Source organism: Impatiens glandulifera, chromosome 1 (assembly GCF_907164915.1).
Source record: "Impatiens glandulifera chromosome 1, dImpGla2.1, whole genome shotgun sequence".
NCBI classification, from domain to species: domain Eukaryota; kingdom Viridiplantae; phylum Streptophyta; class Magnoliopsida; order Ericales; family Balsaminaceae; genus Impatiens; species Impatiens glandulifera.
This window is the reverse complement of record NC_061862.1, coordinates 153,198,118-153,320,013: the sequence shown is the minus strand read 5'-3', so window position 1 is coordinate 153,320,013 and position 121,896 is coordinate 153,198,118. Positions and strand designations below refer to the sequence as shown.

The following is a 121,896-nucleotide window of genomic DNA, read 5'->3' as shown; positions in this document are numbered from 1 at the left end:
GATGTATGGACGATTCTTTCGGAACATCGCGAAGATGCTCTCAAAGATCGCCATGATAGCTACGAAAAGATAAGAAGAGAGGGGGTCCCCTTGCCTTACCCCATTTTCACCCTTGAAATAGCCTGCGTGGACTCCATTGACGCTAACAACAAAGCAGGATGATGAAACACACTACATAATCCAATCAATAAAAAAATCATAGGAAAAGCAGAAACAACCAGAAAGTCCCAAATGGCTTCCCATCTAACAAAGTCGAAAGTTTCCTTGATATCTATTTTGAAAGCCACTATCGGGGATATTTTCTTTTTCCCGTAGACTTTTAATAGGCTCTGCATGAGAAGAATATTATGAGAGATTGTCCTACCGGGGATGAATGCATATTGATTAAGATTTATTATTTTTCCTATGACATTTTTAAAGCGTTCAGAAATGATTTTTGAAATGATTTTATAAATCACACTACAGTAGGAAATTGGTCTGAAATCTTGTACTTTCTCGGGTACCGTAGTTTTAGGGATCAAGGTTAGGACCGTTGTATTCCATTGCTTTAACATCTTACTGTTCTTGAAAAAACTCCAGAACCCCATCAATAAAGTCTTTACCCACAACCAACCAATTGTCTTTGAAGAACTATGCATTAAACCCATTAGGACCCGGGCTTTTATTCCCATCAATACTAAACAGAACTTCTTTAACCTCAACCCTCGTGACCACCCTTATCAGCTCGCGACTATCTTCTGTAGAGATTTTCCTATCAAAATAATCTGATACAAGGTATTCAGGTGACTTTGATGCTACTTCTTTGTACCCATAAACTGCTTATAGAAATCGATAGCCAGATCTTGTACACCCCTTTGACCCTGAACATATTCACCATCATCATTCTTCAGCTTGTACACATTGTTTCTCATGTTTCTAGCCTTGCATTTTCGATAGAAGAAAACTGTGTTTTTGTCACCCAACGAGAGCCAACTCTGTCTTAATATCTATCTAACATAATTCTCTTCAAGCAGACTCAACTTCCTGAAGTTTTCAAGCGCATACCTTTCTGTTTCATTGAGTTGTTCATCACTATCATCCCTTAATAACCTTTTTCTGAATCTCTTCCAGTTCTTCTCTAGCAGCCAAAACTTTATTGGAGATATTGCTGAACTTCTTCTTGTCAAAGCTTCAGAGATGATTCTTTAAGAGCTTAAGCTTCTTAAAAACCCTGTACATGTTGGAACCCCTGACATCTATTAACCATACTCTTTCTAGAATACCCTTGAATTTATCGTTATCCATCCAGAAATTGAAAAATTTAAAGGGCTTTTTGAACCTTTCTTCCTTTTCCCAGAACAATTTAATCGGGCAGTGATCAAATATACCCAGATTCAGAACGTGAAGTTGACTTCTCGGAAAATTGGTTAATCTAGTTCTCATTTACTAGACATCTGTCAATTCTACTTCTTCTAATTTGCTCATTCCCTCTAGTAGAAGACCAAGTGAAGAAGTTCCCAGAATTGGTAGGCTCGATACAACCTATATCTTGATGTAGTCATTAAAGTCAATCATATCCCGAGTTATTTCAGATTCTGGACTACGATCAGATTCATTTCTAGTTACGTTGTAATCACCGAGGACAACCCAAGATTTATCACTACCTGGAGATCCAGTTTCTGAGACAATTCTAAAGGAGTCCTCTGTTAGTTCTTGAGTTGCTACCATAGACAATAGCAAGATTAAACACGATTCTTGTGATTCTGTCTTTGACCTCTACCAGGATTGCTTGATCATTCGAAAAGAGAGCCCTGACCTCAGCAACTTTGTTATCCCAAATAACCCAAATTCTGCCCGTTTTATCATTTGAGTTGTGAATGATTTCCCAGCTACTATCAATACACATCTTGCTAACCTTCTCAACGTTTCGACTTTTGACTTTTGTCTCAAGAATACCCATAATAGTGATCTTCTAGTTCTCAACGATCCTCCTAATTTCTTTGCATTTTAGAGTGTCATTAAGTCCCCTTATATTCCATGTCACTATATTCATGAATGAATATAAGTGTTGGGTTCCTGACTTTCCAAACTGTCCTAGACCTCTTCATCAGAGAAATCATAAGCATCACTTTCCTCGCTATCCTCAATGACTACAGTTTGATTACATGAATTACTATTTCCATTGAGTGGGGGTTGCCTCATGTAGATCTCATCTTTTCCCGTGATAGAGTTAGTGGCTTCTGGATCCATGATCTTTCTGCTTTGTCTTCATGTTTCAGCTTGTTTTGCTTTAGTAGGTTTTTTTCTGACTTTGAACCTCTTCACTACTAGATTCATGTTGTTATCGATTTTAATTCGCCCTACTTCAGAACTAAGGTTTGCTGTCTTATTCAAAACCAAATTGTCTTCTTCGACACTTGATCTTTTGATTTCACAAAACCCAAGATTTCCTAGTTCATTCTCAAGAGCTTCTTTATTACTTGTTCCAGGATTCTCCTGTTCATTATCTCGAAAGGTGGCTCCGAGCCCAAGGATTAGGTCATTTCAAATTCTAATGACATTGTTTTTTTGGTTCCTACTTGCATTCTTAGAACTATGAAGAGTGAAATCATGACCTATTGGAGTGCCTTCAGACCCAATTTGGTTTGTTTTATATGGGCCAAGTATTCTCCGTCCCATAGATCTTTGAATTCCATAAACTTTAAAACCAGGACCTGTAGTTGCATCAAGACCAGTTCTTTGATCAGTATTGGGACCGGTGGAGTTAGGACTAGTAATAGTATCATCCGTAATAATAAGACTTGTGCCAGTATCAGGAACAATATAGCCGGGATCAGTAATGGTTGCACCCTTTTCATTAGGACCGGTAGTAGCTAGTCCGGTAGCTTGAGTAGTTTTAGGATTAACAAGTCCAGGACCAGGCTTAACATGGTCAATATACTAGGAACGATAACATTATGAGAAGCTCTAGAACAGGTGTGACTATGTCCAACTTTATCAGGACCGATACCCTGATCAGGGCCGACATTTTGAACAAGACCTATTCTCGAGAAAACAGAATCCTTAGAACCGGCGCCCTGAACATGACCGATAGGATCAACGTTAGTAGGGCCATCTTGTACTCTTACCCACTTAATTCTTTTTCCTATCTTTTTCCTTACCCTTACATGTTCTTGCTTTTGGTTGTCCATCTTATCAATCCTTAGTACGTTCATTGCTGTTAAGTTCAGACCTGTTCACATTTCTCTCAACCTGAGCCTGGTTAGAGTCATTGATATCGCCTACTTGAGCGTTGTTATTGGCTTTTGATTTTAAATTATTATTGACTAGACATTTATTCATAGCGTGTGTGAAAGTGCTACACCATATACATCAATTTGGTTTCCATTCGTATTGTACTCCAATGTCAAATAAGTTCAAGCTTGATTGGAAGAGAGCTACTTGGATAGATTTCGACACTAACTCTAGCCACAGATGCACGCTCGTAGCCTTCCATTGTTGGGTCAAACATAAGTGGTTTTTCTATAATGCTTGAAATATAGGCCAGGCCCATTGGGTTGCACAGGTGTGGTGGAACATTCTTGAGATTCACCCAGATTTGTTCAAGTTCAGGCGGTCTATGATTAGTATTAAGTTCCTCGCTCCACTTGTACATCTTGAATCTTTTTCCTCTGATAAAGGTATACTCGCTCTCTATGATCGACTTTATTTCGCTTCCATTCCTGAAGGATAGAAAGTAGAATCCATGATCATTGATTGTGATCCTCTCCAGACCAGAGGATTCCCATTGACCCATCAACGTTCTTTTAACCTCAGCAAATAATGCCTTCATGTTTCCCATAAACTGACCAACTATGACAAACTCCCATGCCTTTATTCATTTTTCTTCAATTTCTGCTGGGAGCTCAAACTGGTGCGGATGATCAAGTGTAATTACATTTGGGAATAATGTGTCTATCTAGAATTTTTCCTTTTCTGGATCGCTAATGGCATTTCCATTTCACACCTTTCTTTCCTGCCAGGTTTTGTTTGGGTTGCTCATGATTGTGTACACCTTTGTTTTATTATATTTCGAAATTTCCTTCATGGCGTCAACCGTCCACTTGATCACTTCATCATATTGGTCTTTGTTGAAGAAGTTCCAATTCTTTAGGTAGTGACTGTTGAACTGAGCATTCAACTGATCATTTCTTTCTTGGGGCATCGTAATATCTTGTTTATTAACTTGAAAAAATAGCTTCTTCATCTGGTTTCTCAGTCCTGCCAAATTTTCTATTTCATTTTTTCCTCATTGACCACGTTGGACCAGCAGTAAGATCCTTGTTATCAGCCTGAGTATTTTCTTTGTCAGGAATTGCAGCAGTAAGAGGAGCTGAGGAGATGACTGTTTCAGGGTTGCTATCTTTCCTGACTTGCTTGTTCTTTTTGGCCCATCTAACCCTTATATTTCCCACAAAACCATTGTCTTCAATTGTTCCAATCTTCTTTAGAATATCCCCTTCAGTGCTCTTCTCTTGTGTACCAGTTTTCCTCTTTTGAATGCTATCAATTGAAATTTCAGGATCCAGATTAACGAGTGGAGAAAACGCACTCATGTTCAATATCTCAGGGTTAGTCTCGGGTGTCACGGTTTCCTTGGGATTTACTTCAGCATTCTTCTTAGAACTTGAGTTATTTGCCTTCATGTTTTCCTTTCTTTGATTTTTGATCAATTCTTACCCTTCTTAGCTGTTTTAGAATTATTCGTTCCTGTTTCTTGACCGGTCCGTTCAATTTCAACACTTGTTTTGGAAGAACTATACCCCTTTGCTTTTGGTTTGATCTTTACTATCGACATCTTCTTCATGGACTTATGATATTCAATGTCGCATATTATTGTTTCATCATAGTCGGTGCTATCGTTTGATTCCAAATCAACATCCATACTTTGGTTCTTTTGATTCGATCGGTGGTTCATATCTTTGATGTCTGCCGTTTTCAATTCAAGATTCATGTCATCCACCCTTATTAGACCCAACTTTTTAGCAACCAGATTATCTTTTTCAGACCCAGCCAAGCGAAAACCGTTGGCTAACCTCTTATTAAACCCGACCAAGTAAAAACCGTTAGCTAACCCCTTATCAGACCCGACCAAGCAAAAATCGTTGGCTAATTCTTCCAGTTTCATACATTCTTCACCTATTATATCCTGACTTATATTCTGACCCAACTTATTTATAGCTTCCATGAGATCCATACCCAAACCCAGATTTTCAAACAGATTGTCATTCATGGTGCCATCAACCAACGAATCAATATAATTCTCAGCCAAGTTTTCACCATTGGCTATACTAATCAAGTTCAACTCATCATCCTTTAGATCTATACTATTAGGATTTTCTAATTTAGCTGAATTTATTTCCATGACCAGCTCTAACTCAGATCCAATTTCTTTAGTATTTCCAGATTTTGTTAGACTATGTCCTTCAACAACTTTAGCTAGATGTGTAATCTGTTTAGAAGATCCTGCAATTTTAGCTTCTGTTTCAGAATCCTGGGCGCATTTAATGTCTTCTGTCCAACCTTTTTTAGCCTAGTCCATAGTCTGGTTGTTTGACTTTCCATCTGATCCTTAGTAGGACATGTAGACTTAGCATTCTGATCATCAATGAAACCTGAGACTTTCAGATTTGCAAGATTTCCCATTGCAGAACAAGATTATGAAATTATGTCCTTCTTTGGACCCAATGAACTCTGAGCAACTGATATCTCCATCTCTGTAGAGGCAATTTCAATATGACCCATTTTGCCCAGTTCAGCATCATCTCTAGCAGGATCGGTAAAATCTGTTTTCCGCTCTTTCTCTACACCTGAATAACCCAAACTGTCATGTTTTCCTTTTTCTGAAACTAACCCAGACCTTTTAATATTATTTGAACTACTAATTCTCGACCAACAGTCGTATTCAGCCCTATCATACTTACCTCAATAGGAACCCCAATACCAACTTCAGTAGGATCATTCAAAACAGACATAGATCTCAGCATAATGTTTTCACCCGATGTAGAAACAGACTCCAACATTGAGCTTTCAATATGACCCGATAAACCTATACAATTTATGTCATTTTCCTGCATTACCTTAGAGCCCTTTTGACAGATTATCTCCAGCATTGAGACCGAATTTTTAGCACAAGCACCCGATTGTCATCAGTTTCAGACATACAAGATTTCAATTCCAATTTCCCAATAGAATGACCGGTCAGGTCTAGGGTACCAACCAACGACCCTAACGGTCCATTCCGTGCAGCAAGTTCAATAACAATAGAATTTTTTAGAATTAAAGTCCTATCATTTCTATATGCAGTTCTATCTTTTCCTATCAATTCAATCCTATCATTTTTATTATGAACATGCATATCATTATAGTATGAATCCCCAATAGAACTATTCTCATATAATTCATCAGCATGTGGAAAAGAACTCATACCCGATGATGTATTTGGCATAGAATCAATAAGCTCATCTTCTCCATTGTTTAGGACTTCATCCATGATTTCTGGCTTCTGCTTCTTGGGATTGCTAAGAGACATGCGAGTTCGTCTATTAGACCTAGCATTGCTGCTTGTCGACGGCCCCTTTAACACCTTCTTAGGATCATCAATGTTGTTGAATTTAAGATTGGAAATCGATCATAGAATTATTTCCAAACTATCTGTTTAGTTTAGAATCAATCAATTAACCTTAAATAGAAAACTTAAATTTGAATTTTAAAAATCCAAAAATCGGGTTTGCTGTTATTGGGCTAATCCTCAAGAACAGTTGTCCAGAAATCATCCCAACATTTTTTTAATAATGTTGAGCAACTATTTGGATCATGTTTGATCTATCCCGAACATGTTTAATCAAAATCAAAATTTCCAAAATAATTGAAAATTTTAAATTTTTTATTTGGTTTAAACAAACAACCAATGTTCTTATTTTGGTCTCAATCAAGTATATGAAATACAAGGAAAATATTTGCTAGCTCTTTACACTTCAAAACAACTTTAAAACCAAAAATTCGATTTTTGACTAAAAACTATTTTAAACAAATTGATCATCACTCAAGTCGGTTGATATCTTGGGGTGATGTTCTAAATATTCTTGAGTTTTTTGTGAAGCCACCTAGACACTTGGATCGAAAAATCCAAGCCTCCATCAAAATTACAAAATTTGCAATTTTGATGTTTTTGAGGACCGAGAGGTCCGACCATGACTTCTCAACCAAGATTGAGAGGTCCAATCAATGTTTTTTTTATCGAGAATTGACCAATGTTCTTCAAATATGACCGAAAAGTTAGACTTAGGACCGAGGAGTCTTGTACCTGACCGAGAACCCTCGAACCTATGACTGAGAAGTCTAACTAATAATTTTTACATCCGACCGAGAAGTTAGACTTAGGACCGAGGAGTCTTGCACCCGACCAAGAACTCCCGAACCCAGGACCGATGACTTCCACCTAAGATTGAGAGGTCCGATTGAGAATTTGGCACCCGACCGAGAATTCTAGCCAAAGACCGTGAGTCCATAGCACTAGACCGAGAGGTCCGACTAAGGATTCTAATCCCCAGCCGAGAGGCTCCTGACCTAGGACCGAGGGCTCTTAGCCTCGACCAATAAAACGAATCCAGGACCTAGGACATCGGTCCTAAGGCCGACTTGGTCCCATTTTCAAACTCTAAAATTATTTTTGCAATTTTGTAACCTCAAACCATTTTCTAAAAATCTCAAAAAATTAGAAAATGATTTCAAATTGTTTTTGGAATATTTCCACAAAAAATATTGTGACCAAGGCTCGTTTATAATATATTTTTAAACCCTAATGCCATTTAAACTAATGTTCTTTAGGTAATTTCCTCCGTAAGTTATCATCAACAACATGTACCAATATTTAAATAATTATTGTTATAATCTTTTAAATAACGCACAAACCTTATGCATGTTTAGGACCAAAAAAATAATTGGTTAAAACAAAACGTTATACAACAAAATTTCAAAAACCAAATTTATAAGTAGATGCCATTTTTAAAACTAGTACAGAGGATGAAATACGAAAACCCTTTCTCGAGTATCTCTAAACTACGAACCAAATCTCCTCTTCTAGCCTAGCGACAATAAGAGGTGGATATTAACCATAAGTTTCTGGGTTCGAACCCGTAAGGCGGCAAGTTCTGCGCCAATTAAATGGTTAAGTGTGTTTGCGGGCTACATACTTAATACGTTGTTCCATTTTTTTAAACTACGAACCAAAAAAGAAACTCTAGCAGGTACGTTTGTACGTACACCTATACCATTTTATTGATTTTCAAAAATCAATTTGCGACTCTATTTTAAAAAAATAATATTTTAAATTAATTATTTTTAAATAATTTAAATAACGGATTTCTAAAAAAAAATAATTGTTATTTGATTACCGCAAATCTCTAAATTATTTAAATTTGTATCAAAATTAATTAATTTTAAAAGTTGTCATGAATTATTTAAATCTTTAAAAATAATATTTTATTTTAAAAAAATTCCTAACACTAAACCAATATTAAAATTCTCGAATATCAAGCTTTTCGCGAAAGCTGTAATAATAGTTTTTTTCCAGGATACATAAACTATGTAATAAAATAATATGTTTGAACATAAAATTTCAAAATAAAATTATTATTTCAAAATATTTTATGTTAAATTATCATTAGATTTTATTTAATTATTTATTTAATAAATATATTGATCAATAATTATTTTAAATAACATATATTCTATATAAAATTATATATATATATATATTATACTAAAAAAATTAAACTTATTAAAATTTCAAAATAAAATCATTTTATTCAAAATTATAGTTGATTTTAACCATTATAAATATAAATATATATTGAAATTATTAATTTTAAATAATTCAAAATAAAAATCATAATAAATTAATTAATATTAATTTAATTAAGGAGTAATTTAGTTATGAAGTAATTTAGTTACAATATTAATAACTTTGATATTATTAATAAACTTTATAATTAAGTTCAGTTTTCACAACCAAATCAATAAAAAAAAATTAATTATGTTTTTCTTAACGGCGTGAAAATTTGTAGGCTGTAGCACATATGTAACTTATTTTTTTAAAAAATAATCAAATAAAAGATTAGTGAAATTTTATAGGGAATTTTAATAGTGGAATGAAAATATAAAAGGATAGACATCATTTCTCATTAAAATTTCCTGAGTGCATCCTATATTTTCCTGCAACGCAAACGCAACAAGAAAATGGGTTTTACACTCTTTCTAAAAAAAACACATACTTGCGTACTAGTGTTTCATTTCCTAATTTTTTTATATAAAATTTTAAATCAGTCCTTAAAAAATATATAAATTCTTTAATTTAAATATTAAACTTGTTTATAAATTATTTAAAACGTCTTTTAATTTTTAATTTTAAGATAAAAAATTATAATATTTTTAAAATGTATAATTAAATTATATTATATTTGAAATTTTATCTATTTTATTTTTTATTTTACGTTATATTATTTATTTAAATATATTATTAAATTGTTTTTGTTATGTATGAATTATTGATATATAAATAATTTTATTAAAGAGAGAGAAAATATTAGAGTTAAATATGTAAAGTTAATAAATATATAGATAATATTAATAAGGTTAAAAAATGTAAAAAAAGAATATTTTAAAAATATTCTTTTGAGTTTAAAAATAAATATTTAAATTGAAAATGAATTAGTGTTTAATGTGATGTTTATTTTATTTTAAGTTTTGGGTTTGAGAATTATTTTGTGAGTTAAAAGATTGTCTTAAATCTATACTTACTAATAATATCGATATTATAAGTAGATATAAAATTTTAATATAATTAAATAAGTAATGATAGACAGAGATAAATTTTATAGATAATTTTAATAGTGAATGATTCAATCAATGACATTACATTATTTTCAACATTTTCAACCAAATTTCTCTACGTCTATTATATTATATATATTTAACTGATCCTCTAAATGCATATGGACAAAATATTTTGTTTTTATATATTCAAACGAACAAAACACAATTATTATATGTTGACAAATATGTTGAAGCGGTTCAAACGTACACGTGTAGGGAAAGCATAGTAAGTTCATGCAATTAGTTAGAGCTAGTTTGATATGGATTTTTTGAGATATTTTTTATTTTTATTTTTAAAATATTAATTATATTATTATTATTTTAACTATCAAACCATTGATTTTTATTAATTAAAAGAGTAAATTAAGATAATTCAAACAATTAAAAACCCTACCAAATATTTTTTTTATAAACAAAATAAAAAATTCCACAAATAATCGAGATCAAACAAGCTCTAAGAGAAAAAGATCAACACAATGCTCAATTTCTATAAAGAGCAACGTATACAAGTCATGAATCTAAGCATCGAATCCTAAATCCTAAAGCCATGGTGATTTCCATGGATTTCTCCTCTCTTGATCTTGTGAGCCCTTCAATGGCAGGAGCATTATTTATTATAGTAATGTCCCTTTATTATTATTTCTTAAATGGGAACGTGTTCCAAATTCTTGGTGCTGGAGCTCATCGTAAACTTAATAAACCACCGGAACCAAGCGGAGCTTGGCCTGTTCTGGGTCACCTCAAGCTTTTCCGAGGTCCCAAATTTTTCCACATAACATTGTCTGAGATGGCCGACAAATATGGCCCGATTTTCAGCATCCGTCTTGGACTTCGTCAGGCTATTGTGGTTAGCAATTGGGAGTTGGCCAAAGAACTGTCCACTACTCACGACCTAGCCGTGGCATCGCGTCCTCAAATGCTAGCATCAAAGCACTTGGGGTACAACTATGCCATGTTTGCCTTGTCCCCGTACGGGTCATATTGGAGGGATATTCGAAAATTCGTGTCGTTGGAGTTGTTGTCTATGCCACGACTCAATTTGCTCAGCCATATAAGGGTGTCCGAGACAAAATCGTCAATCCAACAACTTTATAAGTTATGGGTGGATAAAGTAGATGACAACGACTTGACTTCTTTGACTGGTGTCACGGTGGAGATGAAGCAGTGGATATCAGACTTGACAACAAACGTGATGTTTAGGATGATCTACGGGAAAAGATATTCTGGGGCTGATGTTGACATGGAGGAAGCTCGAAAGTATCAAAGAATTTTCAAGAAGTTCTTACATCTATTTGGTTTAAATGTGGTGGGAGACATGATACCATGTCTTAGATGGTTAGATATAGGTGGTCACGAGAAGGTCATGAAAGAAACATCAAAAGAATACGACCAACTCATGGTGAAGATGCTAGAAGAGCACAATGATCAGCACGGTAGGGGTAAGACGGATCGAGATTTTATGGATGTGATGATCTCAATGTTTAAGGAGACCAATATAAATGGTTATGATGCTGATACCATTAACAAAGCAACATGCTCGGTACTTATATCAATTAATTATGTATTATCTCATAAGTCATATGTTTATATAATGAATTATGTGATGTATATATGGTTATCAGGTTTTGAATATTGCGGGAGTAGAGCCCACCTCCACGATGCTTATATGGACTCTTTGCTTACTCATGAACCACCGCCATGTGTTGATGAAGGTTGAAGAAGAGTTGGACATTCATGTGGGCAAAGAAAGGAACGTGGAGGAGTCTGATATTCCCAAATTGGTATACCTCCAAGCTGTTATCAAAGAATCGCTAAGGCTATATCCACCGGCTCCACTAGCAGCCCCAAGAGAGGTCACACGAGATTGTGTGGTCGGTGGCTATCATGTGGCGGCAGGGACAAGGCTCTTTTTACACCTTTGGAAACTCCAACGCGATCCTAAGATATGGTCAGATCCATTAGAGTTTCGGCCAGAGAGATTTCTGACTACTCATAGCAATATAGATTTTCGTGGCCAGAATTTTGAGCTGATTCCTTTTGGTGCCGGTAGGAGAGTGTGCCCTGGAATAAACCTTGGCATGCAAATGGGACACTTGATCTTAGCTAGCTTGGTGCAGTCTTTTAAGTTCTTAAATCCCATCAATGAACTTGTAGATATGACTGAGGTTGAAGGATTGTCAATATCTAAAGCTACCCCTCTTGAACTAATCATCATTCCTAAACTTTCTAGTAATCTTTATGCATGATTCATGGAATATGAATGAGTTCAAGATCGGCCTCCTCCTGCTCTATCTAGCTCTTTTGGTACTGGGTCAAATCCATTGGGCTTTAGTTGAATTTTCAATAACATATATTTGTGTTTGAACTAGCATCATAATAAAAAGATGGATACATTTGACCACAAAATGTCTTCACTGCAACATAATCTAGCTTCTTCTTGTTTTCATTTCTTTTATAAATATCTGGGTGTGTGAAGACTCAAAACATGTCATTAAAGACAGGTAGTTTTGTAGAATCTAGCTTTTCTTCTTCTTTATTATTTAAGTGTCCATGAAGGTACAATATGATTATTTAGTGTAACATTTCATTTACTTTTTTTTTTTACTAAAAATACAAATACAAAGTAAATTAAATATCAATCATCAGACAATACGAGCATTCATAAGGGTTAACATCCACGATCTTATCAAAATGTTCAGTCGAATTGAGTAGAAGAATATATATAATATTTCGATCATATATAGAATCGTGTCCACATGCAGATGTCGTCGACATAAGATTCACCACCTAAGAAAGATGTGTCTTACTCTTCTTTTTACACGTCTTCATTCTTTTATCTTATTGAGATGATGTTTTTCTATAAACTCATATCTCATCAACATTTTTCTTCAAAATATCTCAATCACAAAAGTTAGTGTTGCTTACATATTATTACTCATCAATTCTATATATCTTCTCACATCACCTTTGTAACACTTTTTTCCTTTTAAAATCACAAACTCTCCATCAATCTTCTCTACACTTATACTTTATCTTCTCCACCACTGTTTTTCCATTATTTTCACTGCCACTCATTTTGAAATCTCATCATTTCAACTATCTTAACTTTCACCGCCATCAAACTTTGAAACTTAACCATCTTCCTCCATTTCATACGACATGCGCTCGACTACAAAAGTTGAGCACAACTTCAATGTCAAAAATTATTACCAATATACAAGTAGAGAAAGTCATTTCCAACTGTAAAAGTTGATGTCAACAGTTAAAGTTGATGCCGACAGTTAAAAGTCGAGAAAATCATTATCGATTGTAAAAATCGATAAAGATAGTAAAAGTCAATAAAATCATTATCGATTGTAAAAATTAAGAAAATCATTAACAACTGTAAAAGTTGACGTCGACTGTTAAAGTCGATGCCGATTGTAAAGTTGAAAAAATCATTACCGACTGTAAAAGTCGAGAAAATTATTAATGACTGTAAAAGTCGAAAAAAATATTATTGTAAACCCCAGTATCTCTATCCTGTCCCATAACTTATGTCACGGGCTCAGTCTTTTCACTAACGATTCGTGCGACACTAGTTACGATCTTTGCAAGAACGAGTAACTAGTCAGCCTTACTCGACGCAACACTCGACGCTTAATAGAATTGATACAAGAATTCTAGAGAGAGAGAATACACTCTTACAAAGAATAATATTATATCACTTGAAAACTTGGTAATTTACAATCTAATACATCAAAGGTATTTATAGAACTAGTTCTAGCTATTACATTAATGACACACTAATTTAGGGCATTCCCTTATAAGTGTCAATTAGTGATGCACTAATTTAGGGATTCCTTCTAATTGTCAATTAGTGATGCACTAGTCAAGGACATTCCTTTTAACTATCAATTAGTGATGCGCTAATCAAGGACATACCTTTTAACTGTCAATTAATGATGCACTAATCTGGCACCTGCCTTCTAGCTAGAATATTCCTTGCGTTGGGTTAAGCAGGCTTAAGCCTCCTCCTCTTCTTGGGCCAGGAAGATTGAGCCGTGACATTCTCCTTAAGACTCCTCCTCTTCTTGGGCCAGGAAGATTGGACTGTGACACTTAACATGCGTCAAGAGACTCATGGCAATATGGGGAGACTATCACGAGGAGGCTCGATGTTCGATGCGTTTCAACCTTGGTTTGCGTGCTAGACATCTTTTAAAATTAAAATATTTAGTTTTTAAAATATTTTGATAATAGATGGAGCGGAAGAAATTAATTATATAAAAATAATTAATTATTTGTTAATATTGTAATAATTTGGGGGCTAAATAATAATTTAGCTAGAACCCGATTTAAACTAATTAAACATAACTAATTTAAAGATTATTTATTTGAAAATTAGAGTCACCAAGTGATTTTATGAAAATCAATAAAATGATATATGTATAAATGTATTTATACTAGAGTTTCTGAAAATGGTGGTTCGTTGTCTATTTACGCTCAAGAAAGAGCTTTCACGCTATGTCCTCCACGCCTGCCTAAGGATGATTTTTTAAAATAAAATCTACCTATGATAAACTTATTTATAACATTTAATTTCTTTAATTAGTAGCCCAGGGGTCCTAAACAAGAATAGGTTTAACTCGTGTAAATAATTATACAAAATTATTTGAAAAGAGTGTGTACATGTTGCTATGGTATTTAATTTTTTTTGAGAAATGGCTTACGCCATTAATTTAAAAGACCCGTGAGGGGTAAAGGAGTACAAGAACTGAAATTGAGCTTACAACAATTTGCTCAAAATCAACACACGATGGCCACGAGGAATCCACATTTGGCCTAAGAAAACGCACACGGACATGAAATAAAAGAACAAAAGTCAATAAAGGATGAAACTAACAATCAATCAACTAAAACCAAGGGGTTGATTTCCTCGGACTCGTCTTTCTTGTCTTTGCTCTTATTTTTTCTCTAATAATTTTTGTCACCCTTAGGTCTTTTTGGGATATATTTCTAGATAGTGTACCGACTTCTTCGTCTTCGCTAGCTTCTCTTGTCACTTTTTTCCTTTTGGGCTTGAGTTTGAAGTTTAAAAATAGCTAGTATTTAGATTTAACAAAACCTGAAAATATTAGAGGAAGGTGTTAGAGTGTATTCAAACGAGGTCTTAGCAAAAACATTTGCTTTGGGAGAGGGGAAATTTGATCAACTCATTCACAAAATTAACCTTCATAATATCTTTTTTCAAATATAACTTTTTTTTTAAAATTTTAACCATTTTACCCTTACTATTATTTTTTTATTCTTTTTTCATCTCATTTCACCTCATTTTTTCTCTCTCCTTTTCCTCTTCTCATCTCCCCGCGACCGATCTCCCCAACTGCAACAACTCCTCGCTCTCTCCGAATCAACGACTCCCCAAGCAACGCCATAAGACGACAAATCCGCCTGCAACGTCGGAGGACGACGAGACACAACAACATCGCTGGACCGCGGACGCATGCAACTGTAGACCCGACTGACCAACATCATCGCCTTCAAAATGGGCATTTTAATTTCTTTCATGCCCATTTAGCTGAACACTCAATATGTATGGTATGTTTGTAATGCTATGTCAAAATAGATATGTTTGCACCATGCAAGTTGCGTTGGCGTCCCACGACCCACGAAAATTGCGTTGGCGTCCCATTCAAATTGCGTTGACGTCCCACAACCCATGCAAATTGCGTTGGCGTCCCACGCAAATTTCGTGTACCCATAATACCAATAATTTAATATTAAATGTTATTTAATGTAACCTTTCATTTACTTTTATTTTTTATTTTTATTTTTAATTTAACAAATTTACATCCCGATTTATAAATTATATTATTAAAGTTGGTAGTTTATATATATCAAATTCAATACTTTTAAATTTTCTTTTATTAAATTTAAAGTATAATTAATATTGATTTTGGTCAATCAATAGATTTATTAATTATATATATCTTCATAATTATAATAATTAATAAAAAATTAAAATTTTTGACAATTTTTAAACTTTTAATACATCATATAATTTCGTAATTATTTAATTAAATTAATATATATAATTAAATTTAAAATTTTAACTAATAATTTATAAATTATATTATATATACATCATTAATTAGTTTAAACTTTTAAATATGATAATCAATCTATTTTAAATTTATAAATTTTATATAAATTGATATTTTATTTAATTAATATATATTTAAATTAATTTGAAATTATAATTAATATATAAATCGTTTTATTAATTAATTATAAAAATATTTATAATATGTATGATAATATTTAAAAAAAAAGCAAATATGTATGATGATATATTTAAATTTTATATAAATTAATTTGATTATTTATTTATTTAATTAAATTTGTTAAAAATTATTAAATAATAAATAAATAAATAAATAAATAAATAAATAAATAAATATATATATATATATATATATATATATATATATATATATATAATTATAGGATCAATAAAAATAATAGCTGAACAAACATAAATTTATTCGTTAATTTGTAATTAAACCATTTTATTAATTAATACAGATCAGATATGGATTAAATTAAATATACTTTAGACAATTTAAACAAAAAAAAATTATAATTTTGTAGACGTCAACTTAAAATTAATAATAATAATAATTGTTTAAGATTTAACTTCAAGTTTTTTACATGCTTGTATATGTTTATGCAGTATGAAGAAGACTAAATCATTAGTTTAGACTTTTCAAATAAATATTAATAATAAATGACGAGTAAATAAAACAAAATAAAATTTCTAAGTCTGCATGTACCATTAACTTGATTATGTTAAATTGATAAGGATTTTACTTCATTAAAACAAATCTTTAAATCCACAAAATATTATTTAATTATTAAATTATTCATTTTATTAATTAAATTATTAAAATACTTTTATTTTATTTTTATTAATTTTAAATTAATAATTAAATTTATTAAAATGTAAATACTCTAATTTCTTTTAGATAAAATTAGGGCAGTTCAAAAAAAACTGAAAAATCGACAACAGAAACAGTAGTTTACCGATTTTATTTGACTGGTTTATCGGTTAATCCGTTATATCGTTTTAAGTTAACTTAAAAGTTGTCAGTTCAACTATTTTTCAATAATTTAACTAGTTTAATAATCTATTTATAATAGTAGAGTATATCAACACCTCAACCAAGTGTTTAAAAGAATAGAGTTTGTTTCTTAAATTTTTATTTTAATTTAACTTAAAGATTTTTTTATTTTTATTTTTGCCATTTACCATAATGCGGACTTGTCTAGTTAATGAAATTCATTTAATTAAATTTAACAATTAATTATAAAAAATGAATTACCGGTTATTGGTTATCGGTTAAACACGGTTAACCGACCGAAACCGACAGAACCAGTAAAACTGATAAAAAACCGATCGATTAACCGATTTGTAAAATAAATATAAAATCAGTCTTAACCGATTAACTGACTGGTTGAACACTCCTTTCAAAAACCAATCTCAAAGGAGCAATCAAAATGTAAATGAGAAACTATCCATTATCCTTCATTTATATATAGATTTTAAATTTTATTTTATAAATTATAAATTTATTATAGATATTCGCTTTGAGGAATAACATAATAATTTTTTATTTTTATATAAATTTATAAAATAATTTTAAAAACTTATGTTTAATATAATTTCAATTTAAAATTGATTAATGTGATATATATTTATATAAAGTTTCTCTATATGCCTATCCTACAAAATAGAAAAGTACCGGGCTCACGTGCAATCAACAATTAATTTCATTAATACTGAACTCTTTCTTACTCGAAAATTTACACTGATAACGAGTTAGACTGATAACAAGTTAGGAAGAATACTAATCAGTTTTTTTTAGAAATTTTTGATTGTCATCCTTAATCATAGTTAGGGTTTGTCTAGTTTTAATTTCTTACATTTTCACTTTTGAAATTTTAATGAAATGATTCTAACCGATTTTCAAAAAAAAAAATTAACAAGTTATGTTTTTACATCCTTCTGTGAACTAGTTATTATCGAACGTGACTTCTGAATCCATAAAGTGAAGTTATGTTCTAATTTAAAGTTTAGTCTACTGAAAATGGATCATATTAAAGTCCATAATATGTGTTCACTGATTGGAACAATTTTGAATTACCACTCATAAACATGGTTCATGATTTCCTAGTCAAAAATTTGATGGTGTTTTATTTTGTTATTGAATTATTTTATTTAGATCACATCACTCAGTTCTAGTTTATTGATCTCTTTAAACTATTTAATATTTTATTGTCATATTATTGATGATTACTTATTTGCAATAATACTTGAATTTTGCATTGTATAGTTCAAGTCATTATATTTGTTTATGTCATTTCTTGATATTTTTTTAATAAAGTTATCTATTGGGTTTAAATATTTTTTTTTTGTAATCCTACATTTCTGATATTAAACATTTTAAGATTAATTAGTTTTCTATCATCAATGCTTGGTGCAATGACCATGAACCATATTAGAAGGATGATAACCAACTTTATTTTAAGAAAACAGTTAAAAGTTTTCAAATTGAAGATTTGTGATTTTTTTAACTTTACAATGGTGTACTTTAAATGAATATACCATATTTATTTTTAAAAGAATTTACTGCATATGTATGTTGAAAACTGTGTATACATTGTTTTTATTTACTAGAAGTCCCTTTATAATACAAAATTTAATATTTTCCATCACCTTGAGCTCTATATATCTTTTATTCGATTAGTGTAAGCTTATTAGTATATAATGTAAGATAAATTTGAAATCAAGTGATGCAAGGAGAGAAAATTTTGATTATGAAATGAAATGAAAGAATTGGTATGGGGTATAGACAAATGAAAATGATATCGATAAAGAGATTAATGTTGTAGATGTGAGTGAGGATGAAAAATATAAAGAAAAGAATGTTGTTAATGAACTTAGAGCATAGATGATTAATGTCGCCAAAGGTGAACAACGGTGGTGACCGTTTACTTCTTCAAAGTATTGTATCGCTTTTTCTAAATTTCACAATATTTCTAGTTTATAATTCAATTTTTATTGTTAGTAAATTTAAACTAAATATTTTTAAAATATAGTTAATAATTTTGTTTCAATTATATTATTACAATTTTAATTCATATAAATTAAGCTAAGATTCTCCTTTTTATTACTCTATAATAATTTTTTTTGAATATGTAACTATAATATAGAGAAATAATTAAGTAAAAACAAATTTAGATATAAAAAATACATTACTTCTTATGGATATTGCTACTAAAGATTTTCAACATTATTTGACGTAGAATAAATGATTAAAACATCCTCGCAAATTCCATGGTAAAAAACTCTTTTGAGGCGGAATTTTTTTAACGAAAATATTGTCGAAATATGTTAATCAAAATTACCGAGAACTTAAATACCAACAATATTTTTATATGATTAGAAAAATTATATTAATTTTGAATGGTTTGATTTTGTAATAAAGGATGGATAAGAAACCCCTAATCATCATAATATCCTATACTATAAATAGCAAACATTTTTCTTTCTTCCTTACCTAAGTTTCTTTGTGATCAGTCATTTGCTTTCTAACTAATTTCTCTCCTAAACCTTCTCTTAACCAGGTTTTAATGACTGCTACATTATTTCAACATTTTTTCATATTATTTCCCTTTTCTCATCATTTTACTCCATTTTTCTTCCCCATTCCAAATCCCACAAGACAGGATGGCCAACAGGAGAAGATCATCTTCCCTACATCTCCTCGGCCTCCTGTCTCTCTATCTCTTCCATCACCTCCATGTCATCGCCGGCTCCGGCGCCGTCACCGGCGGTGGAATCGGAATAGGTGCAACCCCTATTCGGGTGGGTATCAAACCCGACCATCAAGAAGTTCCCCTCTTCAGAGAAGCTCAAGCTTTTAGAAATGGAGAATCTTGTCCGGTACCCAGTACTCAATCCCAAGTCCACGTGGCAATGACCCTTGATGCAAATTACCTCCGAGGAACAATGGCCGCGGTCTTCTCCGTCCTCAAACATTCAACCTGCCCAGAAAATGTTGTCTTCCATTTTCTCTGGTCACGTTTTAATCCAGAGATTTCATCTAGCATCAAGACAACATTTCCTTACCTTTCCTTCAAACTATATCAGTTTCAATCTAACCGTGTTCGTGGCAAGATATCGAAATCAATTCGTCAAGCTTTAGATCAACCATTAAACTACGCCAGGATTTACCTCGCCGACATACTTCCCGACCATGTTAATCGCGTGATTTACCTCGATTCAGATCTTGTCGTTGTCGACGATATTAACAAGTTATGGGATGTCAATTTAGAAGACAGGGTTCTAGCTGCGCCAGAGTATTGCCATGCAAATTTCACCAAATACTTCACCGATGCTTTTTGGTCGGACAAATCGCTGGTGTCGACGTTTTCAGGTAGGAGACCGTGTTATTTCAACACCGGCGTGATGGTGGTTGATGTAAACAAATGGCGGCGAGGAATGTATACACAGAAAGTGGAAAGTTGGATGGCGGTTCAGAAGAAGAAGAGGATTTATCAATTGGGTTCATTACCACCATTTTTGTTGGTTTTGGCTGGGAATATTAAAGCGATTGATCATCGATGGAATCAACATGGATTGGGTGGAGATAATTTGGAAGGAAGATGTCGGAAACTTCATCCAGGTCCGATTAGTCTTCTTCATTGGAGTGGAAAAGGAAAACCTTGGCTTCGTTTGGATACTCGAAAGCCTTGTGCCGTTGATCATCTTTGGGCTCCTTATGATCTTTATCGTTCATCCAAACATTCCCTTGAGGATTGAAGGGGAGAATGATTTGGCATAATTTTTTTTTTAAAAAAAAGGGAGAAGGTTAGAGGAATGGAAGAATTACAATTATTTATTTAATTCTTTAACCCAACCTTAAATTTTTCTTAGTTCTTTGTAACATTTGGAAGTAAGACTTGTGGGTCTTCTCCTTGTAATTGACTAAAAAAAAGGATTCATGAACTAATTAATTAACTTTGACATTCTTCTACTATTTCTTTTCATACTTCCACAACAAACAAACAAACAAGTCTTTCTGAGTTTATAATGTAAAGAAAACAAAGAGAAAATAAAAATACTAAGAATCAATGTCTTATTTGGATTTGGTTGGTCGGGTTGCTGCTTTCTTTCCGGTTTTTAGCTGTTTTGGGGATCTTGGAGAAGACCATGGCAAGTAGACACCGGTGCCATTTTGAGTTGGAATGATGTTCGAGTTTAAAACCATTGGGAAACAACGACCCATCATAACATCCACTGCATACGAGTTGATTAGATTTTTACGGGTATTGGGTCGGACTCGAAAGAACGACAAAGTTACCCTCTTGTTTGGAGATGGACATGTAACATGTCGAGTCATTTCACAGCTATTTCCCCTCATCAGTAAAAGAGATCTGTTCAATAAAATATATTTTTTTGGGTAAGATAAAAGTGTTTTTAGTAAGAATTAAATTTATAATTTTGTCGTATTCGTTAAAGATTCGTACATACAAATAGTTATTTAAATTGAGGATTCAAAATAAATAAATAATTATTAGATACATACCCTTCATTTAGAGACACCATGAGTGGACCCTTGTAGAAGTTTCCATCAAAGTCATCATCATCATGGACAAGAGTCCTTCCAAAAGTCATTGTTGATTCAGAGAGATTCAGTATGGATATCGGCTGTTCAACATGTGGAGGTTTAAGAAATGGAGAAGAATATTCCCCCTCATCATAGAAGTTTATGATGCAGCTATTTGGTTTTCTTTCATCTGGAATCAGATTCCATTGAACTAAATGATCAATAACACTTTGAAGAATTGGAGGAATTGGCTCAATTTTCTTATAACCTGTCATTATCCAACAAACACAACATTTTCTTAGCGAGAATCGAATTTGAAATTAGTCAGACGAAAAAAAATTGACATACCCTCTTGATCTTTATAAATAGCTTGTTCAAAAATTGGAACCCCTAGTTGAATTAGTTCCCTCTTCTCCCCCTTGATATGTTGATTGTACAAAATAAATGTCTCACCTTCAATAAACACACATATTAATCATTTTATTTCATTAGTTCAACACTTCTATAGAAGAAAAAGATAATGAATGGCTCATGAATTGCGATATGTACCCGAGAGTTCCCCGTTTTGGCCAGCAATATGCAGCTTAGACACAAATTCATTTAAAGCCGAGAGTTCTACCTCGCTAAAAATGTTTTCATACAGCTTAAGACCTCTCACAATGTTTACCTATTATTAGTAGTATTGATTAGTAAAATAACACAAACATTTATCTAAGACACAACATATGTATAACTCACCCTGCGCCCATTCACTAGCTCCTTGTATTTGAATCGTTTAGCGATTTTCACATTCGAACCGCGTTCCTCACAGCCATCATGATCAGTACACACACTCTTGCTTTGATCGAATCCTGCTACCATGTTATGGAATTGAAAACAAGATTTACAAAAAGCATCAATTTATCATTCTTTAATCTAAATAAAAGTCAATGAATTGAACCAATGTTATAGCATAAAAAATGATTAATTTGGGAAATGAAGTTTTACCAGTCTCAATCGAACTCTCCAGCGAATCATCTCCATCAGTAACCTCATTGATTTCCAGATTATCTTCTTCTGTAACAACACCACAGATCCTCCCACGAACTAATCCATCATTCATTTCCTGGATTTGCATCTGATCATAGAATTCACGATCCATTAAGCTATTCATCTTCATTTCCATAGCTCGTTGAACTTCAACCTTGATATCAGCAATCGAGAAATACTTCTGCATATGAAGCATCGGGATCCAATTGAACCTGCGACAATGAATAGCATCAAGAACTGATTGATACGTAGGTCTTTCTCCTCCACGAATGTTGTCCAGCTTCATTAAGTGTCCGCATAGCACATCGATGATTGCGTTTGCTGCTGCGAACTCGGTTCGATACCACGCAAATATTGCATCCTTAGCTACAGGATCTGATATTGAAGCTACTGAAGCCAACCAAGCAGTTACCGGTGTCACGATTGTTCCGGTCGTCTTCTTCGACTTAGGTCCTGCCGCCAGCGACATAGCTTGATCGGAATTGAGGTGGGCGGTGAAATGTTTTTTGAAAGAGAGTATTAGGTATGAAATATGGATGATAGAGGAGTCCTATTTATACTAATGGGAGAAGCTGAATTTGAAAACTATTAATTTTATATATTTTTACTTTTAAACCACCAAAAGTACAAAAATATTTACACAATATTTAAAAAATATTAAAAAAATTACAATTTAAAGATATAATAAATTAGGCGTGATAATCAATAATGTTAAAGGAGAAAAAAAAGTGGTAATCAGTGCAACTCTAAAAAAAAAATATTATTTATTCATTATAATATAATATTTAAACTTTTAAATAAATATATAAAACAATATTGTCAATCAAATTTGATTTACAAAATTTATTACAAGATTCACTCTCTCTTTTTTTATTTAGAAAAGTTTTTTTTTAATTAATTCAATTATATCTAAATAAATTTACTTTTCATTTTTTTTTGGTTTGACAATTTTTAAATATGATTTGAACACCACAACAATATTAACAAACTCATCTTAAAATATATGATTATGAGATATTTTGATATGTGTTATTAATGATGGATTGTTCTATACTCAAAATATGCACAAATGGTCATAATTTGGAAATCCATTATTATTTAATTTAAATATAAAAAAATATGATAAATAAAAAATATTAAATGAAAAGTTGTATTAGGATAACAACAACCATTTTGTAGTTAAAAAAAGAGGTTTTTTTTAATATTGGTCACATAAGAAGATTGGTTTAAATTTATTTTGTTGACTTTAATAAAATTTATAAAATCTCTTTGGTATGCTTAAAATCTCATCCAAAATTAAAAGAAGGTTATTATCATTAAATGTTATCACTACTTTATTTAGGTGAAAAAGTATATTTAGAAAAAATTTAAACAAAAAAAGAAAATTATAAAAGAAGTCACCATATATTTAATATTATTATAATTTTCCTTATATATATTTTTTTATGTATTATTTTATAGAGATTGCTATAATATTATTATTATAGAAATCTTAAATAGTCACCATATATTTAATATTATTATAACTTTTCCTTATATATATAATTGAAAATTAATTTAAAAAATATACTATGAATAAATCTATTAAAATAATTGAATTTATTTGATATAAAAATGGTATTTTTTATTTATTAAACTTTACATTTTGATAAGTTTTACTTTTTTTATTTAGTTTATCATAGCGTGTAAATAATAAAACTAAATGGTTTTATTATATTATATATTGTCCATTTGAAAGGTGATATAAATATATAATAAGTAATTTTTAATTAATTTAATTAATTTGCTTTATCAAATTCAGGCTTATCCTACACATGAGAACCCTCTCTCACCTTCATCAATATCTTAGACTTTGTTCGGATTAAAATTTTAAAAAACCTAGAGGAAAAAAAAATAATGATGATTTTGAGTAGATGGTGATTATTTTTGGTAAAAAGACTTAAAGGGTAATAGTATATATAAATAAAATAATAAATAATATTTTAAAATAAAAAGTATTTTAATATTTTGATTAATGAAATAAATGATGTGATTGTTGAGAAGTGATTGATTGAAAAATTGATTTGGGTTGGATTTTTTGAAAAACCCAAAGTGAACTAGCCCTTACTAATGTTCAGTATAACTTAATAAATGGGTTGGGTCTCATTCTAAGTAAATGGGTTCTAATTCAATTTATATATGAGTCTTCAATTTAAATTTAATAAATGTTTTCTTTAATTATTATACTAAGAAATTTAAGTCACAAATAAAAATAAATCTATTATGGTAGTTTTAGTGACAATATAGACTAGTATTGTCTAAGAGACTAAAAATTTCGAGTTCAATTTTTATAAAGAATAAAGTATGGTGAGTGTGGAGATATTGTATTCTTGTTAACTTTTTAAATTAAAAAAAAAATGAAAGATGAATGGTGATTTTCATATTGTCGTATACTATCGTGTACATTTTCATGTTGTCGTATTCTGTTGTGTGTATTCTATTGTGTGTATTTTATTGTTGTCGTATTTTATTGTGTGCATTTTCATGTTGTCATATTATATTGTGTGTATTTTTATATTGTCGTATTGTATGCATTTTCATGTTGTCGTATTCTATTGTGTGTATTTTCATGTTGTCGTATTCTGTTGTGTGCATTTTTATATTGTCGTATTGTATTGTGTGTATTTTTATATTGTCGTATTGAAATGTGTGTATTTTTATATTGTCGTATTCTATTTTGTGTATTTTCATGTTGTCGTATTATATTGTGTGCATTTTCATATTGTCGTATTGTATTGTGTGTATTTTCATATTGCCGTATTTTATTGTGTTTTGTTTTTTATATTTAATAAGCTATGATTTTGATTATGTTTTATTAAATTTCTCCATTAATATCATATTTGCCAAAAATATAGATATCTTACTTTTATCACCGACTCATGTTATTTTAGTTATAAAAACTAGATAATTTATCGAGATAAATATTCAAATAAGAAAATAGATGGGATTTGGTCCAATTCAACATTTCAAATCATTTTTACATCACACTCGTAACCTTGTTAAATTCACAAATTGCAAATTGAACATCATGAATAATTAGAAAATTTGTAACATATTAATAATTTCAACAAATATTTGTTTAATGTTTCAGAATTTACTTTTTCCTTAAAAGACATTACACCACTTTCTCATAGTAAGTTTTAAGAATAACATTGATCATATTTTTCAATCTTGTTTTTCAATTGTCTATTGCACTATTTGAATTTTCTCACAAATTGGTTCACTAGTTTCTAAAATAAAATCTGGTCTTGTTAGTATTCGATCTACCAATCATTGTAATTGTTGTCTGCCCAATTGTATTATCAAATGTTACATTAATTTTATGAAATCCATATGCTTATAGACACTTTAACCTTGTTCTACCTAATTAACATTGTTTTAATTCTAGGTTCCATTTGATTTAGTTTATAAACTAGACATAGCATTTGCATAATAATTTATTACACTAATTTTAACTAATAAATTAACAAAAAAAACATTATAATCAAATACATTTTTGTATTTAAATGCAATTTTCTTTATATATTCATTCTCTAACGTTTAATCTTATAATCTCAAAGTTTAAACTTATAATCTTAACGTTATCTTCACTCTCATCACTTTTTAATCTTTTTTTATTCATTATTATTTTTTCTTTTTTTATTAATTTATATAATATATTTAATTATTAAATAGTTATATATATTTATTAAATTAATTATTATAATAATAATAAAACATAAATTTAAATTCTTTTACAGACAAAAATATGGTCACATAAAAAATGAAATTTATATATCTTCACCTTATTTTTATATATTATTTTAAAATAATATAATATTATTTTAAAAATGATTAATTATATTTTTTAACAAATAAAAAAATATTAACAATAAAAAAACCAAAATATATGGATTAGAGATTTTACAACTTTTACCCATAATAAGAATAAGAAAAATAACAATATTATATATTAATAGATTTATAAGCACTAAAATTTTATCTACTCAATTGTAATAATTAAATCCCAATTAATTAAAATAATAACTAAAAAAAATAAAATAATTTAAGATAAATGTTGTATTCATTTTATCCAAAATAAAATATTTATAAAACTTTAAAAATATAAAACAAAATAAAATAAATAGGCAAAATAAATTTCATATTTATTAAAAATATTTTGTATATTTTATTGGTAGAAAGTAAAGCCAAATGGATGAAAGAAAAATCAATTTCAAACAAGCTACTGAAAATGGAGCGTGATTTGTTGTAGCCGAAATCGAGAAGAATTAGTGTAACAAACCCTATTACCATTGGATGAGCATTGAAAATTCATTCAACGCACAACAGCTAACAGCATCGCCCCCTACAACAAAGGAAGCACGTGTTCGCGAAGTAGCGGAACGACTAACGCGCTCTTCAACGTCGTTAGCCCGAGCGCTGACAGAACGCCAAGACGCAACGACGCACTAATAAAATGCGGACGAAAGGCCCGAACGTTCGCATTTCAGCCCAAAACGGCGTCATTTTTCTTCTAGTTTGTTTTCTTCCTCACGACGAACAACCATGATGATCGGTCGAAATTTTTGATTTTTCAAAAGTGGAACTCGGCCGATACTCAACCAAAACGACTTTCAAATTATTTGAAAGCTAAAATGATCACCTTAACACGGTGATAATTTCACCTATATCGATCAAACTAAATGAAGAACAAACAAAACGTCATTAATAACTATTGACTGAAACTTGATTCACATGATCGATCAACCGATCTTATAAGGCTATAAATAACTTTCTATGGGAAAACCGAAGGCAAGGGTCAAGAAATCCCATACGAAATCCGCCATTAAAATCTCAAGCCCTCAATCAATCCCATACGAAATCCGCCATTAAAATTTCAAGATTTTCTTGAAAATTTTGAATTTTTGTGTAAGGTTGTAAAGCTCATATATGAGCATTCATAAAGCTTCTAAAAGAGTTTAAGAGTGTTCTCCAACTCATAGTAAGCTTCCAATCATACTGTAATTCGATTTACAAGTTCGACTAGTTTTATTTACTACTTGATTGAAAAACGATCCTAAGATCATTACAAGCTTTTTGTCAAAACTAAACTAGACCAATCAATCTATATCGAAAGTACTCAAATTTGATTTTGAAAATTTTCAAAATTGTTTTTTTTATTGAGTTATATCTCAAGAACAGTGACCCAAAAACCTTCCCAACAAATTTTTAAGGATGTTAAAAGTACATCAAAACCAATCCCAAGCAATCTCGATCATGTTTGATCAGAAACTAATTTTTTTTATAAATTAGAAAATTTAGTTCTTAAATTGGTCAAAATGAAAAGTCAGTGTTCATGTTTTGGTTTCATTCAATCATATGAAGTGTAAGGAAGTTATTGACAAGCTCCTTATGCTTCATTAAGCCTTAAAAAACGATAACACATTTTTCACTTCAAAATTGTTTGATTTAAATAGAGCATCATCCCGATCGAATGATGCATCAAGATGATGTTATAAATGATCATTGGGATTAGAAGAAGGTCCCCATGCCTTTGGATCGAAGGATTAGGGTTTTAGTTAGATTCATCAAACTTGTATTTTGATGGTCTTGATGACCGACTGAAGGCTTAACCTGGGTTCGATTTCCGACTGAGAAAATTGAACCCTCCCCTACACCCGACCAAGGAATCTCGCACCCGACCAAGAGAAATCTAGCATGAGCTTTATTTTCGACCGAAGATTTCTAGTCCCGACTAAGGATTCCTAGCCTAGGACGGAGAGCTCCTCGCACCCCGACCGAGGATTCCTAGCCTAGGATCGAGAGCTCTTCGCACCCCAACCGAGGAATCTCGCACCCGACCGAGGATTCCTAGCCCAAGACCGAGAGCTCCTCGCACCCCGACTGAGGAATCTCACATCTGACTGAGAATTCTTAGCCTAGGACTGAGAGATCCCCACACCTCGACCAAGGACTCTTCACACCCGACCGGGGATCCTTATCCCAAGACCGAGAGCCTCTCGCACCTCAACCGAGGGTTTCCCACACACAACCGAGAGCTCTCAACCTAGGACCGAAGGTCTTAGCCTAAGACTGAGGGATCGACATCCTAGACCAAAGGGACCGGTCCTAGGGGTCTATTTGGTTGAAATTTTGAATTTCAAAAACTATTATTTTTAGTTTCAAGCCTCAAACCATTTTAAACAAAATTAAAAAATAAAAAACAATTTCAAAATACTTTTATGATATTTTCATATAAAATATTTTGATAAAGATCTGTTTGAGATTTATTTGTAAATTCTAACACCTTAAACTATATTTTTCAAGTATTTTTCACAACAACTATTGACATCAATTGCATGTACTAACATTTAAATATTATTCTATAATTTTAAATGCAAGAAAAATATATACATGTCTAGAACATGAAGATTAATTGGTTAAATAATATGTAATAAAACTAACTTTTCAAAATCTAAGATTTTATAAAATATAAATATTTTTTAACGGGTACGGAGGATATAGTGAGAAAGCATTTTCCCGATTATCACCCAACACCGAATTTAAAAAAATTTCTGGTCAAATATACGTGTGTATAGGGATGTAAATGAACCGAGATGCTCGTAAGCTATTCGAATCTCGGCTCGACAAAAAGCTCGTTCGAGCTTGTTCGTTAGTCTTAACGAGCCGAGCTCAAGCTCGTTTAAAAGCTCGAAAATTTAAACGAGCCGAGCTTGAACTTCTCGATATTCGGCTCGTAAGCTCACGAACATGTTCGTTTATAGGCTCGCTTATAAGCTCGCAAACAAGTTCGTTTATAGGCTCACGAACACGTTCGATTATAATATTGTTTAAATATAATTTATAAATTATTAAAAAAATAGTAATATATAAATATTTATTATAATAATTAATATTATTACATTATTATATTAATATTAATATAATAATAACCTATAAAGCTATAATTAAACTAATGGTTAATAAATAGATATTTTTAAAATTCTTTTTTTGTTCTGCAAGAGAACTCTTTAGAACCCTGTAGAAGGATCTCGATAGTCAGTCTCTCATATCTCTCTCTTCCGTCTAGCCAAGTCTCTCATCTCTCTCTCTACCGTCTAGCCAAGGTCGTCGGTCTATAAGGTTACAGCACACCAAGGTTTCAACGCTCTTTTCTTTCTCTCTTTCGCCAAGTTCTCTCGTCTAAGCATTAGTGGAAAGTGGAAATCAGTGGTTACGAATCATCTTAGAGGTGAGATTTCATATTTTATAAAACGTGAAAAACAAAAACTTTAAATATTATTTTAGGTTTTATTTCTTAATTAGTATATTTGTTAGGGTTAGCTAGTGAGGTTTCGAAGTGTTTCAGATGCAGGGAGTTTCAGCCTAAGGCTAGACAACAAAGAGGCTAGATAATATGCAGTGTTTTTGCCTTTTTTGAAGTATACTGCAACTAAAGCAAAATGCTCTATCATATTGGATGATAACAAAATACTTTTGATAATATTTTTGTGTTATGGCCTTTTTAGAAGTATTTTAAAACTAAAGCAAAATGTTTTATGTAATTATGTTAATGGCTAGTGTTATAGTTTTGAAGGTTTACTTCCACTAATTTGTTACTCTTATCATTTGAAAAATATATTTATAATTATAATTTTAATGTTGCATTAATTTCATTGTTCAATTTATAAACGAGCTTTAAACGAGCTCTTAACGAGCTTTCTAAACGAGCTTTAAACGAGTCGAGCGGCTCGTGAGCTCAAATAAATCCATACGAGCCGAGCTCGAGCAGAGCTCGAGCCCAAATATATACTAGACGAGCCGAGCTCGAGCATGATACTGTTCGGCTCGACTCGGCTCATTTACATCCCTACGTGTGTATACATATACAAAACATTTTACGACTCTTTCACCAAATAAATAATCTTTTGAAATTAAATATTTTTTAATTAATTTAAAATACATATGTCTTTTAGTCAAACAATTATTTGATTATCCTAAATCTAAAAATTATTTAGATTTGATGAAAAAAATATTTATTTTTATAATTAATTTTATAAATAATATTTTATTAAAAAAAATTCTCGACACGCAAATCGAGGTAAAAATTTCTCGAATCCAAAGTTTTTACAGAAAAGGGAATTTTCGGGATTAAATATTAAATATTATAAATTTTTATAATGAATAAATTAAATAATAAATAAAAAAGACAATAAAAAATATACTAAAAGTTTAAGAAAAATTTTATTTTTGTTTAAAAATAAATAAAATAAATCATGATAAGAATTTGAAAACTATTTTCAAAATTATTTATATATTTTTTATCACATTATTATAATCTTAACCATTAACCCTGTTAATTAATTAATTAAAATATTAAAATACTACTTTATTTTTATTAAATTTAAATTTTAAATAAAAAATATTTTAATAATTAAATCAAACAAATATAAATAACATACTCCTATATTATTAAACAAAATATAAAAAAAAACACTAATTGAATTTTTAGATGTAATTTTTAAGCATACTTTTCTGTTTCATAAGAAATTTATTTATTGTAATTAAAATTATATATTAATAAAACTTAAAAAATAAAATAATCATATAATTTATTTTAAAATAAAATATTTTATAATTTAAATAATTTATTAATATTTAAAATTAAGTTAATAAATAATATATATTAATTAAATATATAACATCCTATCATATCCTATTATATATATTTATATATAATTTGTTAAAAAATATAAAAATAAATATAAATAAACTTGGCTTAAGATGAATCAAATTTATTTATCATTAGGGATAAGCTGAGTACTTTACCTATATCAAAAAGGTTCGATTTATTTTGTAAGTTGAGATTATTCTCATTTAGTAATAATTTACTTTGTAAAAATTATAATCAAAACCTTTTGAATTTAAAAACTTTTTTTTTACCTCACTCATATATCATTTAAATTTATAATATTAACTTTATATTACTTTATAAAAATTATAATCAACACATTTTAGGTTTAAAAACATTTTTTTACCTCACTCATATATCATTTAAATTTATAATATTAACGTTTAAATTTATAATTTTAATTTTTTTTCCACCACCTTCTTACTAATATTTTTTATTCACTATTTCTCATATTTTATATTTTATAAATTTATGAAAAATTATTTTCTAATTTAAAAATAATTAATAATTATAAGAAAAAAATTAAATAATATATAAAAATGAGACAATAAAAAATAATACAAACAAAAATAGTATAAAAGCAAAAGTAAAAAAAAAATTAATCTAAAATTTTATAAAACTAATATATTCCTAAATTTACTTCTAAATAATTTATTTTTAAGTTATATAATTTATTAATATTTAAAATTAAATTAGTAAAAAATTCAATTAACTTTTTTATGACAAATAATTTGAGCTCGGTCTACAAATTATTTTGATCGTTTACTTTTATCTCTTAAATTAAATTTTAAAACAAATCATCCCTTAAACTTTTAGAAAGGTCACCTATAACCATTTCCCTCAAGCTTAATCTTAAAATATTATTTTTATATATTATTTTCAATCATTATTTTTATATTTCTATCTATAATTATTAAATTCCTTATAAATTAATATATATATAAATATATATATATATATATATTATCATTAATTTTTATATTTACATAATTATTAAATCTCTTTATATATATATAACAAAGTTAAAAAATAATTTATATAATAGATATATATATATTATATTTATATATATTATAAATTATTTTTAAACTTTGTTTATAGATATAGATAAAAATAAATAATATATTTATATATATATAAATAAAATATTTAATAATTATATAAATATAAAAATAAATAATAAAAATATATATATATATATTATATATTATATAAACATTATGTATATATAAGAGATGTAATAATTATATATATAAATATAAAAAAAAATTAAAATTAATATATAAAAAAATAATATTTTAAATTTAAACGGTTATGTTTAACTTAAAGTTACGAAATTGTGGTTTTTCTAAAAAGTTAAAAATACTATTTATTTGAAAAATTAATTTAAAGTCTAAAAAGTAAGCCATTTTGAGTAGTTAAAGTGTCGTTTTGCCCACATATATATATATATATATATATATATATATATATATATATATATGAGTTTATTATTAATAATTTATAAAACTTTATTAAAAATATTGAAGTGATTAATATTAATATATTAATATTAATATTAATATATAAAAATAATATTATAAATATAAAAAATAAATAATAATAATTCATTTTAATCCATTTCATTAACTTATTTTAATAAAATGAGTCCAAATCTTAATTATAAATATGGCATAAAATGTGTCTACAAAATGCCCATCTTATACAAAGTTTGAATATCACAATCTAGTTCTCAAAGATTAACACAATAGACATCACAATTTTTTAGACACAATCTTATTTATTTATTTAGAAAACATTTAAAATGATGGATAGATAAAACCTGACGATAATGATTGATGATACCTCTCAATGCTCGTTACATGGTATAATTAATTTTTAACTCTGACCAATGTATTGACTGGTGACGTGAGTGTCTCATCCGAGCATGAATATCGAGACATTATGAAATGATGTATGAGGTTCGTGTCATCTTTTAGACCAATCAAACAGAGTATTAATCTCAAACTATTATGGTCCGGTAAATAGTTAAAATCGACTTCTCATTTCGCAATTTTACATTTTCATTTAAGTTAAACCAACCATCAATATTATCAATCTCTTTTACACTCATTTTGGCCCAACAATCCCTAATCGACCTCTCATTTCATGACCTTACTTTTACTTCGACTAATCAACAATTTCATTCCAAATTTATCCACAAATATCAATCGACCACTCGTCTCGAGACCTTACTTCACTTCGGTCAAACTCATACATCTCATCTCCTCACATATTTTATAATATACAGCTCAATTTTCTTATCATAACTTCGGCTAACAACTCATTCCACATTTATCCACATCAATCAACCTCTTATCATCATTTTGACTAATCAATCATCTTATTCCAGATTTATCCACTTTAATCGACCTTTTATCTTGTGACATTACTTTCACTTCGTTCAAATAATCAATCTCTTCAATATCTTAACACCAATATCATTTCTTTCACAATAACCTATTACATTACTAATCTCATAATCTCATTTCGAGCCTATTTTATTTTTTATTCACATATTTAACTACCATTATTTTTTTATAAAAAAAAATTAATATTTTTTTAACCTTAATTTTTATTATGTATCATAAATACTTTAACCACTAAATCACACATATATATATATATATATAATTAAAAATTAAAAATAATTATATATATATATTTGTGTATTAAAATATTAAATAAATACTTATTATTTTAATATATTTAAATTTAAAATTTATTTTTAAAATTTATTAATTCTTTTACTGTAAATGTTAATTATATATATATATATATATATATATATATATATAAAAGAATTATTATTATACTATGTTGATTTTTTCCATATTTATCCACTTCAATGAGTTTTTATACTGTGATATTACTTTCACTTTTGTCAGATAACCGATCTCTTCAAATATTTTAACACTAATATCATTTCTTTCATAATAACCTATCATATTACTAATTTAATCACTTCACTTTATCTTAATTTATTTTTTATTCACATATTTAAATAACATTATTTTTTATAATAATATTTTAACCTTAATTTTTACTATGTCTGGAATATTTTAACTACCGAACCACTTAATATTATATATATATATATATATATATATATATATATATATATATATATATATTTATATTAAAATATTAAATAAATATTTATTATTTTAATATATTTAAATTTAAAATTTATTAATTTTTTTACTATAAATATTAATTATATATATATATATAAGAATTATTATTATAATATGATGATTTTTTAATACTATTTTTAATATAATCTAATTATATTTATTATTAAAATAAAAATAATGGAATATATTAATATAAAATCAAATCAAATTTCTTTCCTAATTAATTAAATTCTCCTTTAACACATATTTGCATAAATATTTAATTTTTTTTATTATTAACTATTCAAATATATGTACTATATTTTTATTTTTAAAATATCTAATAAATATTTAATATTTTAAATTGTTGACTGTATATATATTATTAATGTACTATTTATGCTACTTTTATAATACTTTTGTTTTAAATTAATTTTTTATTTTTTATTTTGTTTATTTATATTTAATATTAAAATAAAAAAATATGTTAATAAAAAAGTTCATTTCTTTTATTAATTTATTAAAATTTTTAATAACACAATATAGTTAAAAATATAAGAAAGAGTAGTAATATACAAAATTTTAACCAATAAAAAAAATCACTAATTCATATAATTCTTTAATTACTTTATTATATATATATATATATAATTAATAATATTTAATTAAAATTAAAATATTATATATTAAAATAAAATATATTATATAAATATTAAAATAAAATATATAAAATAACACTCATATTTATCTTTACTTAATTTTTAAATATAATATATAAAATTAAAATTTAACATATAATTTTTAATAACTATTTAAGAATTATTAAATATAATCTAAATTAAATAATTCAAATCAGTTTTATAAACTAAAATAAAATATTATACATTAAAATATAATTTTATTTTAACGTGTATATAACTAGCCAATTAAAAATGATTATATGTAATTTAAATTAAATGATTTAAATAAATATTATAAATTAAAATAATATATTATACACACGATATATTTTATTTTAACGTGTATATAACTAGCCAATTAAAAATGATTATATGTAATTTAAATTAAATGATTTAAATAAATATTATAAATTAAAATAATATATTATACACACGATATATTTTATTTTAACGTTTATATAATATATTTTAATTTAGTTTATAATATTTATTTGAATTATTTAATTTATTATGTTTATTTTTAATTTTAATTATATATATTATATTTCTAAAATTAAGTTATGATAAAATATATGTATTATTTTAATATTTATTTATTTTTAATATATAATATTTATATTTTATTTTAATTATTTAATTAAGTATTATTAATTTTAATTATATTTATAAAATAAAGTCATTAATGCATTTAGAAGTTTAGAAATGGAAATATATAATTATTATGTTAATTAATAAAAAAATGTATAATTAATGGTTAGTTAATGAATTTAAAGAGAAAATATGGACATTTTAACTAAGTGAACTAAATAGTGGTTATTAGGAAATGTTGATGAGTAACCAGCTGGGAAGGTATCCAAATAATGAATATGTTCTTAAACAAACATTGGGAAAATGAAATAAGGAGGGTTAGAATTTTTTTAATTAAAATTATTTTGTTTGTGTAATTTAGGTAACCTAATCTAACTCCCAAATTAAACGCACCCAAATTCAACTCAACTTAAATACAACTCAAACTAAATTATTTTACCCAAATTTATGTTTTGGCGTCGCCCGTCCAGATTATAGCTATGATGAGAAAAATGGTCTTACCAAACTCCCATGTGCCCTCTCACTATGAGGAATAAGAAATATATATATATATATATATATATATATATATATATATATATATATATTATCATTTTATTTATAAAATTTTAATATATAAAAATTAATTAATAATCTAAATGATTGTTTTTCATGAAATAAAATTTAAAAAAAAAAAAAATTTACATATATAAAGGGGTAGAGTAGAGCCAAAAAAGTGTGAACTGTACAAGTCAAATTACCAATAAGATTGATTAAATCAAATAAGAGGCTCCGGTGTATAGAGAAGATCTTACCGTTTAAGAAGTAATCATAGAAACGATGGAAGCCACTATTTCTTTTTATCTATTTACTATGTTTTTGATAGCTAATAGAATAATATTTCTTTTTTCGAGATTAAGTTAAATGCCTCGAAAAAGGTAAAATTATGGTCGGGAAGGTTATAGTAGCCAAAGCCATTGGAATTCCATTTTTATACATCGGAAAATCAACAACCGATAAAAATAGTCAACCTAAGAGACAAAAATATAACGTGTTCTAGTCTTAAGTTGTAAATAAAAACGAAAAGATATATGGTGAGGTGTTATGCTAGTTTTTTTTTTAATTTATATTTAAGTAAGGATTTGTCCTCGAATCATTTTTTATTTTAAATTGTATGGATTTTTTTTTTTAAATTTGAATTAAAATAAGTTTATTTTAAGTTTAGTTATATCTTGATGCTCGATCATCCAGGGGTAATGCCGTCTTCTGTATGACCAAGAGTAGAAAACTTGATTATGCAAATAATTTTTATTTTTAAATAATTGTAAAATTCAAACATAACATTCTAATATATGAATAAGAGGATTCATATTAATTATATTAATATGAATATGGGAATTTAATTTTAGCATAATTTTTATTATGATTTAGAATATTATTTTAAAAATCTAAATTTATTATGTTTGTTAAAAATATAACGATGCAGAAATAGTTTGTATTCTAATTTAAAAAATTATATGGGCTATAATTTGAAAATAATCTAAATAAATAAAAATCACACACTATTATTTGAACATGATTACAAAAAGTATACTATAATCTATATAATTTACATAGATGAAAGAAAATAATATGGATACAAATTAAATTAATAGTTATTCCAAAAGATATTATTTATAACTTTTACTATTAAAAAAAGTAAAATCTGGACTTTTTAGTGTTTATATTATTTATAATTAATTTAATTGATTTGCTTTACCAAATTCAGTCTTATCATGCACACAAGAACCACTAATTGTCATCTTCATCAATATCTTACTTACAAACCTAACATGGTCTGCCATTCTAAAGCAAACATGAATGTTTACTATTTATAATTCAATTTATATGTGAGTCTTCAATTTAAATTTAAAAAATGTTTTCTAGAAATATTATACTAACAAATTTAAGTCACAAAAAAAATTCTATTACTGTATTTTAAGTGACAATATACTATTGACTTGCTTATGATACTAAAAATCTCGAGTTCAATTTTTATTATCTTGAATGAAGGTAAGGTGAAGAAAGAATTCAGTTTAGATGTATGATACATATTCAAAAGTTTTCGCAGCTCATCATAGAGTTAATTTTTTAAATTGAAAAAACCCAATAAAATAACATGAAAGATGAACGGTGCATTTTCATGTTGTCGTATTCTATTGTGTGAATTTTCGTGTTGTCGTATTCTATTGTATGTATTCTCATATTGTCGTATTTTATTATGTTTTATTTTTTACATTTAATAAACTACGCTTTTAATTATGTTTTATTATATTTCTCCATTAATATCTTGTTTGACAAAAATATAAACATTTTACTTTTATCATCCTTTCATATTAATTAGTTAGACAAACATTATAAAAACTAGATAACTAGATGGGATTTGATCCAATTCAACATTTAAAATCATATTTACCTGACAGTTACAACCTTGTTAAATTCACAAATTACAAATTCAACATTAATAATTAAAAGAACACTCAGTATTTTTTCATTATTTTTGTTGTTATGTTTCTGATTTGTGTTCCTTAAAAGACATTACACCACTTGTAAGAATAAAATTGATCATACTTCTTAAACATGTTTCTTGGATTGTCTATTACTCTACTCTATTTTTCTCACAAATCAGTTTAGTTTCTGCACAATACTTTCATTTGGAAAATAAAAATAGATGTTTTCATTTCTATCCATCATTGTAATTGTTGAATTGTAACTTTTATGAATAGAGCCCATCCAGGGCAAGCCCATAGTCTAGGTCTTGGCAGCCCAATATTTATTAAAAAATAAATTAACCTGCAGTTTCTTTTCCTCTTTTTTTTCTTTTATAATCTATATTAACAAGATTCCTATATTTGTTAACTTTCTAAACTGTAAATAAAAAAAATAAAAAAATGAGAGATGAACAGTACATTTTGATGTTGTCGGATTTTAACATGTTTTTTTTTATATATATATTTAATAAGTTACAATTTTTATTGTATTTTGTTATATTTCTCCATTCATATCTTCTTTGGCAAAATATAAACATTTTACTTTGGTCACATTTCATATTAATTTAGTTAAACAAACATTATAAAAACATAACTACAAACAAAAAAAGAAATTGCTTTCTTACTTTACGGTATTGGCACAAGTTTTTAGACTAATGAGAGGCCTTACTCGGAATGGACATGATCCACAGCTTCTTTTGACTTTTGTACTGATTCCCGAAGACTCAATCTTAGCTTAAGAGGAGAAGCCTTTGATAAATTCATCTGTGAAAGGCAAGATAGAAAGAGTAGGGTGCGCTAGTCGAAGAAAGAGAGATAGACAAAAATAGGGAAAGAGCGATTCGTGAGGCTTTCTCATAGGATGTTTTTTATTTACATTCATATCTCATTCCGGGTAATGTTTAGTCATGTCTCTTTTAATCTTCACTTATCTGCTTTTGTTCCACTCATTTTCAATTTATTTCTAGTTCAAGAATTCATCGAATTAACCCTGAAAAAGAGAAGGAATGCAATTAATATTCAAATAAGAAACTAGATGTCACTTGGTCTAATTCAAATTTCAAATATTTTTACTATATTGTACCTTGTTATATTCACAAATTGCAAATTGAACCTAAATAATTAAAAGAATTTTTGTAATATTACAATAAGTGTTAAATTTTGTTTTTTTTATTAAATGTATTTTTATTATTATAAAAATAATAACTTTTTAGTTATTTGTATTTTGTATCGTATAGAGAATAATATTTTAGTTATCACATATGAATTATAAACAATTAAAAATATTATATTTGTTATGATTTTATTGTTAATATTCTTATTTTATTTATTAATTTTAATATTTTTTATTTAAAAATACATTTTATAGTAGGTTTGTTTTAATTGTATAATATAATATATTTTATTTATATAAAAATAAAAAATACGTATAAATTAAATTAAATTTATTTATCCCTTTAATAAAATAAACAAAAAAAAAATGTTAGAAAAACAAAAAAAATAAAATGCATAAATATAAATTTTTTAACTATAAATAAATACCTGGGCGGCCCTCGAACTACCTTATCGCTCACTTTTAGCCTTCAAATTATTTTTTAAAACAAATCGCCCTTTCAACTTTTAGAAAGGTCACTAATGGCCCTTCCGTCAACTTTTTGGTTAAATATAACGGCTTAAACTTAATTTTTTTTTTATATATTATCTTTAATCTTATTTTTTATATTTATTTATATAACTATTAAATCGTTTATATATAATATTATATATATATATATCTTTTATTATTAATTTTTATATTTATATAATTATTAAATCTCTTATATATATAAAATTATTTATTTTATATATATATATATATATATATATATATATATATATATATATATATATATAAATTTATATAATTTATAGAATATATATTTTAAAAAGTAATTTGAAAGTTTAAAAGTAATGGCAACTTCTAACTATTCAATTATTTTTTGCACTCAAATTATTTTTTAAAATATATATTATATATAAATTAATTAAAGATAATATATATAAATTATATATATATATATATTATATAAATTATTTTAAACTTTATTTTATATAGATATAGATAAAAATAAAAATAAATAATATATATATATATATATATTATCTATATATTATATAAAAGATTTAATAATTATATAAATATAAAATTTAATGATAATAATATATATATATATAATATTATATATAAGCGATTTAATAATTATACATATAAATATAAAATATAAGATTAAAAATAATATATAAAAAAATAATATTTTAAGCTTAAACCGTTATGTTTAATTAAAAAAATTGACGGAAGGGCAATTGGTGATCTTTATAAAAGTTAAAAGGACAATTTGTTTTAAAAATTAATTTGAGGGTCAAAAGTGAACGATCGAAATAATTAAAGGGTTCCCAAAGTAATTTGCCCATATGTATATTATTTTGTTTGAATTAGTCCAAACATTAAATATTAATTAATCGGACAACAAAATGAAATATCACAATTTTCTAAATAACAATAATCTGAATCATGATTAAAAAATAATTTCATGATCTAGAAGAATCTCAAAAAAAAAATTACAAACAAAATAAACAACATATATTCTACTATAATTTAGATATATAAAAGTATTTAATTTTATTTTATGCCAAACAAAAATATAAAATTAATTTTGGTATTTAAGGATTTTTGAATGAAAGCGATACCAAATTAGAAGACGTGACAATCTTATTATTGTAAGATAACAATGATCAAATAGTTATAGGTAGGGATGAGTTAATAATTAAGAATTAAGATAATGATTATCTAAAAACAAGTCTTGCCCAAGTGTTTTATTGAAAGCATATTCAGTGGTGTAATTTCCAGACAATATTTGCAAAGTAATCTGCTGGTTAGCTGCTTCTGTGTAATGGTTACCATCCCAATTTATGTATTCTGCTGTATTGTTGCATACCATGGCCGTTACCATAGTTCCATTTAAATTCTTCGTCTCACCGCAGTTTATTCTCGTGTCGAAGTTTAAAGGCGGCCCTCCATAGCCACAACATGCCGCTATCGACTGCTTGAACCCTGAAATCAAATTATAAATATCGAGAGTCTTAATTAAGTTTCTATAGGCCAATTGGAATGGTTTTGATTTAGTGACTATCTAGCTCAATTTTCAAATGTTATGTGACAAAAAAATGTTTTTAAATAAAGTTACAATAATAACCTATTTGGAAATAATTTCTGGATCTTGGTCTAGATATGGATACGAATTTGGATAAAAAAAACATTTAATAAATTTAACTATTTCTATAAGCAAATTCATATGAAAAGTCACTAAATAAGTGTTTGTAGAGAAATTTAGAAGTGTGTATCTAAATTCACATCTAATCTCAGATCTAATATTTCTAGAATGAATATATTTATCTTTATTAGATCTAATATTTCTAGAATGAATGTATTTATCTTTATTAGATCTAATATTTCTGGAATGAATGTATTTATCTTTAGATAAAGATTCTACAGTATATGTTTTATTTGATTAACTGGTGACAACTAAAGATAAGAAACCACAATAATGAAATGAGAATTACCGAATTGTGAAAAGTTGGTGATGATGTTGAGTTTTATAGCGTAGATATCGACATAAGTGATGTTGGCATCCTGGAATTGGGCAGGGAGTCTAGTACACATGGCTCTAAGTTGCGTGTTGAAAATTGTGGCTGCGATATTGTGGGAGTTGACGCAACCGGTTTGGTCTAGCTTTGATGGATCTTTCCCATATGTTGCGATTATTCTAGGCAAGCATCCAAGAGGGCCGGTGTTATGAATCCAAAACTTTCTTGCACCTTGATTGTACAAAACCTAAAAAAAAAGAGTTAAAAAGGTTAATATAGTTGGGCCTTGAACATAGGTAAAGAAAAGGTCGATTAATTAGTAAAATAAAATCGAGATTCAAGACAACGAGAGTGAGACCTTTATTCGCGTCTCGAATTCGGATAGTAGATTTTGAATTAGAGAAGCAAGTTGGTCCCCTGATTGGGAATTGGATAATGCGCTATCGAGATCATTCTGGCCAATATCGATTGTGTAAAGTCCATTCTTGAAATATTCTTGGGATGGTAGGTATTTTTGTGACTTTTTGCCTAATCATGATAGAAATAACCAAATGTATAAGTTAAAATTGATTTTACTTTTATTTTATGAAATAATTTAAATTTATTTGAAAACATTTTTTTGTTTGTCAAATATGTTATATCTTAATTTTTTATTTGTTTAGAAATGACGCTAGAGTAATACCCTCTAACTTCAATTTATGGTATTTTCAGTTCAACCAGTGAATTTTAATATCTTAGGCACATTTTTAACCTTTAAATTACCTTAATTATATATATTAACAAATATAATAATAAGAGTTTGTTTGATGAGGAGAATTTTTTTTCTTTCTTTTTGAATGAATAAGAACTAGCATCATGTCCCCACTTAAACTCAAAACGCTTTTAAATTGAATTGTTTTATAAGAGAATTAAAATTGATTTTAATATTTACAAGAATTGACATTAAATTACAATTAAATTCTTATATTTAAAAAAAACAATAAAATTGTAATTTAATTTATTTTTTATATTTAAAAAGTAATATAACAAAAACAATTAAATATATATTATCTAAATTATTAAGATATTATTTTCTTACGTATGATGTAGCTCAAATATTAATGTTTTTGTAGGGTTTGAATCTCATTAAGAAAACAAATATTGGTTCGAACGGTTAATTTTTTAAATTAAAAAAGTAATAATAATATTGGTTCGTAATGTTAACTCTTTAAATTAAAAAATAAAATAAAATATATGTTCGAAATGTTAAAATTTTAAATTAAAAAAATTAATATATTTGTTTGAAATGTTAACTTACTAAATTAAAAAAATATATCAATTTAATAATTTATTTATCTAAATTAAAATATATATATCAGATAAATAATAAGATATTTTTGTTTAAAAAACCTATCTTTATATATTTTTTCCCTTAAATCTACAAAGTACTTTTGTTTCAAAATGGAAGGTAATATTTAAGTATAACAAATTCAAATAAAATCAATTATATAATTTTTTTAAGATGATTCTGTTACAAGTCACACATGCAAATAAAACATTATGTTTTGATGAGCATTCTTATTGCAATAAAGTATCCTCGAAAGTGAAGAGAGCCATAATAAAATCCTGCAATTTTCCTTAATCGGAATCTCATTCAACCAGACAAAATCTTAAAAATATGCGACGCTACAAGTAGGAACGAAGAAGAAAATACCTTTTGCTAGTAAATCGAAAACTTTGGCCTTGAACCTAGAAAATTGAGATACTTGTACTCCGAACGAAAACGGGCTAACGGAATTAGCCTTGGCCGGAGTTATTGTGGCTCCTCCGGTAGCAAAATTACACCCGTTTTGGAAACTTGGAGCCCCAACAGAATCCAAATATGGGTTGAGAAATGCCAATCCCATGTTGTCCACTAAACCAACCAACCAACAAACAAAAATAAAATAAAATAAAAAATTGCTGTTGATTATAAATAAAGATTTAAATACATAACTTGCACAATTCTAGTAAATTTTAATATATTACTTGCCAAGAAAATCAATGATCAACCGTCCATCGCAGAACCTTCCAGCTGGCTTGTTGAAATAAGTCTGTCCATTGGGAAGTCCAACAGGAAAAGCGATACCGGCGACGAGTCCTCCGGTATCAGAATTTGAATCGCCAAAATTGAAAATCGCAGGATAATTGAAAACGATGAGCGATTTAAGCGGCGTTGGTGAAGTAAATAATATTGTAAAGATAAGAATATTAGATGCTAAAATTCTACCAATTGGAGAAGATGCCATGGAAGAGAGAAAAAAAATGGGCAAGTAATTATAAATGTGAGAGTTATTAGTTGGTATAAATAATATGAATTTTGATTCATTGAATGTGGTGGGGATTTTGGGACATGACTTATAAGGAAGGTTTGGTTTTTACCTTGCATTGTGAGATTTGATGTTTAAAGATTGTGATTAAAGAGATATAAACTAAATGGGTTAAATTAATTACTGGTTCATAAAGTAAATTATGGAATTTGTTACCTAACAATCTTTATAATTATTATCCTTTTAATCTCATACCATTTATCCTAACTAAGAAAATGTATTTTAATTCATGTATTTTTACTATTACACAATTTGGATTTTTAATCACTAGTTTACAAACATTTTTTTAAAAGGGTTGGATGTATTTTAAATAAATCATCTATTTAAATGTGAATAAAAAATACTAACCAACCCACATTTCTCAACTAATTAAGTCTGTGTCACATTTTTCCTGGGAAAAAAACAAAAATAAAGTTCAGTACTCACGTTATTTACAACATTTCTTTAGTTTTCAACATGTCAAAGTTTTTGGTTTGTGTTTTAAATTAAATTTACATAATATTGAAAACATATTAAAGAATGTATGAAGAAGATACTAAATATCGACTTATATAAAAACTCTTAAAATCAAAAGTTAAAAAAAGAAAAACATATAAATTTATTTTAAAACAAGTTACTTATATAAATATACAAACTAGACTAACTTGTTCAAAATTTCTTTAAATATATCTATAAAAAATTAAAACCCATTTTAGATGTCTTGGATAGATGTAGCTTTAATTTACCAACTCAAAAGTTATATTATTTTATTTTTTTTCCTAAAATTGATTTATCTGACGTAAGATATTTAGTACAATACATCACCCTGCCAAAGGCCATGGGCTTTGTTTGATATTTGGGTTAAAATCTTTGGACTATTTTAAAAAAATGGTTAGATGTAAAAAACAGTAAATTATTTGAATAAAATGATATTATAAGAAATTATTTCTTATTAAATCAAATAAGGAATTAAATGTAGAATATTAATTTATAAATAATAAAAAAACAAATTATATCTAAAAATCAAAATAAATATATTAAAGACGTTAGATAATACAATTTTCCGAAGATTAAACTATTCTTTTATTTGTAAATGATTAAATTGTTATAGATAATAAATTAGAAAAAAATTGTTTTGGGCCTGTTTTAGAGTTGGCTGTAACTTATTAGGTTTATTAATTATTTGGATGGGTTGCCAATATACTCTAGCCCATAGGTTTGTTGACTTATCCTAAGGACAATCATGTTTGAGGGTGGTAAACAACATTAAAAAAAAGATCAGTCTGATCCTTTACAAATATTATCAAAGTGAAGGTGTGAGCGATTCAGATTGGTTTGGTAAAAATGGTGTAAGCAATTCAGTTTGGTTGGTAAAAATGAAACCGTAATAAATTCAGTTTGGTTTAAATGGTTTTGATTCAATTTAAACAGTATATTCAATTTACTTACACCCTTAGATCAAATAGAAAAAAACCCATAAAAATTATTCTAACATACATATAAAAGGACATTCATATGAAAAATGAATTTTACAAACTTTTTATTAGAAAAAAACTCCAAATTCGATATCATTATTTTTAGGAATGAGAAAATTATTGATAATTTTAGTATATCAAAAGTATCGTATTATAAATACTAAAAATATCAATTTTTTTGGTATAACGAATAAATGGTAAAATATTGTACTTATACCAAAATTATTAGTACGATAAATGTACACGATTTTCAAAATTTTGATATTTCAAAATTAATATATATATTTATATATAATACTTATCAATAATTAAATTTTAATTTCCATTTCAAAAATTAGAATCACCTCGTCGACCTTTTCAACAAAATCAAACGATTATTAATGAATAAACAAATCTTAAAAAAATATTTAGCTCTGTATGACTTTAATACATTTTTTTTCTAAGCAAATTTAATGTTAATTTATTATAAAATTTAATTTTAAAAAGTAAATCAAAATATAATTAAATTTTAATATTATTATTATTATTATTATTATTATGTATTATTGATATAATATTGATATCGTACCGAAATTACGGTATACCGTCAATATTCAGTATGAATGTATGTTACTTATATCATGCCGAGATTTTGGTATACCAAAATAATGGTATGGTAACGATGTGATTTTTTCTATATCAAAACTTTTAATACGATATACGATATATATAAAAAATTACGGTATATCAACTCATTCCTAATTCATCTCATTTGCTACAAAGAAGAAAACAAACACATACGAGATAAATTACCACCAACACTATTGAAGGGTATGAGTAGGGTCGGTCATGGGTAAATCCATCAAGCTCACGAGCTAGGGCAGCCCACCCTCATCACAACTCATTTATTAAATAAAAATAAAAAATTTAGTTAAATTTATTATTTTTTAACATAAAAAGTGTTTAGTATAATAGGTTAGAATGAAAACAAATGTTTTTATTAGGTTATGGATTCAAATCTTACTTACAAACATTTTTTTTAACAATTTTTTAAACTAAAATTATGATAGTCAAAATTATTTTCTAACATTTTTTACGTGGACTAGGACATCCAAATTTTCGGGGCTGACACTAGGTATGAGTAGTAGACCATCCACAAAAAATTGAGATTATTATTTGGATTATAAAAATTTGAGATGATAAATTCAATCCGACTAAATAAAATATTAAACCGAACAAAAACACAATTTTAACTCAAATTTGAATGGTGAAAAGATAAGCTCCACGCCTTAACGTTTGGGGTCGGTGTGGAGTAAAGTTCAGTTCGACATCTTCCGATGCTAAAAAAAAAGCGACCAAAGGGCATGAGTAATATGATTTTTTTTTTTGAAAAATTAAAAGAGAAAATAAGAAAAATGATCAAAATATTTTAAAATATATATATATATATATTTATATATATAAGTTAATGTTTAAAGTGATATAATTTAAAAAAAATGTATTAATTGTATTATTTTGGAAAGAATCACAAATAATCCAAAGTATTAGGTCCATTTTCATGAATACTAAAAAACACAAATGTAGCCCAAATATAAGTGGGCCTCAATAAATATACCAAAAATTTCTCCCCAAGAAACAGTTACACTCAGTCACTCTTCTCAAGCTTGAAAAGAAGCCATAAAACCCATAAAACCCTTTTCAGACCAGTGTCAACATCATAACTCTGAATTGTAGTAAAATCATCCATGGCGTCTGTAGCTCTTCGCTACCCTAAATCCAGGCGTCTAATTCCACTTACTTCACAAATTTACCAATCTTGTCGTGGATCCGTCGTCGCCCCCTTTTCTGTATCGGAAATAGTCTCCGGAAATGACACAGCTGCAATGCAGATTCCATTGTGGAGATCCATGGCTACCTTCACCAGGACGTAAGTGCAGGGAGTGCATATTCTGTACTAATTTCTGATTCATTGTTGTGATAATTTGCTTAATTAGTTCTTTTTCTAATTAAGATTTGCAGTCATTAAATCTAACTTCTTGCTGCTAAATGTAATTGCAGAAAACCTCATGTTAACGTGGGAACCATTGGACATGTTGATCATGGGAAGACCACACTAACTGCAGCAATTACTAGGGTTGAAACTTGAAAGCTGATTTTATTATTTCATGACATTGTTCTTGTATACTTTACAAGCAGTTTCTAAGATGATTGAACACATTCTTCAGGTTTTATCAGAAGAAGGAAAAGCGAAAGCAATTGCATTCGATGAAATTGACAAGGCCCCAGAAGAAAAAAAGAGAGGAATTACAATTGCAACGGTTGGTATTAATGATTTCAATTTGTTAGGAAGTTTTCCTGTATATTGTTATAGCAATCAGCAAGAAAACCTAAAGTAAGCAAGAATAAGCTTGAATTAAGAAGATAATGTAGAGGAATGAGAAAAGATGAGAGGTTTTAGAATCAAAATAGAGAAGTATACAATCGTAGGTTCTTATATAGGTTACTGAAATCTCTACTGAACTACAAAAAACCTGGTTCAGATAGCTTACCACTGACCTGGTTTATCAAATATATTACTGTTTGATCATGTTTCAGGCCCATGTGGAGTATGAAACTACTAAGCGTCATTATGCCCATGTAGATTGTCCCGGTCATGCAGATTATGTCAAAGTAAGCTTCCAATTGAACTTGAACATTATAGAATGTATTTTGTTCCGCTACATCGGTACATTTTGCTAAAAGAGTACCATGTATTGTTATTTACCCACTGATTGCAGAACATGATTACTGGTGCCGCCCAAATGGATGGTGGTATATTAGTTGTTTCAGCTCCTGATGGCCCTATGCCACAGACTAAGGAGCACATCCTGCTCGCAAGACAGGTTGGTTTTGTTAGCAGCTTCATGATATCTTCAACAAAAACATTTCATTCGATACTTGGAACTATATGTAACTTGGAATTATACAGGTCGGTGTGCCTTCATTGGTTTGTTTTCTGAATAAAGTTGATGCTGTTGATGATCCGGAGTTACTTGAACTTGTGGAAATGGAGCTCCGCGGTATGACTTTTATATTCTGCGTGCTTTGTATTTGCCTGCCAAGCAATACTTGCTTGATTAAAACAGAAATTCATCTGATGCTGCATATATTATGCAGAGCTACTTAGCTTCTACAAGTTTCCTGGTGATGAAATACCTATCATTAGAGGTTCAGCTCTGTCAGCTTTACAAGGTACCAACGAAGAAATAGGGAAGAAAGCTATTTTGAAGTTAATGGATGCTGTAGATGAATATATTCCGGACCCTGTACGCCAACTTGACAAGCCTTTCTTAATGCCAATTGAGGATGTCTTCTCTATTCAGGTTTGAGAAAACACTTATTTTCATTGCCTGTACATTGTTTCCTCATCTGTATTGAAATATATTAAATATTTCCCTCTTACCTTGAATTCATATATCCCTGTCCTTGGAATTATTAACCTATTTGGAATGAAGCATCTACTTATACCTCTTAATATGATGACATCATCTACAAGTAATACTATTAATTTAAAATTAAAACACCCAAATACATTAATGTTAAAATGTACAGTAAATTAATTCTGAATGATAATTAATTGCTGTTAATGTCTCTTTGCCTTTGTGGACTAGGGATCTGATAGAATATTGGATAGATAAAGAACAGTTTCTAAATTTTCCTTTTTATTACATACAAATTGGATTGTGTTGCATATTTTATCCTTTTCTAACTGTTCAACAATTTATTGTACTTGTTTTGAAGGGTCGTGGAACTGTTGCTACTGGCCGTATCGAACAAGGGAAAATTAAGACGGGAGAGGATGTTGAAATCTTAGGTTTGATGCAGGTAAATACATCAAATTTCATATATTCCTTCCTTTTCATATTAATTTACATAGTGTGCATATTACTTTGTGTGTGTGTTTTGTTTGTTAATTGATGTAGATTTCTCATGTAGGGTGCGCCACTAAAAACAACTGTAACTGGTGTTGAAATGTTCAAGAAAAGCTTGGATTATGGGCAAGTAAGCTTCTATTCTAGTGTCCTGTTCTGCTTTCAATAATCAATTGAGCATATGACAACTCAAAAAATGTTTCTTTATATATAGGCTGGTGATAATGTGGGTCTTCTTCTAAGGGGTTTGAAACGGGAAGACATACAGCGTGGACAAGTAAGTTGTAGATAAGATATGCATTTATTATACTTGCTCAAAAATCAATCAAAGATTTTGTCTTAAGAAATGAAGAATGTGAAGTAAAGCAGAAGTATGGTGCATGCATCAATAGTGATAATTATTAGTTTGATTTGGTAGGTGATTGCAAAGCCTGCTAGTGTGAAAACATACAAGAGATTTGAGGCAGAGATATATGTGCTGACAAAAGATGAAGGTGGTCGTCACACAGCGTTTTTCTCCAATTACAAGCCTCAGTTCTACTTGAGAACTGCAGACATTACGGGCAAAGTTGAGTTGCCTGAAAATGTTAAGATGGTTATGCCTGGTGACAATGTCACTGCTACCTTTGAACTGTTATTACCCGTTCCCCTCGATGCAGGTCATTATGTCTTTAACATTATTTAATGTATTTGTCTGTTTACCCTAGTGTTTGTGATGATACTAAATTCGTGTAAATCTGGAACAGGTCAAAGATTTGCACTGCGTGAGGGTGGTAGAACAGTTGGTGCAGGAGTAGTCTCAAAAGTCATAAGTTAGTTGATGATAAATGTTCTTCTTCCATTATTATTCATCTCTTTGTCAGAATACGAGACGACAGAAGACAAAAAAGACTGGCAGCAGGCCTTGGACCGGGTCGAGTTACTTTTCATTGAGTTTTAAGGATATTAGAACTTGAGAAACAAAAAAGGAGAATATTTTTCTTCACATTGTGATTCATTAACTACTTTTGTAGATTGATTAATAATTTGTCCAGAAGAAACTAAATGATGGTTGTGATCAAGTTTACTTTACTCTGGACTTAAATTGGTTGTTACTCTCATTTAATGTTCAACAACTTATGATCAGTTTCATTTGATCTTGTTATGTATTCATGTGTTGATTAAGTTTCACCTTTAAATAAAGTGAATTTATACCTATAAATTAAAAACAAAACAAAAGAAAATCAATCCCCAAAATTGGCAACTTATGACAGTAAAGTTTTAATGTATGCAAATCTAAACACTATAAGATCAATTACAATTTCATCTTGTCATGCAAACCTCAGAAATGCCATAGCTATCAAAGTTCCAGCTCTAAAGAAAATCTCATTTACACAGCAATCCAACTTCCCCACAATCTTATTATCACTGCCCGGTTTAGCAGAAGTGATCTTACTGACGGCAATTACCGTGTCCCTTAGTTTATTTACTGCCCAAGAAAGCCAAACCAATCCTAAACCGATGCCCGTAGTTACAAGCTTAGATGAGCAGAGAGGTAAACTGCCATAAGCTACCTTACAGACCACAGACAGTAGAACCGCTATACCAGTCCCGGCTATACTTGCTGAGAATTGGGTCAGTAATTGGGATAGTTCAGGACCAGACTTCTTCAGCGAAAGACTCGCCTTTTTTACATCGCGGTTCTTGTCCATTAAAATGGACAGAAGACTTTCGCAGGCACGGAAATAGTTCTTTTTGTATAGATCCCTTTCTCCTACCACTTTCCTGTTGTTTTTCTTCTTCTGAGATGATTTTTGTTTGATTTTGTCACGACTACACAAAAGAAGGCAGAGTTTAAGAATGAATAATAGGATTCAAAATTTCAACACAATTGACTTGTTTTTCGAAGGTTTAACACAATTTCTCATATGGGTAGGCTGTATCTGAACTTAGTCCATCTAAATCCATATTTAGACATGCCTAAAAAAAGTTGAGGTTTCAAAATACCATTTGCAATCAAATCATCAATACTATATTTAAAATAAAGGGAATTTGGTTATAGAACTTTGGATCATCTGGTTATTTGAATGTGCACAACAAATAATGTTATTTTCAGAGGAAGAAAAAAGATGCCTTTTGGGAAATGGGAATTTATACCTCTTTAAAGGAGCAAAGTTAACTCCATCAAGTGCCAAATTAGATCCATGAACCTTAGCCCTTGTTTTAAAGAAATCCGACCTGTTTCAGTAAAACACAAAAGTTACAGACAGGTTCAATATTTTGAATATTTCAATCTTGGATTATGAATGAAGCTGAAGACTTTCTTTTACCTATCAAAATAGGGTACCAATAATGACTGTTTATTCCATCTATTTGAGTCTTTTGCCAAATAATACTCGTCAATAATAGGCAATAAATCCTTCATTTCAGTGCTAGCACCATTCAGGATCAATTGGCTACCTTCAAACATAACTTCCGATCTATGGGTGAAACGCACGAAAGGTGCCATTTCAGGATGAACATCGGAAAATCGATGATATAAAGGGTTTTGAAAACCGATATCCAGTAAATTAGACCCAAATTGAGGAACACCCATTTCCACTTGACTTGTTCCAGACATAAGAAATTGAATTTTCTCATGCTTATTGGATTTTTCATCCATTCCATAGTTAAAAATCATCGAGTTTGGATCAACATCTACAACAAAAAGAACTATAAGTAATAAAATCATCATCTAATATGTTCTTCTAACAATAGTTTTGCTTAATTACCATCTGAATCGATGATAACATGTTTTCTCATAATTTGGTCAGTCCCATTTGCAAATCTGCTTGGAAATTTCCACTGCTCATCAACCTGATCTGATCTCAAACCAAAGGAGCCTAATCTCATCATTTCTTGCCGTGAAATGACTTCATGGGAAAGAGACGAGTAATCCTGCATCCAATAGATTAAACCCAACTTAGGAAATTCAGATAAGCCTATTCAAAGGCGATATCAACAAGAAAAGATAATCAATACATGAACCCTAATTGACAATCTAATTGTTTATACCTTGGAGAATCTGGATATGCCCTGTTCTGGGTCGAAGACGATTCCAGTTGGAGGGAATCCATGAGAGGCCATCAAGCAAATCTCTAGCATATCGTGTATGGACTGTAGAGAGAGTGACCCAGTTCAGAAGATCAGCTTATGATGATACTAAAACCTCTTCTTCTCCATTCCGATTAAGTGGTGGGAAATTGAATCCAAGATAGATAGAAAGAGAAAGGGGCTATAAGAATCCAAAACCAAATTGGAAAACTCAGAAACCAAGGATTTATGATAGCCAAGTGATTATTTTATGGGGTTTGTGGCTTGTTGGCCTTTAGAGATTCCATTGGGTACAGAATCCAGACAAGCAAGTCAGTTTCGGCCGCAGTCAAGAACCAATTTTTATTTTTTTAATAAGAAAAATATGTGAACCAGCTTGACTCTAATATATATATATATATATATATATATATATATATATATATATATATATATATATATATATATATATATATATATATATATATATATATATATATATATATATATATATATATATATATATAGAAGTGATAGAGGGAGGGAATTTGGTGAGGGAATGACGTGTCAACTTGTAAAATGTAAAAGTGGGAGGAAAGAGAGAAAAGAGAGAAATTATTTAATTTTTTCAGCGAATAAAATTATGCCACGTCATTCCCTCACTAAATTCCCTCACCTAATCATTTCTTTTATATATATATATATATATATATATATATATATATATATATATATATATATATATATATATATATATATATATATATATATATATATATATATATATATATATATATATATATATATATATATATATATATATATACATGGTGGAGGAAGAAAATAGATATTTTTAACCAATCAAAAGCATTATCATCATTTTTTTTATTCATGCTCTTACCATATTATTTATCTATTTTTTTTTATAATTTATCTTTTTTAATTATTTCTCTTATAATAAAATTTGATTTTAATTTTACTCTTAATTAATTTCTTTATTTTATTTTCTCTCATGGTAGTATATATATAACATTTATACTAACTTTATATATAGATATTATATATAATTTATTTAATTTAATTATTTTATAATTTATATAAATATATATATATATATATATATATATATATATCAAAAATTTAAAAATATATTAAATTTATCCAACATCATTTTATTAATAGTATTATAAAGTAAATTTATATTGGTAATAAATAATTAATAATGTTATTCAAAATTAATAGTATTTAAATGATTATTAATTTAAAATAAATAAATTAATTCTAAATTTTATAAAATTTATTTTAAAATAATTAAATATTTACTAAAACCTTATTTATATAATTTATTTATTTAATTATTTTATAATTTATATAAATATATTATATTATAATCTATTTAAAAATTATTTTCTTTATAATAAATTTAAATATAATATATATATATATATATATAACTAAAATATTAATTTTTCTTTTAAAATTGGTAATATATTTAAATATAATATATATAACTAAAATATTAATTTATTTTTCCTAATTAATTTATTTTTATTTTTTTATAAAAAATAAAAATTTATTTATACTTTTTTTTAAGTTAAAAATAATATGATAAAAATATTATATATATATATATATATAATTATTTATATATAATATAATTATTCGAAAAATAATTTTAATTATAATAAGATATATATTTATATATAAATATTATATATTTTTAAAAAAAATATCTTTATAAATAAATTTATATAATATATTAAGAAAAAATTAGGATATAAGATATAATTATTTTTATTATATATAAAATTATATATATATATTTATTTATTTTAAGAAAGAATATTTATATTATATATTAAAATTTATATATATAATAGTTTTTTTTGTTTTATAAAAGTACGAAAAAAAAATAAAGTTTTTAAACCTATAAAATCTTTCATTCCATTAAACAGTTTAAATTTTAAAATATCAAATTTTTTAAAACTATATAAAAAACAATAAAAAATAAACACGTGTATCTTAAACTTTCATCATTTACATCTTAAGTAAATTAATAAAAACTTTTTTTTATATAAATTATATAATTTATTTCATTTAATTATTTTATAATTTATATAAATAATATATATATATATAACATTTTAAAAATTAATTTTGTAATATATTTAAATAATATATATATATATATAAAAATATTAAGTTATTTTCATAATTTTTTATTTTTTTATATTATATTATATAGTGTTATTATATATATATATATATATATATATATATATATATATATATATATATATATAAATATATATATATATAAATATATATAAATAGTAAGTTTATTTATAATTTTTTTAATTTATATATTATATTATATAATTTTATTTTATATATATAACCAGTTTAAAAATTAATTTCTTAATATATTTAAATAATATATATATATATATATATATATATATATATTAATTTTTATTTAGATTTCACTCTACTATTTTAATATTAATATTTCTTTTTTTAGCTGATTTATAAAATATTTTGTGTGTATATATATATATTATATAATTTATTTGATTTAATTATTTTATAATTAATATAAATATATTTTATAATTAAAATATTAATTGCTATTTTATATTTTTTAAATTTATAATAATATATTTAAATAATATATATATATATATATATAAATAAAATATTTTTTCTTTTTAATTAATATTTTTTTTGCTAAAGATTTATATAAATTAATTTTATTTAATTATTTTCTAATTTATAATTATATTTTGTATAACCTATTTAAAAATTAATTTGACAATATATTTAAATATAATATATATATATATATATATAACACTAAAATATTAATTTTAATTTCTCTTTCTTATTTTTTTTCTCTTTCTTATCATTTTTTTATTAAATTCAACAATATATTTAAATATATAATATATATATAATATTAATTTAACTTTCTTAATTATTTATTTTTTGTTTTTTTTGTCTTATCATAAATATATATTTTATAATATTTTATATCTTTTAATTAATTTATTTTTATTTTTTCTTAAAATTATATTTATCGAGAAAAATAGAATAAAAAATTTAATTATTTTTATTATATATATATATCATTATTAATAAGAATTTTTTTTAACAATTAATTAATTATTATATTAACAAACAAAATTTTCATACTCAATTAATATTATATTTTTATATATAAATTAAAAATAATAGATAATATATATATATATATATAACGAGAGAAAATATATATAAATATAAATTTTATGGTTTTTAGTTAAAAATATATGATAAAATATTATATATATATATATATATATATATATATATATATAAATAAATATATAATTTTATATAATTATTAATATTAAAAAATAATTAATAGAGAAATATTTTTAATTAAATATATATATATATATATATATATATATATATATATATATATATATATATATATATATTAGAAAAAAATAAATGATAAATTAGAATAAAATAGAAAATAAAAAATAATCTATATCATCAATAATTTTATATAAATATTTTTTCCTTTATTATAATTTTGCTATTTTAAATAAGACTTCTAATATTTAAAATAACCTTTGGATATATTTTAATAAGTAAAATTGAAATTAGAATTCACATTAAAATTTTAATTACAATTTAATGAGAATTGAGAATGATTTATCATTTAATTTTTATATTTTAAAAAATATAACCTTGTAATTAAATTTTAATTTTTATATTTGAGAAAAATAATATTATAAAATATATTTTAATATATATTATTTATTTTATTAAAATATTGGTTTCATGTCTCTTAATAAAAAAAATTAAGTTTCTAATTTTAATAAAAATATAAAAGTTAAACTTGTTAACTTCAAATATTAAAAAAATTATCGTCGTCGTCGTCATCGTCATCATTATCTTGATCATAAATCACGTTAATAGTACTCATCTTTTCTCCATGACAATATCAGAATTCATAATTCACATTTATTCCATAAACGATGAGGTGAGTCTTCATATCGACTATATCCATTAAAGTTGTGTTCAAACATTTCACGCTAGGACATTTGATTTTCTATCGTCCTGTACTACTCACTGCAAATTGTAGGAAGTGGTCAACTCCTTCCTCATATTTTGGATGATCTCGACGTAAGTTAATCCAAGTTTTGTCGGGTACTTCCATTAGATGAGTTTTTTAACCTAAATTATTATGTATCAATTGCAAATTAGATCTTATTTATATCAGGCTAAAGTTGTAATTCAAATCAATTATATACACTTATAACTATCTACAATAACTTCAATATTAATCCATATACTTTTAATTCACCAAAATGTACAATAATTTCATACTAATTTCACTAAATTTCAGCAAATTAACTAATAATCCTCATTACAATATCAGCCAAATTGAACTAATAATAATTATTCAACAAAAATTACAAACTAATTTCACCAAATTTCAGCCAAATTTCATAATAACCATTCATACAAATTTCAGCCTAGAACATGTAGAACTGCTAAGCCAGAGAATAGTAAACATCAAGAATAAGCAAGGTTGTAGGCTCTATATCACAAACCAAACAAGTTTTATTACCATTGTCAATGATTAATGATGAAAGCGATCAAATCAGTATCGTCCCATTAGTTTTGAAAATATATATGAAGTAAGCAACAATTCATTTCCCACAATTCTTGGCTGTCATCCCACGTATTTTCATATAGACCTAAAAGTTATTCAAAGAAAAACAACTCAAAATATTCATTTTCCTACTTCATATCAATGCTATTGGTCAAATCTATCCTAATGAAATCCAAATCATCAAAAACTCATTAAACTTGCAAATATTCAAGACATTTATCAAACACAAAAAACACATTGAGCTAACAATTTGCAAAAACTCTAAATTTCAATAAGCTACTCAAATACTCAAAGCTAATTAAACTAGAAAATCTTCAAAAACCCTAAATTCCAGAAACCCTAAATATATAACAATTTCACAAATTCACCATAAATTTAGTTTGAAATAGAAGAAAACAAACCTAGAATTGAAGGGTTAGCTGCTGGAGGAGAGGAGAACGGCGCTTGTTCAACAGCGGCGGCGTTAGAGAATGTGAAGAGCGGCGGCTAGATTTTGGACTTTCGATCGGCTGGAGAAGATGAAGAGCAGCGGAAGATGGCGGATGGCGGCTGGATTCGGCAAATTGCTGCTGGATTCGGCGGAAGAAATCTTCAATCGGCAGAAGTGTTCTTGATTGCGGCTGGAATCGGTGGAGGGAAAGAGACGAAAGAGAGAGAGCGCGCATGGGAGGGTTTCTGCCTATTCGCGACTTAAAGGAACAATACCTAAAGTATTAGGTATATCTTTCGTTATTTCCTTTAATTTAAGGGGCGACAGTTTTAGGTATATCTTTCGGCTTTGAGGTTATAGATGCCGAAAGATATAGCCAAATCTTTTGGCTTTGGCCTTAAAAAAACCAGAAAAATCAAAGTGCTGGAAATTGGACAAAACCGAAAGATTTAGATCAATCTTTCGGTATACCATAGAAAAACTGAAAGATATACCTGAATCTTTCGACTTTGGCCTTAAAAACCAGAAAAATCAAAGTGTTGGAAATTGGGCAAAACCGAAAGATTTAGGTATATCTTTCGGTTTTACCCTTCAAAACCGAAAGATTTAGTATTTGACCATTTACAATTTATTATTTCATTTGATTTAATCATTATTATATTTTATCCTTAAACATAATCCAATACTTATAAATCAAACACAAATCCCTACACATATAAATATAAAACATATTTACTCATTCTAAGTATACATATATATAATCAAACACAAAAGCTTATATACATTTTATATACTCAAACAACAACCCTACTTTATATACTTGTAACTATTTCAATCACAATCCCTATACTTGGAATATTAAATCACAATTGATTTGTTTGGACAATTAAACAAGATTCATGTATTTAGAAACCAAAACACCAATTGAAAAAGGATGGAGAAATTTGTGAAGAGTGACCAAAGTCGAAAGATTTAAGGAAAATCTTTCGGTATACCATAGAAAAACCGAAAGATATGCCTAAATCTTTCAGCTTTGGCCTTAAAATAAAAAAAACAAAGTGATGGAAAATGGGAAAAACTGAAAGATTTATATAACTCTTTCGATTTTACCCTTCAAAACCGAAAGATTTGTCATATATCTTTCGGTATTTGAACTTTTAGAATTTACTATTTCACTTGATTTAACCATTTTTATATTTTATCCTTCAAACCTAAACACAATTCTATACATATATAATTCAAACACAAATCCCTACACATACAAATATAAACCATATTCACTCATTCTAAATATACATATATATATATATATATATATATATATATATATATATATATATATATATATATATATATATATATATATATATATATATATATATATATATATATATATATATATATATATATATATATAATCAAACACAAAACTTGTATACATTTTATATACTCAAACAACAACCTATACTTGTAACTTAACTCAATCACAATCCATCTACTTGGAATATTGAATCACAATTGATATGCTTGGACAATTAAATAAGATTCATGTACTTAGAAACCAAAATACTCATTGGAATAAGGGTAAGAAATTTGTGAAGGATGGCCAAAGTCGAAAGATTTACCCTAAATCTTTCGGCATTCTATAGAAAAACCGAAAGATATATGTACATCTTTCGATTTTGGCCTTTAAAACCCAAAAACCATGTACTTAGCCATTTTTCTGATTTTTTTTGAAAATGATCAAAGACGAAAGATATATACTATATCTTTCGATATATACCTTAAAGAAAATCATGTACTTGGCCGTTTTTCTAAAAATGTTTTGAAAGGGATTAAAGCCGAAAGATATATACTATATCTTTCGGTATATACCTTAAAGAAAATCCTATACTTAGACATTTTTCTGAAAATGTTTTGGAAGGGATCAAAGCCGAAAGATATATACTATATCTTTCAGTATATACCTTAAAAAAATCCTATACTTAGCTGTTTTTCTGAAATTTTTTTAAAATGGATCAATACCGAAAGATATATATTCTAAATACCGAAAGATTTGCAGCTATTGTCGACTTTTTTTCTCATTTGCGACAAGTTTCTGTTGGAATTAAGCTAATTCCATTAATGAATGGAAATAAAATTGTAAATAAATAAAATCAAATAAAATTCACACAAATTCAAACGTGAATTAACGGTGAATTTAATCCAAATTATAATTAAATATTAATTGTTTAATTAATATTTAATGCCTAATTAGAAAATTAAAACATAATGTTAGGATAAACATTTAGCTTTAATTGGCCTATTGGCTAACGTATGGACTCTTCAATTAGATAGCATTATTATTGAATGTCTAACATTGCATTTCTGCAAATCAACGTATAGGCTGATTAACAAATGAATGAGCAATATTTATTGCTAATAAACGTTTGGATGGTTTTATTTACAGGTTTAATTCTCAGCAATATATACCCATTCATTATTCATTTTACACATACTTCATTTTCATCTTTCTCACTCTAGAATTCCAAAAGCCTTCTTCTTGTTTTGTGAGTGTTCTTCGAGTTCTTCGCTCGATATTTTCCGTTGAAACCCGGTGATAGTTCAGGTACTTTATCAAGCTCGTTGTGTAGTGATTCCGGTGCTGAATCACTACTAGATTCGTTGTACCCTGGGAGACAGCCATCTGTGACAAGCTCTAGCACACGGGGAGACGGTGGAACTGTTTTAAGGGAAATGTGTTTAACATAATGCCTCGAATCAACCATCAAATACGGTGATATTGTTCTTCGTATATCTTATTTTATTTTTATTTATTTATAACATCGTATGTATATATATTTTTCTGTTATTTTCAAGACAAGATTTCTAACAATCTTAAAACAGTTTCTTTGTTCTAAGCTATTTAAGAGCTTGCACCATCGAATATATTTTTTGTCTTTGATGTTTCAGAAATACGAGTCGCGGTGTTGTGGAAGAGATGATGTTCATTTCGAAAAAATGAAAAAGATTCATCTTAAGGAATCAACAAATAAAGATAAGTCTTTATTGCATATAAATATGTTTGATTATTAACACATATGTTCTTATGCTTAAAGCTTAGTTTTATAAGCTAATATATTTTGATATGAAAATTTTCTCAAGAAACATTAATTTGTATATTCATTATACAAATGTTATATAGAAAATAAATTAGAACACAATAATTTAATTTGTTCTAGTCTTATTTAAAGATTTGTTTGGTTATTAAAATTATTAATAATAATGAATGAAAATAAGAAAGTAACTAATATGTTAGTTTTCAATTTTTATAAAATTTATGGTGTTAAAATTAATTATAATTGAAACATATGGTTTCAGTTTTAAAATAATTAAAATATATACCTTCTTTTTAATTAAACAATATAATTAATAAGAATATGGTAGGATGATTTAATAAATAAAGAGAGATGATATCTTTATTTATACATTGTTTTATATATTACATTTTATTATGGTAATAAGTTATCGTTTTAAATGTGTATATATTCATTGGTTGACAGAGTCTAATCAAATATGAAGTATAAGTTATCTTTAGAAAGAAGACAAAAGGTCATAAAAGCGGTAAAACAATGAAATGGCGCATTGGTGCAGTGGTTCAAAGTTCAGACGCAATGGTGCGTGACGGAAGGGAGGTCCCCTGTTCAAATCCAACTAATAAAATGATTTCTAATTTAATAATTTTGAAATCAAATAATTACAAGCAAAGTCTTCTTTGATTTGAGAATAATGTGGCAAACGTGCCGATATTACGGGATGCAAACGTGCAACCGGAAATAAATATTTAAGCGACTTCGGTCAAAGGTGCTTGAAACATTATGATTTCTTTTGTAGAAATCATGTGATATGGTGAATATTTATTTGATTAAATATTCTAATTTCTTTTATAGAAATTAAGTGTTGAAATAAATATTTTAATTGATTAAATATTTTTAATTTCTTATGTAGAGATTATGTGAAGAATGATTTATAAATGAATAAACATTCTAATCTCTTGTATAGAAATTATGATTTATTCAATTAAATATTTATAATATAGTTATCTTATTCAATGTATGATAAATATAACAAAAGAAATTTGTAAAAGAATTGTGTGACAATTTCTTGATTAGAAAATCATTGATTTAAATCATACAAATGTGTGTGATTTAAAGGATACCAACACGAATGTGGGGGCAAATATTTTTATTGATTATAATACAAAAATAATTGTGTATATTATGATAAATGAAAAGATAATTCATTGTTAGAGAAATATGTTCTCTATAAAAGATAAAGTTGCGCAACTTTATAAAAAGAAAGAAAACAACAAGAAATGTATTGTTTATATTTGCTAAGTTGGTACTCAAATCGATATTTAAAATTTTAGGATTTTGAAATCAAGAAACGTGTCATATTTTGACATTAATTTCATAAATTTTTTGAAGAATCAATGTCTTCAAAAAGATTTTATGAAATAAATGAAAAAGAAAGTTTATAAAGTCTTGATATGACTTATAATAAATTTTATAATAATGATATGAAAATTTGATTATACTTTTATTAAAAAGTGGATGTGACAATTATATATATAATGAAGACAATGAAAATTATTTCATTACGTGTCTTTTGTACGATATTTTATCATTGAAAATTACGATAAAAATGATAAAATCCATTAAGGATATGAATTGCACTAAACGAAATATCATGTTGTTATCAAATGATATGTTGATATTATTAAATGAAAGAGTTTACGTCTAAAAGTGAATATGTTTACACTTAGAAGTGCAATCTACGTATGGAAATCTTCTAAGAAACTTATGATGGATATATTAAACGTTATAATCTATATTTTTGACTTATGTCGAAAAATAAAATATTTTTATGTAAAATATATAATCATTTACACGAAGGCAGAATAGTTCAAAGACATTTTGTCTACTAGTTAGCCAAGTAAACAATATTTTCATAAAAAATTATATGATAAGCATGTACGAATGACTATGCTTCTTATTAGAAGATGTTCCAAGATTAACTAATAATGTACCAACATGAATTTCTAATTATTGTGATAGTAATTAGAAATTGGACAAGCTTAGAGTCAGTGACAAGTCTAGACATACACGTCTTAGACATAATGTCATTAGACTATACTCTCTAATGGAGTTATCAAATTTGACTATGTAAGTCAAAGATAACATTGTGGATTCACTAATTAGATTATTGAATAGAGAGATAATTTGAAGTCTTTTGAGACATTAGCCTACTATAAGTTGGTATGAAGGAAACCCAACATATGCAGACTGGAGATCCCAAAAACTAGGTTCAATGGGACAACCTAATTGTACCGACTTGGAAAGTTATTGTTGAGGATTAATCCTATAATGAAACAATAATATTTTGACGAGGATAAGTATATCGCTTTTAATGATTCTTTGTGAGCAAAGAGATCACATATGTGAGGGAGAAGTGGGGCCGCTTCGAAAGAATTGCACGGCTCAATTCTAGACCCTCTCACAGAACCAGGCGCGTGTTCCATGGCCAAAATGGACACAACCATGAGAGCTTAACATGTATTAGGGAGAATTCTATGTGAAAGTGTGTAATCGTTTACACAAAAGGCAGAATAGTTCAAGGACATCGAGTCTACTAATCAGCTAGTAAAGTTAGATGCTTTCACAAGGGAAGGTTCAAAGGGTTACACCTACCTATCCTAAGTAGAATTCAACTGTTGAACCTTTCACTGGGTTAATCTTTCAATTTCCATTAATGTGGGGGATTGTTGGAATTAAGCTAATTCCATTAATGAATGGAAATAAAATTGTAAATAAATAAAATCAAATAAAATTCACACAAATTCAAACGTGAATTAACGGTGAATTTAATCCAAATTATAATTAAATATTAATTGTTTAATTAATATTTAATGCCTAATTAGAAAATTAAAGCATAATGTTAGGATAAACATTTAGCTTTAATTGGTCTATTGGCTAACGTATGGACTCTTCAATTAGCTAGCATTAGCATTGAATGTCTAACATTGCATTTCTGCAAATCAACGTATAGGCTGATTAACAAATGAATGAGCAATATTTATTGCTAATAAACGTTTGGATGGTTTTATTTACCGGTTTAATTCTCAGCAATATATACCCATTCATTATTCATTTTACACATACTTCATTTTCATCTTTCTCACTCTAGAATTCCAAAAGCCTTCTTCTTGTTTTGTGAGTGTTCTTCGAGTTCTTCGCTCGATATTTTCCGTTAAAACCCGGTGATAGTTCAGGTACTTTATCAAGCTCGTTGTGTAGTGATTCCGGTGCTGAATCACTACTAAATTCGTTGTACCCTGGGAGACAGCCATCTGTGACAAGCTCTAGCACACGGGGAGACGGTGGAACTGTTTTAAGGGAAATGTGTTTAACACATGCCTCGAATCAACCATCAAATACGGTGATATTGTTCTTCGTATATCTTATTTTATTTTTATTTATTTGTAACACCGTATGTATATATATTTTTCTGTTATTTTTCAAGACAAGATTTCTAACAGTTTCTCCCTTTCGACACCTATACCGACAAATATATAAATCTTTCGAAAAAATCTTTCTGTAAAACCCCCTTTTTTACTAGTGATTAATTTGATATTTTAATTTTTTTAATTCAAAAATAAAATATATGATTTAAAAATTTTAACTTTTAAATTAAAAAAAACATATATATCATTTCAAAATATTAACATCCTAAATAAAAAAGAGAAATTATCGATTGAAATTTTTAATTGTGTTTTAAATATAAAATAATAAGTTATTTTATTTGAAAAAATATTTAAAAAAAATAATATTATAATTACGAAATTGAGAATTATAAAATTACACTAAACTGAATTTAATTCAATTAAAATTCTAATTTTAATTTTAATTTTAATTTTAAAAAAATTATCGAACTTAAAAATTAGAATTAGATTCCAAAATTCATTTTAATATCAATTACAGTTTATCAAACACACCAAGATTTTGTTATTTAATCTTTTATACATCATTTTTCGGATTATAACCTTAAAATAAAATTAGTATATTATGCTCCAAATTATCTTACCATTGATTTTCTATTCAAGGGCTTAGTACATTTATTTTATTTCAAATCTACATATTTTCTTAGTATTTAGTTTTTCCATTTGTTTTAAAACTTATGAAAAATGAAATGTTTCCAAAAACATAACACCATTAATACTAATTGAAGTCTCCGTTTCTCAAAGTTTATGACAATAAAGTCATTTTAATAATTAGATTGATAGTGGAATTTTTTAATGTTAAAAAACTACTAATTACTTTTTTTATCATAGAAAAAATTAACTTAGTTATTAAATTGTTTTAAGTGGGTGTTGTTAATTGACAAATGTTGTTTTATTTCTTCAATGTAGATTATTTTGATTTCAAAATAAAAAATATTGGGAGAGATAAATTTTAAGCATAAAAAGAATGTGAAGTGAATAGCTGACTAATTATTATAAAAGAAAAATATTTTATTTTCCACGTAATAAAAATTTGAACTGAAAAATAATTTTTCAAGTAAAATATGAAATTTGTGTTATTTTTGGTACAAGGGTATACGTGAATAAGAATATATTGTGCAAATAATTTGACATTCATCATATTAGAAATATCTGGACAGCTGGCATCTGATCTGTCGTTAGGGTTCATGAGTCATCCTGGCCGTTGAAAAATGAACAACTATGGGCTACAAACTGTCAAATAATTTCACTTCAAACATCTTATCTTGATAATATGATTCTATCTAATTTGTTTTAGATAATGTTTTGTGGGGAATAACAATTATGCATATTTTGAAACAAATAATTATGATAGATTTTTTTTTATAAAAAATGGAAATAGAACCCGTAGTCTTAAATTTCTTTTAAATTAAGGTAGTGTTTGATATGCAGTAGTCTTAAATTTCTTTTAAATTAAGGTAGTGTTTGGTATGCAGTATTATTTATGTAGGTATTAATTGTAAGGGTATAAATTGTAAAGAGGTATTATAACCTATAAATTATATAGGTTGTTAGTGTTTGGTTGAGAGTATAAAATAAGTATAAATTATATAAATTTTTTATTATTTTGTGTGTGGTTAATGGTATAAAAATGTAGTACGAAGTGTAAAGACTATTTTACCCTTATATTTATATAAATTATTATTTATCTTATAGGTAGTTTGTATTATTAATCATATTAAAATTAATATATTTATTTTATAGGTAGTTTATATTATTAATTATATTGAAATTAATAAAAATAATAATATATAATTATTAAATAAATGTATTTTTTAAATAAATGATATTATTATATGATTTACATTATTTTATATATAATTTCTTGTAATTTAACCTTTATAATAATATAAATATTTATAAATAAATAATATTATCAACTGTGTATAAACAAGCAAAATAATAAAATTGACATAATAGGTAATATTTTTTTTTTGAGAAAAGATGAAAGAAGATGAATTGAAGATGAAAGAAATGAAGAAAAAAGATAAAGAAGAAATGAGTTCTATAAAAACATAAATATAAAAAAATATACAAGGATAATAATGAAATATAATTCTAATGAAGGTTTGTAACTGGTTAAACCAGTTACAATTTTATACCTTATTTGAAGGATAAATTATACCACATAAGCTACTGTAGGTATCAAGTTGTCCAACCAAACAATTGATAAATTACACTGTAAGTACAAGTATACTATATCTGCAGTGCTATACTGCTTACCAAACGGAGGAGCGTACTAAATAAGTTACCTTAATGTCACGGCCCACTTATTTTGGATGGAAAAATCAGCCCATAAAAGAGAAATATCTAGAAAGTTCTCTAGAACATTCTAGAAGTGTCCAGGTCTTGCCTTCTATGGAATTCTCTAGAATTCTCTAGGAAGTCCTTATTGTAAATATCTTTAAGATGTCTCTAGAATTCTCTAGGACTTGCTAAATGTAGTTAAATATTAGAAGTCTCTAGAAAGACCTAGGATAAAGGAGTATCTAGAATGATCTCCTCCCATGTATATAAACAAGCCTTGGTCATTAAGCCAAGCACTAAGTAATTGAATACAAACTTATTCTCCAAGCCTTCACTCTCACTCTAAAGTTTCCTTCTTGCACTTTCAAACAGGTTGACTAGTTAGCATTGTGACAATACTAATCTAGGACCGCACGGGTCGAGGAAAATCAAGCATTCGAAAGTTAGCCCGTGACATTAATGTGAGTTAAATATTAGTGGAGTAGTATAAAATTGAGACGGAATCTTGATAAATATTTAAATAAAAACATAAATAATTTTTATATTAAATAATGATAACACTAAGCTTGTCTCATGGTGGGTTATTTTGATTTTTTTAAATAACTCATATCTCATTTTCAATTTTTATTATTCAAAATATTCATAAAAATATAAATAATTTAAACTTATTTAATTAAATATAAATTCTATACAAAAGAATATTTTCTTAATTTTTTTATCAAATAAAATTTTAATTATATAATTCAGTTTTTTTCCAAAATAAACCCAAATCAAACCTCTAATCTAAATTATATATATATATATATAATAAAATCTTTATAACAAATAACATAAAAGAACAATATATATTATTTTTAAATCATCCATTTTTACTTTGACAATGAAAAAAAAATTGTTGATTAGTTAAGAATAATACAAATGCAATTGCTTCCACCATTTATATAAATATTATTTCTTCTCTCATTCCTATTATTCTAAATACATGTATAATCTTTTCTTAAACTACCACTTAGAATACAAGATTTGATAACTGGGTAGTAAACAAATTGGACTAGTACTAACATGTACAATCTTTTCAATATTCCTATTTTTTTTTTGGTGTTCACTTTTTTTTCCGACTTAGTTTCTTATTTAAATTTGTTTCTTGATGATAATTTGGTGAGACGACTATATTCTCTTTTCTCACTAAATACATAAAGTTTAAGTATTTCAATTATGGGTGAAACAATGCTACTTATAATCAGGGGTGTAGCCAAAAAAAAAATTATAAAGAAAATAATATATGTATATATATATACTATAAAAATTATAAAATAACATAGAAAAGGAAATTGTAGATATTCTGAATCGAATTACCGAAATTGTATCCTGCGATTTTTCATTGAATAAAACTCATCGATTATTGAATCGATATCTATCATTGTAGTAAACTCTCTTTCAATGTAGATAATCATAAAATCTGCCAAGAATTCTTCTTCCATCTTATTCCAAAGAGGTGTTTTAAGAAATTTCATAACTGAGAATGATCGTTCCGTTGTTGCAGTAAAAATAGGGAGCGTTAAAATAAGACGAATCAATCTGTCAATTAAATGATAATGATGTGCTTTTTCAGTCTCTACAATACGTCGACATAGTTCCAAAATGGTAGAAATATTTTGAAACCTTCATGATTAACTATATCAAGCTTATAATGCTCCAACTGACTTCTCAAATAATGTTGTTCTTGGCCACTAAAATCATTGTGATATAATTTTTCTGCAAGATTGTGAATATTATTAGCATTAAACAACTTAAAGTTGTCTCGAGTTCTAAAGCAGAGCTAAGTTTAAGAAGTTCTATAACCAAATCATCAAATCTGCTATTGAGCTCCAATTTGATAATCTATTACAACATGAAATACGTCAAAACGGAGTATCGATGCTCAAATGTAATAGAATCTCTTTGCTGACATGAACGTCTTGTAGTTGATCTATAATAAACATTCATATTAGGTATCTCAATGCCATTATTTTCACAAACTGATTGCACAATCATTAGATGATTATCATAAACTTCTGTTCTCAAAGTATGAAGTAAATATTTGGTAGTTGAGACAAAATCCATTGCATTTAAAATATCTAAAGACTTCTCTTATAAAGTTCGACAAAGAAAATATGTGATTCTCATGATCTTATGCATTAAATATAAATTAAATATAAAATCAAATGATCTCAATGCAATCAAAGAACCTGTTGCCTCTCCTCGTATAGAGTTCGAAGGTGCTTCCTCAACCATGTGCTCAAGAACGATAATTACAGATTTGTACATATCTATCATACTACAAATCGACTCAAAATGAGAACTCCAACGTATTTTGCCAGCTCGCTGCAAAGTACCTATCTAATTAAGGCTAGTACCTATATGATAAACAAATGATAAATGAAATGATTAACGAGAAATCAAAAACTAAATTTCGGAGTTAGTACCTATCTCGCGAATACTAGTAGCTACCATATTTGCAATCTCAATAGCTTGGGAAGATTGCAACATAGTGTGGCGTTTTGGAGATGCCTTAATCAGATTACAAATAGAATTCAATTTCGAAAAAAATATCCAAATAGAACTCTCCTTTTCAGTAGCCGATACCAACGCCAATTGAAGCCTATGTGCGAAACAATGTATATAATATGTTTGAGGAGAATCCTTTAGAAAAAGAGCATGCAGTCCGTTCCATGAACCACGCATATTACTAGCTCCATCGTATCCTTAACCCCAAATATCTTTTATATGTAACTCATGTCGACCAAGTACATTGCATATTTCTTTTTTAAGTGTCACGATAGTGGTGTCAACAACGTGCACAATATCAAAGTAACGCTCTTTTAAGAACCCTTTACAATTAACAAATCTCAACACAATAGCCATCTATTCTTTGTATGATATATCTTTAGCCTCATCAATCAAAAGACAAAATTTTGCATTCCCAACCTCCTTGCATATTTTCTTCCTCACTCTTTCAGAAAGAATATGAAAAATATCTTTTTGAATATCAGGTGATGTATATTTTCATTTTTTGGTTCTTTTTCTAAAACAACATTATTAATGTTAACATCCATTTTTCTCATGAGTTTTATCATCTCTATAAGATTACCTTTATTTTTAGAAGACGACGATTCATCATGTCTTATCAATGCACATTCTTGCAAACAAAGTCATCGAATGCTTTCAATTGTGGTTGTAAGCCTCAACCGATTCTTCTTCACTTCTTCTGATGTTTGTGCATTCATTGTTTTGTCGATATGAGTCATACTTACTTTCATCCAAACACTCATAGATTCTACAACATTTTTATGTGGTGAAGTGGGACTTCCCGTATGCATCAATAAAGCACATCTCTTCACATCATTAACTTTTTTCCAATATCTGAAACCATTAAATGTAAATGCAGGATAACGAGCCTCTTTTTCTTTAAAAATAAAGAATGAAAAACAAAATACTGCATCTTTACTAGGAGAGTACTCCAACCAAGGAAATTGCTCAAACCAACGTTTTTGATATCAACAATATTGTTCTCCAAATTTGGTTCGCGGATACTCCATGATAGGTTGATATGGCCCACGTAAGATATAAGCTCGTCTAATTACATCTCTTTCATTGACAGGATATTGCCATATTGGAGTATATATGACTGAATTTAATTGAATATAATTAGTTAGATTAGTAAAATCACTAACAACATTATCAACTATTTGATACTTGGTGGGATGTTGATCATCATGGTTTGATATATCAAAGTTAATTGAAGAATGCTCTTGCAGCTCCTTTCAATCTCACTAGTCGATGTACTAGGTTTTGATTTAAAAAATGAAAACAAGGTTTTCTTTTTAGCTCTTTGATCATCCATTAAAAAAAATCAACATATTAAATATTAAATCAACCTTTTGAGAATTGAAATATGCTAAGAAATATTCAAGATAAAAATATATAGAAGAACCTTAAAATGCAAGAAGAATGAAAAAAATAATGAATAGATATTAAATATTGTAAATTTAGTAGGCAGGTAGTATCCACAAATACAATCTTTGTTTATGGTATGAACTTTGAATTAGGGCAAGACATTTAGGCAAGACAATTATAAAATTAGGGCAAAATTAGGGCTAATGAGAATTCTGATTTATGAAGGAAGAGAAAAGAAAGAGAACAAGTTGGGAACTAAGGAAGGAAGAGAGAAGAATTGAATTGTTTTTTTTTTTCTTCTAGAAATGGCTTACGTCATTAATTAAAAAGACCCGAAAAGGGTAAAAGGAGTACAAGAGCTGAAATTAAGTTTTCAACAATTTGCTCAAAGTCAACACACGATGGCCATGCTGAATCTAAAATTGGCCTAAGAAACGCACACGAATATTAAATCAAAGTACAAAAGTGAATAAGGAATGAAATTAACAATCAATCAACTAAAACAAGACGATAGGGGTTGATTTCCTCAAACTCGTCTCTCTTGTCTTTGTCCTTGTTCTTTTTTTTCCTCTTTCTTGTCACCCTTATGTCTTTTTGGGATATATTTCCGGATAGAGTTTCGGCTTCTTCATCTTTGCTAGCTTCTCTTGTCACTTTTTTTCTTTTTGGCTTGAGTTTGGAGTTGAGAGTATGAGTTGTTTCCCTTAAGGTGATTTCTTTGACAACGTTGTGGCTTTCTTTAGTTTCGGAGCTCATGGTTTTCTAGATGCTTTGAATTTCGCTATCATCCACGTCGACATCGGGTTTTTCAAACCTAATTAGTGGGAAAAGGGCATCGGTTTCAGGCTTAGTGGGACCAGGATCGGTTTGGTTCTCGTTCACGTGTTCGTTGTGGCTTTCATTTGCTTTGAGGATTTCAATATATAATTTCTTGACCACCTTGACATTCTCTTGTTCGGGAGTGGCCACGGGCTTCTTTTGCCTTTCCCAGTCCTCTTTTTCCGGTTGCTCGTACATGACCTTAATGGTGGTCATGTTTCCATTCCGGCATCTTAACTCGATTTTTTCCAGTTGCTCATACATGACCTTAATGGTGGTCATGTTACCATTCCGACATCTTAACTCGAATTTTTCCGGTTTTGTACTTGTTGAGTTGATCTCAATACAAACACGGGCAAACGTGACCCGTTCAAACGAGTCAATGTTGGGATCGAGCTTAAACGGTTTTCCAATGAGTTCGGTGAGGTAAACAAGTGCTTTGTCATTACAAAGGTGCGGTGGGATGTTTCTCAGTCTCACCCACACTTCTTCGGATTGTGGCGGTTTGCTACTGATGTCCATTTCTTCATTCCATTTGACGAGCTTAAAACATAAGCTGAACATGAAGTTGAAAAATCTGAGTCAATAATGGGTTGGGCTTCAGGCTCTATGCCAAAAGTGAGGAAGAAATAGCCAAAGTCGTTGACTTTGACTTTTTGAGTCCCTTTTCGCTCCATTGTCGGAAAAGGGCGGCCTTAATTGCTCGAAATGGGCCTTGTGGGTGCTCATGAAGTGACCGACGACAACTCGCTTCCAATCGTTGACGCATCCCTCTTCAATTTCCAGGGAGAGTTGAATTTGAAGCGGGTGTTCGAGCGTTTTAATTTTTAGGCTAGGACCCACATTGAGCTTGGTTTTATTAGATGTCCCGTTTTTACCCCAAACCTTGTTGGTTTGCCATGTTCGGTTTGCATTTGTTTGTGTAGTGTATGCATAGGTTTTGGGGCACTTTTAGAACTCCCTAATGACACCAACCGACCACAGAACGATTTCCTCGTATTCAGCTTTGTCGAATGAGTTCCAATCTTGCTCGAATCGGATTTTAAATTGGCAAATGATTTGTTCGCTCCTTTTAGTGGTCATGACAAGTTCATTCCTTTGGAACTGGACGAGGGACTTGAGAATTTGGTTATAAATGCCCGCCAGATTTGCAATTTCATTTCGTCCCATGGTCTACGACTTATCGGGGATTTGAGCAGTCGGCGTGGGGATGTTGTGACATGCCGTAGTCGTTGAGGTAAGCTTGGCTGGAAAACAACATCGTGATCGGTCAGGATGGCAGCGACATGGCCTGTCGAAGGAGTAGCGCTGCTGGTTTTGTTGAACAGCTGTCATGCCAGTCGGGGTGGAGGATACATGACCGGTTAGGGGAGGGGCGTCATGGCCGATTGGGAGATGAGTCGGGAGACGGGCTTGACCCGTTAGGTCAGCCATGTGATTGGTCGATGCAATAGTTAGATTGAAGGAAGTTTCATCTGCATTAGTAGCGTTGTGATTGGTCGGACACCTAGAAAAAGTGGCAGCCCTTTCAGCCAATTTCTCCAGACTCCCTTTATTTTTTCTTGTAATTTTAGGTCCGTTGAGGAGGCTTGTCGAGCGGAGGCTCATCGTGACTCAGCCTGCACAACAGACAACCAAATGCCTTAGCAACCAACAATAATTCAGACCTGTAGTAGAAATCGACAACAATAATCTACATCAGCAGATGACAACAGAGGAGCTAACAAAAGCCACCCAACCCAGATCAGCCTAATTGAGGAACAAACTGCACAATAGACGACAGCCAACAAATCCTCCAAAAGTATTCAAAAGAAACCAGAAAAACAGGCAAAGCCACATGTACAATAGAACGATGCTAGACAATATTGTGTTGTCCGTGCAGATCGGATCGTGCCGCCCGTACCGTACCATGCCGCTTGTGCCGATCGCGCTTCCTTGATCAATACTGATTTCAACGCTGATTTTATGACTTCCAACTCAAGACATTATCGTGCCGCATATGCCGATCATGTCGTGGATGTGCCTATCGTTCCGTCGTGTCGATCGTGCCGCCTATGACGATTGTGTCGTGGATGTGCCTATCGTGCCGCCGTGCCGATCGTGCAGTATATGTCGATCGTATCATGGATGTGCCAAATTGAACTGGGTTTGGGCTCCTCAATTTGGGTCAATCATGGCTAAAAGAAAGAGAATAATTAATTGAGCTGGATTTGGGCTCCTCAATCTGGGCCAACCACGGCTATAGCCCACCATAGCCTTTGGTGTAGTTACGCCCCTACTTATAATAGTAATGAAAACTCTAATGGAAAAGTTAATTTTGATTATAAGTTTAGTTAAAGATTTTTTTATAGTTTTAGGACCTGATTTACTCCACGTATTGTTTGACGTAAAACATATAGTGAATTTGTTTGTCTTTTGTTAAATCTTTTTCACAGCTCGATAGATAATAATATCCAGCTCTTGTTAATTACCTCTAGACTAGAAGAGGAGATTGAAAAAATGAGATAACGGATTAAGCACATAACTCGCAAACACAATTAACTAAGTGTAAAACGCATGACAAGCTTAAACCCAGAACCTCAATGTGAGAATATCCACCTCTTATTGCCGCTAGCTAGAAGAGTTGATGAAAACGTGTTCACAAGGAGGTTAAGTACATAACCTGCAAACACATTTAACCATCCGCATAATTTTGATTTTAAGTTTAATTAAAGAGATTTTTTAAATAGTTTTAGGACCTTAGGGAGGCTGAGAATATCTGACTCTTGTTTCCTCTAGGCTAGAAGAGTAGATTGAAAATGAGATAACGGATTAAACACATAGCCCATAAACACACTTAATTATACACAAAATTTATTGCCTGACGGGCTCGAACCTAGAACCTCAAGGTGAGAATATCCACCTCTTGTTGACGCTAGTTAGAAGAGGGGATGAAAACGTCGCCACAATTGGGTTAAACACATAACCCGCAAACACGTTTAACTATTTAACTAGACGCATTACTTACCGCCTGACGGGCTCAACCCAAGACCTCACAAAGAGTCTAGGGATATCCACATTGTGTTGCCACTTGGCTAGAAGTGGGGATGAAAAATGTGGCCACATGGGGGTTAATTAAGCATATAAGCCGCAAACACACTTAACAATTTAACTAGGCGCAGAAATTGTCGTCTGACGAACTCGAACCTAAAACTTCTCAAGGAGGTTAGAGATATCCACCTCTTGTTGTCACTATGCTAGAAGAGTAAATGAAAAAGGGGACTACAAAGGGGATATCCACCACATATACCCGCGCGTAAACACACTTAACCATTTAATTATACGCAAAACTTTCCGTTTGACGGACTCGAACATAGGACCTCTCAAGAAGGCTGAGGATATCTAACTCTTAGAAAATGTGGTCATAAAGGGGTTAAGCAAAATCAAATTATTTTATTATTATTATTATTATATGTTTTTAAAAATATTCTTACAAATTCAATAAATATAATTGAAGTACCACCCACAAAAATATCACATTAAAATTTACAAATAATGTTAAAAAACAAATTAATTGATTCTAAAGTTTTCCAAAAACAATACTCACGTTTGCAAAAAGAAAGACGATTTTTGCCAATTTAGCATTGAACAATATTGTTACGCTACGTCATTGTAAATAATTCTTTAATTATTAAATGTGATCAGATTTCTTCTAAATATATATGTTAAATTGTTAAACAAATGATTATTAATTATCAGATTAAAACAGTTTTAATAACGTTGAAATTGCATATAAAGTATTTAATATGATAAAGTTTTTGTTTTTTTTAAACAAAATTATTATTATTAAGGAAAAAGTGAAGTGAAGGAAAACAAATTAAAGTTATTTATTGTAAATAAATAATAGAAAAAAATCTCAAAGTAATAATTGGTGGTTAATATCAACTAACCTTTTTTTTACATTCTTTCTCTTATTTATTGTTAAAATATTTATTTTATTTTTGAAAAACATATAAAATAAAAAGACTTCATATGTGATTTAAAGAAAAAATAATTATAGAAATCAACATTGTAAGAAAAATTATCTACATTCTTAATATATAATATATAAAGGATATTAACACACTTAATATATATATATATATATATATATAATATTAATTAGTATATACATTTATTATATATATATATATATTTTAATTTAAAAGATGAAATGAGAACGGTAGAATTCTTACGGATGAATTGTGCATGAAAAAATGTTGTATTATAGTTATTCGTATGTGTCATGAGTAAGTTGAATTGACAACTCACTTAATTTTGTATTGTAGAGTGTTGGCGAGTACATAGAGTATTAATAAGATTCATTGGGTCATACCTAACTCGTTGAGAAATTTAGATTAATACGACTAATATGTCAAACCTAGACTATATAGTTATAAACAAATCGTAAAACTTTTAATTATCGTATACGTAATCGTCCGATGCGTATCATTCTTACTGTTGTTATTATGATAATTTATGAGATTCATTCTAGAAAGGCAAAAGATCGGGAAGATGATCGTTCTTGTAAATTATGAGATTCATTCTAGAAAGGCAAAAGATCGGGAAGATGATCGTTCTTGTAGAATACTTACAAGTTCGATAATTTATTTATGAATTTTTTTAAAAATATTTTATCGTTTAATTAAACAATTTTGATCAATTTTAATGCATGTAACTTAAAAAAAGAGAGAAAATAAAATGATAATGACCCGTTAAAGATCATGACTTCCACTTTATATATTAAAAATATGAAAAGATAATAAAATATTATTTAAGTTGGTAGACTTTCTCAATTGTTAAAATTAATAATTTTATTTTTATAAAATATTATTTAAGTTAGTAGACTTTCTTTGTTCAAAAATATCTATCTATTTTGATACATGAAATAAGGAAATAATATTGCAGTCAATTATGAGATACCATATTAAACATAAAATATATAAATTATAAAAATATAAGATTGGGGTTTGTTCACTAAAGAATCTCCAATATGACATTTAAAGAAAAAAACATATTTGTCATATTATTGCTCTCATATTTTAATTCAAGTGGAAAGGACTTTTTATAAATATATGGGAATGATATATCTATATTTATAACTTTATTAAACTTTTAAATAAGATAAAGACCAATAATTTCTATTTAAGACAAAAAAAAAAAAAAAAAAACCAGATAATGTGGAAAATAAACACGAGAGAATACTCTAAAAACAGAAAACAATGCAATACACTCATTCACACTTAGATAAGGTCTCCGTTCTATAATATTTTCAACAATTATATATATATATATATATATATATATATATATATATATATATATATATATATATATATATATATATATATATATATATATATATATATTTTTTTTTTTTTTTCAAGAATGGGACATTAGTGATGTTGATTCCTTCTAGATGCTTTTAATTAAGAAGAGCTCGTTTGATTAGGGTTATTTGTTTTCTTTTAATAAAGTTGTTTTTATGAAAAATGAAGTTATTTGAATTATTATAATATTTTTTTTAAAATTTAAATTTTATAAAGAAAATATAACGATATTTTTTATATTTTTATTAATGAATTAAATGATTTAATTTATGATTTTTTTTATAAAGTATAAAAAATGGATAAAAATTCTCAAATTAACATGAATCAAACCAGAGTTTATAAATAGACAAATCTTTTCCTATAATTTCTCATTATTAAATAGACAAATTGATTACCATATTATTAATCCAAGTTGAGATAAATCTAAAAATAATAATTCTCCTCATTTATTTATATAGAAGTCCATATATAATAAAATATATATTTTTCTCAATTTTATTTTTATTTTTATTTTTTATAAATATAATTATACAACTTTTATAAATTATATCTTTCACCGTAATTATAAAAAACATATTCTTTATTTATTTATATCTTAATATATATATATATATATATATAAATATTTATTTATTTATTGTATTTATTTATAAATATATATTCGATCATATATATATATTTATATATATATATATATATATTTTTAATATATAATTATGGAATTCTATAAATTATTTTATATTTTTAACATATTATCTTAACTAAAATGCAATGATAAATATTTTTTTTTTCGCTTTATTAATATACTAATTAATAATAATATATGTTAATATAAGAGTTTAGAATAATGGCAATAATATTCCATTTTTTGTAAGGAGAATATATTATGAGATGATGATTTTGTGACAAAACTATATAAATATAAAATTATTTATCTATAATAAAATTTTATAATTATTTTTTTATTATAATATATATATAATAAAATTTTATAATTATTTGAATGTAGGAGGTGACATCTCACAGCCTAGTTACTTCCATTTTTATTTAAAAAGTTATAATTTATATATATATATATATATATATTAATTTATTTTTTATTTTAAGATAGATTTTAATACAATATATTATATATTTTTAGTTTAAATATATATATATATATATATGAGAAATGATTAGGTGAGAGAATTTGGTAAGGAAATTTGGTGAGGGAATGACCTTGCATAATCTTATTCGCTGAAAAAATTAAATAATTTCTCTATTTTCTCTCTTTCCTCCCACTTTTACATTTCCCAAAACCAATGAAGGTGATGCCAAGTCATTCCCTCACCAAATTCCCTTACAAAATTCCCTCTCTCTATCACTCCTCTATATATATATATATAATATGAGATATATTATTAAAAATACCTTTTTCCTTAATTCTTTTAATTTATCTTATATTATGTATTAAAAAAATGTTTATTTTTTTTAATTAGAGATTTGTATTATTCATCAAACAAATATTATAATAAGTTATAAATTTTGTTTTTATATTACATATACTTTTATTACGAAATTAGTAAATGAAAATAAATAAATAGACATCATAACATTTTTAAGTTATTTGTAGTTTTGTATTCTATGGTTATAATATTATAAAATAATATTTTCTTTATTATCACATATTAATTATTAACAATTAAAGTTATTATATTTGTTATAATTTTGTTATAAATAATTTTATTTGTTAATATAAACTTATGTATCCAAGATAAAATTTATATTATGTTTATTTTAATTTTATAATATAATATATTTTTTTTTTATCTATATTAATAGATGAACTAAGAAAAAGGATATGAGAAAAATAAAATAAAATATATAAATAGACAAATTTATACTATAAATCAATATAAATTTATTTATTATATATATATATATATATATTTAAATACATCAATAAAAAATACTTATTCTATCACTAAATATAAATTACTTATCTAAACTAATTTTGTATTTTTATTATATATAATATATTTTATTTATATTAACTCAAAAAATAAACAATTTTTTTAAATTTTACCAACATATTTAAAATTTTGTTTATAATTTTATACATTAAATACAAAATTTAATTTTTTTATATTAAAATCAGTTTTTTTTATATTTAAAAAAAATCTTTTTTATTTTTTAGATAAATATATTATAATTTATCAATACATGTAATTAAATCCATGCAAGCATTCTAGTTCATAATACTAAGAAACAATTTACCCCACAAATTCATCTCTTTTAAACCAAACGAAACGGACTAGTATAATTGTATAAAACTCATGAAAATACAAGTAACCAAAATATTATTGAAATATTAACTTAGAATGTTTTCTAACTGAGTTTCTATCATTATAATATATTATTATAAGTGGAATTATATAGAGAATATATATAAACATGAAGCTTATTATTATTTACTTATTTAAAACATATTAATGTTGTTACCACTTATAAAAAATCATAAATATTTAAACATATGGTAATGAATAATTATAAATTATAATAATCAATCAAATCTAATTGTTTCTTAATTATATATTAATATTATATTAGAAGATATTATTTTAATCTCATGATATAATATTATAATATAATATATTTTAAATAAGAAAGACATTAGATACCTAAAATCATTATAAATATTCCATAAGTAATATATCTAACTTAGTATAAATACAAGAGCTCTCTTCCTTCTCATCATCAAGAATCATTGTTCATTAACCAATTCATCTTTTTTCATAAGTTTTACAATGCCAAAAACTTATCCTAGTACTCGGGTAAGATCATCGATAATCTAACTATACATAAATTTGTTTAAATAGTAAGTTTATTTTATTTTCAAGATTCTGATTTATTGTTTTGTTTTGTTTTAATTGTTACAAAAGTCTCTTTTTGCCATTGATCCTGAAGTGTGCAACGAAGCACTTAAGGAGGCCTTGTTAAGTCATGATGGTAAATTTACATAATTTATTAAGTTTTTATTTTTTATTTGATAATATTTTTTTATTAAAGATTAATAATATTGTTTTTTTTTTCTCTCTTTGTTATTTGATTGTTTTGATAGAGATTTCTAAGGTAGAAATGCCAATAAATGATATAGGTTGCATAATTGTAACCGCAACTATTACTCCAAAAAAAGTGTTGAAGTATATACACAAGCATACTAATACAAAAGGTAAGAAACCTTGGGCGGCATTTAAGAAGACTCTTCCAAAGCCTCCGCCTTCTCCTCCTTCTTCTTATGCCTCTGCAAATGATGCTCCTGATAATAAAGATGAAAGTCTCAATCCTCCTCCTCCTCCATATTATGCTTACAATTCACATTCAAATATGGACTACCCATTCGACCAAAACCACTACTCCCCCTATTCGCAATACTCCGGTTACGATCAACAACAACAATATCAATCAATCGCTGATAACTATCCACCTCAAATTCAATCTCAATCTCAATACTTTTCCGATAACTACCCACCTCATGTTCCATACTCATCTGATTATTCTTCTCAGCCGGCTCAACCTTATCCCACCATGCAATACGACATGAACCCGTCGTCCATGACCGGTCAGTACCAGCCACCCCCACAAGGGTATGAGTCGTGGGGAAGTTATCATTATACGTCTGGATCTGGGTCTGGATCGGGATCAGGATCAGGGTATGGAAATGATCAGTCGAATGAGATGTCATCCAGCAATAACATGGGTGGTGGAATGCCATACAACAACAATAACATGGGTGGTGGCATGCCATACAACAACAATAACATGGGTGGTGGTAGTTCTAATAGTAATGAAAATCCCGAAGGTTGTTTCATTATGTGAGATTAGTTTCTATTTTGCATTAGTTTTGGTATTCAATTTCCTATCTTAGATGGACAGGTTAATTTCGTTTTTAAGTTTGATTAATGATTTTTTTTTTATGTTAATTTTGATTTGCTTGACTTATAATTTTGAGACATTTATTGCAAATTTGATTGAGTATTGTTAATTGTCATTAATTAAGTGGTAAAGCAAAATATTCATAGTCAATATATAAAGTTGTGAGTTTGAATCTTTGTTATATTTATAAAAACATCATTAGACATTAGTAGTCAATTCTTTAATTGTTAAAATTTTACGATATTATAACATCAACCCATAGACAAAAATAAAACGACAATATTATAATCTATATTTGGATTTATAGAGAAATTAATTTACAGGTTATACAAGGACTCTTGAAAAGCCACACAAACAATATCATGTGGGCAAAACAATTCAAACTCGCTGACTCAACTTTTTAAGTACAAACCATTGAGTCAAACCTTAAATTGACAAAGAGTGTGAGAATAACGTTTTCTCATAAAGCTGCTCAACAATTGGCTTGGTTTCAACAGGTGGAATATATGTTGAATCATTATATAGCGCGGTTACTAGGAATTGGGTTTTTTTTTGGGCGGACATTACCGATTAACTAATTTCTAAACGATGTAGTAGATCCTAAATAGATACCGTTTTCTCATGAATTTTTATAAAATCGATATCCTTTATCTCAACTTTATCCCAGTTTTATCGATGGAACAACTCCCTTTTTTTTCACCTTAAATCGATCAAAATATAAGTCTCTTACTTTTTATGTATGTGATCGGCACTCCCTTTAGCAACATTCAATAATTCAGAACTTAATTTGTAAGACATATTTCAATTCAGACATGTTTGAGATACCGTTAATAACCAACTAATGACAATCACATCTCATTGTGTGATCCTATTTCAATCATTTGTTTTTTGTTTTTTTAAGTTAATTTCAATTAAGCAAGTAATTACTAAATAGAAATAAAAATGTTAAATCTATAAATTAATTCATTGTAAAATAATTAGGATTTGTTTGAATTTTTTAAATTGAAATTATTATTGCAATTCTATGTTTGAAAAATTATGAAATTGTAAATAATTCAAATTCCTATATTTGAAAAACATATAATAAAAATAATTTAAATATATATTATCTATATTATTAAGATATTGATTTGACACCATTTATTTTATGTGTCAAGATTATTATTCTAGTGGTCGATTCTCACTGTGAGAAGGAAAAAAAATATCGATTCAAAATATCAACTTACTAAATTAAAAAATACCGGTTTGACATTTTAACATCCTAAATTCAAAATCTAATAAAATATCAAGTTCAAAATGTTAACTTCCTAAATTCACGGTATATTCATTCAAATTGTTAATTTACTAAATAAAAAAAAATAATATTGGCTCAACATTTTAACTTTCTCTATTTTTTTTTTATCAATAACTGTGTTGTAATGATAATATAATAAAATATTTTTATTTAGAAAATATTAATATTTGGAATTACAATTTTAAGTTAAAATTATAAATTTAAGAATTATTTAAATACTTTGGTTTGAATTTTATTAAAATTGTAATTTCAATTTTAATTCTTAATATTAGATAATCTACCCAACCTAAGAATTATAATTACACCCTCAATTCCAAATCCAAATTATATGTTACCAAACACACTAATTACTAATACAATTAAAACTTTGGGCAAGCACACAATTTCTTAAATTTTACACTTCATCTTAATTTTTCAATTTTAATTTTGATTAATTTTAGGTTAAATATTAAGCTTTTTCTAAAATTAAAATTCTATTACAAATCTCCATTACATTACTAAATGGAAAACAAAAAGTAAAAAAGAAAACATTTTTTAATTTTACAATAAAAGTATCTTTATTTAATAATCAATGTTAATCAACGAGGGAAACTCAATTAACACAAAAGAACGGTTGTGTTAGAATTAAAGTGCATCCACACAGTCGTTACTCTAAATCTATTTGTGTTGATAACGTGACACATGTATATAAAATGATGGCGTGTCCTGAACGTTTAATTGACATGTCTCCTTCATCGTCAAATCCACATATGTCGGAGGAATCGTCTTCATTTGAACTAACGAGAGATAGTGATTACACTATTTTACGTCGATGTGATCTGTATGACTAGCCTTGCTAATGTTGAAAGACTAGTTATTGATATGAAAAATTCAGGAATATTTAATATGACCAAGAGGGTGATTGAGAAGGACAAAGATGGATTAATGAGTCAATAATTTCTCGTGAGGCTAAGATGGAGCATCCGTCTTTCCACACCTCAGGCTGCGTTGATTCTCTAAATGTCAAAAATTTATAGAATATATAGGTGGTGGTATATCAAGAGGTGAGTTCATCAACTTCTCATCCTATTTTTAAATTTGTTGTCCGAGAAAAAAAGATTAATAAGGTAGAAAATAAGTTTTAGTTTCCTGTAGAAGATAAAATCCAAGTCAATCAAATTAGAACACTTTATCTTGAGATTAATATTCTTGGATCACCAATTTTCATTCATAATGTGTCTGATGAGGAATTAATAGTTTCTGAGCCAGATTATGATGCCAACGAGAATATCTAAGTATAATTCTTGACAAATAATATGACGAGAGATGAAAAAAAATCGGGTCCTTGAATTAGAGAATGAAGTGAGGCCAATATGCACAAGATTCCACCCCTCCCGTATATTTTCCATCCAAGTCCTTCTTCATCGAAAAACTACCAACATTGTCATCTAAAGAAGCTAAATGATCTACTACAAGGTTATATGTAAGTAGGAAAGTGTGTGTCAAAGCCGATAAAGAGTTATTCCGACTAAATTGGAAAGATTATTACTTGGAACGTTTATGGGTTACATGATGGTGTGAAGAGAGGTGTCATTAAGTCACTAATAAAAAACTTTTGGTTGTGACATATACTATTTTAGTGAAACTAAAATTTGGAAAGATGGATCAATGGATTATCATGGATCTAAGTAATTGGTGGTTCTGTGGTTGAGAGTCTCTTAATTCTATGGGGGCGTCAGTTGGAATTTTTGTTGCATGAAATGAAGACATGTAAGAGAGGAGGTTAATTTGGGTAGATATCTGGTTTGAAGGAATTGTGTCCTTTAATTTAATGTGCAATGACTAAACTTGGATAGGACAAATTAACAGATATAATTTAATCCGATTATTTTAGGAGTCGTAGTGTTTTGCTAGAAGCCAATTACTACGATTAATGGGGTTAAACCTATAACTATTATAATCGGGTCCTATGAGGTCACACACTTAGAGTTGACCGACTAGATAAACGAGAAAGATGGTTAATTATTAATACATATTAGATATTATTAATAATAAGAAATATTATTTATTTGTGAAATAAAATAATATATAATTAATACATATTAGATATTATTAATAATAAGAAATATTATTTATTTGTGAAATAAAATAATATATAATTAATGGTTAATTATGGAGTTAAGATTGTGAAATAAAATAATATATAATTAATGTTAATTATGGAGTTAAGATTGTGAAATAAAATAATATATAATTAATAAATATTAGATATTATTAATAATAAGAAATATTATTTATTTGTGAAATAAAATAATATATAATTAATGGTTAATTATGGAATTTTATTTAATACAAAAGGATTCACTTATTTGCAAGAAAACGGAAATGAATAGAGAGAGAATTGTTCATCTTTTAAAACGGCTTTTGCAATATTACGGTGAGAACTTCAAGAGGAAGAAATCATCTTTTAATCTAGCAATTGGATTGCTTCCCCTTTGTCTTTTTCGTCCTAGAAGTCGAAAGTAAAGAGATCTAGTCGGGCTCGTGTGGACCAAGTAGAGGTGAAACACGTGGGGCTCTCGACTATTCATTACTACCAGATCTGATCCGGTTCACGCATCAAAGGTATATTTCTATAAACTATATATCACGATTCTATCAATTATGCATAATCATATGATTAGATGTTTAGATTAGATCTATAACTTATTCCGCTGCGAACATCTAATTAACCAACAGTGATATCAGAGCACAAGGTTGCATATATTGAAAGGATTAATAAATTAACTGTTAATTTTGATGCGGATCTATATCGATGATATAATTTTACATAGATTAAGATGTAAAACTATCTTTAAGAAAATAAAAGAAATATTTATTTTAATTGGATTATATAAATATTTGGATCAAATAAATATGATATATTTGTTTTCCAAAAGTTAGGAAATTTCACTTATTAAAGATTAATATTTTTCTAGTATGACCCAGAAATACGATCTAAGCATCGTTATGTTTTCTTATAACACGATCTACGTATCGTGATGTATTTTGTAATTTATTTTGATAATTAGATTATTATAAATAATTATATAATACAAATAAGAACCATGAAGTTCAAGGATGGAGATCCATGAAGGGTGCAAGTATGGAGACCAAATAAGTTTAGTTCTTTATATATTTTTTTGCATCTTAGGGGCCATACTAGGATCACAATTTTCATTGCATTGTTTTTATTTATAATAATTTTCACTAATAAATAAAAGACAATCAAAACTTAAATTCCTAAAGAAAATTGGGGCAATGCCTTTCCGTGTCAGGACCCATGAAGTTTATGGTTTTGGTTGGATAGGTTTCGCAAAAGCGAGGGTGTCTTTCCTCAACCTTAGGCTCATGAGGATGAATCTATACGGGGATTCATAAACCTTGATACGGTTGTACCCAACAAGAGACCAAAAGGCAAAGTTTTGGATCTTGAGGCATGGGGATGAATCCTACATTGGATGTGGATCATCAACCAAGAATTATAAGAAGTTATAATTAGTAATTGTTACTTACCTTGAACACACAAGACCTAAGGCAGTGCAAAAGTACGTTGGGGATTGTCTGTAATGGGATCTTGGAATCATTTTATTCATAAGGGACTATAAAAACTTGAATAAAATGTGCATTCACTTATTTTAAATTGTTCAATCATAAGTATTTTGCAAATTTCAAAACATAAACTGATTTGTATGTCATTTATATTCTATAGAATATGTCGAACGATAATTTGAAATTCTCTCTGCGCTCAATTTTTGAGAAAAACAAGCTCAATGAAACGAACTTCCTTGATTGGGAAAGGAATCTGAGAATTATTCTCAAGTCTGAGGGACGTGAGGACGTCCTAACTACCCCTATCCCTACTGTGACCGGAACCTCATCAGATGAGGAGAAGGCAACATCAACTCGGGTGAAAACTGAAGCATTACTGTTACTTGCCTCATGCTAATTGCAATGGAGCCTGAATTGCAAAAGAGGTTTTTGAATTCTGATGCTTATACTATCATAACTGAACTGAAAACGCTGTTTCAGGATCAGGCAAGGATAGAACGATATGAGACTCACAAGGCTATACTTGATAGCAAGCTTGTGAAGGGAAAACCAGTGAGTTCTCATGTGATTAGCATGACTGGACTTTTCAAGAGGATGGAAAATCTGGGGACCCCATATGACCAAGAGTTGGCCACTGATATTGTTCTTAGATCCTTACATGATGGTTTTGCACCATTTAGAATGCAATACCACATGAATGGTCTAAAGCATGATCTGAATGAGCTCCATAACATGCTTAAAAATGCTGAAGGCAATATTATCGATGACAAGAAGAAGGAAGTTCTAAATGTCAACAATGGGAAGGGGTTTAAGAAGGTGGCTAAGAAAAAGAACAATAACCAAGGAAAGGGAAAGCAAGTTGCCAAACCCAAGGGTGGTGAGAAGCCAAAGATGGCTGCTGATCATGATTGTTTTTACTACAAGGCCAAGAGACACTAGAAAAGAAACTGTCCCAAGTACCTAGAAGACAAGAAGAACGGGATTGTGAGTTCCACTTCAGGTATTTATGTTATTGAGATTATGACAACCGATGTTCTCACATTAAATAATGGTCCTACTTGGGTATTAAATACTGCATTTGGTGCTCACATTATTTCATATGTGTATGGACTTAGAAATAAAAGACAAGTGAAGAAATGAGAGATAGACCTGCGCGTTGGAAATGGAGCAAGTGTTGCTGCACTTACCGTAGGAGATTTAAGTCTATCTTTACCTTCTGGTTTAATATTAGAACTGAATAATTGTTATTATGTTCATTGCATTACTAAGAACTTTGTTTCGGTTGCTGTAGTACATTCTGAAGGTTTTGAATTTAGCATTAAAACTGGAAATATTTCTGTTTTTAAGAATGATATTTTCTATGCGACTGCTCCAATGAGTAATGGACTCTTTGTATTGGATCTCAAATCAGAATTGTATAACATAAATAACAAAAGACAAAAATTAAATAGTTTGAGTGAGGCCTACCTATGGCATTGTCGATTGGGTCACATTAGTGCGAATTGCATGAAGAAGATCCACAAAGATGGGCTTCTAAAAGACATGGATTTTGAATCCATTGATACATGTGAATCATGTCTGATGGGCAAGATGACAAGGTCACCTTTCAAAGGAACGTTTGAAAGGGCTACTGAACTACTGGGCGTAATACATACTGATGTATGTGGTCCAATGAGCACTGAAGCTAGAGGTGGCTATAGATACTTCATCACATTTACTGATGACATGAGTAGATATGTGTATATTTACCTTATGTCACATAAATCAGAGTCCTTTGAAAAGTTCAATGAATTTCAAAACGAAGTAGAGACTCAAAGTGGCAAGAAAATAAAGCACTTCGATCTGATCGTGGTGGTGAGTACTTGAGCCACGAATTTGATCATCATTTGAAAAACTGTGGGATAGTCACACAGTTGTCTACCCCAGGAACACCTCAGCTAAATGGTGTGTCTGAAAGGAGAAACATGACTTTGTTAGACATGGTCCGATCAATGATGAGTTTTGTTAATCTTCCGGTATCCTTCTGGGGATATGCCCTCGCTACCGCTGTACTTACACTAAATAGAACTCTGTCAAGAACTGGAAACAAAACTCCATATGAGATATGGACTGGAAAGGTTCCAAAGTTATCTTTTCTGAAAATATAGGGATGTAAAGCTTATGTAAAACGTTAAGCTTGCCCCAAAATCAGATAATTGCTTTTTTATATCTCATATATATATATATATATAATATGAGATATATTATTAAAAATACTTTTTTCCTTAATTCTTTTAATTTATCTTATATTATGTATTAAATGTTAATTATAGATTTGTATTATTCATCAAACAAATATTATAATAAGTTATAAATTTTGTTTTTATATTACATATACTTTTATTACGAAATTAGTAAATGAAAATAAATAAATAGACATCATAACATTTTAAAGTTATTTGTAGTTTTGTATTCTATGGTTATAATATTATAAAATAATATTTTCTTTATTATCACATATTAATTATTAACAATTAAAGTTATTATATTTGTTATGATTTTATTATAAACAATTTTATTTGTTAATATAAACTTATGTATCCAAGATAAAATTTGTATTATGTTTATTTTAATTTTATAATATAATATAATTTTTTTATCTATATTAATAGATGAAGTAAGAAAAAGGATATGAGAAAAATAAAATAAAATATATAAATAGACAAATTTATACTATAAATCATTATAAATTTATTTATTATATATATATATATATATATACATATATTTAAATATATATATATATATATATATATTTAAATACATCAATAAAAAATACTTATTCTATCACTAAATATAAATTACTTATCTAAACTAATTTTTTATTTTTATTATATATAATATATTTATTTATATTAACTCAAAAAATAAACTAAATTTTTAAATTTAACCAACATATTTAAATTTGTTTATAATTTATACATTAAATATAAAATTTGATTTTTTTTATATTAAAATCACTTTTATATTTAAAAAATTAAATTAATTTGATTTTTTAGATAAATACATTATAATTTATCAATACATGTAATTAAATTCATGCAAGCTTTCTAGTTCATAATACTAAGAAACAATTTACCCCACAAATTCATCTCTTTTAAACCAAACGAAACGGACTAGTATAATTGTATAAAACTCATGAAAATACAAGTAACCAAAATATTATTGAAATATCAACTTAGAATGTTTTCTAACTGAGTTTCTATCATTATAATATATTATTATAAGTAGAATTATATAGAGAATATATATAAACATGAAGCTTATTATTATTTACTTATTTAAAACATATTATTGTTATTATCACTTATAAAAAATCATAAATATTTAAACATATGGTAATGAATAATTATAAATTATAATAATCAATCAAATCTAATTGTTTCTTAATTATATATTAATATTATATTAGAAGATATTATTTTAATCTCATGATATAATATTATAATATAATATATTTTAAATAAGAAAGACATTAGATACCTAAAATCATTATAAATATTCCATAAGTAATATATCTAACTTAGTATAAATACAAGAGCTCTCTTCCTTTTCATCATCAAGAATCATTGTTCATTAACCAATTCATCTTTTTTCATAAGTTTTACAATGCCAAAAACTTATCCTAGTACTCGGGTAAGATCATCGATAATCTAACTATACATAAATTTGTTTAAATAGTAAGTTTATTTTATTTTCAAGATTCTGATTTATTGTTTTGTTTTGTTTTAATTGTTACAAAAGTCTCTTTTTGCCATTGATCCTGAAGTGTGCAACGAAGCACTTAAGGAGGCCTTGTTAAGTCATGATGGTAAATTTACATAATTTATTAAGTTTTTATTTTTTATTTGATAATATTTTTTTTATTAAAGATTAATAATATTGTTTTTTTTTTCTTTGTTATTTGATTGTTTTGATAGAGATTTCTAAGGTAGAAATGCCAATAAATGATATAGGTTGCATAATTGTAACCGCAACTATTACTCCAAAAAAAGTGTTGAAGTATATACACAAGCATACTAATACAAAAGGTAAGAAACCTTGGGCGGCATTTAAGAAGACTCTTCCAAAGCCTCCGCCTTCTCCTCCTTCTTCTTATGCCTCTGCAAATGATGCTCCTGATAATAAAGATGAAAGTCTCAATCCTCCTCCTCCTCCATATTATGCTTACAATTCACATTCAAATATGGACTACCCATTCGACCAAAACCACTACTCCCCCTATTCGCAATACTCCGGTTACGATCAACAACAATATCAATCAATCCCCGATAACTACCCACCTCAAATTCAAGCTCAATCTCAATACTTTTCAGATAACTACCCACCTCATGTTCCATACTCATCTGATTATTCTTCTCAGCCGGCTCAACCTTATCCCACCATGCAATACGACATGAACCCGTCGTCCATGACCGGTCAGTACCAGCCACCCCCACAAGGGTATGAGTCGTGGGGAAGTTATCATTATACGTCTGGATCTGGGTCTGGATCGGGATCAGGATCAGGGTATGGAAATGATCAGTCGAATGAGATGTCATCCAGCAATAACATGGGTGGTGGAATGCCATACAACAACAATAACATGGGTGGTGGCATGCCATACAACAACAATAACATGGGTGGTGGTAGTTCTAATAGTAATGAAAATCCCGAAGGTTGTTTCATTATGTGAGATTAGTTTCTATTTAATTTGCATTAGTTTTGGTATTCAATTTCCTATCCTAGATGGACAAGTTAATTTCGTTTTTAAGTTTGATTAATGATTTTTTTTTTTGTTTTATGTTAATTTTGATTTGCTTGACTTATAATTTTGAGACAATTATTGCAAATTTGATTGAGTATTGTTAATTGTCATTAATTAAGTGGTAAAGCAAAATATTCATAGTCAATATATAAAGTTGTGAGTTTGAATCTTTGTTATATTTATAAAAACATCATTAGACATTAGTAGTCAATTCTTTAATTGTTAAAAATTTACAATATTATAACATCAACCCATAAACAAAAATAAAACGACAATATTATAAACATTACATATTATAATCTATATTTGGATTTATAGAGAAATTAATTTACAGGGTATATAAGGACTCTTGAAAAGCCACACAAACAATATTATGCTGGCAAAACAATTCAAACTCGCTGACTCAACTTTTTTTTAAGTTCAAACCATTGAGTCAAACCTTAAATTGACAAAGAGTGTGAGAATAACGTTTTCTCATAAAGCTGCTCAACAATTGGCTTGGTTTCAACCGGTGGAATATATGTTGAATCATTATATAGCGCGGTTACTAGGAATTGGGTTTTTTTTTGGGCGGACATTACCGATTAACAAATTTCTAAACGATGTAGTAGATCCTAAATAGATACCGTTTCCTCATGAATTTTTTTAAATCGATATCCTTTATCTCAACTTTATCCCAATTTTATCGATGGAACAACTCCCTTTTTTTCACCTTAAATCGATCAAAATATAAGTCTCTTACTTTTTATGTATGTCATCGACACTCCCTTTAGCAACATTCAATAATTCAGAACTTAATTTGTAAGACATATTTCAATTCAGACATGTTTGTGATACCGTTAATAACCAACTAATGACAATCACATCTCATTGTGTGATCCTATTTCAATCATTTGTTTTTTGTTTTTTTAAGTTAATTTCAATTAAGCAAGTAATTACTAAATTGAAATAAAAAAATGTTAAATCTATAAATTAATTCATTGTAAAATAATTAGGGTTTGTTTGAATTTTTTAAATTGAATTATTATTGCAATTCTATGTTTGAAAAATTATGAAATTATAAATAATTCAAATTCCTATATTTGAAAAACATATAATAAAATTATCTATATTATTAAGATATTGATTTGACACCATTTATTTTATGTGTCAAGATTATTATTCTAGTGGTCGATTCTCACTAAGGAAAAAAATATCGATTCAAAATATCAACTTACTAAATTAAAAAAATACCGGTTTGACATTTTAACGTCCTAAATTCAAAATAAAATAAAATATCAAGATCAAAATGTTAACTTCCTAAATTCACGGTATATCCATTCAAATGGTTAATTTACTAAATAAAAAAAAATAATATTGGCTCAACATTTTAGCTTTCTCTATTTTATTTATCGATAACTGTGTTGTAATAATAATAGAATAAAATATTTTTATTTAGAAAATATTAATATTTGGAATTACAATTTTAAGTTAAAATTATAAATTTAAGAATTATTTAAATACTTTGGTTTGAATTTTATTGAAATTGTAATTTCAATTTTAATTCTTAATATTAGATAATCTACCCAACCTAAGAATTATACTTACACTCTCAATTCCAAATCCAAATTATATGTTACCAAACACACTAATTACTAATACAATTAAAACTTTGGGCAAGCACACAATTTCTTAAATTTTACCCTTCATCTTAATTTTTCAATTTTAATTTTGATTAATTTTAGGTTAAATATTAAGCTTTTTCTAAAATTAAAATTCTATTACAAATCTCCATTACATTACTAAATGGAAAACAAAAAGTAAAAAAGAAAACATTTTTTAATTTTACAATAAAAGTATCTTTATTTAGTAATCAATGTTAATCGACGAGGGAAACTCAATTAACACAAGAGAACGGTTGTGTTAGAATTAAAGTGCATCCACACAGTCGTTACTCTAAATCTATTTGTGTTGATAACGTGACACATGTATATAAAGTGATGGCGTGTCCTAAACGTTTAATTGACATGTCTCCTTCATCGTCAAATCCACATATGTCGGAGGAATCGTCTTCATTTGAACTAACGAGAGATAGTGATTACACTATTTTACGTCGATGTGATCTATATGACTAGCCTTGCTAATGTTGAAAGACTAGTTATTGATATGAAAAATTCGGGAATATTTAATATGACCAAGAGGGTGATTGAGAAGGACAAAGATGGATTAATGAGTCAATAATTTATCGTGAGGTTAAGATGGAGCATTCGTCTTCCCACATCTCAGGATGCGTTGATTCTCTAAATGTCAAAAAATTATAGAATATATAGGTGGTGGTATATCAAGAGGTGAGTTCATCAACTTCTCATCCTATTTTAAATTTGTTGTCCAAGAAAAAAACGATTGATGAGGTAGAAAATAAGTTTTGGTCTCCTGTAGAAGATAAAATCCAAGTCAATCAAATTAGAACACTTTATCTTGAGATTAATATTCTTGGATCACCAATTTTCATTCATAATGTGTCTGATGAGGAATTAATAGTTTCTGAGCCAGATTATGATGCCAACGAGAATATCTAAGTATAATTCTCGACAAATAATATGACGAGGGATGAAAAAAAATCGGGTCCTTGAATTAGAGAATGAAGTGAGGCCAATATGCACAAGATTCCACCCTTCCCGTATATTTTCCATCCAAGTCCTTCTTCATCGAAAAACTACCAACATTGTCAGCTAAAGAAGCTAAATGATCTACTACATGATTATATGCAAGTAGGAAAGTTCGTGTCAAAGCCGATAAAGGGTTATTCCGACTAAATTGGAAAGATTATTACTTGGAACGTTTATGGGTTACATGATGGTGTGAAGAGAGGTGTCATTAAGTCACTAATGAGAACTTTTGGTTGTGACATATACTATTTTAGTGAAACTAAAATTTGGAAAGATGGATCAATGGATTATCATGGATCTAAGTAATTGGTGGTTCTGTGGTTGAGAGTCTCTTAATTCTATGGGGGCGTCAGTTGGTATTTTTGTTGCATGAAATGAAGACATGTAAGAGAGGAGGTTAATTTGGGTAGATATTTGGTTAACGTTTAATTAAGAAATTGGGAGAATAATTTCAGATGAGTAATTTCTACGGTTTATGAACCGATTCTTTAACAATTTAAAACAAAGTTCTTTAATGAGATAAAGAACATGGATAATCTCTAGGACTTACCAATTGTTTTTTCATGCGACATAAACGAAGTTAAATACCCGTCTAAAAGAAAAGGGACCAATAAGCATAATAACCTAATGCACAAGTTCTTAGAGACAATTGAAGAACTTGAACTTATCGATTTGTCTTTAGAAGGTGGTCAATTCACCTTTAGGAGAGGTAATGACAATGGGGTCACATTCATTCTCGTAACGAAAAATTTCTAATTAAAGAATCAATCTTTCAAAAGTTTTCTAATATATTTCAAAAGGTCATTTCATGGAGTTATTTAGGTCACCGACCGATCTTGATGGAACGCCGAAAGATGGAGAGAATCTGTCGACCATTTAGATTCGAATAAATGGTTGATGAAAGAAGACTTTATACTGCGTGTATAATCATGGTGGGTGAATCAGACATCGGTTGGTTCTCTATCGAGTAACCTCTTTTTGAACCTCGTAGGAGATCGTGCTTTATTTTGTAAAAAAAACAATGACTTGTGTAATAAAATTAATATCATTGACATGAATGAGGAGATTTGTGAAGTCTCCACTAAGGAAGTTAGTTCTCGAAATCACATTGTTTACAAGTTACTCGATATGTGCAAGGATGAAGAAATTAGGGCACACCAGCGAAGTAGAGCTACATGGTTAAAAGTCGGAGATAGAAACACCAAGTTTTTCTATGAGATCTCTAACGCGCAAACAAAAAATAATGTGATTAATTTGATCTTGATCGAGAGAAAATTTCATGATAGTGAACATGAAATCTCTACAAGTATTGTCAAATTCTATAAGGTTTGTTTTAAGGAGTTATTTAAGAGCAGACCTAAATTGAATGGTATATCTTTTTATTTAATTAGTACATCGTAAAATTATATGTTGGAGTCTTGTTTTACATTGGAGGAGGTTGAGGAGGCCCTTAAGGAGTGTGGAAGTCATGAAGAGTTGGGATGCGACGAGTTTACTTTGATTTTTTTTAAAAGCATGGCCTTTCCTTAATACTGGAATTATGGAAGCAATCAATAATTTTTTTAATATATTTTCATCATTTGATAAGAGTGGAACTCTACATTGATATGTTTCATTTGTAAAGCATCATGAATTATTGATGAGAGGCCTATCAGTCTCGTTTCATCTTTCTATAAGATTGTTGTAAAATGTTTGGCCAACAGGTTGCGGAGGGTGTTAGATACGATCATATCTAGTAATCAGATAATGTTCATCAAATATCGTCAAATATATGATACCGTATTAATAACCAATGAGTGCATTCACTCAGCTAATTCAAGAGGTAAAAATGTGTTTTTGTCGAGTTAGACATCGAAAAAGCTTTTGATCATGTCAATTGAGACTTTTTGTTTAATGTAATAGACAAAATGAGAATGAGTGCAAAATTGATTGGTTGGATTAGATTTTGCCTCTCAATGGTTAAGTTTTATGTCATTGTTAATGGAAGTTCTCAAGGATGTTTTTAGAGTTTCGGAAGGATCAGACAGGGTGATCCACTCTCTCCTTTTTGTTCGTCATTGTTATGAAATCTCTCTAAAAATGATGGTTTTCGTAGAAAAACCGTGACTCATTTGTGGAGTGAGTTGTGGGTCAAGAAGATATGTTGTTGACATATCACATTTATTTTTCACTAATGACACACTTTACATGGTTCATGCTACCTGTATGAATTTTAAACACATTCGAGTTATTTTATGATTATTTGGTGAATGTTCCGATCTTCTAGTTAATCTTAATAAATCAAATTTTTTTTCTTAAATTCTGTTTTGAATAGAATAATGATGAGGTTGACAAATGTGTTGGGGTTCAAAATTGTTGGTTTCTGTCAACATATCTTGGTAATGCTATTATGTGCTAAATTATGATCCAAGATCTCTTAGGACCCGATTATCAATAAAATAGAATTTTAAATATTTAGATGGAAAAGTAAAATAATCTCGAAAGGGGGTTGACTGATTCTCATTAAGAATGTGTTGTCATCCATGCCCACATATATGATGTCGTTATTAATTTTCTCCAATAGTGTGACGGTAAAAATGGAGAAAATAATGTGTAAATTTCTATGGGATCTTCTAACTCATCGTTTTATCATTTAGTTAGTTGGGATAATGTTAAATGTTTTAAAGATCAAGAAGGTCTAGATGTTCGAGATCTTATTTTTTTTAATAAGGTTCTTCTATCAAAATGGTGTAGTAGATTTGTAATGGAGTCGAATATTCTTTGGGCATCGTTAATTATATGTAAGTATGGTTAGGTTGGTTCATCAAAATGGTTAATTATCCAGCAGGTTGTAACATTTGGAAGGGAATTTATTCTATGTAGAAAAGTTTTCGTGAGTAGTTTAGATTCATTGTGGGGAATGATTCTTCAATTAGTTTTTGGGAAGACAGTTGGTGTAGTGTCAAAAGTCTAGCTACAACGCCTCTTGAACTTGCTTCCATTTTTATATGTAGAAATGTCACAATTAAGGACATGTTTGATCCTCGGTTTTGTGATTTCGTTAGTCGAATTAGATAGCGGAGGAGATTAAACATTATGAAGACTTCGTCCCATAATAGTGTTTTACTTTTGATAGGATGCAAGTAAGTGTCCTCGTCTAAACAAGACGTTATGCATTGACAAAATATTAATAATTTCCATGTGAGAGATTGCTACAAATTGTTCGCTAAGACTATTCCATATAATTTTTGTTGTAAAAAACTTTGAGAGTCAAAGATTTCATCTAAGATCGCGTTGTTTGGATAAAGCGTTATTCACAATGGAAATCTTATGAATGATATGTGCATAAAAAAATGTTATATTATGGTTAGTCGTATGTTTCACGAAGATGTTGAATCGATAATTCACTTATTTTTGCATTGTCGAGGGTTATCAATTTTTCTTATTTCTTATTTCTTATTTTTATTTTATTTTCATATAATGATTTGTCGTTAGGTTTGTATTTCATTTTTAATATACATCAACCTTCTTAAAAAATAAAAATAATTATTGTTAATTGAAAAGTTATATATCTATTTTATGGCGTATACAATTATTTTGTTCAAACTTTTAACATATATTGTTTGGTTCCATAGAGAGAAAGAAGAAAAAGTTGTTAAACATAACAAATTAAATATTTATGGGTTAGTGATTCAATTTATTGGATTTATGTGTAATATTCTCAATTAATTTTACATCCACGTTTTATTCGTTAAAATTACAAAATCTATATATATGTATAATAATAATAACAACAAAGTTGTATTCTTTTTGACATGTAACTCACAATGTTTCGGGTTGCCACATTAATTTACTGGTCCTTTACTGGTCCTTAAAACAAGTCGCGTGGGTCTGCTCAATTAGCAAAGCCCTAGCATTTCTCTCATTCTATTTGTTGACTTGACTAATTATTTATAAAAACACAAAATAAAACATTAATTTTCCATTATAATAAAATTTGAAATCAGCTAATGGGGTATATTTAATTTTGGACCAATTAGTTCAAGTAAACATGAATATCTCGTACAAATTAGGTTTATATTTCGTACTGGAGGGTATAAGTGAATATGTAAATCAAATTCATAAGTAGATTTGACATTCATCATATCTCTTTCCATTAATGAAATATATATCTGAACGGCTGGCATCTGATCTGTCGGTAGGGTTCAGAAACCATCTTAGCCGTTAAAACATGACCCAATATGGGCTACAAACTGTCAAATAATTTCACTTCAAATACCTTATCTTGATAATGATTACCTAATTTGTTTTAGATAATGTTTTGTGGGGAATCATCTTTCCAATCTCAATCTAGTCCTCAACACATTTCAGACGAGGCAAATCCACGTGAGGCAGGCCCGCCGTCAACGGCGACCGGAGCACCACGTGTCAATAAAAACCAGTCCCCCCTTCCTTTTGAAAGTGATTGCTCCTTCAGTTTATTAATGATCTCAATAAATTAAAAACTCACATGAATTTCTTTTCCATTAATACTTATCCTTATAAACTTTTTTTATCATTTTATTTATTTAAAAACGTTAGATAAAACAAATAGATTAATTAATAACTTGTAATTTGGAAAGAAGTAAGTTTAGACTATATATATCTCAAGTTTAATCAACAACCTTTATCCGTAGGACCACATCACACCACAGTTCACACCTGTGAAGTCCCCACCCCCACGTGAAGGTGTTGGTGATAAGATTAGGGTTAGGTTTAGGGTTCTAATTAAAAACACCCACTCGAAATCTTCAAGTTTAATTAGTAATTAAGCAACTTTATTGATCATTAATAACTATGTTTGAGTTGTTTTAAAATAATACAAAATAATGTTATAATACCTAAAAAATGATCTAATACATAAATACTACAAACACAAAAGAATCATCATAAAAGGAAAAAATATAACAGATAAGCTTCTCTATATTAATTTAACAGTACAAATATAGTTCTAGAATGTTATAATTTCATTTTTTTTAGATTTAGGTACAAATAATGAGAATTTTGAACAAAAGCAAATTATATATTTTAATGTATAATTTGATATAAATAAATGAGATTATAAAAAAAATAATATTGTTCAACACTAATATCTTATTCATTTATTGTAGTGATAATTAGAGTTTATTAATAGTATGTTTTGTTTTGTTATTACTACGAAAATAAATATTGTGATAATATTTTGCAGATTTTTAGAGAATTTTGAACAAGATACTACTGGTATTCTGATGGGTTATATAAATTTGTATTATAATCTTTTTTTATTAATATATAATAAATATTTTAATCTTTTGAATAATATTCTTTCTTGTGAACATAGTCAAATTTTATTTTCTTGGTGAACTACAATAATTTTTTTTTTATTTTTACTGTTTTCATAATCTTCTGCAATCTTTTTTAAGACAATTCTTTTTTAAAATTAGAGTATTATTAATGAGAATTGAATCTGAAATTTTTTATTTTGTGAGTTAATCACGTTTTTAATTTTTAACATACAGATGAATATTGTTATCCATCTCTGGTTGTGCATGTATTAATTGTTATTAATGGAAATAAACTCAAAGATAAGTATGAATTAATTAATATGCTAATTTTATTTGATATATAATGTGAATTAGTTGATGAAAAGTCATTTTCAAAGGGAAGGAGGGGGGGGTCCCCAATTGCCAAAGAGAGACATGAAAGCTTTTGTCATTTAACTCTTGCCTTCTTAATGCTTGATTCTTTAGGGCCCATTTCTCACAAGCTTAATGCATGTATCTCTTTCTTTCTCTTTCTTTCTTTTTATCCCTTTATAAACACACAAATTCCCATCTTCTAAAACTCACCATTCAGATTTCAGACTTACTTAAAAGTTCTGTTTTTCATCTTCCCAACTTACAAATGGCATTGAATTCATCATCTTCTTCTTCTTCTTCATTGAGATCATTCACAAAGATGAGGACATGGCAGAGGTGTTCAAAGCAGATAAGAGAACAGAGGGCTAGGATTTACATCATTTGGAGATGTACGGTTCTTCTTCTTTCATGGCAGGATTGATAAATCATGATCAATCTGATCTATCCATCCATCATCTTTATTAATTTTTCTTCCCCTCCCATCCCTTTTTCACAGATAATTAACAATTACTAAACCCCTTTCTTATTTTTCTTGATTCTTTAGTTTTGATTAGAGAATACTGTAACTAGCTAGCTAGCTAGAATGAAGCCTTTTCTTATGTGTATGTTCTATGATGATCAGTTATGGATTATAATTTCTATATCATGGAATAAAACCCAGTTCTGATCCATGTTTTTTATTTATTGCTTGTGATGATGTTATTTATTTAGAATTTCATTCATATTTAAGGTAGATCCAACTTTTCATGTTAATTCAAATGAAAATAGTCTTATTATCTAACATACTAATGATCAAAGATTCAATTTTGGTGGCGGGTTTGCTAGCTTGTGATTGACTCGTTCATTCAATGACAATAAATCATATTTGAAGAAAAATAAAAGGTAAGTAAAAAAGAGTGAATCAATAAAATCAATCCATTTAGGGAATTCCCGAGGAAGGAAATTTTGGGTTTAATATTTTTATCTATATATAAAATAATTTTAAATTATAAATATTAAGTTAAAAATCATATAGGAAATAGTTTATTTTTAATGTTTACTTACTAAAAGTATAATTAATTTCTCTCTCTCAACAAATATTTTAAAAAGGTTAAAATAATGGTTGTTTTTCTCTCTCTTTTTTACATTCATGTTACAGTTGATTTTGTATTTTGTTTAATTTATTATATTATTTAGTTTCATCAAATTTATTGTATCGCATATTTATAATTCAAATAATAGTTTTTGGTTGATAGTTTATATTTACCAATTTTTTCGATGATCTAACAACTTAATTTTTTAAGTAATAAAAGGAGATTAATTTGTCAGATATGCTTTTTTTTTGTTTGTTTGTTTAATAACGAGTAATATTTAAAGAACTTATTATGGTATTATTATGGTATGTTTTCTTCATTTGTATTAATTTATCATTATTTCGATCCTAAAATAATCTTACTTAGATAGTTAGTTATCGATTATTCAATTGGCATGGATAACATTTTATGGCGTTATTAACTTATTTACCGACCCACGAAAAATGACAAATTTCACTCATTTTTTTGTTTGTTTAATTGGTTTGTTTGACTTCATTTACTTCCTTATTTATGGTTATCGTTATGGAACTCAAAAGAAATTTATTGTTATCGTATTTAAAGTCACAATAAGAAATTTCAATTTTTTTGTATTTTCTCCACTGAAGTTTAAATTTTTGCAATTTGTTATATATTTAACATATAAATTCTTATTTAATTGTTTTGAATGTTAAATATTATTTACAAATTAAATTTTTTTTATATGTATTCAAAGAATTAACTATTTATCAAACAAAATATGTTTTTTGGTTTGGGGATAAATGTATCAACGAGGAAAACCCGTAAAAATAGAATAATTCGAATTGGATATGAGAGTGGATTCATAGTATTATTATGATGGGCTTAATTAGGTCTAGATTATATATGAGAAAAAAGCCCATAATAAATGGCCCGTCAATTTTATTGCATGTTGGCAGTTCACTTAATAGATAATTGTGACTCTTTGGCTGTTTGAAGCACTACTTTTAGCACATAAAATCTAAGTCATAAGGTTATATATATTTGAATCGAATTTTCCAAAATGGCCATGAAGCAAAATATTAGATTTGTTTTAGATATTTGTAGATTTGTTGGCCGATATATTTATTAGGCTAGTGGTAGCCTGGGTGACCCACTAATTCAAAAAATAACATTAATCTTAGTCTAAATTTTCAAACAAAATTTTTGTCCGGGTAAATTTCAAGTTTTGATACTATGTACATATACCTCCCTCATTAAGTTAAGGCAGTGACAAAAGTATTCTTAAGAAATCAAAGGTCTCATTTACAACTCTTTAAATTGAGGTAGGAGTAGGAGTGAGTCAATACGGTATACCTTAGTGTTTTATTCATACCTTATACCCTACCTAAAATTTCGGTATACAAAAAATGCATACATTAACTTACTTGATTTCGATATACATTAATTTCGGCACGGTATCGATATTATACCTTTGATACTTACAAAAAAATCAATCTCATCGATAAGGTAGAGATTACATATATTGAATAATATTTGAGTATAATTATATTTTGATATTATTTAAAAAAATATATATTTCTATAATTAAATTAATATCAAATATATAAATATATTTAATTATTTCCTTATAAATATTATATATATATATATAAATATATATATATATATTTTAACTTATAATACTGTTTCGGTATATATCGATATACCAAAATTTTAAAAATCCCCTACCTTTATATATATATATATATATATATATATTATATATATATATATATATATATATATATATATATATTATATATATATATTAACTTATAGTACTATTTCGGTATATATAAAAATTTCTACCTTTACCGTACCAATAATTTCGGTATTAGTATCATACTTTACATTTTTTTCGGTATACCTTAAAAATCAATATTTTCGATATATTGTGGTACGATATTTTCAATATAACTTTAATATCAGTAATTTTTCTCACCTCTAAGTAGAAGGAACAAGGTAAAGTCTCATACTAACATTTTAAATTTACACAAAATAAATTTAAAATTTAAAATAAAAAATAAAGAAAAGTACTTATACATTTTAGTTCAGGCTTCAATCGGTTAACATCAATTTTTTTTCGTTGGTTTGGATTTTAATTTTATAAAATAATAATTTAAAATATAAAATATTTTTATATTTTAATTAATGAATTAAGTTACGAGAATAAAATTATATTGAAGTGATTTGAATTATTTAATCAGGCCTAACTTAAAAAAAAAAAAAAATCAAATTAAGATAATTAGTTCATTACTTGTAAATAACATAAATGGATTTACCTTTAGTAATTTGCTGATTTTCCAATTTTAGATCAATCTAGTAGTTGTACTTGAAATTGATTTTGTTTGTTTAATCGATTATACTAATAATTAACAAATCTTGAGCCGATCAATTATATTGATTTGAATATGGGTTCAATAATAATAAAAGAATTTGTATTTCTTTTAATTGATTATCAATTTTATCATATATATATATATATATATATTTATATAATTGTTAATGCTATGTCAGGAAGGTTTATAGTTTGAAAAAGAAATTAAAAACAATAAAAATGTCCAAAATCGAAATTTTAAAAGATATTATTGTGTTATTTATTATTATAATTATTATATTTCTTTTAAAATTGAGTTAATTTAGTTAGGTTAATTGTACAATAAATTTTCAATTTAATTGCGCTAATTGAGCCCACTTCTAGGGAGTCTAGTCTAGTGTCACAAATGTTAATAATATATGGGATATAAATATATATATAATTAAAAAAAGAGCTATAATTTATCTTTTTATATATTAAGTGTTATATATGTAATATAATTATTATAAGGGAATATATATATATATATATATATATATATATATATATATATATATATATATATATATATATATATATATATATATATATATATTAAAAAATAAACGAGGAGAATGATTATTTTTAGATTTATCTCAACTTAGCTTAATACGGTAAGTATTATTAAAATATTTCTAAAAACTTTATATATATATACACCCAATCTAGGTTATTTGAGAATTTTTATCTAAATTTTTTATATTCAACCATTAAATAATTTAATTCATTAATAAAAATATAAAAATATTTTTATCTTAATTTTGTAAAATTTAAATTTTAAAAATAAAATAAATTATAATAATTCAACCAATTAAAAATCCAAATAACCTCATATTTCATCTAACAAAGTTTTTAAAAATTTTTATTAAAAGAAAACAAATAACCCTATCAAACAAGCTTTTGATTAATTCTGATTTTAGAGTATTCTCTCGTTTTTATTTTCCCACATTATCTAGTTTTTTTTTTTTTTTTTTTTTTTTTTTTTTTTTTTTTGTCTTAAATAAAATTTTTTGGTCTTTATCTAATTTTAAAGTTTAATAAAGTTATAAATAGATATATCATTAACATATATTTATAAAAAGTCCTTTCCACTTGAATTAAAATATGAGAGCAATAATATGACAAGTATGTTTTTTGTTCTTTAAATGTCATATTGGAGATTCTTTAATGAACAAACCGCAATCTTATATTTTTATAATTTATATATATTTAATGTTTAATATGGGTCTCATAATTGACCGAGTCTGTAATATTATTTACTTATTTCACGTATCATAATAGATAATAGATAATCATAGTTTTGAACAAAGTTCTTAAGTATTAGTTTTAACAATTGAGAAAGTCTACCGACTTAAATAATATTTTATTATCTTTTCATATATAATTTTAATATATAGGAGTGGAAGTCATGGTTATTACTTCTTTGTTATTTTTTATTTAATTATATTTATTTTTTAATTTTATTTAGGTATATGTATATTAAAATTCTACAATCATTAAAATTCTACGATTTTTCTCGAAGGGTATAGTCCACTAAAAAATAATTCAAATATGTAGGCTTACCATATTAGTTGCATTAATCCAAATTTCTCAACATCTACTAAAACACTTATGCATTACCCAATAAATCCTAGTAATACTCCATATACTAATCACCCCTCGACAATGCAAAATTAATTAAGTTGTCGATTCAGCTTTCTCGTGACACATACGACTAACCATAATTAATTGAGTTGTTGAGAGTTTTGACATGGGACCGAGTTTCTTAGGTCCACGACCGAAGAAACCTAAACCTAGGACCGAGCCTCCCAGAAAATGGACCGATCAACCTGAGTTCTAGACCAAGCCTCCTGAACCCTAGGATCGAACCCTCCGGTCCCTTAACCGAGCAGTCCAAGTTTGTGACTGAGCCTCTCGAACAAGGATTGAGCCTTCCGATCCCTTGACCCTAGACCACCCCGGTCTCGATCGAGCCCGACCGAGCTCAGATTGTCAAAACCGGACCTAGACCCTAAGACTCCGGTCCTAAGGCTTGTTTGGTTCCACTTTTTAAAATTCATAATTATTTTTGTAATTTATGATACTAAATCCATTTTTAAATAATCCCGAAATGTTAGAAAATGATATTTAAATATTTTTAGAATATTTCCTAACCCAATATTTTGGCTAAGTCCCTGTTTGAAATTTATTTATAAATTCTAACACTTCTATGATATTTTCAAGATTTTAACTCAGTATTATATTAACGGAATCGCAAGTACGCCTTTTAAATAATTTTATACAATTATTTATGTAATCTAAACATATCCTTATTTAGGACCCCAGACTACTAATTATAAAAAATAAATCTTAAATAATCAGACTTTGTTTATTTTAAAATTTTAAAACCGCCCTTTGACGGGTGTGGATGAAATACTGCGAAAGCCCTTTCCTGAGTTTATCTAAAAATACGAACCCCTTTACATAAATTCTAATATAAATACATTTATACACATCATTTTATTGATTTTCTAAAATCATTTGTCAACCCTAATTTTAAATAAATAATCTTTAAATTAGTTATGTTTAATTAATTTAAACCGGGTTTCAACCAAATTGTTATTCCCTTAGATTATTAAAATTTGAACAAAATTAATTAGTTTTACATGATGATTAAGTTCAAAAACTCCCCGATATTATTTTAAAAATCATTTAAAATAATATTTTAAATGTTAAAAGACACCCGACACACAAAACAAGGTTGAAACGTATCGAACCCCTAGTCACCCCGCGATGTTTCCGTTACAGAGTTAAATTTAATTTTCTTGTATATTTAATTTTGTGAATTTTATGGAAGAATATTATAAAATTATATGTGCTTGACTGCTTGTACGCCATAAAAAAAAATTGATGTTTCAATTAAAAAATATTAGAGAATTTTTATTGAATAAAAATAAAATAATATTTATTTATTATTATACAGTTAAATTGTATATTTTAAAATTAATATGTAAATCTTTTCTAATTAGTATTTTAGGATACAAAATACAATATTTAAAACGTTATTTTAATTGACTTGTTATCATATTTTGTTTTTGCAAAAATAAGATGTATAAATATAATATTGAACTTGATTATTTTAAGTAAAAAATATATGTATTAATTTTATTTTTAATTAATTTCTTACAATTAATTAATTAAAGTTAATATTTTTTTTATTAAATAGTAAATTTAAAAATGTCAATAAACTATTGTATATCAAACTGAATCTTTTGCAACTAATACATACATCCTCTCTTTTCAAACATTTTTTTATATATTACCATAGGTAAAATCAACCAATATCATTTTAAAAAATGTACCTCTCATAATATTTATTTTTAGCTCACTTTTTTCAAAATTTTAACATCTCAAAAATTATAATTAATATATATATATATATATATTTATATATATAATAATTAATATAAAAATTATGTAATAATTTATATTTTATTTTATATTCTTAATAAATTATAAAAGATTATTTTAAGTATATAATGTTTTATTTTGTTTATTATTATAATAAATAAATCTAAAATATTAATTTTTTCAAGTTTAAATAATGTTTTAATATATATATATAGAGGGGGAGAGAAGGGTACATTCAAAATTATTTAAAACATATCAATTATTTTATTTATAATAAATATTAATATTAATAATAAAAAATAATTGGGCAAATCATGATTTATAAATTTTAACCACTCATATCATATTTTCTTTTCGAATTCTAATATTATTAATTTCATTCCAAACATTACCAACCTTAATATATATATATATATATATATATATATATATATATATATATATATATATATATATATATATATATATATATATATATATATATATATATATATTAAAAGATGCGATAATTAATATTTTCTGGTTAAATTATTCTTAATTTTTAAATATTATTTCAAATATATAATATTTTATTTTATGTTTTTATAATAATAAATAAATCAAAAAGAATTTCTTGATCACTTTAAAACTTAAAACCATTGTAAATAATTAATAATTTTATTACTAAATAAATAAATGAATTATTGAATCTCTAACACCCATATATATTATGTAAATTATTTTTTCGATGCATTATTAACCATAATCATTCTCAATTCCAACCATACTTAAACATTCTCCTTTTAGCATTAGCTTAGGCCCTAAATCACTTAATGAACGAATCAGTAGGTTTTCTAATATTTTATGTTTTTTAATTTTGTATATGCATATATGTTTTATAAATTAAATTTTTAATAACTTTATATATTATATAAAATTTTCATACTTATAAAAAAAATATAATAAAAATAATTATAACTTTAATCATAATATTAAATAAAAAATATTTTCTAGTTAATAATGATATTTATATATCCATGTAAACATAAAAATTTAACATACCATAATTTATAAATAATATTATTAATTTATATTAATATTAAAATATTATTTTGAATTTTTAAATTTAAAATAATCCAAAAAGAGATTAAAAATCAAATTAGGGTTAATTATTTTGATAATTATATACTAATAAGGAAATTTAAATAAAATTCTAAAAATAATTTGAGGTTAAATTATTATATTTATTTTACCCAAATTAAACTTAATATGGGATTGAAATTATTTAATTATGATTTTAAACATAAATTATGTATAATTTAATGGATTAAAACAATTAAATAAATATCCAAAAGTATGAACAATGAACATAATATTTAATATTTTTCTAAGAATATTTTTTTTTGAATTTTTGGTAAAGAAAATCGCAAGAAAGTGATTAAAATTTGATTTCAAATAGCCCTTTTATTAAAAATAAAAAATTGATAATTTGGTATAGTCGAAAATGAGAAATTAAATGGTAGCAGGATCTTGGGCCATCAGATGAGCACCCAGACATCATCATTCGCCCAGGAGGATACCACGCACCCCGCTATAGTTGAAGCACGTGCGCGCCCTATCCACATGGAAGCAACTAACGGGACATCAAACTTGTAAGCTGAAACGCCCAAACGTGGACGGATCTCCAACAGACCTCTAACTACGCCTTTTTTTAAACAAAAAGAGGTCGTTTTGACCTTTCTTATTCGCCGCTATAGGGGATCACCGAAAACGCGATTGGTTGCCAACGATTCTTTCAAAAGCTCCAGCTCATCCGTCAACCATTCTTATCCTCTCATTTTTTTTTCCATGTGCTCGCCTTATCTTTGCGATCATTAACCCTATACCTAGGATCTCCACCTTAGCCTAGAACTAGACTGTCAAAGATATGATTAAAGTTAGGGATAAGAACTTCAATGGGAAAATTTAAGTTGAATTAATCCTCCTCAAATGACTTAACCTAGTATAAATAGTCCTTAGGGAATCCTTTACCAAGCCAACAAATAATTATCACATATTACATACAGAATCAAAGATTCTGGTCATACTGATTTTTTGTGAAAATCATCTGTGGTGATCAAAGCTTTGATCCAGGCTTTGGAAAAGCTTATAATACATCATTGGAGTGTTCTCCAACCGTTTGTAAGCATCGAGATAATTTGTAATTCAATTCGTGATTGAAAATTGGTTTTTACTAAGTTTGATCGGTTTGATCTATTTTAGGATTTAATTATGTGATTTATTTGTTTAGAATCATTCCCTAGATGTTATATGAACTTTCTCTTGAAAGAGATTTGATCAAATTAACCTTAACTAAAAAAAGAAAAATTAGATAGAAATTCTGGATTTTTTGAAATTAATGTTCTTGAGCTTTAATCTTGATTTTTTTTATTCAAATAGTTTCTAAACATGTTTGTAAACATGTTAGGATGATTCCCAGATCAATAAAACAACATCCCAAACGTATTTTATCAAACTGAAATTTTGAAAAAAATTGAGTTTGAATTTCGATTTCAAAAGTTGTTACAGAACTTTAATAATGTTCTTGTTTGGGTTGTGTTTGACTATGTTCATCATTTCAAAGCTAATGGAATAAGAATGAAGTCTTGAGATGGCCTAATTAAAAAGATCTCAATTTTTACCTAAAAACGGTTTTTAGAAATTGATCATTATAGAGATCGATTGATCATTATTAAGATGAGAGCTTTTAGTCCTTAAAATCATATGAGTTCATTGCAAATTATAGATTATGATTTCATGATCTGTATCAAAAGTTACAAGACTTGTAATTCTTGACCAATTTAAGAACACTTCCTACAGGATCGGGACCGAGAAAACTGACCTAAGACCGAGACCAAAGACCGATGTTCTTAAGTTAGGACCGAGACCTATGACCGATGTTCTTGAGCAAGGACTGAGGAATCCGAATGAGGATTCTAGCCTCAGACCGAGAGGTATAACCCTAAGACTGAGACTCCTAGGTTCACGACTAAGAAAGCTAGACCTGGGACTAAGCATCCCAGACCTAGGACCGAACAGTCTGAGTTTAGGACCGAGCTTCCTGAACCCTAGGACCGAGCCCACCGATCTCTCGACTAGGTGCTCTAAGCCCTAATCTAGACCATCCTGGTCTAAACCGAGCCACCCGAGCCCAAATCGGTTAAAACCGAACCTAGACTCTACGACTCCAGCCTTAAGACCTGTTTGGTTCCACTTTTCAAAATCCAAAATTAGTTTTGTAATTTTGGAACCCTAATCAATTTTCAAAAAATCCCGAAAGGTCAGAAAATTATATTTATATATTTTCGGGATAGTTCCTAAACAAATATTTGACTAAGACCCTATTTGTAATTTATTTTTAAATTCTAACACTTTTTTCTGATATTTTTCAGAGTTTTTTTTATTTAATTTTATATCAACGCAATCGCAGGTACGCCTTTTAAATAATTTTGTACAATTATTTATATAATTCAAACCTACCCGAGTTTAGTACCCGGACTATTAATTGAAGAAAATAACTGTTATAAATACAACTTGTAATAGCCAGACTTTTATTTAAAAAATAAAACTGTTATTTGACGAGCGTAGATGACATAGTGTGGAAGTCTTTCACGAGCGTAACCAAAATCCAAACCCATTAAAGAAACCTTAGTATAAAGTATGTTTGTACACGTACACCCTTTTATTGATTTTTCTAAAATTATTTGGCGACTTTATTTTCAAATAAATAATCTTTTATTAAATTAATTATGTTGATTAATTTAAATTGGTTCTTAATAAAAAAAAGCATTTGATCCCAGATTATTAAAATTTGAATAAATTAATTATTTTTATAATTAATTATAAAAACTACTATGTATTTTCAAAAAAAATTAAAATAATGTTTTATTTTCAAAACATACCTGACATGCAAACCAAGGTTGAAACGCATCGAACTTCGAGCCACCCTACGATATTCCTTATATTGCCACATGACATCCAAACACGTACTAAGCTGCGGTGAGTGATTCCCGGGGGTTACAATCCCATCTTCTAGCCTATTGGCAATAAGAAGTATATCCCCAGCCTCTTTGAGAGGTCTTGAGTTCGAACCCGTCGGGTGACAAGTTATGTGCCTAGTTAAATGATTAAGTGTGTTTGCGGTATATGTGTTTAAGCCTTGTGGCCATATTATATATATATATATATATATATTTAATTAAAAATATTTCTATAATTTATTTTTCAGAATATAATAATTATTTAATTTTATATATTTATTTATATAATTTTTTTAAATAAATATTTTATATCATATTTTTCCTAACTAAAACAAATTAAAAATAATACTAAATATTTTTTTATGTTATATATATATATATATATATATATATATATATATATATATATATATATATATATATATATATATATATTTCTTTTTATTTTAAAGTTATATATATATATAATATTATGATTTAATATGTTAAACTTTTATTTATATATAAATAAAATAAGAGAATAAAATATTTTTATAAAATAAATGTTGATAATGATTATTTTTTACTTTCATAAATTTTTAATATAAATATATATATATATATATATATATATATAAACATTATAAATTAAAATATTGAATATTTATTATATTTTATGAATTTTTTATATGTATATTTATATAAATAATTAATAATTTTAATAGTTAAAAAAAAATGAAAATGAATTATTAAAATATCTAGCACCCATATATATTATTTAAATTATTTTTCATTAACCTAATCATAATCACCCTCCGTGGACGAACCTTTAGGTTTTCTCACTATATTTGTTTATGCATATTAAAATTGATCAAAATCGTTTAAGCAAAATGACAAAACATAAAAAAAGAACTTACTAAATAAGTTATCGAGTTTGTAAGTAATTATGGGTGTTCAACCGGCCGGTTAACCGGTTAACCAGTTAAACGGTTCTGGTTAAAACCGGTTTTGGCTTTTATTTTACAAACCGGTTAATCGGCCTTTAATGGTATCAGTTTTATCAGTTCTGGTTCTACCGGTTTTGGTCGGTTCTGGCCGATTAACTGGGTTTAACCAGGAACCGATAGTTCAGTTTTTTTAAATTAAGTAATAAATTTATAAAATATATTTTTTAAAATTATTGTTTGCACTTTTTTATTATACTATTCTCCATCTTTTTTGTCTCTATTATAATATATTATATTATTATTATAATATAATATAAATATATTATATTATAATAGTATATTTTATTAATATATTTAGGAATATGGTATAATATATAATTTTATTGTTACAATATAATATATTTTATAGCTATTCTGTTAGGTTTTTATATGTTTCTTGAGAAAATTTAAATTCATTATGTCGATTAGTCTTTGATCAACCAAGTATAAGTGAATATGATAGAATCTCCTTCTCAACCGATAGAACGAGAAATAGAATCGGTAATTATAATTTATAACTTTGATTTTATGTATTTTCGTATTGGACGTGTTGGAGAGAAAGTTAAAACATAAAGTGAAGTTGAACTTTGAATTATAGATTATAATGTTTTTTTAAAATTTTATATAAATTATAATGTTTTTTAAAAAATTATTCTATAAAAATTATTTATAAAATGACTATTACAAATTATAAAATATAAAAATATATATTTAAATTATTACCGGTTTACCGGTTAAACGATTAGAAAAATAGGGAAACCGAAAACCGAACCGTTTAACAGGTAAAAAACAGATTAACTGGAACCGTTAGAACTGGTTAACCAATAAACAATTAAAATGAAACGGGTTAACTATCGGTTCGGTTGGGTTACCGGTTTTTCGATTTTTTTGCACAGCCCTATAAGTAATCTAGAAAACTAATTAACTCCTCAATCTACTGCCTTTCTGAAATGAATTTTAAAAATAATAATAATAATAGAATTATGAATGATACGCATCGGACGATTACGTCTACGATCATTAAAAGTCTAACGATTTTTCTCTAACTTTATAGTTCACCAAAAACTAATTCAAATATGTAGGCTTACCATATATGTCGCGTTAATCCAAATTTCTCAACATCTACCCAAATACTTAGGCATCACCCAATGAATCATAGTAATACTTCATATACTAATCACCCATCGAAAATGTAAAATTAAGTGAGTTGTCGATTCAACTTTCTCGTGACACATACGACTAACCATAATTAAGTGTGTTGTTGAGAGGTCTGACCTGGAACCGAGCTTCCCAGTCCATGACCGAAGAAACCTAGACCTATGACTGAGCCTCCCAAACCTAGGACCGAGCAGCCTGAGTTCAAGACCAAGCCTCCTGAACCTTAGGACCGAGCCCTCCAGTACCTTTATCGAGCACTTTGAGTTCGTGACTGAGCCTCTCGAACCCAGGATTAAGCCTTCCATTCCCTTGACCCTTACTCCCAAGCGTTGGTCCATACCACCCCGGTCTAGACCGAGCCTAGATCGCCAAAACCCGACCCAAACCCTAAGACTGTTTGGTTCTACATTTCAAAATCCAAAAATATTTTTATAATTATGGATACCGAATCCCGAAAGATTAGAAAATGATATTTAAATATTTTTGAGATATTTTCTAAACCAATATTTTGGCTAAGGCCCTATTTGGAATTTATTTTTAAATTTTAACACTTTTATAATATTTTTAGGGTTCTTACTTAGTAATATATCAACGCAATCGTAGGTACGCCCTTCTAAATAATTTTGTATAAATTATTTACGTAATATAAACTTATCCTTGTTTAGGACCTCTGAGTAAATAAATGTTATAGATAAATCTTAAATAACCAAACTTTGTTTATTTTAAAATTTTAAAATCGTCTTTTGACAGACGCAGATGACATAGTGCGAAAACCCTTTCCCGAGCGTAAACAAAAATATGAATCCCTTTACAGAAATTCTATTATAAATATGTTTATACACGTATTATTTTATTAATTTTTCTAAAATCATTCGACGACTCTAATTGCAAATAAATAATCTTTTAAATTAGTTATGTTTAATTTATTTAAACCGGATTTCATCCAAATTGTTATTCCCTAAGATTATTAAAATTTGAACAAAATAAATTATTTTTACATGATTAATTTCAAAAACGTCTAGGTATTATTTAAAAAATCATTTATAATAATGTTTTTTTTAAAAGAAATCTGACATGCAAAATAATGTTGAAACACATCGAACTTCGAACCACTTAATGATATTCCTTGTATACCCACGTGTCCATTCTAAGATGCGGATGAGGGAGCGATTCCTGAAGTTACAAAGTTAAATTTAATGGAATAATATTATAAAATTATATGTGCTTGACTGTTTGTACACCATAAAAATTAGTGTGTCAATTAAAAAATGCTTGATAATTCTTATTGAATAAAAATAAAATAAAATTATATTTATTTATTATTATAGAGTTAAACAGTATATTTTAAAATTAATGTGTAAATATTTTACAATTTGTATTTAAGGATACAAAATAAAATATTTAAAACGTTATTGTAATTCATGACTTACTATCATATTTTTTTTATGTAAAAATAAGATGTATAAATATAATGATGATTATCTTAATTAATAAAATATACGTATCAATTTTATTTTTATTTAATTTTTTACAATTAGTTAATTAAAGTTAATATTTTTTTAACTAAATAATAAATTAAAAAAATGTGGTTAAACTATTATATATCAAACTGAATCTTTTTCAAGTAATACATAATAAAAACATCAATAAAATTAACAGATACTGAGCGCAAATCGTCCCCCTGAAGAAAGTCATGATAGAATTGAATCAACTTATGAGAAATTTCATTTGGGGAACTCAGAGGTGTGGTGGAAAAAAGATCAAATACACGGACACATGCAAACCTAAAAACGAAGGCAGAATCGGTATCAATGATAATGTCTCCTAGAACAAAACCTTCACCTACAGGCATTTTTGGGCATTGGAAAAGAAACATGATGTGCACACTAGAGGTTCATCAAAAAAGACATCAGTATCTGTACATGCAAGATCATAATGGATATTGCGTGGTCCCTTAAAAAAATTATGAAGCTAAGAGACAGCGCGAGCAAGATGATCAATATTCAAATTGAAAACGATAATAGCACTCTGTTCTGGCATGACCCTCGGTTCAAAAATAGACCCATCCTTCATAATAGTGTCTTCTCCATCACTCAAATCAGGCGAGAATGTTAATTGACCACATTTCAATAAGTCAAAAGCGGTGATTGGAACAACTTTCTAAGGACTATTCTAGAAGGTGTGAGAATCCTTGATGCACTTTCATCCTATCATCTAAATAACCATGAGGATTCTCGTGTTTGAAGTGTAAAGAACAATGGAAGATTTGACTCGGGGTCTAATTGGGATTGTGTTCGTGATCATAAGGACATTGTCCCACGTTCCCACTTAGTGTGGTCTACCAAAGTGTTCCCCAGACACCAATTCATTTTATGGCTCACCTTCCGTGAGAGACTCAATACCCATGATCGGATCAAGAAGTACATGAGCATCCCGGATCTTAATTTCCTAATTTGCTTGGGAAATGAGGAGTTCATTGAACACCTCCTTGGGTACTGCCCTTTTACCTCCTTGCTTTGGTGTAGATTCTCCGCATCTATGAGCCTTCTCAACTTCCCAAACGAATTGACCGACATCAAGGACCTCGCCATCATAAAAACCAAAGGCAATTACTTCAACTCCAATATCTTCAAGTGTTTTTTCGTCAACATTGTTTATCACATTTAGATGGAGAGGAACGCTAGAGCCTTCTCAGGAGTCCGCAACAATGCAACTACAGTCTGAAATAATATTATCACCGACGACAACTCTATCATCCGAACGTGGATGTGTATTCCTACATGTGAGAAGAATTGGTTAATCAGTAAAAATTGGAACATCGCTTACGAGAAAGTCACCGTAACCACTAATTTCATTGCACTTTAATTCTTAATACTCATATGTTATCTTTTATTTTTTTTTTACTTCATTCGGTTCTTTTTAGTCTGATTTACTTTGAACTCAGGTAACTCTTTTCCCTTTTGTGCCTTTTATTTTATTGACGGTACATTGTTTTTCACAAAAAAAAAACTATCAATAAAATAGTTATACGAAAATATTAAGTAAGTATATGAAAATATATTTGAATTTGATCTTAAAGTTATAGTTTTAAAAAAAGTTATATTTTAATTAATATAAAATATCATTTTACTTCATAATTCTTTATTATAAAACATCTTATAATTAAAAATTAATATTAATAATTGTTAAAAAAAATTGCTTAAAATTTTATTTTAAAAAACATTAATATTAGTTACCTTAAATATTTATATGTATCCTCTCTTTTCAAACATTTTTATTAAATATTACCGTTGTTAAATCAACCAATATCATTTTCAAAAAATGTACCTCTCATCATATTTATTTTATACCTCACTTTTTTACAATTTTTTAACATCTCAAAAATTATAAATAATATATATATATATATATATATATATATATAAATAATGAATATAAAAAAATATGTAGTGATTTATAAAAACATTTAAATTCTTAATAAATTATAAAATATTATTTCAAGTATATAATTTTTATTTTGTTTTAAATAAATCAAAAATATTATTTTTTTCTAGTTTAAATAATCTTTTAAAATATATATATAGGTACATTCAAAATTATTTAAAACATGTAAATATATTTTATTTTAAAAAATATTAATTTTAATACCCTTAAATATTAATATTAGTATCCTTAAATATTAACATTAATTCTTTTTTAGATATTTTTACTCGTAGAAAACTAGAATTTATATATTTTAATCACCGATATCATTTTTTAGAACTCAAATATTAGTAATTTCATTTCAAACATATTATATATATATATATATATATATATAAAAAGATGTGGTAATTAATATTTTTCTGGTAAAATTCATCATAAATTCTAAATATTATTTCAAGTATATAATGTTTGATTTTGTTTTTTTTATAATAATAAATAAATCAAAAAGAATTTCTCGAGGTTCAAAACCCTAAACCCTCTTGGAACAAAACTCTCACCTATAGACATTTTTGGGCGTTGGAAAAGAAACATGATGGATACACTTGAGGTTCATCAGAAAAGACATCAGCATCTGGACATGCAAGATCATAATGGATATGACGTGGTCCCTTAAAAAAATTCTAAAGCTCAGAGACAGCACAGACAAGATAATCAACATTCAAATTAGAAACATTAATGACACTTTGTTCTGGCATGACCCGGTTTAAAAAAACAGAACCATCCTTCATAATAGTGTCTTCTCCATCACTCAAATTAGACGAGAATGTCAATTGACCACAGTTCAACATGTCAAAAGTGGCGATTGAATCGGCACGATTGGTACAATCGGCACGAACGACACAATCGGCACGATCGGCCCAATCGGCACGATCGGCACGAACGACGCAAACGACACAGATTCTCGCCGCGACCGCGCTTATATATTGGAAATCGGCCTCCATCCTCCAGCAACTTCGATCGGTTGTCGTGCGCCCTCTGAAACGTGTTCTGTTGTGCAAAGAATGGTCGCGGTCATCTTCTCCTAACGTCAATCGGAGCATTTCGTCAAAACCCCCTTCTGTAGAGACTTGTCATCGAATCGGCGTCGGTCGCCCTCCTCTCCTCACTTTTCGCTTACAGGTTAGTTCGGACCTCGGTTAGGACATCAAACCACACCGCAAGGTGCGTGTAGGTCTCCATTGAACTTCTTTCTCGCCGTTTGAATCAAGTGTTCGATCTGAATGAAGCTTTCGTAGCTACCGACCGTTCCAAAATTGCTTAAACCCTTTCTTGTTTGAGCAATTATCTTCACGCCCTTGTTCTTGATTCTTTAGTTTTGATTAGAGAATACTGTAACTAGCTAGCTATAATGAAGCTTTTTCTTATGTGTATGTTCTATGATGATCAGTTATGGATTATAATTTCTATATCATGGAATAAAACCCTGTTTTGATCCATGTTTTTTATTTATTGCTCGTGATGATGTTATTTATTTAGAATTTCATTCACATTTTAATGTTTACTTACTAAGGTAGCGTTTGGTATGTGATACAAATTATATAGGGTATAAGTTGTATAGATGTATAAATTGTAAGGAGGTATAAATAATATAGGGTATAAATTGTATAGGTTATTGATGTTTGTATGAATTATAAGAAATTGTATAAGTTATATATAGTTTATAATTTTGTGTTTGATATATATTATAAGAATATTGTATAAGTTGTATAAATATTAATTTAAAATTTTAATTTTAATTATTATTATATATTTATTTATATTATAAATAATATTATTTATTATTATAAATTATTGTACTATTATTTAATAATTAATATAAATTTAATTAATATATAAAAAATTAATTATAATATAAACGATAAATTATGTTTATTTAATTTAAATATTATTAATAATTGTAATAAAATAAAATAATTATTTATAATATAAGTAAATATATAAATTAATAATTAATAAAATTATTATTATAAAAATAAATAAATATTTTTTAACTAAAATATTGAATTATTTAAAAATATATATATTAAAAATAATTAAATATAATAATAATATTAAAACTAAATAAAATATATTTAATATATTATATAATAATAAGTTATATATAATATTAATCAAGATTATAATGATAAATTAAAAATTAAGTGATATAAGAAAAGTGTTGTATCTAAGGGAACTAGTTACAATTTTATACCGATGAGATATAAATTATATATGTATAATTTATATCAATAGTAAAATCCTAACAAAACACCATATAAAACACTATTGGTATAATTTATACTATATCAATAATGTTATACCCTTTAATACCCACAACAACCAAACGGGTCCAGTATAATTAATTTCATTCTCTCTCAACAAATATTTTGAAAAGGTTAAAATGATTTTTTTTTCTCTCTTTCTTACATTCATGTTAGAGTTGGTTTTGTATTTTGTTTAACTTATTATATTATTTAGTTTCATGTATATTTATAATTCGAATAATAGCTTTTGGTTGATCGTTTATGCTTATTAATTGTCTTAACGATTTAACAACTTAATCTTTTTATAATAAAAGGAGATTAAATTGTCAGATATAATTTTTTTTTTGTTTAATAACGAGTAATATTTGAAGGCCTTATTACGGTATACTCTCTTCATTTGTATTAATTTATCATTATTTTGATCTTACTACACGGAATTTTTAATTTTTACAATTTGTTATATATTTAACATATAAATTCTTATTTAGTTGTTTTGAGGGTTAAATGTTATTTATAACTTAATTTTTTTATATGGATTCAAAGAATTAACTATTTATCAAACAAAATATGTTTTTGGTTGGGGGATAAATGTATCAACGAGGAAAACCCGTAAAAATGGAATAATTCGAATTGGATATGAGAGTGGATTCATAGTATTATTATGATGGGCTTAATTAGGTCTAGATTATATATGAGAAAAAAGCCCATAATAAATGGCCCGTCAATTTTATTGCATGTTGGCAGTTCACTTAATAGATAATTGTGACTCTTTGGCAGTTTGAAGCACTACTTTTAGCACATAACATTTAAGTCATAAAGTTATATATATTTGAATCGAATTTTCCAAGATGGCCATGAAGCAAAATATTAGATTTGTTTTAGATATTTGTAGATTTGTTGGCCGATATATTTATTAGGCTAGTGGTAGCCCGGGTGACCCACTAATTCAAAAAATAACAATAACAGCTCACATTAATCTTAGTCTAAAATTTCAAACAAAATTTTTAGTCCAGGTAGATTTCAAAATTTGATACTATGCACATATACCTCCCTCGTTAAGGTAAGATAGTGACAAGAGTATTCTTAAGAAATCAAAGGTCTCACTTAAAACTCTTTAAATTGAGGTAGAAGTAGGAGTGAGTCAGTACAGTATACTTTAGTTTTTTATTCATACCTTAGACCTTAACTAAAATTTCGGTATGCAAAAAATGCAGACCTTTACTTTACCTTGATTTCGATATACCTTAATTCCGGCACGGTATCGGTATTATACCTTTGATACTTAAAAAATATATTAACTTAAAAAAATCAATCTCACCGATAAGGTAAAGATTACATATATTGAATAATATTTGAGTATAATTATATTTTGATATTATTAAAAAATATATATATATATATTTCTATAATTAAATTAATATCAAATATATTTAATTAATTTTTTAAAAATATTATATATATAGAAAAATATATATATCTTTAATATCGGTAAATTTTCTCACACCTAAATAAAAGGAACGAGGGTAAAGTGTCATGCTAACATTTTAAATTTATACAAAATAAAATTAAAAAATTAAAATAAAAAATAAAGAAAAGTACTTATACATTTCAGTTCAGGCTTCAAACTGAGGTTAACATTATTTTTTTTTCTTTTAAGGGTTGGTTTGGATTTTAATTTTATAAAATAATAATTTAAAATATAGAATATTTTAATATTTTAATTAATAAATTAAATCACGAGAATAAAATTATATTGAAGTGATTTGAATCATTTAATCAGGCCTAACTTTAAAAAAAAATCAAATTAAGATAATTAGTTCATTATTTGTAAATAACATAAATGGATTTACCTTTAGTAATTTCCTGATTTTTCAATTTTAGATCAATCTATTAGTTGTACTTGAAATTGAAATTGATTTTGTTTGTTTGATCGATTATACTAATAATTAACAAATCTTGAGCCGATCAATTATATTGATTTGAATATGGGTTCAATAATAATAAAAGAATTTGTATTTCTTCTAATTGATTATCAATTTTATCATATATATATATATTTATTTATATAATTGCTAATGATATGTCAAGAAGGTTTATAGTTTGAAAAAGAAATAAAAAACAATAAAAATGTCCAAAATCGAAATTTTAAAATATATTATTGTGTTATTTATTATTATAATTATTATATTTCTTTTAAAATTGAGTTAATTTAGTTATGTTAATTGTACAATAAATTTTCAATTTAATTGCGCTAATTGAGTCCACTAAACCGGTCTAGGGTGTGTAGTCTAGTGTCACAAATGTTAATATATATATATATATATATAATTAAAAAAAGAGCTATAATTTATCTTTTTATAATTAAGTGTTATATATATAATACAATTATTATGAGGGAATTTATATATATATATATATATATATATATATATATATATATATATATATATATATATATATATATATATATATATATATATATATATATATTAAAAAATAAACGAGGAGATGATTATTTTTATATTTATCTCAACCTGACTTAATACGGTGAGTATTATTAAAATATTTCTAAAAACTTTATATATATACGCCCAATCTATTATTTCAAAAATTTTATCTAAATTTTTTATATTCAACCATTAAATAATTTAATTCATTAATAAAAATATAAAAATATTTTTATCTTTATTTTGTAAAATTTAAATTTTAAAAATAAAATATATTATAATAATTCAACCAATTAAAAATCCAAATAATCTCATATTTCATCTAACAAAGTTTTTAAATTTTTTTTTAAAAGAAAACAAATAACCCTATCAAACAAGCTTTTGATTAAAAGCATCTAGAAGGAATCAACATTATTACTAATCTCATTCTTGAAAAAAAATATATAATTGTTGACAGTATTATGGAATGGAGACCTTATCTAAGTGTGAATGAGTGTAATCCATTATTTTCTGATTTTTGAGTATTCTCTCGTTTTTATTTTCCACATTATCTAACTTTTTTTTTGTTTTTTTTTTCTTAAATAGAAATTCTTGGTCTTTATCTAATTTTAAAGTTTAATAAAGTTAAAAATAGATATATCATTAACATATATTTATAAAAAGTCCTTTCCACTTGAATTAAAATATGAGAGCAATAATATGACAAGTATGTTTTTTTTTCTTTAAATGTCATATTGGAGATTCTTTAATGAACAAACCGCAATCTTATATTTTTATAATTTATATATATTTAATGTTTAATATGGGTCTCATAATTGACCGAGTCTGTAATATTATTTACTTATTTCACGTATCATAATAGATAATAGATAATCATAGTTTTAAACAAAGTTCTTAAGTATTAGTTTTAACAATTGAGAAAGTCTACCGACTTAAATAATATTTTATTATCTTTTCATATATAATTTATATATATTTAATGTTTAATATGGGTCTCATAATTGACTGAGTCTGTAATATTATTTACTTATTTAACTTGTATAATAGATAATCATAGTTTTGAACAATGTTCTTAAGTATTAGTTTTAACAATTGAGAAAGTCTACCAACTTAAATAATATTTTACTATCTTTTCATAATTTTAATATATAGGAGTGGAAGTCATGGTTATTACTTCTTTGTTATTTTTTTTATTTAATTTTTTTTTATTTTTTAATTTTATTTAGGTATATGTATATTAAAATTCTACGATCATTAAAATTCTGACGATTTTTATCTAACTATATAGTCCACTACAAAATAATTCAAATATGTAGGCTTACCATATTAGTCGCATTAATCCAAATTTCTCAATATCTACTAAAATACTTATGCATCACCCAATAAATCCTAGTAATACTCCATATACTAATCACCCCTCGACAATGCAAAATTAATTAAGTTGTCGATTCATCTTTTTCGTGACACATACGACTAACCATAATTAATTGAGTTGTTGAGAGGTTTGACATAGGACCGAGTTTCTTAGGTCCACGACCGAAGAAACCTAAACCTAGAACCGAGCCTCCCAGACAATGGACCGAAAAACCTGAGTTTAGGACCAAGCCTCATGAACCCTAGGACCGAGCCCTCCGGTCCCTTAACCGAGCAGTCCGAGTTTGTGACTGAGCCTCTCGAACTAGGATCGAGCCTTCCGATCCCTTGACCCTTGCTCTCGAGTCCTGGTCTAGACCACCCCGGTCTCGACCGAGCCCGTCCGAGCTCAGATCGCCAAAACCGGACCTAGACCCTAAGACTCCGGTCCTAAAGCCTGTTTGGTTCCACTTTTTAAAATTCATAATTATTTTTGTAATTTTGGATACCGAATCCATTTTTAAATAATCCCTAAATGTTAGAAAATGATATTTAAATATTTTTAGAATATTTCCTAAACCAATATTTTGGCTAAGTCCCTGTTTGAAATTTATTTATAAATTCTAGCACTTTTATGATATTTTCAAGATTTTAACTTAGTATTATATTAACGGAATCGCAAGTACGCCTTTTAAATAATTTTATACAATTATTTACGTAATCTAAACATATCCTTATTTAGGACCCCAGACTACTAATTATAGAAAATAAATCTTAAATAATCAGACTTTGTTTATTTTAAAATTTTAAAACCGCCCTTTGACGGGTGCAGATGACATATCGCGAAAGCCTTTCCCTGAGTGTAACTAAAAATACGAACCCCTTTACATAAATTCTAATATAAATACATTTATACACATATCATTTTATTGATTTTCTAAAATCATTTGTCGACCCTAATTTCAAATAAA

At 27.5% G+C, this 121,896-nt stretch overlaps 7 protein-coding genes across 7 annotated transcripts; 4 read left to right on the top strand and 3 right to left on the bottom strand.

The window, feature by feature from the left end:
- The first annotated feature begins 10,422 nt into the window (after nucleotides 1-10,422).
- LOC124915984 (cytochrome P450 CYP82D47-like) lies at nucleotides 10,423-12,372 on the top strand. Its single transcript, XM_047456726.1, has 2 exons — nucleotides 10,423-11,434; nucleotides 11,517-12,372. The coding sequence occupies exons 1-2, from the start codon at nucleotides 10,442-10,444 to the stop codon at nucleotides 12,138-12,140; spliced, it is 1,617 nt and encodes a 538-aa protein (XP_047312682.1). The 5' UTR covers nucleotides 10,423-10,441; the 3' UTR covers nucleotides 12,141-12,372.
- A 7,103-nt stretch (nucleotides 12,373-19,475) lies between these two features.
- On the top strand, nucleotides 19,476-20,763 carry LOC124915973 (probable galacturonosyltransferase-like 4). Its single transcript, XM_047456716.1, has one exon. It carries the CDS (start codon nucleotides 19,667-19,669, stop codon nucleotides 20,759-20,761), a length of 1,095 nt encoding a protein of 364 aa, XP_047312672.1. The 5' UTR covers nucleotides 19,476-19,666; the 3' UTR covers nucleotides 20,762-20,763.
- A 314-nt stretch (nucleotides 20,764-21,077) lies between these two features.
- LOC124911740 (RNA demethylase ALKBH10B-like) lies at nucleotides 21,078-23,046 on the bottom strand. The gene is made up of 6 exons (XM_047452254.1): nucleotides 22,536-23,046; nucleotides 22,287-22,399; nucleotides 22,098-22,215; nucleotides 21,897-22,001; nucleotides 21,528-21,816; nucleotides 21,078-21,375 (listed from the first exon to the last, which is right to left on the bottom strand). The coding sequence occupies exons 1-6, from the start codon at nucleotides 23,044-23,046 to the stop codon at nucleotides 21,078-21,080; spliced, it is 1,434 nt and encodes a 477-aa protein (XP_047308210.1).
- Nucleotides 23,047-40,910: 17,864 nt separating this feature from the next.
- On the bottom strand, nucleotides 40,911-44,153 carry LOC124915962 (GDSL esterase/lipase At1g54790-like). Its single transcript, XM_047456706.1, has 5 exons — nucleotides 43,853-44,153; nucleotides 43,535-43,735; nucleotides 42,200-42,369; nucleotides 41,818-42,088; nucleotides 40,911-41,308 (listed from the first exon to the last, which is right to left on the bottom strand). The coding sequence occupies exons 1-5, from the start codon at nucleotides 44,106-44,108 to the stop codon at nucleotides 41,022-41,024; spliced, it is 1,185 nt and encodes a 394-aa protein (XP_047312662.1). The 5' UTR covers nucleotides 44,109-44,153; the 3' UTR covers nucleotides 40,911-41,021.
- Nucleotides 44,154-47,324: 3,171 nt separating this feature from the next.
- On the top strand, nucleotides 47,325-50,602 carry LOC124920213 (elongation factor Tu, mitochondrial). The gene is made up of 12 exons (XM_047460651.1): nucleotides 47,325-47,549; nucleotides 47,681-47,756; nucleotides 47,848-47,940; nucleotides 48,218-48,292; nucleotides 48,400-48,504; nucleotides 48,591-48,681; nucleotides 48,779-48,984; nucleotides 49,403-49,486; nucleotides 49,598-49,663; nucleotides 49,748-49,810; nucleotides 49,952-50,192; nucleotides 50,280-50,602. Exons 1-12 carry the CDS (start codon nucleotides 47,368-47,370, stop codon nucleotides 50,348-50,350), a joined length of 1,353 nt encoding a protein of 450 aa, XP_047316607.1. The 5' UTR covers nucleotides 47,325-47,367; the 3' UTR covers nucleotides 50,351-50,602.
- A 139-nt stretch (nucleotides 50,603-50,741) lies between these two features.
- On the bottom strand, nucleotides 50,742-52,813 carry LOC124920214. Its single transcript, XM_047460652.1, has 5 exons — nucleotides 52,567-52,813; nucleotides 52,284-52,449; nucleotides 51,843-52,209; nucleotides 51,670-51,750; nucleotides 50,742-51,345 (listed from the first exon to the last, which is right to left on the bottom strand). Exons 1-5 carry the CDS (start codon nucleotides 52,654-52,656, stop codon nucleotides 50,844-50,846), a joined length of 1,206 nt encoding a protein of 401 aa, XP_047316608.1. The 5' UTR covers nucleotides 52,657-52,813; the 3' UTR covers nucleotides 50,742-50,843.
- A 45,844-nt stretch (nucleotides 52,814-98,657) lies between these two features.
- LOC124915941 (small polypeptide DEVIL 14-like) lies at nucleotides 98,658-99,154 on the top strand. Its single transcript, XM_047456685.1, has one exon. It carries the CDS (start codon nucleotides 98,725-98,727, stop codon nucleotides 98,878-98,880), a length of 156 nt encoding a protein of 51 aa, XP_047312641.1. The 5' UTR covers nucleotides 98,658-98,724; the 3' UTR covers nucleotides 98,881-99,154.
- Nucleotides 99,155-121,896: the final 22,742 nt, after the last annotated feature.

Bases quoted from the DNA above. Each gene is read 5' to 3' on its own strand.
- LOC124915984 (XM_047456726.1), top strand. From the start codon at position 10,442: ATGGTGATTTCCATGGATTTCTCCTCTCTTGATCTTGTGAGCCCTTCA. The intron at 11,435-11,516 runs GTACTTATATCA...TATGGTTATCAG, and splicing joins TTAACAAAGCAACATGCTCG to GTTTTGAATATTGCGGGAGT.
- LOC124915973 (XM_047456716.1), top strand. From the start codon at position 19,667: ATGGCCAACAGGAGAAGATCATCTTCCCTACATCTCCTCGGCCTCCTG.
- LOC124911740 (XM_047452254.1), bottom strand. From the start codon at position 23,046: ATGTCGCTGGCGGCAGGACCTAAGTCGAAGAAGACGACCGGAACAATC. The intron at 22,002-22,097 runs GTACATATCGCA...TGTTTATTGAAG, and splicing joins CCAAAACGGGGAACTCTCGG to GTGAGACATTTATTTTGTAC. The intron at 21,817-21,896 runs GTATGTCAATTT...GGATAATGACAG, and splicing joins TATTTATAAAGATCAAGAGG to GTTATAAGAAAATTGAGCCA.
- LOC124915962 (XM_047456706.1), bottom strand. From the start codon at position 44,108: ATGGCATCTTCTCCAATTGGTAGAATTTTAGCATCTAATATTCTTATC. The intron at 42,089-42,199 runs GTCTCACTCTCG...CTTTTTTTTTAG, and splicing joins AATTCGAGACGCGAATAAAG to GTTTTGTACAATCAAGGTGC. The intron at 41,309-41,817 runs GTAATTCTCATT...ATTTGATTTCAG, and splicing joins CACCAACTTTTCACAATTCG to GGTTCAAGCAGTCGATAGCG.
- LOC124920213 (XM_047460651.1), top strand. From the start codon at position 47,368: ATGGCGTCTGTAGCTCTTCGCTACCCTAAATCCAGGCGTCTAATTCCA. The intron at 47,941-48,217 runs GTTGGTATTAAT...ATCATGTTTCAG, and splicing joins GAGGAATTACAATTGCAACG to GCCCATGTGGAGTATGAAAC. The intron at 48,293-48,399 runs GTAAGCTTCCAA...CACTGATTGCAG, and splicing joins GTCATGCAGATTATGTCAAA to AACATGATTACTGGTGCCGC.
- LOC124920214 (XM_047460652.1), bottom strand. From the start codon at position 52,656: ATGCTAGAGATTTGCTTGATGGCCTCTCATGGATTCCCTCCAACTGGA. The intron at 52,210-52,283 runs GTAATTAAGCAA...TTTTTGTTGTAG, and splicing joins TGTTATCATCGATTCAGATG to ATGTTGATCCAAACTCGATG. The intron at 51,751-51,842 runs GTAAAAGAAAGT...TTACTGAAACAG, and splicing joins TTGGTACCCTATTTTGATAG to GTCGGATTTCTTTAAAACAA.
- LOC124915941 (XM_047456685.1), top strand. From the start codon at position 98,725: ATGGCATTGAATTCATCATCTTCTTCTTCTTCTTCATTGAGATCATTC.